The sequence below is a fragment of the Triticum aestivum genome, chromosome 2D (assembly GCF_018294505.1).
Source record: "Triticum aestivum cultivar Chinese Spring chromosome 2D, IWGSC CS RefSeq v2.1, whole genome shotgun sequence".
NCBI classification, from domain to species: Eukaryota; Viridiplantae; Streptophyta; class Magnoliopsida; order Poales; family Poaceae; genus Triticum; species Triticum aestivum.
In genome coordinates, this window is record NC_057799.1 from 619942519 (window position 1) to 620086697 (window position 144179).

Below are 144179 nucleotides of genomic sequence, written 5' to 3' on the forward strand. Positions count from 1 at the left end.
TCGGCTAGCGGGTGGTTATGGACATCAACAAACTTCTTAACAAACCACTGACCCCTGCCTGCATCATGTTGGATCTCAAGCATAGCTTTGCAACCACAACGGGTCAGCGCCCGTGGCTCCCTTTTTTGGTCAGTCGCTTGAAAGTACTTCTCCAATCGGTGCCCTTCTTTAGAGCAGCAGAAACGTCTTGCTTTCACCTCTCTGGTGCCCTTCACGTACTCCTTGTCATCCAATCTGACACTAAAACCTTTTGCTCTTGCATATCTGTTGTAGTGCTCGTAACCTTGGTTCTCGCTTGCAAACATCTGACTAACCATCATGTGATATTCTTCTATCTCCTCCAAGCTAACACTATGACCATCCATCCTCCAAACCTGCCATTATTAAAGCATCATACTTAGCACATTTATTCTATCAATGTCATACAAACTGTCTGAATTTAGGTGATTCTTCAGATAAACAGAAAACTAACACAAATTCTAGAGGAATTATAACCTGTCTTCTATATACATTGCAACATTCATTATACCAGTGTCACCCTTTATGACATTCTAGTTGATCTGACGCAAATTGAAGGTGATCCACGATTTCAACTAGTACGAGTGACACTGTATAACTGTATACTCTGATAAAGATCAATTTATTGGTCATGTATCCATACAGATTGCAAGATATGGCTGGAGAAAAACGGGCGACGAACCTGTTCTCTAATTATCCGGCGGGCGATTGTCGGCGTGCGGGCGCGTCGGCAGGTGGCGGCAGCAGGAACCGCTGGAGGGATGGCGAGGGCAGGACTCGGGAAGCGGGGTCGAAGAACGTCGAGGCAGGACTCGGATGGCGGGGTCGAAGAACGTCGATCTGGTCGGCGAACGGCGGTGGCGCGCGGTGGTGTCGGACGGCGGCGCTCGGGGTCCGACGGCTGGACGGCGAACGGCGGTGGCGCGCGGTGGTGTCGGACGGCGGCGCTCGGGGATGTCGGACGGCCGCAATCTCCGGACGGCGAACGACGGTGGCTCGCGGTGATGTCGGACGGCGGCGCTCGGGGTGTGGACCGGCGCACGTCGGCCCCGAGCGGGGGTGTCCGACGGCGGCACCTCGGTGCTGCGCGGCCTTATCGCGACTGAAATGGATTTAGATCGAGTGTTTTTTTTTTCCTTCACATATCGACCGTGCTGGGCTTTCGACTGACTGTGCGTGTAAAAGTCAAAACTGCCAAGCGGACTGCACTTTGGGAAATGACTTCCTTGCCCCTCCGTGCGAACGGCCAGATCTGCATGGTACTCCTGGGTGTCGTTTGGGAGTACCAGGGTACCGTAAAAGAGCTCATTTGGTAATGCTACCGGGCTCATAACTAACTTGTCCAAGAGCAAGATCCTTCCTATTCGGTGTGGAGGGCTGGACATTTCTCCTTTGCAATTGGCCCTCGGCTGCCAGTTATCTAGCTTCCCCTGCACATATCTCGGGATGCCTCTGTCAGATTGAAGGTTGAGACTTGCTGATTTCCAAGAGCTGCTTGAAAAGTTGATTAAGAAGATCGCTTCCTGGAAGGCTAGGTGGATTTCTTCCTCGGCCATGCCCATCTTCCTCCTGCTGGCAGTGCACCAACCGAAGTGGGTGATTAAGCAAATTGACAAACTCCATCGGGCATTCTTATGGGCAGGTTCCGACAACGTGTGTGGAGGCAAGTGTCTTGTCCGTTGGTCCCTAGTCTGCTCCCGAATTAATTTTGGAGGGCTGGGCATTCCTGACCTGTATGCTCAGGGAAGAGCCCTCAAAGTCCGCTGGTTATGGCAGAGTGCCACTGAACCGGATAAACCATGGCAAGGGCTGCAGCTACCGATTGACAAACATTTTAAGGCACTCTTTATTGCTAGCACCACCATCAAGATTGGCAGTGGGACCAAGGTGTCATTTTGGCATGATCACTGGTTAAGCGGCGAGATCCCCTCTATTTCTTTCCCCAACTTATACAAGCATAGCAAGAGCAGGAAAATTTCTTTGGCTGAAGGTCTCACAAATAGGAGGTGGGCAACCTTGCTGAAGAGAAACCCTGGGATTGAGGTGTTGCGTGAGTACATCGACTTCTGGCATCGATCCATGGTAGTTACACTCAAATGGCTGTTTGTACAAGATAAGTGTTTAACTGCCAACAATCTTGCTAAGCGTGGCTGGCCACATGATCCAACCGGCCAGTTATGTCATCTTGGGATTGAAGATGGCATGCACCTTCTCTGCAATTGCCCCTTCACTGCTGGAATCTGGGGATACTGTCTAACCTTGTATAGATTCTCATATAATCTTCTGCCTTGCGCTGATGGAGATCACATCTTGGGCTGGTGGTTAAAAGCACTGGCAACTACAACAGCAAACAGGAGATGCATGGGATAGTTCTAAGATTTCTATTCAACTGTACATTTGTATAGCACTTTGTCTTTATTTTTTTCCTACGGCTTCTTTGCTAAAAATTAGTATTTTTTTCTCGAGGGGTGTTTCCACCGATCTTAATGAATGAAATCAGCAACTTTGCTGTTTTTCGTCTAAAAAATACCTTGTCGGCCCGATCATTTGTTGCATCAGTAGGAACTTCTCAATGACACCGATTGTGATCCTTGTTGTCCAGTATTTGTGGGATAGGAAGAACAGTACCACCAGGGGAGCAACCGCTATCCTGCACAGTACTGCACATATAGAACAATTTTATGTGGGATCACCAAGAAATTACTTGTGTAGCTAGTATATGTAATTCTGTCGACGTATCATCAATCAATTTCAATATCGTCGTGGAGTATATTACTGCAACCTGTAGTGTGCGGAGGTGTTCACTGGAAGAAATGCTTGTTCTAACGCGCAATGCAATATTTCAAAATCGATAACAAAATGGACATAATCCAACAGAAGACACGATGGGCCACTGAATATCCAGGGTGTAGGCTGCACACAATGGAGAAAATGTAGAAAAGTCAGGCATATATGTATGTTCCAAAAAAGAAGCACGGTGTACAGATCCCCTACTCACAAAAAGCGATCCCTTTTTCTATGGTTTTGTGGTTTCCGTTTTTATTTTTATTTTCAAACTTTCCTTTCGTTTTATTTTAAATTTTTATTTTCCTTCTCTTTTTTTTTAAATTGACTAGATGTTTTTAAATTTGAAAAGGTGTTTGCATTTTCAACTTTTTGCCGATTTGAAGAAAATGTTCATGTTTGTAAAAGATGTTCATACATTTGAATAAATATTCGTGTTTTCAAAAAATGTTCACATTTCCAATACATGTTTGCAAAATTGAAAAAATCCCACTCCTCCTTACCGCTGCATACCTGAAAACTGAAAACAGAAAACCAACCAAAAAATAAATAAATAACAAAAAACCAACCAGGAACTTCTAGAAGCTTCCCAACCCAACCGAAAACTACCAAAACCTGGAACAATTGAAAGCTTTATCGGGCTGGCCCATGTACTAGTGTAGCCTTGGAGTGCGCCCCATACAAAAAAGCCTATAACTGGCGCTCTAAGCGCTAGATAGAATGCTTTACATGATAACCTGTGATGTAGCAATTCCTCCACCTTTTCTGGTTTGACAAATGGCTCACTGCATGCGTCACTTGTCGTAACCTGGGAGCTTCCCTTCTTCTCATAGATTCCCTTTTCTATACATGTTATCTCTTGAACTATGTATCCAAATGATAAAGCCTTTTAATTGTTGGATTTCTCGCGTAGAGATCTTGGAAATTAGATCCCATGTTAATAGCCCTTGACGATCTTTTCTCACAAAAAAATATCAAAAACACCAAAAAACAAAAGAAAGAAAACTAAAAGAAGAAAAGATTACTGAAAAAACAAAATCTAAAAGAATGAAACCAGAAAAAATATGTTTGTGCAAAAAAGGAAGAAAAAACCGGAGTCTGAAAGCACGGATGTAGTTTTGCACCTTTTTTCTGGAAGCACAAGTTGTGGCTTTCCCTTTTTGAAGCACACTTCCACGAGTAAATCAGTGCTATGCGCGGAAGCACATAATATTATTATTCCGTGAACAAATTCTTTGAAACCTAAGGGAAATCAGGCAAAAACCAAGAAAACTGAAAAAATTATCTAAAATCCGAAAATACGTACATAAAAAAAAAATTCAGAAATAGTTGCCAACATATGACTTGTGGCGGCAGCTGTATGCACCACTTGGCACACTCCCATGCCACCAAAAGTGAGCCATGGATGCCCCCAAATGGTGTTAACCCTTAGTTAGTTATTCCCGTTTCATAGCTTGTAGCGAAGCATGCCTACTACGTGTGGATACTGGGCTTGCCCAACGACACGGCTAGAACGTGTATCTCCTCGCTCATGACTTTTTTTTATCGTTTTGGATGGGCAACCAAGGGACTTTTAGAACCCTTTAATGGTAATCAAGTTCGTGCAGATGAATGAGTAGTAGTAGCCTTTCTTCAGTCCAATTGCAGCCTCTTTATTGAAGTCTTGGCAGTATTTCAAAGATTGATACCACAGAGAAGATGTCTCCAAGAGATTTCATTGTAAATTTTAATTGTGAGAGTTACTTTGCAAAAAAAAAAAAGATCTTGAATCCAAAGCAATGTAGTTGTAATGGTTTTGAGAAAGAATAAAGTTCTTGTTGTTTCTGAAAAATAAGATAGCAATGGATTTCCTCAAAAAATACAATAGAAGCGAGCAACATACTTCGCTCAAAAATCAATTGCGTCATTAAAAAACTTATTATTTTACGTGCAAAAAAATTTCCATGGATATAAAAAATTGTTCTTATGTATTTTAAAAAGTTATTCTTTTAAGTGCACTGAAAATATGGTCATCATGTCGTAAAATGCTCATTAGGCTTTAAAAAAATATTGATCATATATTCCAATTTTTGCATCATATATTTGACAAAGTCATTGTGCCTAAAAAAATCTCATCTTGTATTTTAGAAAAGTTTGCCGGACGATACAGAATTTTTGTTCTTCTTTTCAGCCAAATATTTGTAGCAGTAGGTCTTCCAGTGATCCTTGCCCTTGTAGAAGAAGAACACTCAGTCTCCTTAGTGGCTCTTTGTAACACCCCGGTAGTTAAGATAGAGTAACCACACACTAATGGTACCATGTCATCACAATTAATTTTCCAAACCTCACGTTGATCCAAACCGAATTCAATTTCAAATTTAAAATAAAATCAAATAAAATATTTTCTCAAACAGTAAAACCAAAATGTGCATAATATTGAAAATAATCACTGAGTAATTTTCATGAATAGACCAACATTTTATAAAGTATTCAAATGCCCTAAAACAGTTAAAACAGGGGCCCAAACAATATTTTAATTGCTTTTAAAATTATAAAAAATTCCAAACTAAATTAAATAGCTCCCAAACTTTTTTTGGCAGTGTGTAATATTGAATTATAATTATTAGATCAAGTTTATATTCTATAAAACTCCAATGCTATTGAAAATAAATGTAAAACAGAAACTAATTAAAGAAAACAAAAATGAAAATAGAAGAAAAAGAAAAAGGCCCCGGAGCACTGGGCCTAGTGCATAGTGCGGCCCGGCCCAACACCCCGGGTCATCTCCCTCCTACTGCTCCCAACTTGCCCTCTCCTATCGCTATCGATTCCGACCTCTAGTGCGTGATCCCGAGTCGACCGAAGGCACCGCCGCCTCGCTTGGTCACCTGCGTGTGCCCAACGGCTTCGCCGCAACGCGTAGCCCCTGGTTAGAAGCTTCTGCCACCCGTTTGCGTGTCGTCCCGATGTACTGACCTCACCCGAACGCCGGTGTCCGCCTCGCTCGTTTGCCCAGTAATCCCAATCGAGGCGGCAAGCTCTCCCCGTTCGAAAGTTGCTCAGAAAAATATAACGAATCCGAATATGTTATCCACTCATCTGTCACATGCCTCTAGCATGATGAACCTGAATCCTTCCCTTCCGATTCATCTGTCCGAAAACTGCCAAACGCCAGGAAAATATTCTGAGATGTTTTCCCCCTTCGTATGTAATGCGTAGCACTGCGTTAGTGTTGGGGAACGCAGTATTTCAAAAAAAATTCCTACGATCATGCAAGATATATCTAGGAGATGCATAGCAACGAGCAGGGAGAGTGTGTCCACGTACCCTCGTAGACCGAAAGCGGAAGCGTTAAGGAACGCGGTTGATGTAGTCGAACATCTTCGCGATCCAACCGATCAAGTACCGAATGCACGGCACCTCCGTGATCTGCACACGTTCAGCTCGGTGACGTCCCTCGAACTTCTAGATCCAGCTGAGGTCGAGGGAGAGTTTGATCAGCACGACGGCGTGTTGACGGTGATGATAAAGTTACCGACGCAGGGCTTCGCCTAAGCTCTACAATGATATGACCGAGGTGGAAATATGTGGAGGGGGGCACCGCACACGGCTAAACAATCAACTTGTGTGTCCTAGGGTGCCCCCTGCCCCCGTATATAAAGGAGCAAGGGGGAGGCCGGCCGGCCCTATAGGGCGCATCCAAGGGGGGGCAATCCTACTCCTAGTGGGAGTTGGATTCCCCCCTTTCCTAGTCCTACTAGGAGAAGAAGGAAGGAGAGGGGAAAGAGAAGGAAGGAGGGGGCGCCGCCCCTCCCCCTAGTCCAATTCGGACTAGGCCCATGGGGGGGGGGGCGGCCAGCCCTTGGCTGCCCCTCTCTCTCCCCTAGGCCCAATAAGGCCCATTACTTCTCCGGTGGTTCCGATAACCCTTCTGGCACTCCGATATTTATCCGGTGACCCCCCGGAACTCATCCGATGTCCGAATAACATCGTCAATATATCATTCTTTATGTCTCGACCATTTCGACACTCCTCGTCATGTCCGTGATCACATCCGGGGCTCCGAACAACCTTCGGTACATCAAAACACATAAACTCATAATGCTAATCTGATGTCTACTACGCAACCTTCTTCTTGTAGACGTTGTTGGGCCTCCAAGTGCAGAGGTTTGTAGGACAGTAGCAAATTTCCCTCAAGTGGATGACCTAAGGTTTATCAATCCGTGGGAGGCGTAGGTTGAAGATGGTCTCTCTCAAACAACCCTGCAACCAAATAACAAAGAGTCTGTTGTGTCCCCAACACACCCAATACAATGGTAAATTGTATAGGTGCACTAGTTCGGCGAAGAGATGGTGATACAAGTGCAATATGGATGGTAGATATAGGTTTTTGTAATCTAAAAGTATAAAAACAGCAAGGTAACTATTGATAAAAGAGAGCACAAACGGTATTGCAATGCGTTGAAACAAGGCCTAGGGTTCATACTTTTACTAGTGCAAGTTCTCTCAACAATAATAGCATAATTAGATCATATAACAATCCCTCAACATGCAACAAAGAGTCACTCCAAAGTCACTAATAGCGGAGAACAAATGAAGAGATTATTGTAGGGTACGAAACCACCTCAAAGTTATTCTTTCTGATCGATCTATTCAAGAGTCCGTAGTAAAATAACACGAAGCTATTCTTTCCGTTCAATCTATCATAGAGTTCATACTAGAATAACACCTTAAGACACAAATCAACCAAAACCCTAATGGCACCTAGATACTCCAATGTCACCTCAAGTATCCGTGGGTATGATTATACGATATGTATCACACAATCTCAGATTCATCTATTCAACCAACACAAAGAACTTCAAAGAGTGCCCCAAAGTTTCTACCGGAGAGTCAAGACGAAAACTTGTGCCAACCCCAATGCATAAGTTCACAAGGTCACTGAACCCTCAAGTTGATCACCAAAACATACATCAAGTAGATCACGTGAATATCCCATTGTCACCACAGATAAGCACATGCAAGACATACATCAAGTGTTCTCAAATCCTTAAAGACTCAATCCGATAAGATAACTTCAAAGGGAAAACTCAATCCATTACAAGAGAGTAGAGGGGGAGAAACATCATAAGATCCAACTATAATAGCAAAGCTTGCGATACATCAAGATCGTGCCGAATCAAGAACACGAGAGAGAGAGAGAGATCAAACACATAGCTACTGGTACATACCCTCATCCCCGAGGGTGAACTACTCCCTCCTCGTCATGGAGAGCGCCGGGATGATGAAGATGGCCACCGGTGAGGGATCCCCCCTCCGACAGGGTGCCAGAACAGGGTCCCGATTGGATTTTGGTGGCTACAGAGACTTGCGGCGGCGGAACTCCTGATCTAGGTTATGTTCTGGGGGTTTCTGTATATATAAGAGGTTTTGGCGTCGGGGACAAGTCAGGGGGGTCTCCGAGGCAGCCACGAGGTAGGGGGCGCGCCCAGGGGGTAGGGCGCCCCCCCACCTTCGTGGGTGCCTCGGGACTCTTCTGGCCCATCTCCGATACTCTGTGTGCTTCTTCTGGTCCAAAAATAATATCCGTCAAATTTCAGGTCAATTGGACTCCGTTTGGTTTTCCTTTTCTGCGATACTCAAAAACAAGGAAAAAACAGAAACTGGCACTGGGCTCTAGGTTAATAGGTTAGTCCCAAAATCATATAAAATAGCATATTAATGCATATTAAACATCCTAGGTGGATAATATAATAGCATGGAACAATCAAAAATTATAGATACGTTGGAGACGTATCACAATCGTCATCGAACGTTAAGCGTGCGGACCCTACGGGTTCGAGAACTATGTAGACATGACTGAGACTCATCTCTGGTCAATAACCAATAGCGGAACCTAGATGCTCATATTGGTTCCTACATATTCTACGAAGATCTTTATCGGTCAAACCGCATAACAACATACGTTGTTCCCTTTGTCATCGGTATGTTACTTGCCCGAGATTCGATCGTCTGTATCATCATACCTATTTCAATCTCGTTACCGGTAAGTCTCTTTACTCATTCCGTAATGCATCATCCCGTAACTAACTCATTAGTCACATTGCTTGCAAGGCTTATAGTGATGTGCATTACCGAGAGGGCCTAGAGATACCTCTCCGACAATCGGAGTGACAAATCCTAATCTCGATCTATGCCAACTCAATAAACACCATTGGAGACACCTGTAGAGCATCTTTATAATCACCCAGTTACGTTGTGACGTTTGATAGCACACTAAGTGTTCCTCCGGTATTCGGGAGTTGCATAATCTCATAGTTATAGGAACATGTATAAGTTATGAAGAAAGCAATAGCAAGAAATTAAACGATCATAGTGCTAAGATAACGGATGGGTCAAGTCAATCACATCATTATCTAATGATGTGATCCCGTTCATCAAATGACAACTCATGTCTATGGTTAGGAAACTTAACCATCTTTGATTAACGAGCTAGTCAAGTAGAGGCATACTAGTGACACTCTGTTTGTCTATGTATTCACACATGTACTAAGTTTCTGGTTAATACAATTCTAGCATGAATAATAAACATTTATCATGATATAAGGAAATATAAATAACAACTTTATTATTGCCTCTAGGGCATATTTCCTTCAGTCTCCCACTTGCACTAGAGTCAAAAATCTAGATTACACAGTAATGATTCTAACACCCATGGAGTCTTGGTGCTGATCATGTTTTGCTCGTGAGAGAAGCTTAGTCAATGGGTCTATCACATTCAGAGCCGTATGTCTTTTGCAAATTTTCTATGTCTACAATGCTCTGCATGGAGCTACTCTAGCTAATTGCTCCCACTTTCAATATGTATCCAGATTGAGACTCAGAGTCATCCGGATTGGTGTAAAAGCTTGGATCGACACAACTCTTTACGACGATCTCTTTATCACCTCCATAACCGAGAAATATCTCCTTAGTCTTCTAAGGATAATTTTGACCGTTGTCCAGTGATCCACTCCTAGATCAATATCGTACCCTCTTGCCAAATTCATGGCAAGGTACACAATAGGTTTGGTACACAGCGTAGCATACTTTATAGAACCTATGGCCGAGGCATAGTGAATGACTTTCATTCTCTTTCTATTTTCTGCCGTGGTCGTGTTTTGAGTCTTACTCAACTTTACACCTTGCAATACAGGCAAGAACTCCTTCTTTGACTGTTCCATTTTGAACTACTTCAAAATCTTGTCAAGGTATGTACTCATTGAAAAATCTTATCAAGCATCTTGATCTATCTCTATAGATCTTGATGCCCAAAATGTAAGCAGCTTCACCGAGGTCTTTCTTCGAAAAACTCCTTTCAAACACTCCTTTATGCTTTCCAGAAAATTCTACATCATTTCCGATCAACAATATGTCATTCACATATACTTATCAGAAAGGCTGTAGTGCTCCCACTCACTTTCTTGTAAATACAGGCTTCACCGCAAGTCTGTATAAAACTATATGCTTTGATCAACTCATCAAAGCGTATATTCCAACTCCGAGATGCTTGCACCAGTCCATAGATGGATCGCTGGAGCTTGCACATTTTGTTAGCACCTTTAGGATTGACAAAACATTCTAGATGTATCATATACAACTCTTCTTTAATAAATCTATTAAGGAACGCAGTTTTGACATCCATTTGTCAGATTTCATAAAATGTGGCAATTGCTAACATGATTTGGACAGACTTTAAGCATCGATACGAGTGAGAAAATCTCATCGTAGTCAACACCTTGAACTTGTCAAAAACCCTTTTCGACAAGTCGAGCTTTGTAGATAGTAACACTACTATCAGCGTCTGTCTTCCTCTTGAAGATCCATTTATTCTCAATGGCTTGCCGATCATCGGGCAAGTCCACCAAAGTCCACACTTTGTTCTCATACATGGATTCTATCTCAGATTTCATGGCCTCAAGCCATCTGTCGGAATCTGGGTTCATCATCGCTTCCTCATAGTTCGTAGGTTCATCATGGTCTAGCAACATGACTTCCAGAATAGGATTACCGTACCACTCTGGTGCGGGTCGTACTCAGGTTGACCTACGAGGTCTGGTAGTAACTTAATCTGAAGTTTCATGATCATCATCATTAACTTCCTCACTAATTGGTGTAGGCATCATTGGAACTGATTTCAGTGATGAGCTACTTTCCAATTCGAGAGAAGGTACAATTACCTCATCAAGTTCTACTTTCCTCCCACTCACTTCTTTCGAGAGAAACTACTTCTCTAGAAAGGATCTGTGATAGAAGGTGTACCCAAAGTTTCCTTTGGGTATCCTATGAAGACACATTCTCCAATTTGGGTTCGAGCTTATCAGGTTGAAGCTTTTTCACATAAGCATCGCATCCCCAAACTTTAAGAAACGACAGCTTGGGTTTCTTGCCAAACCATAGTTCATCCGGTGTCGTCTCAACGGATTTTTAGACGGTGCCCTATTTAACGTGAATGCAGTTGTCTCTAATGCATAACCCCAAAACGCTAGTGGTAAATCGGTAAGAGACATCATAGATCACACCATATCTAATAAAGTACGGTTATGATGTTCGGACACACCATTACGCTGTGGTGTTCCACGTGGCGTGATTTGCGAAATTATTCCACATTGTTTCAAATGAAGACCACTCATAACTCAAATATTCACCTCCACGATCAGATCGCAGAAACCTTATTTTCTTGTTATGATGATTTTCCACTTCACTCTGAAATTCTTTGAAATTTTCAAATGTTTCAGAGTTATGTTTCATCAAGCAGATATACCCATATCTGCTCAAATCATCTGTGAAGGTTAGAAAATAACGATACCCGCCGCAAGCCTCAACACTCATCGAACTGCATGCATCAGTATGTATTATTTCCAATAAGTCAGTTGCTCGCTCCATTGTTCCGGAGAACGGAGTCTTAGTCATCTTTCCCATGAGGCATGGTTTGCAAGTATCAAGTGATTCATAATCAAGTGATTCCAAAAAGTCTATCAGCATGGAGTTTCTTCATGCACTTTTCACCAATATGACCTAAACGGTAGTGCCACATATAAGTTGCACTATCATTATTAACTTTGCATCTTTTGGCTTCAATATTATGAATATGTGTATCACTAAGATCGAGATTCAATAAACCATTTATATTGAGTGTATGACCATAGAAGGTTTTATTCATGTAAATAGAACAACAATTATTCTTTGACTTAAATGAATAACCGTATTGCAATAAACATGATCCAATCATATCCATGCTCAACGCAAACACCAAATAACATTTATTTTTGGTTCAACACTAATCCCGAATGTAAAGGGAGTGTGCGATGGTGATCTTATCAACCTTGGAATTACTTCCAACTCACATCACTACCTCACCCTTAACTAGTCTATGTTTATTTTGCTACTCCCGTTTCGAGTTACTACTCTTAGCAACTGAACCAGTATCAAATACTGAGGGGTTGCTATAAACACTAGTAAAGTACACATCAATAACATGTATATCAAATATACCTTTGTTCACTTTGCCATCCTTCTTATCCGCCAAGTATCTAGGGCAGTTCCACTTCCAGTGACCATTTCCTTTGCAGTAGAAGCACTCAGTTTCAGGCTTGGGTCTATCTTTGGGCTTCTTCATGGGAGTGGCAACTTGCTTGCCATTCTTCTTGAAGTTCCCCTTCTTTCCCTTGCCCTTTTACTTGAAACTAGTGGTCTTGTCAACCATCAACACTTGATGCTTTTCTTGATTTCTACCTTCACTTATTTCAGCATCGCGAAGAGTTCGGGAATCATTTTTGTCATCCCTTACATATTATAGTTCATCACGAAGTTCTAGTAACTTGGTGATAGTGACTAGAGAACTCTGTCAATCACTATCTTATCTGGAATATTAACTCCCACTCGATTCAAGCGATTGTAGTACTCAGACATTCTGAGCACATGCTTACTGGTTGAGCTATTCTCCTCCATCTTGTAGGCAAAATACTTGTCAGGGGTCTCATACCTCTCGACTCGGGCATGAGTCTGAAATACAAATTTCAGCTCTTGGAACATCTTATATGTTCCATGGCATTCAAAACGTTTTTGAAGTCTCGGTTCTAAGCTGTAAAGCATGGTGCACTAAACTATCAAGTAGTCATCATAATGAGCTTTGCCAAGCGTTCATAACGTCTGCATCTGCTCCTGCAATAGGCCCGTCACCTAGCGGTGCATCAAGGACATAATTCTTCTGTGCAGCAATGAGGATAATCCTCAGGTCACGGACCTAGTCTGCATCATTGCTACTATCATCTTTCAACTTATTTTTCTCTAGGAACATATCAAAAAATAAACGGGGAGCTACATCGCGAGCTATTGATCTACAACATAGTTATGCAAATACTATCAGGACTAAGTTCATGATGAATTAAAGTTCAATTAATCATATTACTTAAGAACTCTCACTTAGATAGACATCCCTCTAATCATCTAAGTGATCACGTGATCCATATCAACTAAACCATTTCCGATCATCATGTGAGATGGAGTAGTTTTAAATGGTGAACATCACTATGTTGATCATATCTACTATATGATTCACGCTCGACCTTTCGGTCTCAGTGTTCCGAGGCCATATCTGCATATGCTAGGCTCGTCAAGTTTAACTCGAGTATTATACGTGTGCAAAACTGGCTTGCACCCGTTGTATGTGAATGTAGAGCTTATCACACCCGATCATCACGTGGTGTCTTGGCACGACGAACTGTAGCAACGGTGCAAACTCAGGGAGAACACTTGTACCTTGAAACTGAGTGAGAGATCATCTTATAATGCTACCGCCGTACTAAGCAAAATAAGATGCATAAAGGATAAACATCACATGCAATCAATATAAGTGATATGATATGGCCATCATCATCTTGTGCCTTTGATCTCCATCTCCAAAGCACCGTCATAATCACCATCGTCACCGGCTTGACACCTTGATCTCCATCGAAGCATCGTTGTCGTCTTGCCAACTATTGCTTCTACGACTATCGCTACCTCTTACTGATAAAGTAAAGCAATTACATGGCGATTGCATTTCATACAATAAAGCGACAACCATATGGCTCTGATACGTCTCCATCGTATCTACTTTCCCAAACACTTTTGCCCTTGTTTTGGACTCTAACTTGCATGATTTGAATGGAACTAACCCGGACTGAAGTTGTTTTCAGCAGAATTGCCATGGTGTTATTTATGTGCAGAAACAAAAGTTCTCGGAATGACCTGAAACTCCACGGAACTTATTTTTGGAAAATATTAAAAATACTGGAAGAAGAATCCACGTGAGGGGGGCCTCCACCTGTCCACGAGGGTGGGGGGCGCGCCCCCTGCCTCGTGGGCCCCCTGACGCTCCACCGACCTCAACTCCAACTCCATATATTCACTTTCGGGGAGAAAAAAAATCAGAGAGAAGGATTCATCGCGTTTTACGATACGGAGCCGCCGCCAAGCCCTAAAACCTCTCGGGAGGGCTGATCTGGAGTCCGTTCGGGGCTCCGAAGAGGGGAATCCGTCGCCATCGTCATCATCAACCATCCTCCATCACCAATTTCATGATGCTCACTACCGTGCGTGAGTAATTCCATCGTAGGCTTGCTGGACGGTGATGGGTTGGATGAGATCTATCATGTAATCGAGTTAGTTTTGTTAGGGTTTGATCCCTAGTATCCACTATGTTCTGAGATTGATGTTGCTATGACTTTGCTATGCTTAATGCTTGTCACTAGGGCCCGAGTGCCACGATTTCAGATCTGAACCTATTATGTTTTTATGAATATATGTGAGTTCTTGATCCTATCTTGCAAGTCTATAGTCACCTACTATGTGTTATGATCCGGCAATCCCGAAGTGACAATAATCGGGACCACTCCTGGTGATGATCGTAGTTTGAGGAGTTCATGTATTCACTATGTGCTAATGCTTTGTTCCGGTACTCTATTAAAAGGAGGCCTTAATATCCCTTAGTTTCCATTAGGACCCCGCTGCCACGGGAGGGTAGGGCAAAAGATGTCATGCAAGTTCTTTTCCATAAGCACGTATGACTATATTCGGAATACATGCCTACATTACATTGATGAATTGGAGCTAGTTCTGTGTCACCCTATGTTATGATTGTTACATGATGAACCGCATCCGGCATAATTCTCCATCACCGATCCAATGCCTACGAGCTTTTCACATATTGTTCTTCGCTTATTTACTTTTCCGTTGCTACTGTTACAATCACTACAAAACCCAAAAATATTACTTTTGCTACCGTTACCACTACTATCATACTACTTTGCTACTAAATACTTTGCTGCAGATATTAAGTTATCCAGGTGTGGCTGAATTGACAACTCAGTTGCTAATACTTGAGAATATTCTTTGGCTCCCCTTGTGTCGAATCAATAAATTTGGGTTGAATAATCTACCCTCGAAAACTGTTGCGATCCCCTATACTTGTGGGTTATCAAGACTATTTTCTGGCGCTGTTGCCGGGGAGCATAGCTCTATTCTGTGAGTCACTTGGGATTTATATCTGCTGGTCACTATGAAGAACTTGAAAGACGCTAAGACAAAATTCTATCCCTCAACTACGAGGGGAGGTAAGGAACTGCCATCTAGCTCTGCACTTGATTCACCTTCTGTTTTGAGTAAGCTTGCGCACCTAAACCTGCTTCTGCTATTCGTTTTGATATGTCGCATGTTATTGATGATGCCACTTCTGCTATGCATGATACTTATGATGAAACTACTTCTATGCTTGATACTGCTGTGCCACTTGGTGAATTTCTTGATGAACAACTTGCTAGGGCTAGAGAGAATGAAATTATTGATAATATTGATGAAAGTGATGATGAAGACTCTTCCCCTAATAAATATGAATTGCCTGTTGTGCCTGAGGGCTATGTTATGGATGAAGCAGTTGCTAAAGAAATTTTTGCTTGCAATGATAGATATGATCTAAAGAAGTTATTGGCTAAATGGAAGCAGCAATCTCTTATTGCTAGAATGAAACCTGACCCTGCTTTTGCTACTTCACCTATCTGTGTTACTGATAAGGATTATGAATTCTCTGTTGATCCTGATATAATTACTTTGGTTGAATCTGATCCTTTTTATGGCTATGAATCTGAAACTGTTGTGGCACATCTTACTAAATTAAATGATATAGCCACCCTATTCACTAATGATGAGAAATCTCGCTACCTTTATATCCTTAAAATATTTCCGTTCTCATTAAAGGGTGATGCTAAGATATGGTTTAATTCTCTTGATCCTGGTTGTGTGCATAGTCCCCGGGATATGATTTATTACTTCTCTGCTAAATATTTCCCTGCTCATAAGAAACAAGCTGCTTTAAGGGATATATATAATTTTGTGCAAATTGAAGAAGAGAGTCTCCCACAAGCTTGGGGGAGGCTTCTCCAATTACTTAATGCTTTGCCTGATCATCCTCTTAAGAAAAATGAAATACTTGATATCTTTTATAATGGACTAACCGATGCTTCCAGAGATTAACTGGATAGTTGTGCCGGTTCTGTTTTCAGGGAAAGAACACCGGATGAAGCTGAAATTTTATTGAATAATATGTTGACAAATGAAAATAATTGGACACTTCCTGAGCCAACTCCTGAGCCTACTCCTAAACCAACTCCGAAGAAGAGAGGTGTTCTATTTCTCAGTCCTGAAGATATGCAAGGGGCAAAGAAATCTATGAAAGAAAAGGGTATTAAAGCTGAAGATGTTAAGAATTTACCTCCTATTGAAGAAATACATGATCTAAATTTACCGCCTGTTGAAGAAACATATGATCTTAATCCATCACCTATTGAAGAAATTCATGGTCTTGATAACCGGACACAGGTAGTAAAGGTAAATTCTCTCTATAGATTTGATGAAGGTGATATTCCCCACTATAAGTCTGCTAGACAATGCTTAGAAGAGTTTGATAATTTTATTGTTAAACAAGAAAACTTTAATGCTTATTTTTGTAGACAATTGAAATATAATTCCGATACGCTTGAACACTTGGATGATTATATGTCTAGAGTTAAAGGTGAACTTAAACTCATTAGTAAACATGCTTCTATGGTCACCACTCAAGTAGAACAAGTACTTAAAGCTCAAAATGATTTGCTCAATGAATTGAATAGTAAGAATAATGACTATGCTGTTAGAGTGGCTACTAGAACTGGTAAAATGACTCAGGAACCTTTGTATCATGAAGGCCACCCTAAGAGAATTGAGCAGGATTCTCAAAGAAATAATTTAGATGCACCTAGTCCTTCTAAAAAGAAGAAAAAGAAAAATGATAGGACTTTGCATACTTCTAGTGAACCTATTGCTGAAACACCTGAGAATAAATGATATTTCTATTTCTGATGCTGAAACACAATCTGGTAATGAACATGAACCTAGTGATAATATTAATGATGATGTTCATGTTGATGCTCAACCTAGCAATGATAATGATGTAGAAATTGAACCTGCTGTTGATCTTGATAACCCACAATCAAAGAATCAACGTTATGATAAGAGAGGCTTTGTTGCTAGGAAGCACGGTAAAGAAAGGGAGCCATGGGTTTAGAAACCCATGCCTTTTCCTCCCAAACCATCCAAGAAAAAGGATGATGAGGATTTTGAGCGCTTTGCTGAAATGATTAGACCTATCTTTTTGTGTATGCGATTAACTGATATGCTCAAAATGAATCCTTATGCTAAGCATATGAAATAAATTGCCACTAATAAAAGAAAGATACCGGAAGCTGAAATTTCCACCATGCTTGCTAATTACACTTTTAAGGGTGGAATACCTAAGAAACTAGGAGATCCAGTAGTACCAACTATACCATGCCCGTTAAAAGAAACTATGTTAAAAATCCCTTATGTGATCTTGGAGCCGGTGTTAGTGTTATGCCTCTCTCTTTATATCGTAGACTTGATTTGAATAAGTTGACACCTACTGAAATATCTTTGCAAATGGCTGATAAATCAACTGCTATACCTGTCGGTATTTGTGAGGATGTGCCTGTTGTGGTTGCAAATGTTACTATTTTAACGGACTTTGTTATTCTTGATATTCCCGAGGACGATAGTATGTCTATTATTCTTGGAAGACCTTTTTTGAATACTGCAGGGGCTGTTATTGATTGCAACAAAGGCAATGTCACTTTTCATGTTAATGGCAATGAGCATACGGTACACTTTCCGAGGAAACAACCTCAAGTTCATAGTATAAATTCTATTGGAAAAAATCCATCAATTATTTTTGGAGGTTTTGAATTTCCTCTTCGTACTGTTAAAAAGAAATATGATATTCTTATTATTGGGGATGTGCATATCCCCGTTGAGGTAACATAGTGTTATTCGAAATTTCTCCGGTTCCATGTTATCCGGAATGAGTTTGTTAACAAGACTTGATCAACCTTGTTAGTAGATTCCTTTTGATGAGCATGAGATGGATGAAACTAGAAGCACAACATTCTGTACTCTCTCTCTACTTTCTGTTATTTAGTTGAAATAAAGTAAAAAATAGTATTTTTCTGTCTGTTTTCTGAATTATCCGTGCAATATAAAAATACCCCAAAAATAAAAGTTCTCCAAATGCCCTGAAAAATGGAATATGATTTTTTCTGGAATATTTGAGAATATCTGGCACTGAGAACACAGCAGGAGGGGCAAGCACCTGGCCACGAGGGTGGAGGGCGCGCCCCTGGGCCCCCCCTCGTGGGCCCATGGTGGCTCCCCTCCACTCATTCCTGCACCCACACACTTCTTCTTCCTCCCAAAAAAATCACCATCCAGCTCAAGCACGAGTTTCTAGCTCATTTTGCTGCGATTTTTGATCCCCTTGCTCAAAGCACCTCTCACAAAACTGCTTTGGGTGATTGTTCCTTGGTATGTGACTCCTCCATTGGTCCAATTAGTTTTTGTTCTAGTGTTCTATTCATTGCAAATTTGTGCTGCCTAGGTGACCATGTTCTTGAGCTTGCATGTCAAATTTATATGGTTCCAAGTAGTTCTAATGCATGATATAGGCTCTAGGCACTTGTAGGAGTAGTTGCTATCAATTTTGTTGAGCTTTGGTCACTTTTATTTGAAGTTACTAAAAAAATCAGAAATTTTCAGGAAATAATGAAGAGATTTTTGAGGGGCTCATCGAGCCGAAGCTCGAAGGAAAAGCAAAGTGAAGAAGCACAGAGGCCCAAATATAATTTGCCTCGCACTGCGGAGGTCCGGCCATGTGAACGGCCTTCCAATGATTTCTTGAGAGAAGCCGGGATTTATGATGATTTTTATGAATTGGCTGAGAATGCAGACCTCACCGACTTCCTCCGCGACCAACGCAATCAGTCCTTATCTCGTTCCGTTGGCGGCCATTCACGCCTACCGGAACCCTACACCAGCTACGGAGTCGGAACCACAATTTGAACCTCCACGACAGTCTAACTACCATTGGGACCCGGAGATGATTGCCAACCAGTGGCAGTCAGAGTCTTCTTCATCACAGTACGACCCCAGCTACAACTATGGATATCCGCCAGGCCATCCGTGGCAATAAACCGACTTAGGCCAAAAGCCTAAGCTTGGGGGAGTACGTATTTCCCACCGACATTACATTCATGTTCACACACTCATTGCTAGATGTCGGTGCTCATACTCTTTCACTGTAATATCCATGTTAGTTTATTTTCTTTTTCTTGCTTTCTTCTTGTGTGTTTGTTAAACCTTAAGAAAAACCAAAAAATTAGTGTAGCTTTTAGTTAGTTTACTTTTATTGCTGTAGTAGTATTAATTAAAAAGAAAACCCAAAAAGGTTTCCTGTTCTTCTTTTGCTTGTTGGGAGCTTTCCCGTGTAAATAGCTTTCTTTTCTTTTCTTTTCTTTTCTTTGGGGGTCGATAGGAGAAGATCATGATTAAATTGTTGAAGTGGCTCTTATATGCATTATTGTTGATTTAACCAAGAGCCCATATTGCCTTGTCTTCTCCTGTTTATTGAATGCTCACAGATTCCAGCTTAGTCCAATGCACGTGCACTCTTATTATTATTCACATCGTTCGGTTGTGCAAGTGAAAGGCAATTATGACGATATATGATGGACTGACTGAGATGAGAGAAGCTGGTATGAACTCGACCTCTCTTGTTTTTGTAAATATGATTAGTTCATCGTTCCTGATTCAGCCTATTATGAATAAACATGTTTGCAATGACAATTAGAGATTATAGTTGCTCGTGCCATGCTTGATTAGCTATGAGTTATAATGGTTTACCTTGCGTGCCAACATGCTATTAAAATGGTTGTGATGTGGTATAGTGGGGTGGTATCCTCCTTTGAATGATTTAAGTGACTCGACTTGGCACATGTTCACACATGTAGTTGAAACAAATCAACATAGCCTTCACGATATTTATGTTCATGGTGGATTATATCCTACTCATGCTCGTACTCAATGTCTATTAATTTTAATGCATGTTCATGACTGTTGTCGCTCTCTAGTTGGTCGCTTCCCAGTCTTTTGCTAGTCTTCACTTGTACTAAGCGGGAATACTGCTTGTGCATCCAATCCTTTAAACCCCAAAGTTATGACATATGAGTCCACTATACCTTCCTATATGCGGTATCTACCTGCCGTTCCAAGTAAATTTGTATGTGCCAAACTCTAAACCTTCAAATGAAATACTGTTTTGTATGCTCGAATAGCACATGTATCAACTAGGGCTGTCCGTATCTTCCATGCTAGGCGGGTTTCTCAAGAGGAGTGGACTCCGCTCCTCACTCACGAGAAAATGGCTGGTCACCGGGATGCCTAGTCCCATGCTTTATGCAAACTAAATCAAAATAATTGCAAACAAAACTCCCCCTAGGACTGTTGCTAGTTGGAGGCACTCGTTGTTTCGAGAAAGCCATGGATTGATGCTTGTTGGTGGAGGGGGAGTAAAAACTTTACCATTCTGTTTGGGAACCGCCTAGAATGTGTGTAGCATGGAAGATATCGCCATCTCTCGGTTGTTATGTTGACAATGAAAGTATGCCGCTCAAAATATTATTTATCTCTGCTTTAAAACCGAGCTCTGGCACCTCTACAAATCCCTACTTCCCTCTGCAAAGGGCCTATCTATTTACTTTTATGTTGAGTCATCACCCTCTTATTAAAAAGCACCAGCTGGAGAGCACTGCTGTCATTTGCATCCATCACTATTAATTTATATTGGGTATGACTATGATTGGATCTCTTTTACCATGAATTACAATGTCAAGTCAGTCCTTGATCTTTAAAGGTGCTCTGCATTTATGTTTTGCGGTCTCAGAAAGGGCTAGCGAGATACCATCTTGTTATATCATATTATGATTGCTTTGAGAAAGTGTTGTCATCCGAGATTTATTATTATTGCTCGCTAGTTGATTATGCCATTGACATGAGTAAACATAAGACCTAAGAGTTATTGTGAATGTGGTTAGTTATAATCTTTGCTGAAAACTTGAATGCTGGCTTTACATATTTACAACAACAAGAGCAAACAGAGTTTGTAAAAGTTTTTCTTTATCACTTTCAGTTTATCAACTGAATTGCTTGAGGACAAGCAAAGGTTTAAGCTTGGGGGAGTTGACACGTCTCCGTCGTATCTACTTTTCCAAACACTTTTTCCCTTATTTTGGACTCTAACTTGCATGATTTGAATGGAACTAACCCAGACTGACGTTGTTTTCAGCAGAATTGCCATGGTGTTATTTATGTGCAGAAACAAAAGTTCTCGGAATGACCTGAAACTCCACGGAACTTATTTTTGGAAAATATTAAAAATACTGGAAGAAGAATCCACGTCAGGGGGCCTCCACCTGTCCACGAGGGTGGGGGCGCGCCCCCTGCCTCGTGGGCCCCCTGACGCTCCACCGACCTCAACTCCAACTCCATATATTCACTTTTGGGGAGAAAAAAAATCAGAGAGAAGGATTCATCGCGTTTTATGATACGGAGCCGCCGCCAAGCCCTAAAACCTCTCGGGAGGGCTGATCTGGAGTCCGTTCGGGGCTCCGGAGAGGGAAATCCGTCGCCATCGTCATCGTCAACCATCCTCCATCACCAATTTCATGATGCTCACCGCCGTGCGTGAGTAATTCCATCCTAGGCTTGCTGGACGGTGATGGGTTGGATGATATCTATCATGTAATCAAGTTAGTTTTGTTAGGGTTTGATCCCTAGTATCCACTATGTTCTGAGATTGATGTTGCTATGACTTTGCTATGGTTAATGCTTCTCACTAGGGCCCGAGTGCCATGATTTCAGATCTGAACCTATTATGTTTTTATGAATATATGTGAGTTCTTGATCCTATCTTGCAAGTCTATAGTCACCTACTATGTGTTATGATCTGGCAACCCCGAAGTGACAATAATCGGGACCACTCCCAGTGATGACCGTAGTTTGAGGAGTTCATGTATTCACTATGTACTAATGCTTTGTTCTGGTACTCTATTAAAAGGAGGCCTTAATATCCCTTAGTTTCCATTAGGACCCCGCTGCCACGGGAGGGTAGGACAAAAGATGTCATGCAAGTTCTTTTCCATAAGCACGTATGACTATATTCGGAATACATGCCTACATTACATTGATGAATTGGAGCTAGTTCTGTGTCACCCTATGTTATGATTGTTACATGATGAACCACATCCGGCATAATTCTCCATCACCGATCCAATGCCTACGAGCTTTTCACATATTGTTCTTCGCTTATTTACTTTTCCATTGCTACTGTTACAATCACTACAAAACCCAAAAATATTACTTTTGCTACCGTTACCACTACTATCATACTACTTTGCTACTAAATACTTTGCTGTAGATATTAAGTTATCCAGGTGTGGCTGAATTGACAACTCAGTTGCTAATACTTGAGAATATTCTTTGGCTCCCCTTGTGTCGAATCAATAAATTTGGGTTGAATACTCTACCCTCGAAAACTGTTGCGATCCCCTATACTTGTGGGTTATCAGGCTCCTGCCAGTTGCCGATAACTGTGTCACAAAACATGATCATCTCATACAACAATTTATATAATCACGTCTTGACCATATCACATCACAACATGCCCTACAAAAACAAGTTAGACGTCCTCTACTTTGTTGTTGCAAGTTTTACGTGGCTACTACGGGCTTAGCAAGAACCGTTCTTACCTACGCATCAAAACCACAACGATTTTTCGTCAAGTTTGCTGTTTTAACCTTCAACAAGGACCGGACGTAGTCACACTTGATTCAACTAAAGTTGGAGAAACAGACACCCACTAGCCACCTGTGTTCGAAGCACGGCGGTAGAACCAGTCTCATGAACGCGGTCATGTAATGTCGGTTTGGGCTGCTTCATCCAACAATATCGCCGAATCAAAGTATGACATTCTGGTAAGCAGTATGATTATTATCGCCCACAACTCTTTGTGTTCTACTCGTGCATATAACATCTACGCATAGACCTGGCTCGGATGCCACTATTGGGGAACGCAGTATTTCAAAAAATTTCCTACGATCACGCAAGATCTATCTAGGAGATGCATAGCAACGAGCGGGGAGAGTGTCCACGTACCCTCGTAGACCGAAAGCAGAAGCGTTAAGTAACACGGTTGATGTAGTCGAACGTCTTCGCGATCCAACCGATCAAGTACTGAATGCACGGCACCTCCGTGATCTGCACACGTTCAGCTCGGTGACGTCCCTCGAACTTCTAGATCCAGCTGAGGTCGAGGGAGAGTTTCATCAGCACGACGGCGTGTTGACGGTGATGATGAAGTTACCGACGCAGGGCTTCGCCTAAGCTCTACAACGATATGACCGAGGTGGAAATATGTGGAGGGGGCACCGCACATGGCTAAACAATCACCTTGTGTGTCCTAGGGTGCCCCCTTCCCCCGTATATAAATGAGCAAGGGGGAGGCCGGCCGGCCCTATAGGGCACGTCCAAGGGGGGCAATCCTACTCCTAGTGGGAGTTGGATTCCCCCCTTTCCTAGTCCTACTCCTACTAGGAGAAGAAGGAAGGAGAGGGGAAAGAGAAGGAAGGAGGGGGCACCGCCCCTCCCCCTAGTCCAATTCGGACTAGGCCCATGGGGGGGCACGCGGCCAGCCCTTGGCTGCCCCTCTCTCTCTCTCCCCTAGGCCCAATAAGGCCCATTACTTCTCCGGTGGTTCCGATAACCCTTCCGGCACTCCGATATTTATCCGGTGACCCCCGGAACTCATCCGTTGTCCGAATAACATCGTCCAATATATCATTCTTTATGTATCGAGCATTTCGAGACTCCTCGTCATGTCCGTGATCACATCCAGGACTCCGAACAAGCTTCGGTACATCAAAACACATAAACTCATAATACCGATCATCATCGAACGTTAAGCGTGCGGACCCTACGGGTTCGAGAACTATGTAGACATGACCGAGACTCATCTCCGGTCAATAACCAATAGCGGAACCTGGATGCTCATATTCGTTCCTACATATTCTACGAAGATCTTTATCGGTCAAACCGCATAACAACATACGTTGTTCCCTTTGTCATCGGTATGTTACTTGCCCGAGATTCGATCGTCGGTATCATCATACCTATTTCAGTCTCGTTACCGGTAAGTCTCTTTACTCGTTCCGTAATGCATCATCCCGGAACTAACTCATTAGTCACATTGCTTGCAAGGCTTATAGTGATGTGCATTACCGAGAGGGCCCAGAGATACCTCTCCAACAATCGGAGTGACAAATCCTAATCTCGATCTATGCCAACTCAACAAACACCATCGGAGACACCTGTAGAGCATCTTTATAATCACCCAGTTACGTTGTGATGTTTGATAACACACTAAGTGTTCCTCTGGTATTCGGGAGTTGCATAATCTCATAGTCATAGGAACATGTATAAGTTATGAAGAAAGCAATAGCAACAAACTAAACGATCATAGTGCTTGAGGGAGTCCTGGATTAGGGGGTCCTCGGACAGCCGGACTATATCCTTTGGCCGGACTGTTGGGCTATGCAGATACAAGATTGAAGACTTTGTCCCGTCTCCGGATGGGACTCTCCTTGGCATGGAAGGCAAGCTTGGCGATTCGGATATGTAGATCTCCTCCCTTGTAATCGACTCTGTGTAACCCTAGCCCCCTCCGGTGTCTATATAAACCGGAGGGTTTAGTCCGTAGGACAACAACAATCATACCATAGGCTAGCTTCTAGGGTTTAGCCTCTACGATCTCGTGGTAGATCAACTCTTGTAATACTCATATCATCAAGATCAATCAAGCAGGAAGTAGGGTATTACCTCCATCGAGAGGGCCCGAACCTGGGTAAACATCGTGTCCCCCGCCTCCTGTTACCATCTGCCTTAGACACACAGTTCGGGACCCCCTACCCAAGATCCGCCGGTTTTGACACCGACATTGGTGCTTTCATTGAGAGGTCCACTGTGCCGTCACCACAAGGCTTGATGGCTCCTTTGATCATCGGCAACGATGCGATCCAGGGTGAGGTTTTCCTCCCCGGACAGATCTTCGTATTCGGCGGCTTCGTACTGCGGGCCAACTCGCTTGGCCATCTGGAGCAGATCGAGAGCTACGCCCCCGGCCGTCAGGTCAGGTTTGGAAATTTAAACTACACTGCCGACATCCGCGGAGACTTGATCTTTGACGGATTCGAGCCTATGCCAGGTGCGCCGCACAGTCACGACGAGCATGACTTAGCTCTGCCGTCGGACGGTGTTCGGGAGATCACACCTGTGGCTACTCCGGCCCTTGATCTGGAGTCGATGGCGCCATCCGAGGGCGGGTGGATGGACCCCGCCTCGGAGGCCACACACTCAGTGGCGATAGAGCCGAATACTGACTTCACCCCCTATGAGACCTGTGTCGCCGGATCCTCGGATTCGTCCCCGGCCACAGGCCCCGAACCGCCTGCGTCCATGCCTATCGAATCTGATTGGGCGCCGATCATGGAGTTTACCTCCGCGGATATCTTTCAGCACTCGCCCTTTGGTGATGTGCTAAATTCATTAAGGTTTCTCTCCTTGTCAGGAGGCCCTTGGCCGAACTATGTCCGGCTCGAGTGGGAGGCAGACGACGAAGAAATTCGTTCCCCACCCACCACCCACTTAATAGCCACTGTCGATGAATTAACCGACATGCTTGATTTCGCCTCCGAAGACATCGACGGTATGGACGACGATGCAGGAGAGGAACAGGAACCACCGCCCACAGGGCGCTGGACAGCCACTTCATCACACGATATATATATGGTGGATACACCCAAAGAGAACAATGACGAGGAATGGAAGGATGCAGCGAAGGATAGCTCCCTCGAGAAGCAACCAAAGCGACGGCGTAGGCGCCGCTCCAAATCCCGCCTCGGCAAAAACAGCGATAACAGCGCAAGAAAAAATAATACCCCGGTCGACTCCAGAGGAAACAACGACCTCACGGACCCAGCGACAGAGCAGGATGAGCCAGCGGACGGCGAAGATAGTACGGAGCCGCTGTCTGATCACGGCGACGCCGAGGATAAAGCACATCAACCTCTCTCCAGAGAGGAAAACAGTCCGGACGACGATGCACACATCATCCCGGAAAGGCATTTGGAACAAGAGAACCTCCATAGAAGGCTTCTTGCCACCGCGAGGAGTCTAAAGAAGCAGAAGCAAAGGCTCAAGGCCGCGCAAAATACACTCAACAGTAGATGGAACAAAGTGCTCGACACTGCAGAAAAGTACGGTGGCAGTCGCCACAAAAAGAGCTATCCAAAGCGCAAGCTGCTGCCTGAATTCGATGACGAGGCTTTAGAGCCCACACAGCCGAAAAATAAAACGGCCAATCAGCCGGATCGACCACCCCGTGGCCGCGATAGGGCGGCTAACGACGTCGGTATGACCAGGTCCATCTACGGATCTAGGAAGCGCGCTCCGGCACAGAATCAAAACCAAACACTACAACCGTCAGAATGTCATAACACGTCCAAGTACAGGGGTGCCGCGCATCCCCTATGCTTCACCGATGAGGTGCTAGATCACGAATTCCCAGAGGGATTCAAACCCGTGAACATAGAGGCGTACGACGGAACGACAGACCCTGGGGTATGGATTGAGGACTTCATCCTCCATATCCATATGGCTCGCGGAGACGATCTCCACGCCATCAAATACTTGCCCCTCAAGTTGAAAGGACCAGCTCGGCACTGGCTGAAGAGCCTCCCCGAAAATTCAATTGGAAGTTGGGAGGAACTTGAGGATGCTTTTAGGGCTAACTTTCAAGGGACCTATGTCCGACCTCCGGATGCAGAAGATTTAAGTCATATAATTCAACGGCCCGGAGAGTCAGCCCGAAAGCTTTGGAACAGATTTCTCACTAAGAAGAATCAAATCGTCGATTGCCTGGACACCAAAGCTTTAGCAGCTTTTAAGCACAGTGTCCGGGATGAATGGCTCGCCAGACACCTCGGCCAAGAAAAACCGAGGACAATGGCAGCCCTAACAAGCCTTATGACCCGCTTTTGCGCGGGCGAAGATAGCTGGCTGGCCCGTAGTAGCACCAGCGATCCAGGCACATCCGAAGTCAGGGATGGCAATGGAAAACCATGACGCAGTAAAAGCAAGCATCAAAATAACGAAGACAGCCCAGACAACATGGCAGTAAACGCCGGATTTAGGGGCTCTCGACCCGGTCAACGGAAAAAGCCTTTCAAAGGCAACAGAGATGGACCGTCCAGCCTAAACAAGATTCTAGACAAATTATGTCAGATTCATGGCACCTCCGATAAACCTGCAAATCACACCCACAGAGAATGCTGGGTCTTCAAGCAGGCCGGCAAGCTAAACGCCGAACACAAGGGGAGAGAGACACCAAGTGAAGACGAGGATGAGCCTCGCCAGCAAAACACTGGGGGACAGAAAAAATTCCCACCAGAGGTCAAAACAGTGAAAATGATTCACGTAACAAAAAGAAGGAGCAAACACGCACTCCAAGACATATGCGCCGTAGAGCCCGTCGCCCCTAAGTTCAACCCTTGGTCGGCCCGCCCGATCACCTCTGATCACAGGGATCACCCGACTAGTATCCGGCACGGAGGATTGGCTGCCTTGGTGCTAGACCCAATAATCGACGGATACCATCTCACCCAAGTCCTCATGGACGGCGGCAGTAGTCTTAATCTGATATATCAGGACACAGTCCGCAAAATGGGGATAGACCCGACAAGAATCAGCCAAAGCAATACTACCTTTAAAGGAGTAATACCAGGCCCAGAGGCCCGCTGTACGGGCTCTCTAGTACTAGAGGTTGTATTTGGTTCTCCCGACAACTTCCGAAGTGAAAAGTTAACCTTCGACATCGCTCCATTCCGAAGCGGCTATCAAGCACTACTCGGAAGAACAACCTTCGCTCGTTTTAATGCAGTACCGCATTACGCTTCTCTTAAGCTTAAGATGCCCGGTCCACGTGGCATCATCATAGTTAGCGGAAACACTGAGCGTTCCTTATGCGAGGAAGAACATGTGGAGGCTTTAGCAGCTGAACACTAAATGGCCTCTCCAACCAGAATAAATGGTCGATCGTCAAGACCGCGGACACGGCTAGACGAGTCTGGCGCACCAATAGCTGTAATAGCTTAGATAAACCTGAGATTGGTTTGATGGATATACCCCATAGGCGGTACCAGGGGCTTCTCGCATGAAAAAACAACTACAGTTCGGCTTTACCTCATTTAGATTGAATTTTAATGAGAATAATCAGTTTTTCGCACGAAGACTTTCATCTAAGTTTTTTTCTTTTACAAATGACAATCGTGCTACACCCTTCCAGGATACGGCACAATGGAGACACAGGCGCAGACGTGCAGCAGGGCCCCGCTCAAAGGTTTCTTTTTAGATTAAGACCCTGTGTAAACCTTTCTTACTGTCTCTTGTTGCTTGACCCCCCGGATACCTAACACAACCGTGAGGGAGGCTGGCGTTGTTGGCATTTCGCCACGTGAGACTAATGCACGTACCTAGAAATTTAGGGTCCATTATCAAGGGCGTTACTCAGCGGTACACGTTGTAAAGACCGAACACCTTAGGGAGTGTTCAGCATCGCGAGTTTGGCCTCATATGCACCAGCTCCGAATCATGTCTTTGGTCAAATGTTGGGTTTGCCCGGCTCCCGCGTTTTGCTACCTTACGTTCCGCTCTATCGGCTAAGGTGGCACTGGGAGAACTACTGCAATTGTGCCCCGGTTTATCCGGATGAGCACCTCAGTAGAGAAAGCCGAAAACTGACTGTCATGATAAGGCGCGAGACTGGTCAACCACTCGATGACTTAGCAAAATCTTCGGGATTCCTCCGCATTAACGAAGGGCCGGTTTTCCCGGTCATGTACGTACGCGCCCCGTACTCGGATGAGCGCGGAAGTACCAGGGGCTATATAGTAGCCCCACTGTCAAACTCCTATGGTTCAGTGAAAGTGTTAAAGCAATATAGTCCGATTGCCTCGTTCGCCCCGCTACCACCTCCTTAATGGACCAAGACGTTGGATCAAGTGTGAACATGCGCCTTTGCGAACACCCCCGCATTATATGCGTGGGGGCTGAAGCCGACGACTGCAAACTTTCAGGTTATATATATATATATATATATACATAAACGGCCGCACAGGAGGCATCATAATACTTTCAGGCAAAAGTATAAACACAACCTTTATAATTCAAATAGCATTGTTTTTACAATCAGGATACATGTCACTCGAACATGACATTCTTCGGGCACTGAGCCTCTATTAAACGAGCACCTTCTAGGACTTCTTCAAAATAGTGCTCGGCCGAAACCTAGCCTACGGCCAGATTCTGGGTTGCAATAGCGGTGGCCTCCATCTCTGCCCAGTATGTCTTGACACGGGCAAGAGCCATCCACGCACCCTCTATGCACGCCGACCTCTTCACAGCATCGATATGCGGCACAGCACCAAGGAATCGTTGCACTAAGCCAAAATAACTATTCGGCCTTGGTCCTTCCGGCCAAAGATGATCCACAACATACCTCATGGCAAGCCCGGACAACCTATGGAGCTCGGCCCACTCGGCCATTTGCTCATTTAATAGCAGCGGACGCACTGGGACATTGAACTGCGACCAGAACAACTTTTCCACTTCGTGATCTTTTTGATCTTTGAAAAACTCGGTCGCATCAGCAGCACTCGCTGCCAAATCCAAGTACGCGTCTGCAGAACTCCATAATTGATCCAGAAGGGCATACTTAGGATCTCCGAACTTCGTCCGCAACAAAAAGAGCTTCCCAGCCGCGATATCTCCGGCTTGACGTAGCTCCTCCTTCGCCGCTCTGATTTTAGAGCGGGCTTCCTTGGCTGCTACCATGGCTTTCTCCAGGTCTGCCGTCTTCGTTTTGCTTTCCTTTTCAAGAAGCTCATAACGGTCGGCGGCATCTTTCAGCTCAACAACCATCTTGGCTATTTCCTCTTTGCTCTGGCAATGCGCAGCCTGTTCGGCTCTTAGCTCTTCGACCGCCTTTAGGGCGGCCGCATCACTCCTCCTGGCTTGCTCCTTGGCTCGGGTAAGTTCCGCCCGAAGGGTCTCCACGGCGGCAGCTCCATCTGCAGTTACAACATATTATAGATACTAGCATCATGCTCCTCTTAATATATGTTGACCACCGGAGAATACATACCCTATGCCTCGTCAAGCCGCCTGTTTACAAGCACGATGTCGGCATCCGCCGCATCAAGTTGCCGCTTCAGTTCGGCAAACTCTCCAGTCCGGCTGGCCACCGGACCCTCAGCCTCCTGCACATGAAAGCGGCATGATCATTACCTGGGACTATGATCCTCTGTTTGCCGCCTTTTTCGACAGCAACCAGAGTCTCAGGGGCTACTATCTGCATAGGGCACACCTAGCGTGTGCAGTACCGTAAAAAATATACATATTATTTTGCGTACCTCAAAGCCTCTCAACAGGCTCATAAAAGCTTCATGCAACCCACTTTCGGCGGATGAAATTCTCTCAAACACCGTACCCATTAGAGTACGATGCGCCTCCGAGATAGCCGCTTGCTCCAGAAGACTCATCAGTGCGTCCGGTCGTGCGCCCGACAGTCTCGGATTCTTTTTGTGGCTCTCCTTAGGAGCCGAATACACTGGACTTCGGGTGGCCGAAGGGTTATCTTCTGGCTTTGGCGGGTCAGGAGAAATCCTCCGTGACGACACCTCAGGGTCGTTCGCCTCATGAGGCAGGGAGGCACGGGGAGGCGTTTTGCTCTCCATCATCTCCGGAAGAAGATCCCCCGAAGACGAACTCTGTCGAGAAGGGCTACGATCTGAACTACAAGACACACGTCTCGGTTATTGTCCTCGGAAATAAAGTAAGATATATTTACTATAAAGTGCTTTTGTTTACTTACAGCTCGGTGGAGGGCTGGTCCCCTTGCGGGCACTGTGCGGTAAGGATGCCCTCCGGGGCAGGGCCCCCTGACAAAGGTTTCTTCCCTCGTTTGGAAACCATTGTTTCCAAGTCTTCAGAGGCGGCCCTCTTCCTTCCTTGGGGAGAGGGAATTTTAGATTCTTCTCCCCGGTTATCCTCCTTCGCGGAGGCACTAATTCCCCCGGTTTGGATGCATAATGAGTGAGGCCCGCTTTCGGCTTCTTTATTCCTCCCTTTATCTTCCCCTGATGGCGCTTGATAAGGCGCAAGCTCAAGCATCCTGGCTAGTACAGGATCCGGTGAGCCTTCGGGAAGGGGGGCCGAACACCTGATCATCTTCGCCTTTTTTATCCAGTCCTGGTCAAAGACCGACTTTTCAGAATGATGTTGTGATAAATTAAAAAACAACATGTTCGGCCGCGGAATTACTTACATGGGTGCCTGGACGATTGCAGTTCAGACCCGCATACTCGCTGGTGTCCGGACACTTTATTCGTGATCTGAAGAACAATCCATACATCTCTTCGAGCATCGCGCCAAAGAATTGCTGAATAGTTTGCGGTCCTTCCGGGTTGAACTCCCACATACGGAGAGATCGACGTTGGCATGGCAGGACCCGACGAACTAGCATGACTTGCATTACCTTGACAAGGCTGACATCTCCCTTGAAGAGATCTCGAATGCGGCTCTGCAATGTCGGCACATCATTAGCTGGCCCCCAGTCCAGCCCTTTGTTGACCCATGACGCCAATTGTGGCGGAGGGCCCAGACGGAAGGCGGGGGCAGCTACCCACTTAGCGCTTCGGGGGCGGTGATGTAAAACCACTCCCGCTGCCATAACTTGGATGTCTCCGGGAAGGAACCCTTTTGCCATGGAGCATCGGCGCCTTTGTTTATTATGGCACCTCCGCACTCTGCGTGTCGCCCCTCAATCATCTTCGGCTTCACATTGAAGGTCTTGAGCCATAAGCCGAAGTGTGGGGTGATGCGGAGGAAGGCTTCACACACGACGATGAACGACGATATGTGAAGGATGGAATCCGGAGCCAGATCATGGAAATTGAGCCCGTAGTAGAACATAAGCCCTCTAACAAAGGGATCAAGACTAAAGCCTAGCCCTTAGAGGAAGTGGGAAATAAATACGACACTCTCGTTGGGTTCGGGAGTGGGGATGACCTGCCCTTGAGCAGGCAGCCTGTGTGAGATTTCGGCGGTCCGATACCTGGCTTCTCTTAGCTTCTTGATGTCCTCCTCTGTGTCTGAGGAGGCCATCCATCGGCCTTGAAGGTTGGATCCGGACATGATTAAAGGTCCGAAGTGCTTAGCCCGAGCTTTGAGTGTTGGAATTCAAGGTGGGGGGAAGGGAAGGATCGAGCGCGAGAAGAAAAGGACAGGCCTTGGCCCCTTTATAAAGAGGGTGAATATCAAGCGTCCTCCGCGTGGCCGTTTGGAACTTGCCTAAAATCGAGGAGTCATACCAGCAGGCACGATTGGGTTACCCACACCCGTATTGATGAGAATCCCGTGAAAAGAGGGACACGATCTCTGCTTCGACAGGACGTGCCAATAAAACCGCCTCGCAACACGTGCAGTGGCAGGCTCAGAAAAAACGGTTCGTCATGACCAGACTACGGCAGAATGTCACGTTATGAAAAGCTGTCAGCAGATTAGATTTGTGGAAATATTATTCTCTCTACGGTGGTATGTGGAATTTGTTTTGCAGAGCCCGACACTATCCTTGTGTTCAAAATCTTCTATGGAATATTTGGAGGAGGAACCCGCCTTGCAATGCCGAAGACAATCTGCGCACCGGACTCATCGTCATTGAAGCCTGGTTCAGGGGCTACTGAGGGAGTCCTGGATTAGGGGGTCCTCGGACAGCCGGACTATATCCTTTGGCCGGACTGTTGGACTATGAAGATACAAGATTGAAGACTTCGTCCCGTGTCCGGATGGGACTCTCCTTGGCGTGGAAGGCAAGCTTGGCGATTCGGATATGTAGATCTCCTCCCCTGTAACCGACTCTATGTAACCCTAGCCCCCTCCGGTGTCCATATAAACCGGAGGGTTTAGTCCGTAGGACAACAACAATCATACCATTGGCTAGCTTCTAGGGTTTAGCCTCTACGATCTCGTGGTAGATCAACTCTTGTAATACTCATATCATCAAGATCAATCAAGCAGGAAGTAGGGTATTACCTCCATCGAGAGGGCCCGAACCTGGGTAAACATCGTGTCCCCCGCCTCCTGTTACCATCCGCCTTAGACGCACAGTTCGGGACCCCCTACCCGAGATCCGCCGGTTTTGACACCGACAGTGCTAAGCTAACGGATGGGTCAAGTCAATCACATCATTCTCTAATGATGTGACCCCGTTCATCAAATGACAACCCATGTCTATGGTTAGGAAACTTAACCATCTTTGATTAATGAGCTAGTCAAGTAGAGGCATACTAGTGACACTTTGTTTGTCTATGTATTCATACATGTACTAAGTTTCCGTTAATACAATTCTGGCATGAATAATAAACATTTATCATGATATAAGGAAATATAAATAACAACTTTATTATTGCCTCTAGGGCATATTTCCTTCAGTTAGGTCACCCCTAGCACTGCATATTGCCATGTCATGCATCATGATGCATTTTTTGCTTTATATTTATTGTTTCTTCCCCCTCTTCTCTCTGGTAGAGACCGAGACTGACGCTGCTCCAGAGTACGACTATGCCCGTGACGTTCAACCCCTTGTAGCAGAGCTTCCAGGCAAGCCAACCCCCCTTGATCATTCCTATATCGCCCATTCTTTCTCTCTCATGCTTGCATTAGATTTTGCTACTGTTGTTCGATAGCTCCTATTCTGATGCATAGCCTGTTTTTGTAACCTGCTATTTGTACTTGACCTAATATCCTATATGCTTAGTATAGGTTGGTTAGTGATCCATGAGTGGCCCCTCACCTTGTCCCTGTTGCCCCCACTTTGTTACTAGACGACTCGATCAACGTGATCGATGTGCAGAGACCCACACATCACCGCACACCCTCTTAGTTGTACGACTCTGCAGAGGTACTATCAAGTGCCGAGGGTGATACCTCGTAACGCACTCTTGATGATATCTCTATAGTTTAGCTAATTGGTCGTGGATTCCGGAGGGTCATTCCTCCTTCACCACTCCCTATGACGACTTTGTCATGCAACACCTCAAGTGTGAACCATTCGAGGGTGATTCCTCCAAGTTCACCTTGACGGTTACATCGAGTAGGAATCCATCGAGGGTGATTCCTCGGGTCTCCCCCTTGATGTTACAGACACACGGTTACCTTGACTTTACCTCAGAACCTTGATGAAGTCAGGTCGGCCCCGAGGGGTACCCGCGAGAAATGTGAAGTCCGGTTGACCGTGAGGGTACCCGCGAGAGTTACTGTTTCTGCGGGACTGGAGGGACATGCGGTACCACCCCAGTAGAGGTGGACCTGAGTTCCTGACAGTCTCTTGTGAGTCGGGTTGAGCTGGAGGGTACCCGCGAGATAATTACGCGGCACGACCGGGCATTCTTCGCCCTTGCCGTAAGTCCATGATATGGGGCGACAGGACCACAGATCATGGATCATTGATCATCTCTGCGCGCTCCCAAGACACTAACGGGTTTGGATATGTGATGTGAGTAGGCCTATGACCTTTTCGCACTAACCACCACGCGGGAATAAGTATGGGCACTCGGCATCGTACGATTCTCCGAACGCTCTTTGGACGTGAGAGATTGAGTGGAACGCGCCTGGGTGGTCAGCGTAAGCACCTTCTAGTCCTAGAGGTGAGACTAGGAATCATGTTTTATTGTTTATCATTCCACATGTGCTAATTAGTTTTCCACTGAATCACATATTTCAAAATCATAACAGTTATAGCATAGAATATAAACTCTTAATCATAAACGTGGAAATAAACAATACAATATTATTGCCTCAAGGGTATATTTCCAACAGACTCCCAGTTGCACTAGAGTCAATAATCCAGCTAGCACATTTTCTTTTTACACCAACTAGCACACATGCCCGTGCGTTGCAACGGGATAATAAAATTACATGCCTCTAGCTCAATATAAGAATGGATCAAGACCCCCACATGACCGTATTCTCTAGTTCAGCATGGCACCCTTTAATTAGAGCCAAACCAGTAGATTCTGTTGTATTGGCACGTGCCTACAATTTCTTTGAATTACAATTAACCTGCATATTCTTTTTTTATTGGCATATATGGAAGCTATCACCGTTAATAATTTATGGCACCCCTTATTCTGAACAAACCGACTTAGCTCGATGTGCCAGATGCGGAGCAGGCCCAGGATGGGAGTGATCGAACTCACGACCTTAAAGACCCGACCACATGTTGCTAGCCACTCAAACAAACACGTCCTGCTATGGTCAGCGTGAACATTAAAGAATATAATGCAACGTCCGCTTCCAAACATTTTTATTTATTTTTTTAATCTTTTCAGACATTGATTACTATCAACTGCCAAATATACTTGGCAAAATGAACAATTTTCCAAATTACGAACATTTTTTTGAAAATTCCGTACATTTAAAAAAAACATGAACAAAATTTTGAACGAAACATTTGTTGAAATTCACAAACATTTCTTAAAAGCAGGAAGATTTTATAAAGTATGATATTTTTTATTTTTTTTACAATTTTGGAAAATGGGCACATATTTTGAACATATAGAAGAAATTTAGAAAATATGTCTTTTAATGCAAAAAACATTTTCAACTTTCTCAACATATCACTAAAAGAAGAATATTTTTCGAATTTTTAACATTTTTAAATGTTCAACAAATTCGTAAAAACACAAATATTTTTAAAAAAAATTGGAATAATTTTTACAATTCAAAATGACAAAAAAATTGAAAATTGTAAACATTTTTTATAATGAACACAATTTTTGAATTCATAACATGAATTACCGAATATAATTGGCAACGTAAAAAATCTTTGAAATTAAGAACAATTTTTTTGAAAATTCCATAGATTTTAAGACAAAGATAGAACAAAAAATTTGAACTGAACATTTCCAGAAATTCACATAAATTTCTTAAAACACGAACCTTTACAAAAAATACGATTATTTTTTAAGTTGTAAACAATTTTTGAAAACGGGAATATGTTTTAAAAATTCGGAGGAATTTTGAAAAATGTGTTTCTTTAATGCAAAAATTATTTTCAATTTTTGCAAATATCGCTAAAACAAAATATTTTTCGAATTTCGAACATTTGTCAAATTATTTTTTAAACTCTTGCTTTTTTAAAAATAAGAACATTTTTTAGAAAAATGGGAGTATTTTTCAAATTTTGAACAATTATTGGCATGGCAAAAGAAATCCAAACATTTTTTAGAATAGGAACACATTTTTTAAATTCGTAACATTTACGAATTTTGAATAAAAATTGAAATTGCAAACATTTTTTGAAAATCTTGAATTTCGGAGGAAAAGTGAAAAGTAGACATAGAATGGGAAAAATAAAAAAGAAACAGGAACTACAAAGAGAAAGAAACAGCAAAAGAAAAATTGGAACAGAGCACAAACATAAATGGGCCACCGAGTCTTGGGCGCCCTGTGCGTAACTGAACTATTTGCTGCACTGTGCGGGAAATATGATTTTTTTATTGCTGCGTGGGCAGGGAAAACTGGGCTGACTTTACTGGGCCATAGCTCGCGCGGCCCACGCACGTAATTCTGCAGAAATCGTTTTTCCTTTGCTAACAGACGACGAAAAAAGTTTAGTACCACCTCGGATAGGAAAAATATATTTTAATGATGAATGGATGAAAAAATTGAAGAAACGCACCTTGCTTTATTAGTAGGTATAGATGGCAATCAGGTGTTTGTCCGTGTTTTGCTTGTGGTATAGCCTTCATCCTATCGAATCTGACAGGTTCAGATCCGAGTGTATCATGTTTTACAAGAATTCATAATTTGTATGAAATTGGCTTTGTATATATTGAATCACTGGTAGGACCTTTGATTCCTTAGACTCAGTTATGGAATGATACCAAGTTCATAAATGACTTGATTCATCACCCTCCAATGTTCCTTCTAAAGAGACAACATACCTAGCCTATCATTATAGAATTCACCACAGTAATTTTCTTGGACCAGTTTACTATGCCACAAATTATTGTATAACACAGATCACTTCATTGAAATCGAAAATCGCTTGGAGCACCGATGAAGATTTTCTTAATGTAACTACTTACAATGAAATTGCATTGATGTAACTCCTTATAACAATCTTTCATTTTCTCTGTATGCGAGAAACATATCATCTTTCTTATATTAGTCCTTAATGACATTTCTAATGTTGTTATATGAGCAACAATTTGATCAATCTGGTAACTTACTCACAACTTACTTGGAGAACTCAACATATCTGGTTCTTGACATGCCATGGAATATATGATTAACACAAGTATGAGTAAAATCTCAATTATGTATTTCCCTCATCAGTATATGAGGATACCGATTCTTACGTAAAACTCCTTCCATGTGACTTCGGCAAAAAATTAGTCATGATGTTTTCATACTAAACTGCTTTAGTATCTTATCAATATGTATTTTGGCTAAGCCCGATTAGGAACTCTATCTCCGTAGATTATAATGCCTAATACAAAGGCTATACTGATCAAGTACTTCACTGAAAACTATTTCAACACTACTAGGAAAAGCCCTATAGGTCAACTCAAATTAGTGGCGGGCAGGGCCGGGTACCCGCCGCTGCTACTTTTCCAAAATAGTAGTGGCGGGTAACTGGACGTACCTGCCATAGCTAGGGACAATCCAGTGGCGGGCGCCATCCAGTACCCATCACATGTAGCCTCTTCCAAAATAGCCCGCTAGGATGGAAAGAGTAGTGGCAGGCAATAGGTGGCGTCCGCCACTGGTTGTCATAAACAAGTGGATGGTGGTGCAACGCACCCGCCACAACTACATTTTGGCAAGTCGTGCCAAAAAAGTCCACGTTTTGTAAAAGTTTCCAGTGGCGGGTGGCCGTGGATGCCCACATTAGTGCAGAAAAGCCGGACGTGGAGTTTCTACACCTGAGCTCATATGCTCCTGCTATGAACAGTAAAATAAATAAAATAGGAAAACATTTCAAAAAATTCTGAAATTTTTTTGTGGCATACTTTAAGAAATGTTTGTTGTGCTTGCAAAATTTCGTCATGAAATGACATTGGTGGAAGGCATGGTAAAAAGAACAAAATCGATACTCTCAAAATGTTACTTTCAAACGTATTTTGGAGCTCTGATTTTGTTATTTTTGCCACGACCTCCACCAATGTGATTTCGTGATGAAATTTTGCATGCACAACAAACATTTCTTAAAGTATGCCACAAAAAATTTCAGAATTTTTTGAATGTTTTTCTATTTTATTTATTTTACTGTTCATAGCAGGAGCATATGAGCTCAGGTGTAGAAAGGTACTTTCGAGAAAAGCCTAGCTATGGCATGGAAAAATGGCCTTGCTAGCGCGGACACCAGACACCAGCAATATGGCGCCATTGTTAAAAAGTAGTGGTGGCGTTGGAGCCCACGTTAGTAGTATTTCACATACTTATGGCGTGTCATGTGTCCAATGCCATAAAATTGATTTTTCGCTAATAAAAAAAGCATTTAAACAATCAACTAATTTAAGATGTAATGCTGCATCAACTAGTTCAGCTCCACAAAACTACATATAGGTACTCCTCAACTGAACTAGTTCAATTCCATAAAACTACATAGGTACTTATATACTAGCTAGTTCAACTTCACAAAAGTTACTAGTCAAGTAGTAACATAACTATATAATTATTAGGGTTCAAAAAAACATAACTATATAATTATTGAACTTCACAAACTACATCACCGTTCCATAGTGAGCCTGGTAGTTGGTCGATCATATTTCTTGATCTAAGATTAACTTCAATTGACACATCTTGGTACAAAATACAGCCGCTTTATTGATGCTAGCGGAACATGACTCATATTACAATGAGTTGCGAGGCCAAGCGGCACACACGATGCGGCTGAACAATATGTACATTATTTAGTGAACATAAAGGGGCCTCAATCATGACATCTACGCGGCAGCGGAACGACGACAAAGCGGGACTCCATAGCACAGGGACACCGATGTGGACACGATCTAGACTCGGACAGCACTCTTTTCCAACGAGACTTTCCTAAAAGCTGGCATGACACGCAAGGCAGTACATTGAATGTACTTGCAAGCTCACAACAAGCATAAACATAATGACAAACAATATCATGATAATTAACCAATTGAATCATTAATGCAAAATCATATTAGGAATGAAGTGATCATGATCTCGTGACTAATTAAGTCCCTCGGACTTGCTTACCAAACGGTGATCTCTCTTGGACCACAAACGGACCAACATTTTGGTCTTTAATCGGGTTACCTCGTAACCCAACGGTGATCTTAGTCGGATCACAAACTGACCAACAACTTGGCCTCCAGCATCAAGATGATTTCTCAACCATCCTCTCCCTAACAGTGCAAGGTTATTATCTTAGTGTGCAAAATTATTTAAACATTGACCCATGGTGTGACCTACTTTCGAGCGTGTCCGTAACCGTGGGCTCGGCTATCGATAGATTTAATACACTCTGCAGAGGTAGCGCACTGTACCCACACCACGGAACCCATGGCCTCACACTCCCATTCGGGTGGACCAACGGCATTCCGACATAACCCCACCATTGACCTGACACTCTCCCGGCCACTCCGACTCACTCCCCACTGGGCTAAGTCCTGGGTGGCCCCGTGCCTACCAAAGACACCAACGGCCACCGTCGTGGCAAAACATAAACGGTCCCAAACGGGGACAAGGTACCATAACAACAACGGGCACACAAGGTTATGTTTGCTTACCGGGCCAGGGTAACGCACGCCCATAACCTTCCCTCGTTGGAGGCACCGACCAGAGGCATGACAACGGACCGAATAAAGGCCTTCCCACAAAGGCAAATGTGGTTGCACTGGGGAAAATCTTGATTCAGTGGCACCATGATCCGATCAGCGATATGTTCAAGTTCAATTATTATCAGGTTCAACTTAAAGTGAAAGTAACCGGTGTCATGATATGCCATGAAAATGCAACACTAATATATTTACACCACATATCATCGGAAATAACTGGGTCAACTTCATCAAATACTAAGCATAGATATCAATAACTCATAACACCTCTCTGGTTATGTTTATTTAGCAAATTAACCATGACAATATCTTAGCATAATTCTTTTCTTACTCAAGAAAATATTAAGCCAACTAATTCTTTTTCATAAACAAATTACTTCTTCATAATCAAATATTACTTCTAATGACTTAAACTAGCTTAGTTAGTTTTAAACTTCTGTAAACAAAACATATCAACTTAAACAAACATCCAACAGAATATATATAATTATTTAAGTGATTTAAATGCATGGATTAAATCATTTGTTAAAGTTGAAAAATCACAAATATTGCAATGACACCATGAAAATGTTGCTGTGGCTTGCCTTAGTACAGATGAGGTTCACACTCCTCCTGGTGATCCTCAAGACAAGCTTCACCTTCTGAAAACAATTATAAACACAAAAAGAAAACATCAAGAACCACTCTGAAATTCACCAGAAAATCTAGACAGCAGAGAAAAATCTCATTTTTGGTGAGCTGCTAGACCTTTTCATGAAGAACACAATGCAAAAAGAATCAATTCATTTGGACTTATGGTTAAAAAGTTGTAGCTGTTTGAAGCTTTTTGGAATAATTTGAATTTGATTTAAATAAAAACAGAACTGGGAGGGTGACGTCGAAGGCGTAAACCCTGCAGGGTGCCTCCACTCGTACCGCTTCGGGCACGGCCAGAGTGGCTGACAGCGGGCCCCGCTAGTCAGGTGAGAGGGAGGGGGAGAGGGAAACAGAGCATGGCGGAGCTTCGCCGGAGCACACGCCGGCGAGGAGGGCATCTTGGCCCGAGCTAGAGGGATAGATCGAAGGAGAAGATGGAGGCGCACCTGCCCGTACCCGTAGGTTAGCTGGGGGTGGTCAGACGGCGTCGGAACGGACTTCTCCAGCGGCGACAGAGAGCGGAGGTTGCCGGAGTTGGGGACGACGGCGACCAGAGGCTGCACCAGTGCCTCCAACCGGGTTGGACGGCACCACTGAAGCACGGCGGAGGCTCTGGAAGAGTGGCCCGAGCCTGGGAGGGGTTGGAGCTGTGGAGACGACCCGAGGGGATCGCCGGCGAGCTCGAGCTCGGGGACGGCGGCCCGAGGCCTGCCCGGCCGGGCTACGGCTTCCTACTGGCTTGTGGAGTGTGTGAGATGAGCTGGTGATGCTCGAGAGGGCTGGGGAGGGCTATATTTATAGCCGAGCGAGGTGAGGGGTTCGGGCTCCGCCGGAGGACACCTGGACACGGCGCCCGGCGACGATCGGCGTCAGTGAGCGAGGGGGAAGGCGACGCAGCTCACGCGGGCACTGTGAGCGGGCGGAGACGAGCACAGGAACGAGAGGGTGGCGATGAACACAGTGCGCGGCGCACTGTTGGGTTGGTCGGACCGCGCCCGTGCTCGCTGTGGCAAGCTCCGGCGTCGGCGAGCGCCAGGAGGGAGTTAAGGGAGTTGAGACGAGGATGGTGGCGAGGTTTAGCAAGGTGCGGCAAGCGAGGAAGCGAGCACGCGCCGAACAGAGCGCTCGGCGGCACTCAGAGCGCGGCGACAAGCGGGTTGGCACCGTGCACATGCGTGGTCACCGAGTGCGCGTCGGCATAGAGCCACGACTGGCCCCAATTTCATGGCTGGCGTGTAGTCCTTAGTGTTTTGGGTTGAGCCAACGCTTTGAGTCGAGCTCAGGTGCAGTAAGTTGGAGTTTCACTTCCTGGTAAGTTTCTGGACAGTAACTTTGAGAGTTAACTGTGGTCAAATTACTAGGAGTTGGGAGCTGAGATTTGGAGGTTAGCAATCATCTAGTAAGGTAGTGATGCACAAGAAAATCCAGCAGCATTGGAGCAAGTAAAATGGTAGTTGATGTAGAAACTACCATTTCTGTCCAGAACAAAAAATATTTTCTGTAGCAAAAATATTCCAAAAAGTGATGCAATATTTTTTGCTCAGAAGGTGCCCTAGGGTTCAAAGAATATTTGGGAATTTTCTCAGATTTTTGTGGGCAAGAAAAATTGAGGTTGCTTTGGAGCACAAGTGGCTGGTTAGGGGTTTAGAGGAGAAAATGAATATTTTTCATTTAATAAAAATATTCATAATATTATTTTGAGGTTGATCAGAGAAGAAATGATGGCTAGAGAGAGAAATGAGTCACTTGGGTGAAAGTCAAGGTGGTGCCCAAGTGTTTAAGTCCAACTGAAGTGATTCAAACTCCAAATTCAAATCAAAACCAAATAAAAATCAGAAAAAGAGGAGAGGGCAAAAACCAGGCTGTCACAACAAACAAGTTGGGTCAATTCAATATGATCGTTCTACTAACATCATACTCTCAATGATGTTTGGTATCCTCATTACACTTAAGAAAATACCCATGACCAGGACAACATGATCATTACACAACACATGAGCTAGTCCTAGAGGCAAGACTAGGAATCAGGTTTTACCGTTTATCTTTCTACATGTGCATATGAGTTTTCCTCCAATCACATATTCAAGAATCACACAACAGTTATAACATAGAATATAAACTATTAATTACAAATGTGGAAATAAATAATACAAATACTTTTGCCTCTAGGGCATATTTCCAACAGAAAGGTCTTGTCTTGGTCTACCTGGCTATTCTACACTTGAGTTTAGTTGCAGGAAGGTTAGACTGGGTCTTGCGGGTAAAGTACACAAACATCTTGAGAGTGTAAAAAATGATTAGCCGTGCCCTCGGTTATGGACAATTTTGAGTAACTTCGCTAGGAGTTGTCTGGAAGATCTCATCACCATTTCTCTTAAGTAAAACTTGTTGGGTTGAACATGGGTATAGGCCTCTAGTAGGAAGCAACTGATGGTGGGGCCCCTCCACTAGGTTGGAGCCAACAGATTTGGGCTACTATGTGATGTGGTATGTCTAGTATATTGGAGTAGGTCCACCTATTACAAAGATGGATAAAATCTATATTGCTTTCTGCAAAGAAAATCAACCTACCCTTACCCTAAAAGCATGATTCTTTTTGTTATACTTATTGGTGAAGCTTGCGAGTACATTCAATGTATTGAACCCTGTGGTTGCAACGTAGCATGTTGGAGGACTTATGCATAATGAGCAAGGATTATGAATTAGGCTTACGATGTCTATATTCCACTTGTACCTGTGAGTGGATGGACACCACAAGATAATATTCTATTTTATTGTAAGCTAGCCTTGAGCTAAGCAGACACGAAATGTAATAAAGACTGGATCTATGATGTAATACTCATGACAGGTGGTTACCTTAATACTCCTTCCGTATCTTGTGTAAGGTGTATTATTTTTGTCTCGGTGACCAAGACACATAATTATAGACAATTTATGACAAAATTACCCTTATCGAATTCGTTGATTAGCGGCAAGTAAATTGTTTAGGCTAGGAAAGGATGATATACTTTCCTTTTTTTTCTCTATAAGGAGAGATATATGCAATCAGATGAGAGATACTTTCCTTTTTCTAGATGGTTAAAAAGGAATTGCAAGGAATTGAAACAAATGCACCTTACATTGTGGAATTTTATCAAAAAACAAATACACCTTATATAAAGGAATGGAGGAAATATTTGATCGTGTAATGTGTGTGCTGGCAATTGATCTAGCTCGACTAGCACAAAAGCGCAAAGAGTCTGTTTTCTTATCAGGGGCCGGGTCGCTACAAGCAGAGTACCACTGTTTAGCTAATACAATGGCTGAATGTTGTTGACTCCGGCAATTACTCGTCAAACTCCATTGCTCCGTCGACAAGGTAATTGTTGTCTTCTGCGACAATCTATCTACCATATACCTCTCCATCAACCCCGTTAATCATCGACATACACATTGAGCTAGACATTCACTTCGTACGCGAAAAGGTCTCTCTCTTGAACAGTCCCGTGTCGTTCACGTGCCTACTTCGGGACAGCTTACGGATATCATGACGAAAGGGCTACCGTCGGCAAGCTTAAAAGGATTTCGTTCCAGCCTTGGCATCATCTCTGATGACCTGCTTGGGTGGTGTGAGAGAAGATAACGATGGGGCTCCATATTGCATGCGTTTCTCCGTACCAATCCTATATCTTCATTGTTACAATCTTGCATATATTCTGTAGTTTTAGTTTGTTTAAAAACCTTGATTAGATGTAGAGATTAGGTGGGTTGTACAATGGGCTGAGCAATTCCCAAACCTACACAGACGAGCACGTGCAAGTGGGAAGGCCCAAGGCCAAGCAACCCAACTAACTCCCACTTGGGGCGGATTGGTTGGTAGCAATGGTAGGTAGACGTGTCGCTCGGCCCTCATCTCCTGCCCGCGCATTCGTGGCCATCCATCCTCCCGTCCAATGGACCTAACCCCCTTCTCCCAACGGCCAGCTTTCCCTTACTTACCCACCCTTCCCGCCTATATATCCCGTCGCCCATACTCATGGCACCACACCACACCAGTACAAGCAGCGCCTGTCATTTGTCTACCACCTGCTAGCTGCTTCCCTCTGCGTCCCGCAAACTTAGACGTCACGCAGCCGGCCACTGGTGCGACAACTCCTAGCTCGTCGGCCGCTGGTACGTACGTAGATCCATCGATGGCGGCCACCATGACCGTGGAGGAGGTGAGGAAGGCGCAGCGGGCGGAGGGGCCGGCCACCGTGCTCGCCATCGGTACGGCGACGCCCGCGAACTGCGTGTACCAGGCCGACTACCCGGACTACTACTTCAAGATCACCAAGAGCGACCACATGGCCGACCTCAAGGAGAAGTTCAAGAGGATGTGTAAGTCTATATTCACCATCTCTGTGTTCGGGCGTGCATGCACGGCTAACGGCGCTACTATATAGTACGTAATATACATGTGTCTGCATGGATGTCAATATTTTACTCCTTATAGTAATCCCCGTAAACTTTTGTTGATAGTTAGAAAATAAGTACTAGGAGGCAAACCGATCAGTAGCAATAAGCCAGGATATTTTTACGAGTAGCCATGGATCGGAGTAGCATATAGACGTGAAACGACGAACACAATAAGCATGGCCATGAAACTGGGTAACGGCCGCACACGCTGAACCTGTTGTCCATGTAACTGTTGTTCTGTTTTAGCTACAAAGGTAGGTAAATATGTGCACGTAATTGTCTTTTGATAACCCTGCACGTGGGTAGCACACTGGAGTGTCTCGCCTACATATCAGTAGCATGCATGTTTAAAGGTCAACACTCAACAGTGTTACAGTGGATCGGTTCGGCCAAAAATTAATTCCTAAATCTACGGACAGGTTGATTACATAACGTGCTTATATGTGGACTAATTTCCTCACTGATGGCTCATCTAAATCATCCTTAGATGTACCATTAATTACCGGTTGGTCGAACAATATGTTCCCATACTTTTTTCCCCGCAAAAAAAATATGTTCTCATATTTCGTATTTTTTTTTCAGTTGAAGCATTTAAATCTTTTTATAGATAGCAAAACTAATTTTGAGAAGAAAAAAACGAGAATGGTTTTTTTGGCATGAACGGCCAAAAAACTAATAATTTCTAAAGACAAGCAATTAATCCAGAATGTCGCTACCGGACGCGACTATGACTTGACACTGTACCTAGAACTTTTCTTTTGAGTGCACACTGTACCTAGTGGGCCACTCGACAAAGAAAGTATATGCAAGTAGAAACAAGAGCGAATCCATGAGTTGACTTCACAGCTAATCTCCTCCTACATGAATTTCTTCAAATAATAATTAACCTCCTACATTAAAGAGAGAGAGAGAGAAACCCAAATATAGACATCGGTTGCATACCTAATTAACCCATGAATACTTTGTCTCCCGTCTACTTTGCCTTTTCTCGGTTGGACACGCGAGCGAGCTAACTCTGCCTGCCTGCCTGCCGGCCTTGATTTGCAGGTGACAAGTCGCAGATCAGGAAGAGATACATGCACCTAACGGAGGAGATCCTTCAGGAGAACCCCAACATGTGCGCCTACATGGCGCCCTCCCTGGACGCGCGCCAGGACATCGTCGTCGTGGAGGTCCCCAAGCTCGGCAAGGCGGCGGCGCAGAAGGCCATCAAGGAGTGGGGACAGCCGCGGTCCAAGATCACCCACCTCGTCTTCTGCACCACCTCCGGCGTCGACATGCCGGGGGCCGACTACCAGCTCACCAAGATGCTCGGCCTGCGCCCGTCCGTGAAGCGCCTCATGATGTACCAGCAGGGCTGCTTCGCCGGCGGCACGGTGCTCCGCCTGGCCAAGGACCTCGCCGAGAACAACCGCGGCGCGCGCGTGCTCGTCGTCTGCTCGGAGATCACCGCGGTGACCTTCCGTGGCCCGCACGAGTCCCACCTCGACTCGCTGGTGGGCCAGGCGCTCTTCGGCGACGGCGCGGCCGCGGTGATCATTGGCGCGGACCCCGACGTGTCCGTGGAGCGTCCCCTGTTCCAGCTGGTGTCCGCGAGCCAGACGATCCTGCCGGACTCGGAGGGCGCCATCGACGGCCACCTCCGGGAGGTCGGCCTCACCTTCCACCTCCTCAAGGACGTGCCTGGGCTCATCTCCAAGAACATCGAGCGTGCCCTAGAGGAGGCCTTCAAGCCACTGGGCATCGACGACTGGAACTCCGTCTTCTGGATAGCGCACCCAGGCGGCCCAGCCATCCTTGACATGGTGGAGGCCAAGGTAAACCTCAACAAGGAGCGGATGCGCGCGACCAGGCATGTCCTCTCCGAGTACGGCAACATGTCCAGTGCCTGTGTCCTCTTCATCATGGATGAGATGCGCAAGCGCTCCGCCGAGGATGGCCACGCCACAACCGGCGAGGGAATGGACTGGGGCGTCCTCTTCGGCTTCGGCCCCGGCCTCACGGTGGAGACCGTCGTCCTCCACAGCGTCCCCATCACTGCCGGCGCCACCGCGTGATCGCTCCTTCTCCATTTATTATCTTCCTCTCATGGAAAAACATACAACTACAGCTTCTACTGCCGAGTTTGTTTGTACAATATATATTCTACCGTGCGTGGTTTGTATGTGTTGGTAGATGCATTCTGCTGTTAGTCTGTGTCGCGCACGCCGTCGCATACTTACTAGTAGTAACACAACCGAGCTTTTACAGGTTTATTATAAGCAAAGTGTGGTCATAATGTGGAGTGTGAGGTGTATTACCTGTGTACGAAAAGATTGGCTGTTCAATTTGAACCTTATGTGGTTGGAAAGCAAATGGTGATTCTTTCAGAGCTTTATTGAAATACATATTCTCCTCTCTCCTACTTTTTATTTATGAATATAATGCTTTATTTAATTCATAAATGTAGCATCAAGGAGGTACAAACCATAACGAACACACTCGTCTGGCCTCTAAAAGAACCCAGCCTCACTATAGGAATCATATATATAGTCCAACGCATATTACTCAGCAAGCACATATAGCATGGCAACCTCATAGGTATATAGAAGCAACAAGTCACATATATAAGTATACAACACTCTCCAACAAGCATACATATAGCATGACAACCTCATATAGATCCATAGCATAATAAGAATACAAGCAACATAGACGCTCCAAGAACAAGTTTAAAACCAACAAGCAGCATAGACACTCCAAGAAATGCAATGAGCTTCACCGCCGACAGCGTCCGTGATGAAACCTACAAGTTTAGAAGCACATGCATGAGTTTGCAAGTTCAAATGTCAAACGAGCTACTAGGGGTAAGTTCAAGCTCTTTATCAAAAGATGTGCACACCTAAGTTAGAATGTGTCGCTTATGGCATTTGTGGGAATGTAATAGTGGTGTGGAAGTTGTGTGTATGGACACAAAATCATATAATTTATGAGAAAGCGGTGATGACATCAATGGTTGTTGCTTATCTCATTGAAAGAGGTGACTTTTCATTGCAATCAAATGCAATCAAGCATATCAGAAACTAGCCTGGCCTGGAGTCATTGTTTCCTGGAGATCGAAGGGGCATGAGTTGTAGGCGTCACTGGCTTCCTTGCGCAGGGCCATATGCACCTCCTTGCATATTGTTCGATCCAGCACTCGGATTGAGATGTAATCATGAGATAGTAAGATGTATTAGGTAAGGCTGAAAATGGTGATTGAAAAGTATCGGAAGAGAACTCACAAAGTTGAAGTTAGGAAGAGGAGGAAGGATCTTGTAGATCTCTGCCTTGCATAGCCCCAATACTCAACATACCTTTGTTGAGCATGTATGGTTACATGTCCTTAGCTGATGGATGGAATCATAGGCTACTATGGTAAAGAACTTGCCACGAAAAGGAGTGTACACCTTTCATCGTAGGCTACATGTTGTAGTGCGAGTATCTCCTACATCTGCTGGATTTGGAGCGACCTTCCTCCATCTTTCTCTGGGCGTCCTCCGCCTATCTCTCGGGCTCCTCCAATAGTACCGCTTCTTCATCCATGCGGCCTACATTATGTCCTTGCAGGGTCATCGCCGTTGCGATGCAAGCATCTAATCATGTGTAAGATCAATGAAGAAGAACATAGCTGCATTGAGTTAAGCATCGCCATTGCTGGCTGTGGACGACGCTCTATACTAGGCTGTGAACTAGCACATAGCTCGGAGAGACTTCGAATGCCATCTATAGGGACGAAACCGTTGCCAACCCATACCATCATTCTTAAGGCCTTCTCCTACTGACATAGCAACCTCAGGGTCGATGTGCTCCTCAAGTAGATCAGTCGCGGCCCCATGCACCACCTTGAACTTCTTCGTGTATCCCTCAACCCTCAACTTGGCTCTTGGGTTGACCCACCACAGCCCCGAAATCTCCAGATTCAGCTACTTTTCCTCATGGGTCTAAAAGAAAGCCCTAAAGAAGTGATACTCCATTTCTTACCCTCTTCTACACGACGACAGGGAGGGTGAGGTTGCTGATGACCCACAAGTATATGGGACCAATCATAGTCCTTTCGATAAGTAAGAGTGTCGAACCCAACGAGGAGCAAAAGGAAATGACAAGTGATTTTCAGCAAGGTATTCTCTGCAAGCACTGAAATTATAAGTAACGAGTAGTTTGATAGCAAGAAAATTTATAACGAGCAAGTAACGGCAACGGTAACAAAAGTGCAGCAAGGTAGCCCAATCCTTTTGAGGGAAAGGACATGCCAAAATGGTCTCTTATGATAAGCAAAGCATTCTTGAGGGCACACGGGAATTTCATCTAGTCACTTTCATCATGTTGGTTTGATTTGTGTTCGCTACTTTGATAATTTGATATGTGGGTGGGCCGGTGCTTAGGTGTTGTTCTTACTTGAACAAACCTCCTACTTATGATTAACCCCCTCGCAAGCATCCGCAACCACGAGAAAAGTATTAAGAATAAATGCTAGCTATAGGATTAAACTTTTGGATCCAAATCAGTCCCTTACGGAATAGCGCATAAACCAGGGTTTAACCTTCTGTCACTCTCGCAACCCATCATCTAATAACTACTCCACAATACATTCCCTTAGGCCAAAATATGGTGAAGTGTCATGTAGTCGACGTTCACATGACACCACTAAGGGAATCACAACATACATACCATCAAAATATCGAACACATATCAAGTTCACATGATTACTTGCAACAAGATTTCTCCCGTGACCTCAAGAACAAAAGTAACTACTCACAAATGATAATCATACTCAAGATCAGAGGCTTATTAAAGAGCATAATGGATCTGAACATATAATCTTCCACCGAATAAACCATATAGTAATCAACTACAAGATGTAATTAACACTACTAGTCACCCACAAGCACCAATCTATAGTTTCGGTACAAAGATTGAACTCAAGAGATGAACTAGGGTTTGAGAGGAGATGGTGATGTTGATGGAGATTGCCCTCCCCAAGATGGGAGAGTTGTTGGTGATGATGATTTCTCCCTCTGGGAGGGAAGTTCCCCCGGCGGAATCGCTTAGCCGGAGGGCAAAAGTGCTCCTGCCCAAGTTCCACCTCGATACGGCGGCGCTTAGTCCCGAAAGTACTCCTCTTATTTTTTAGGTCAAAATGACTTATATACCAGAAGAGGGGCACCGGAGGTGGGCCGAGGAGGGCACAACCCACTAGGGCATGCCTGGGCTCCCTAGTGCGCCCAGGTGGGTTGTGCCCACCTGGTGGACCCCCTCTGGTACTTATTGGCTCCAATATTTTTTATATATTCCATAAAAAATCTCCGTGAAGTTTCATCTCATTTGGAGTTGTGCAGAATAGGTAGCCTGACGTAGCTTTTTCAGGTCCAGAATTCCAGCTGTCGGTATTCTCCTTCTTTGTGTGTACCTTGCATATTATGAGAGAAAAAGCATTAGAATTACTCCAAAAGGCATCATTGTGCATAAAAACAATATAAATAACAGTAGGAAAACATGATGCAAAATGGACGTATCAACTCCCCCAAGCTTAGACCTTGCTTGTCCTCAAGTGAAAAACCGAAATCGAAAAACATGTCCACATGCTTAGATAGAGAGGTGTCGATAAAAACAAAATACGGACATAGAAGCATCATGTATATTATTATAACAACAACAAACTTTAACATAATACTTTACCATAGAACTTTTATCATAAAACTTTCATCATAGACTTCTTATGAATAAGTAACAATTCATCACAACATCGAAGTATAAAGCATAAACTCTATTGAAAACCAACAAACTATGTTCTCAGACAACTTTGCAACTACAATTCATCATCTTTTCAGGAAGGGTCACATATCGGAGCCTTTTTGGCAAGTCCACATACTCAACCATCATATAGTCTTCTATGATTGCTAACACTCACCGCATACACATGAGCAAAACGTTTCAAGCTCTTTATCAAAAGATGTGCACACTTAAGTTAGAATGTGTTGCTTATGGCATTTGTGAGAATATATTAATGGTGTGGAAGTTGTGTCTATGGACACAAAATCATAGTATAATTTATGAGAAAGCGGTGATGACATCAATGGAGGTTGCTTATCTCATCGAAAGAGGTGTCTTTTCATTGCAATCAAATGCAAGCAAACATATCAAGAACTAGCCTGGCCTGGAGTCATTGTTGCTTGGAGATCGAAGGGGCATGAGTTGTAGGCGTCACTAGCTTCCTTGCGCAGGGCCAGATGCACCTCCTTGCATATTGTTCGATCCAGCACTCAGATTGAGACGTAAACATGAGACAGTAAGATGTATTAGGTAAGGATGAAAATGGTGATTGAAAAGTATCGGAAGAGAACTCACAAAGTTGAAGTTAGGAAGAGGAGGAAGGATCTTGCAGATCTCCGCCTTGCACAGCCCCTATACTCAACATACCTTTGTTGAGCATGTATGGTTACATGTTCTAAGCTGATTGATGGATGGAATCATAGGCTACTATGGTAAAGAACTTGCCACGAAAAGGAGTGTACACCTTCCATCGTAGGCTACATGTTGTAGTGTGAGTATCTCCTACATCTGCTAGATTTGGAGCGACCTTCCTCCGTCTTTCTCTGGGCCTCCTCTGCGTATCTCTCGGGATCCTCCAATAGTCCCGCTTCTTCATCCATGTGGGCCTACATTATGTCCTCGTAGGGTCATCTCCGTTGCAATGCAAGCACATAATCATGTGTAAGATCAATGAAGAAGAACATAGCTGCATTGAGTTAAGCATCATCATTATTGCTGGCTGTGCGGACGACGCTCTATACTAGGTTGTGAAGTAGCACATAGCTCGGAGATACTTCGAATGCCATCTATAGGGACGAAACCGTTGCCAAACCATACTGCCATTCTTTAGGCCTTCTCCTGCCGACATAGCAACCTCAGGGTCGATGTGCTCCTCAAGTAGATCAGTCACGGCCTCATGCACCGCCTTGAACATCTTCGTTTATCCCTCAACCCTCAACTTGGCTCTTGCGTTGACCCACCACAACCCTGAAATCTCCAGATTCAGCTACTTTTCCTCATGGGTCTAAAAGAAAGCCCTAAAGAAGTGATACTCCATTTCTTACCCTCTTCTACATGACGCCGGGGAGGGTGAGGTTGACATGATGATGTGTTGGATCACTCATCAAGCCACACCAATTCGATGCAACCGCATCAATTTGCTCACAATCACAAGAAATTTTTCCCCCGCCATATTTTCTTCCCCTCTGTTTGTCCACTACCTCGGCTAAACCTAAGCAAAAGAAAAAGAGGTCCAAGAGACAGACCCGACTTTTGCTCCTCAGCCTACGGGGTATTAGCAACTGTTTCCAGCCGCCTCCATGGCGTCCTTCATTCTGCTTGGAGGAGAACCCACCAAGCGTATAGCATTCCCTCATGCGAGGATTATGCTTCACCAACCAACTGCGTAAATTTATGGAATCACTTACTTTACTATATCTTTTTTTTTGCATAGAATTTTTTTTGCATAGAAAAAGAAGGGGAATATTGATATATATTAGAGGGTATTGATATATATCCATATACTTCTTCATTGTCCACCTAGATATGATGGTCTCATAGCAAGGGAGCTTGTAGGCGCTGTTGGAAATATGCCCTAGAGCTAATAGTAAATGTTATTAATTATTTCCAAGTTTGTAATTAATGTTCATTTTTTGCTATAATTGCGATGGTTCTCAAGTATGAAATATAAACGAGTTTCAACGGAAACTAGTGTGCATGTGTGGAATAATAAATGGCAAGTAGGTAGATTCCTAGTCTCACCTCTAAGACTAGCTCATGTGTTGCATGATGACCCTATTTTCTCGATCATGGGAAAGGTAAAGTAGACAATGGGAACACATTGTATAACAATAATTGTGTTGAACAGACCTAGTCGATTGATATACTACGGGATCACATCATCATGAGTTATTAGTATAATCACACAAATGTTAATTTATGCATAATTCCTTAGACCATGAGAGTATCAAGTATCTTCATAGTGAACGTGCTTTGAGGTTCGTCAAACGTTACCCATAATAGGATGACCATAACGACAACTTTATGGTGTATTTGAAATGTATGACAAGGGACTTGATAGCTTAAGACATGATTTTTTTTCCTTCGACGATGTAGATATATTCCCTACGGCCTTCTCGGTATTACTGCATCAATCATCGTCTGGCAAGACACGACGTGACATACTCACGAGGATGCCAGAATACGTGAACAAGAAAAGAGTACAAAATCGGTAACGAGGATAACTTGGCATAATGGTCAAGTGTTTCTTCATGTGGATACCAATAAGTCTCACCTCGGGCTAGTATTGCAAGGCAAAAGTAATAGCACATGGGAACAACAAGTTCACTCGGTATTAATGCGTGTGGGTGTAGGGGTCAATATGTATCTCCATGGTTCCAGTATTGATCATTGACCAGAAGGAGTCCTATGTCATGTCTACACTTTACCAAATATGGGGGTTCACAAGATTAAAGGTCATCGATTTGTTGAGTACTAGATGGGTTAGAAGCTAATGAAAAATGCACCAGAAAGTTCAGGAATAGCGAAAGTGTTATGGAGAGAGATCCGGAAGTGTCCAAAGAAAATCGGAAGTATTTCAAAGAAAACCAAAAGCGCTTTGGTGAATCGAAAAAAATTGGAACCCTAAAAAGTACCACCGGAAGGCTCAGGAAGGTTCTGGAATTTCCTGTAGCCTCCCGGAATGTTCCAGGGTGCTATGGGCTAGTCCCATGGGCAAGGCCCAAGTGGGTAGCAGTTGCATGGGCCCTAGTGGCCCATTAGTGGGGCGCCGCCATAGGCTTGGTGGCAATCGACCATATGGTGTGGCTAGGGTTTGAGGTGCAGCCCACACCTTGGTGCGTGATATGTCTCCAACGTATCTATAATTTTTTGGGTCATTTACATTTCTGTCCCTAACTCGAACCACCTAATCAGATATACCCCTAATTCGAAAGCCTGCTCAAAAATGCCCCTCCGCCGTTAGGTGCCCTTACAGAAATGCCCTTCCGTGCCGTTACCGTCCGGTCAAAGAGCTTTGATCGCTATCTGGCCGTTTCTTTGACATTTTTGCCCCTGTGTCCATGTGCCACTTACCGGTGGGTCCCACTCTCAAAAAATAAAATGAAAAACACTTTCTCTCACCCTCTCTCTCTCTCTCACACACACACTTACATGTGGGGCCAGTCTAAAAAAAGAAAAGGAAAAAAGGACTTTTCAAACAGATATTGGGCCCACATGTCATTGCCTTATTAATATTTTCTAGAAATATTTTTTATTGTTTCCTACTATTATATTATCAATTTTGGATGTTTTATATGCAATTATATGCTATTTTATATCATCTTTTGGACTAACCTATTAACCTTGTGCCTAGTGTCAGTTGCTATTTTTCTTTTCTGTTTTTGGTTTTCCAAAAACCAGTACGAAACGGAAACCAAATGCTACGAAACTTGTTTTATGAATTTTTGGACATAAGAGACCACGGAAGTTTCGGGAGGAGACCAGGGGACATATGAGGAGACGGCAAGGCAACAGGGCGCGCCTAGGGGTTGCGCCCTGATGCCTTATGGGCACCTCGAGGTTCCGTCTGACCTAATTCCACTTCTATAAATTCTCAAATATTGGGAAATCAACAGAGAGCTACCCAAAACACTTTATGGAACGTAAGCAGATGGCTTTGGACCTTGCAAAGATCACATTCAAACATTGTCACCAAGAAGGACCTTGCAAAGATCACATTCAAACATTGTCACCGAGAAGCAAATCAAGTAGCAGATGAATTAGGTAGACACTCTTTAGCTCTAGATCTCCTGGTCTTTGGGATGAGTTAATTCTTAACTTTATTTCTCATCTACTTGTAAACTATATGTCTATCATATGAGAAATATAAGTTTTTAGCATTCACAAAAATAGATAGATGTGTATGTGACACATCAATATTAGGCATTATATTTGCATGTGGATATTAGGTAGGATATTATCCGCATGTTAATTATGTGATTAGCATTATATTTGGAATAATATTAATTGCATGCTAAACATGTTGAACGCTCGACATTGGAGTAGTCTAGGTCGTTTGATTGACCTGGTTTGATGGCTGAGATTAGTTTTTTTAGAACTGGATGCCAATAGTTGGATCTTCCCCTTTGAGTCTTTTTATACTCACTAGCAAAAGGGCCCGTGCGTTGTAACGGAAAAAAAAAATCATAATCTCCAATGATGATGACCACATTTGGCTGCATCACCCAGATACACTACGCTCTCAATTTCATGAAATCAAGAACCATTTTTGAAATCATGAATATTTTTTCAAATTCGTGAACACTTTTACAAATGTTTGAACATTTTGTAGAATCAAGAACATTTTTTGAATTCATGAAATTTTATACTATTTGCAAACATTTTTCTTAAAATTGTGAACATTTCTTTAGACAATTTTTCTTGAATTGGAAAACATTTCTAGAATCAACGAACATTTTCTTAGAAAGTGGTAGAACAATTTTTGAAATTTATGAACATTTTTTGTTTTAATGAACATTTTTTGCAATGCATGATCTTTTTTGAATCAGACAAGATTTTATGAATGAATAAACTATTTTGTAAGTCAGAAACAGTTCTTAAATTTTTAGGATATTTTTCCATTCAAGAATATTTAAAAAAATCATGAACATTTTCGGATTCCCTGAACATTTAATTTCAAATTTTAAACATTTTTTGTATAAGCTACTTTTTTTATAAAATCGAACATTTTTTGAATCCACAAACATTTTATAATTTAGTTAAAAATTTATTTCAAAATTCTTATTTTTTATAATTTTCCGAGATTTTTTGAAGTCTCTAATTATTTAAAGTAGAAAAAACAAAAATGGAAGAAATATAGAAAGAAATAAAAAAACAGGCCACTCGGACATGGGCCAGCTCACACGGACACGTTGCGTCTTCTTCCAGCGTGCAGAGCGCAGTATAGGAGGTCCTTACTGCATGGGCCGGCCCAGGCGGGGGATTCCCCTGTGTAAAACGTTTATTTATCACTTATAGGTGGCATTTGGTGGGTACTATATTTTGTAACTTTATGAGTAATTTTTGTGACTTACCGCCAGAATAAATAACCCATTTATTATTATTAGGTATATATATAGATATAGATAGGCAACATTATGAAATGATAAAATAACAAAACACTAGGGGCAATCAACATTCATATTGAAAATTTTAACCAATTTTCATCACATTTTGTAACAATGATTTTGATTTGTATCCGATAAAATTTTGGTACATTTGACAATAAAGATCCACAATTTTTTTGGTGATGTACTGTGATGGCATGACAATATATAATTGTACTTGGATGCATCTTTCACTTTTCTACTTCCTAGCTCGCATCAGTCAATTATAATCAACACCGTTACCGTGGGAATATGTTTACTTCACATGCCGGCATTTACACAACATGGACCCATCATTGGATGATGAACAAAAAGAATATGTATAGATGCATTGAAAGAATATGTCAGTGATTGTTCCATGTTTCCAGGCAGGAAACTCTCGCCTTGTGCCACATACGTAGTTGTCAAACATTTCTTGGTGGACGATGGAGAGATGATGTGCAGGCTTAGTATCTCGAATGTACTCATTGGGGCAGGGTATGCGAGCGTGTGTTTATAAGGATAAGTGTATGTGTGTGTATAAGCATCTGCGTCTGTACTGTGGTAAAAAAAAAACTCTTCCATGAAGGTAATTTAGGTTAAACTTCTCGGAAAGCTAGTGGAATGAATATTCAGGGTTTTTTGAGAGAAATAAATATTCAGGTTTTCTTTTTTGAGGGGAAAACGACTAGTCAGGGGTTTTTTAGGCAAACTCCCAAGTTTTCTATTGAACCATCACAATTTTTACAGGGACGAAAAAAAGACCATCAGGCTGGCCAAAGCAAACATGTCGACCAGGGACAAAAGATGTCGGAGGCTCTCTTCCATGACCCCCTCCGCCGCGTCCTCCGCTTCCGCCTCCCGCGCAGCCGTATCCTCGCCTGCTTGCACTCCTTCGGCCGGTTCTTCCGCGCCCACAACATCGGCTGCACCTCCTTCCACTCCTTCGGCTGCCACGTCGCCATCTACGACAAAAACGCCATTCCGGCGACCTCGTCGTCGCCTTCGCGCGATGCTGCTATGACCTCTACTACTGTCGTGTTGGGGATGCTCACTGGCGAGCGGCGTGGTGCGATCAAGGCCACCTGCTTTACAGTCTGATGGTCGTGAAAGACACACTCTACGCACTCATCTATCCAAATTACTTTGTCGTTGTCGTCGAGCTTGACAACAATTTGGTGATATTGTCGTTTCTTGGTGACAAATTCAGCGCGCAGACAGTCCCTTACTCTACCATGTTCTGGCTCGCTGAGAGCCGTGGTGAGCTGTTGATCATTGTCAGAACAAGTGTGTACCTTGTTTTCCGGTGGTAATCTGGGGAGAGGAAGTGGGTGAGGACTGTTGGGAAACCGGGGCCACCGAGGGGTGGCGGCGGCCTCGTGCGTATCGCACGGGCTAGCCCCTCCCGTTTCCCCCACTTTACGTTAAGTGGGTACTTATCCCTTTACCCCCTACCCGCTATATAAAGCAACGAGGAGCCATCATTGTAACACCTGATCATTGATTAATAAAGCTGGTCTCCTCCATACTTCTCTGTGTCATTTACTTTCGCGTGTTCGACTACTTCGTCTACGACGCTCGCCCTCGCTCCGCAACCTCGGACCGGACTCGCCGGCAGAGTTGCGGAACAAGGACTACTAGCCTTGGTGGCTGTAGCTTGTTCTTTCATAGACATCAGTTTGTGGGTTGCCTTGGTCTAGATCATCTAGCAGTTCAGACAGACTGCTTGCTTCAGTGGAGACTTCGGGAACTGGAGCGAGTATTCTTTGGTTGATGGATCTTTGCATGAAATTATTAAACTTTTATAAGAGCGTTTAGATCACTAAAATAGTGATCTACGCTTTTATATTTCTTTACAGAGAGAGTACGTACAAGGGGCGAGCAGCAAGGAAGGAATGCGTACCTCTGGCTTGGGTCCTGCCAGGCATTTGCTGATGCAACACAATGCGTATTACAATTGCCCAGAAGTTCTCAAGGTATATTTGCTCCCTAGTGACTTGTTAACGGCTTAGTTTTGCATTTTCTGCTTGTTAATCAAAATATTAAAGTGACTCTTTAGCAATAAATGTATATGAACTTGTATATGAATTAATGGACATCCTGCTCACTAAGTTCTTCAAATATTTGACAGTAATGTCACCAGTCTTGACAATTAGTCTTGGGGTATGGTTTCCAATGCTAGATCTACGTACAATTGCTACGTAATTAATCTTACGTGCTGATGTGGTCCAAATTAGTTGGGCCAAGATTAGCGGCTAGGCCACCCCCACAGTTAAATGGGAGCTCTTCGTTGGCGCCTTATGCGCCAGTAGACGAAATGGCAGAAGTGGGAATCAATCTCTGGTCTCCCAGGAGAAACCAGGCGCCGCTAGCCACTCCGCTAGGTCCCGTCCACGATAAGTAATAGCGGCGCGCCCTACTTAGGGATTCAATCAGGTTTTCTTTCTTTCCTTTTGTTTTTTCATTTTCTTTTGTTTCTTTACTTCTCTGTGTTTCCATTCTTCTTTAATTTTTGCATTTTGTTTCTTCCTTTTCATCTTCTTTTGTTCATGTCGTTTCTTTTTTTGGTTTTCTTTGTTCTTTTGGTTATTATTCTACATCTTTTGTATATGTCAACAACATTTTTCTAATACACATCTAACATTTTTAAAATATAAATTATAATTTTTTGTAATACATGATTAACATTCTTTCTACACATATTTTAACATTTTCAAACACTTGATTTTTTTTTCAAATACAAGATTAACTATTCTGGAATACATGTTCAAAAAAAATTATATACAATTGAAACATTTTTTAAAATGCTTGATTAACAGTTTTCAAATAAAAATATTAAAATTTGTTAAATACATAGTCAACAATTTTTCTATACACGTTTAACATTTTCCAAAAGATTGATATACATTTTTCAAACACTTGTGTAACAATTGTTTTAAACCCTTAATTAACATATATATATATATATATATATATATATATATATATATATATATATATATATATCTATATATTTCGAAACAAATGTTGAACAAGTATTTAAAAATTATTAATCATATATATATATATATCATTATTTTTTAAATACATGGTTCACATTTTTTCTATACACATTTAACATTACCCAAATGCTTGATTAATAATTTTTAAATACTTGTTCAACATTTGTTTCGAAATGCTCGATTAACAATTTTATATACATGATAAAAAATTCATCATTTTTCTAATAAGTGATCAACATTTTTTGTATGCAGGTTCAACACTGTCCGAATGCTTGTTCAATATTTTTCAAATACTTTTTCAACAATTTTAATACTTGTTCCACATTTTCAAATACTTGTTCAACATTTTTCAAATAATCATTCAATATTTTAATACTTATTAAGAAAAATTGAAATGCTTGTTCAACATTTTTTACATACATGTTCAACATTTTTTAAATACTTATTTCAATATTTTTGTATACATTTTCAACATTTTTTCTATGCATTTTTAACTTTTTTAAAACAATATGTAAACTATATTTTTTAATATATATGTTTATAATTTTTGGAAGTGTAAACAAAAGTAAAAAAGTAAACGAAACAAAAAAATGTGAAAGAAAAACAGAAAAAAACGAGGATGTGCCCTCCAGCGCACCTGGGCTGGTCCATCTAGAGCTGCCATGACGCAAGGGTTTCCCGAGATCTCGCTTAAAGCGAGACATAGAGGCCCCAAAACCAGCGCCCGCGCGCCTGGCTACGTAAGCCAGCCCATGAATGAGCCGACGAGCTCGCGCACGGCGCGCGCTCTCCCGGCTTTCCTTGCTCGATCGTGTTTCATTTACTGAAAAGAAAAAAAAAATGCTCGATCATTTCGTATAACTGGAAGTGGTAGACCAGTCAACCATAGACCATTGTCTTTTCAGATTTGTTTTAGAAATTTCAGAAAAGAGAATTAAAAAATAGAATGCTCACAGGTTCTAAAAAAGTTCACTTATTTTCAAAAAAAGTTCATCAAACTTTTGTAAAAAACACGAATTTCAAAAAATTTCATCAAGTTTTAAAAAAGTTCATAGATTTTGAAAAAAATCGGAGTTTGCAAAAAGTTCATCTACTTTCAAGAAAAAAGTTCATGAATTTGATAAAAAAGTTCATCAATTTTGAAAAAAGTTCATGAATTTCTTTGGGAAAAAGTAGGTTCATGAATTTGAAAAAAGGGACAAAAAAAGAAAGATGAAAGAAGAAGAAGAAGAAAAGGCAAAAGAAACCACTATGTAAGCACACGAGGTTAGTTGGTCGGCTGGTTATGGTGTGTGCGCCCTGTACCAAATGGCCTATATTCGGCGCTTAAGGCGCCGAACAGGATTTGCCCGGTTGAATTCAGGGGGAGGAGAGAATTTAGGAAGGTTACGTAAGTTGGTTACGAGTAGGTGTACCTAGGTGTAGCATTTTCGATGGTTTCCTTATTTCTCTATACACTGCTTGATGAGGGCAACAACTACTGGAATGGATATTTAGGGAATCAATGAAGACCAATTACTTGGAAATAGAACCACATACATGCAAACCAAGATTGTGTACGGCAGAGGCAGGATTGCTGAAATCGTAATACGAGGGGCAGTGGCTATAGAAAAAATTCAAAAAAAAATATTGTTCATCTGCTTAGTATTGTTAAGATGAATTACCCTGTCCCATCAAGATGGGGATTTATGTGCCTAGACCCTAGGAAGAATGCTTTGCTTCAGTAATATTTACCCTGCAGAACCTTATGACGTGGCAGCGGCGGCCTGGCCGGTGGTACGGTGGCCTCTCTTCTCCCGGGACTGGACCGGCAGCGCGCGGGGCTGGACGCGAGCGCTGCATGCTGTGGCGGCGGCTTGGTCCTAGGGTCTGTGCCTAGGCAGGCCGGATCTGGGCCCAGGGCAGATCGAGGTTCATTCCTCGGGTAGGTGAGGTTGGTCTTGGCCTGGGTTGCGTCTGTGTACGGTGTCGTCATGGATGCGGTGCATGGTGGTGGTGGTGGTGGTCCTGACTATGCTCCTCGTCTTGTACCTCGATGCCGATGACCACGGATTTGGCGTCGTGTAAGCTCCTGGGTTAGGCCTAGGGGGTTGGCGGCGGTCGTCGGCAGTCCTCGGGTCGTGTCCCCCCGGTCAACTGAGACTGGATGTGGATACAGGCGTTGACGCCTCTTACTGTGAAGGTGTTGACCCAGATCTAGGGACTGATGCCAGGCTAGGAGTGGAAGGAGTGCCTTCTACTCTTCCTGCCGGGGTTAGTGCGTCGTGAGGTGGATGGGTGGCGAGGTCTTGGGACAGGGACGCCGGGGCGGTGGCCCGGGATGGTGGCTTTCCGGCAGGCTCCATGGCGGCAGTGGTGGCTACGCCTCTTGGTCGTCTGGATGGCGAGAGGTGTAGCAGTGCGTAGCTCGGGCAGCTCTCTGCTCTTTGCAATGGCGTTGCCCAGATCCGGATCTGGAGGCCGATTCTCGTGGCGACTGATCTGGGGACCTCATGGTGACACGGGTGAGTTGCCGAGCGAAAGCTCCGCGCCCTGGCATCGACGGCGACGAAATGTGCGGGTGTCATTATCTTCTTGAAGACGTCGTCGTGGTTCTTCTCTTCGTGGCAAGTCTCCGGGTGAAAACCCTGGCCTTTGGGCCCGACAGCGACGGTGCTTGCGTTCCCCTCCCGAGGGCATTGTCGTGGAGGCTAGGTTTCTTAGGTCTCGTCGTCTGTAATCTGGTCGTCCTATGCTTAGGTGTTCGGCCACGTAATAGTGTGATTATGTTGGTATGTCATTTCGGGGTCTGCTGTGTCAGAGGGCTACTTCATCATATTGTATGGTTCCACCGTGTAACTTGTGGTTGTTGCTTTACTTATAAAGCAGGGCGAAAGCCTGTTTCGAGTAGTACCTTCTCTCCTTCACCAAGTTATGTATCCCTGATAAGGTTCTGTTCTTACCATGAAGCAATCTGAGTGCTTTTTGTGAAAAAAAATTGGCTGGACCAAGTTCTCGTTTACCAAGATTTTGGCTCTTGTGTTTGTGGTACTGTGATTTGAATGTTCTGCATTGTAGTTCAGGCTCTGCTGACGCTTTTTGGTTGTAAAGCTGCACTTTCGTTTGACTATATGATGGTTGTTTCTTCCTGGTCGGAGTAGCTTGTTATTCAGAAAAAATAGGGATAATTAGATTTATGCCCCTAGTTGTGTCCTACTCGTCTGTTTTACCCCTAATTCCCAAAAGTCATCGGTTCTGTCCAAGTCACTTTACTTCTCTTATGCTTTTGCCCTTTGACCGTTTGACCGTCAGTTTGAAAACTTCATAACTAATTCATACTAAATCAGAAAAATGCAAATAAGATACCAAAATGTTCGGAAAAACATCACATATATGTGAGTGTCATTTGCATTCATGAAAAAAGTGTTGGAAAGTGCCCATCCGAGTTTTAGCTCTTATGCTACCACCATGAATAGTAAAATCTATACAAGTTCAAAAAATTCAAAAAAAAAATTTGGTGGCAAAGAATAACAAATATTTTAAGTGCCTGCCAAGTTTCATCAGGGAATAACATTCGTGGGTGCCGCGGCAAAAAAAACAATCAGCACTCCAAAATAGATTTTTTTTTTGCCACGACTTCCACGAATGTCGTTCCCTGATGAAACTTGGCAAGCACTTAGAACATTTGTCGTTCTTTGCCACCATATTTTTTTTGAATTTTTTTAGATTTTACTATTCATGGTGGTATCAAAAGAGCTAAAACTCGGATGGACACTTTCCAACATTTTTTTCATGAAAGCAAATGACACTCACAAATAGGTGATGTTTTTTCGAACATTTTGGTATCTTATTTGCATTTTTCTGGTTTAGTATGAATTAGTTATGAAGTTTTCAAACTGACGGTCAAACGGTCAAAGGGCAAAAGCATAAGAGGAGCAAAGTGACTTGGACAGAACCGGTGACTTTTGGGAATTAGGGGTAAAACAAACGAGTGGGACACAACTAGGGGCATAAATCTAATTATCCCTAAAAAATAACCACAGTATGATTGTAATCAAATTGTTTTTTTTTAGAAAAACAGGGAGGTGATCCCCCGTTCCATTAGCTTGGAATGAAACCATGAGTATCTCAAACAAGGTTCAAAAATCTAAAAGTAAAGGCAAGCTGAAAGCTGCCACACAGATAGTTCAAGCAGTTAAAAGAAAGAAATAGCACACAGCAGGCGCCAAAAGATGAAAATGGCTGGTAAAGACCAAAATTTAGCTGTGAAGAGGAGGGCTTCACAGGCGACCAGCAAGTCTCCAGGACCGATGTTGATTTGTTGGGAACTGTGAGAATAATCCCTCACTCTCACCAATTGCAAAGAAAGAATCATCCAGTTTTTGATTGTCCTTAGAATATTCCCTATCACCTGGTTCACAGACATCCAAATGGTGTTATTAAAGATCACGGAATTTCTGAATTTCCAAATACACCACAAAGTTGTTGCACATGCTGTATTTAAAGCTGAATTCTACTTACTAGAGATCCAAAATCTAGCGACTGAAAGGTAATCAGTACCGGTGATATACTAAAGTCTTCACTGATTACCAACCAAATAACTAGAGACAACACACTCAAACATCAAATGGTTTATCATTTCATCTTGAGAGCAGAAAACACAAACTAAAAGTTTGATTATGTGTCTCTTCTTGAGGTCATCTCTGATCATGAGCTTATTATGAGCAAGTAGCCAGAGAAAGGTACGAGTTTTAGGAGCAACATTCAACATTCGAAAGAGTTTTAGGAGCAACATTTAAGCTCCAAACAGGAGGTATGTAAACAGGTTGCACTCCTCTAAAACTGATGAAATAGCTATTACAGCTTTGGCTTCTCTCATAACACCACCAAACAGGAACTTGTTCTCACAAAATGTGCAGGCTTTGAGAACTCAACAGCGACGAATCAGGATCAATGCATGAAAGCTCACTGATCCATTATGCGTTTGCAAATGTCGCTCGTGTAGAGCCGTATCAATAAGCGTCGGCAGATCCTCAGGCCCATGGATTTCACACACCAAAAAAACTAGGTAATGTACAATCAGATTTCAACTTTCAAGCAGGTCACTGACAAACAGCCTTACTTCTGATCTAAATATCCCATGGAGAGTGTAAGTTGTTTTGTATTCATAATGTGCCATGAAGAAAGATAATGTGGTCGACATCATCAGATTTATTTTCATTTGGCATCATCAGGCCCTCGCCAACAGCTCACTGTATACTGCATACATTTTTTTCTTTGATATTCTCTGCTGTACCTTTTTCTTCAGATTTTTTTTTCATAACATCTCACAACTTTTCTGGCAAAGGATACCATCCTCCTAAGGTTGGAGGTCAAATGAAACTTTACACTCGATATGATTGAATTTTGGATAACATTCAAAAGAAACACGGTAGATAATTCACATTCTTTTACTCCCAAGACAACCATTACCGTAACTTTTCACAAGTTCATCGCCTCTAGTAATAATACACGACACTGAACATAGACAAAATTTCACTCATCCTCCTCTGAAATGGCAGTCAGCCCAGAGCAGAAATCATAAGACTCCGCTACAGGGGTCTGCCCATCGTCACAGAAGAATGGCCTCGAAGGCAACTGCAGGCCATCCATGCCGCCTTCAAGCATCCCTATGACTTCGCTCATCGCCGGCCGATCGTGAGGCTGAATCTGGATGCAGCAAAGCCCAACAACACAAAGCTTCCTCTCCAACTCATGCATCTCAGCACGCATCTCACCCAGTTCCTGTTTGCTTAGCCGGTCATACACCCACGACGGGTAGAATGTCTGGCTTGAGTTCGCCGCGCCCGGGTCGGCATTCCTTCGTCCTCCGGCCATCTCCAGCAGCAGCATCCCGAAGCTGTAAACGTCAGACTTGGTCGATATGATGCCGAAGCTCCGGGATATCATTTCAGGAGCTATGTACCCAATGGTTCCCCGTAGGGCGCTCAACGGCACAAAACTGTTGTCCCTTGGGTACAGCTTGGCAAGGCCGAAATCGGCAACCTTTGGGACGAAATTGCTGTCAAGAAGGATGTTGTGCGGCTTGATGTCAAAGTGCAGAATCTGCATGTCACATCCTTGATGCAGGTAGTTGATCCCCCTGGCAATGCCCAAGGCGATTTCATTAATCTTGTCCCAGGAGAAACTCCTCTTAGCCGAGAAGATGTACTTGTCCAGAGAACCATGGGGCATATACTCGTAGACTAGCGCCCTCCTCATTTCCTCCGAGCAGAACCCGACGAGATGCACCACATTGACGTGGTGGATCCTCCCGATGGTGGAGACCTCGCTGATGAAATCTTCCCCATCGCAGCTGGATTTACCATCTAGCATCTTGATGGCCACATGGACATCGCCTGGGAGCAGAACACCCTTGTACACCGAGCCGTAGCCTCCCTGGCCCAGCTTGTCTCTGAAATGGCTTGTTACTGCAACAATATCTGTGTAGGCATACCTTGTCGGGCCGATCATTTGCTGCATCCGTAGGAACTTCTCGACCGCATCAATTGTGATCCTCGTTTTCCAGTATTTGTGGGCTAGGAAGAACAATACCACCAGGGGAGCAACCACGAACCTGCATAGTACTGCACATATAGAGCAATTTTACATGAGATCGCCAAGAAATTACACTTGTAGCTTGTATATGTAAGAGTCCTCCATATGTATCGACGTACCAGCAATCAACTTCAATATCGACATAGAGTATAGTACTGCAACCTGTAGTGTGCCGAGATGTTCATTGGAAGAAACTGTTGTTCTAAATGCGCAATACAATACTTCAAAATCGAGTGCCAAAATGATCACAGCCGAACGCGCGACGAGATAAACCACTGAATACCCAGGGCCTAGGCTGCAGACATTGGAGAAAATGTGGAAAAGTAAGGAATGTATGTATTTTCCAAAACAGAAGCAGCGTATAGATATAAACTCACACAAAGCGATCCTTTATGCACCCCTTGAAGCCCTCCAAAGTCCTTTGATATCTGAAAGGAAACCTAACGGCAAATCCTCTCCTCATGGATTCTACCAGAATTTCATGACTTGCATTATTGTATCGCATGCTCCGACCACCCAAAGCAGCCATGGCCAAGTACCCGCAAGAAGGCTCAAGGTCCCCAACAGAAATATAGTCAATCAACACATAGACAAAAGAATACCTCGTGTTCAGGCAAGTGACCGGTATGTAGTCACTATTGTTCGTGACCACCCGCGAACAATTCACAAAGCTAGCCCACGTAACGAAAAAAGGGTCAAATATGATGGAGCCGTCGGACTGCTGGAGGCCATGTAGATAAGGGCGTTGATCCCAGCGAGGAAGAGGGCAGCTGCTGCTCATGTCCAAGTTGGCGTCCACGACCCAGAAGGAAGAATACTTGTAGTCAATCTCAGTGACAAAGTACGTCCCTGTGTTGATCTGAATTGTAGCATTACTATCGGTGCAAGTCAGCTCGTATGATGGAGAACCGCACCACCGTGGATCTCCTTGCTGGCGGAAAGGGTACTGGACATCTTGGAGATGTCCGCAAGAGAAAGGAGCGCAGGCGTACCTGCTATTATGAGTAATATCATGTCGCCCCTGAACATCCACGGCAAGAACTGCGACCATGAAGTGCACCAGAAACCACCATGGAGGCATCGACGATAGTCAACTGTTAATCTCTTGTTCTGGCTTTGTTGCGTGCTTTTTTCTCATGTTTAATGGACTGCAAGGAAACAAGGGTGAAAACAAACACGACATATACAAGGGATGATGGAATAAAAAAACTGTAGAATGACCCGGTCAGAGATGGTTAACGTCCACATCACTGCTGCCATATGTCATCATAAAGAGGATGTTGCCATATGTATATGATCCTTGTTAACTCCTCCTGGTTAGTATAATCAGGCAGGGATGCTGGTATATGCTTCTGTGACTTGGCAAGGGGGTTGATACATGTCAGTGTCAGGTCTTGGATTCTACTGTAGTGATGCAGTCTACAAAGCTTGATCTACAACGATGCAGTCACCTGCTACAAAACAACATACAGGAGGTTTGTACCGATCCACGGACGGAGGAAGTTCTTACTCAGGCAAGCACAACTTAGACTACTGACTTTCTTATGTCTTTGTAATTACAATACCTGGCTTACCTTCATCCATCTCGTACTGCAGAAGCAGAAAGATGAGTATATTCCTTGTCACAGCCCTGGTGGTCTGCCTTGTCAGCCCTGGAGCCGACATGGCCACATCTTCGGCAGCTTGGGATGACCAAGATTTCTTCAGAAACTGTCCGCCGTCCCGGTGCAGCAAAGATGGACCCGAGATCCGGTTCCCACTCCGGCTTGATTCTAGCAATACATCATCATCCTGCGGTGCAACATGTGCGAAGCTAGCATGCTCAGGCCAATCCACTATCATGCTTCACCCACTTCTTGGCCCATGCAATGTCAACGCCATAAATTACACCGGTGCCCTCCTCAACATCACCCCGCTTACCTCTGCGTGCACAGTGATTCAGAATCTCATATCGACAAGTTCACCACCGACTGACACTGGCCACCACTGTACTCCACATTATAGCAGAACTGGAAGGCTTGTAGGCTGCTCAAGGGAGTTCAAGCCAAGCGGGATTACTCAGTATCCCGTCTATGACGACAGAGGCAGTTACTATGCTTCTGCCTCAGCTGCCGATACTATTGCCGGCCCAATCTCCTGCCTTAGCAACAAAACCCACTTCTCGTATTTGGTGGCAACTTATGCATTCATGTATGATCTTCCATTAGACTGCAAGGTCATATCAGATGCCGCCCTCCCAATATTTGGCACAGGATATTATGGCTCAGCATCCAAGCATGGTGTTGAAGGAGCCCTCCATTTTTATGACATAGCAGCTGACTGGAGTGAACAGGAGCCGTCATCCATTCCCTCTGAGTGCCAAAAATGTGAGAAGGACGGGCAACGCTGCGCATTCAGCTCGCAAAAGAATGAAACATTCTGCTTGTCTCAACCTCATAAAGGTATCATTAATTTCTACTGTACGATATTTCCAGGAGTTTTTTGTCAAATTATTTTGCATAAACAGTATGACAAACCATTTGGGTAGGTAGCTTGAGTAAAAACATTATAAGCTCATGTAAATTCTCATCTGAATCTTCTGAAATTAGGAAACAAAAATGGGTCACATATTTGTAAACATTGGAGAAAAACTTGGGTGGTCCAAAATTAAATTAAGCAAAAACTAAGCAGCTCCATTGTTAAGTAGTCCATGATAATTATGGCAATGATTAGGGTTTATTTCATCAATTTGCGAATGGCCATCTCTTATATATGACAGTATACTACTATAATTTTTTAGCATTTTCATGATAAATATGCAGATAGACAAAAACACATCTGAGATAAACACAAGCAATCTCTCAGTTGTAATATACTTACTTCAGAATTCCTATAGCATATTCAAAGAACTTCAAGTTTCTATGGTCGCCATTGGACGCAAGCCAACATGTTACATCCATTTTTGTTTCTAGTTTCCCTCCTTTCCCCCTGTACAAACTTGCCAAGATAAATCGGGTTGCAACAATTTAGGCTAAACTCGGTCCAGAATACATGTTAGCTCATACTAGTAATATTAGTAACGCTGCAAATATGCATTGGTATCAGCATTGTTCTCAGGGAGTGGAGTGACAAGCCAACAATTTGATATGACAAATAGCGTCGACTCATGTCAGAAAACTCAAAACATGTTATAGTTAGGCAGCTCAAATCCACCACCATGCATTCACTTCCAGGCATTATTGTGCTACCATATTTATGCTGGGATATGAAGTACTAGAGCCTGATGCCGCATCAGCTGTACTAATACTGATATAATGTGGTATTGTGCAAAAAGAATAGATTTGCATGGTGAAGAATATAAAATGGAATAAATATCAGAAAGAACAGAGTAAGAACAAGAACCACCTGATGTTGAGAAATATAAGAAGCGAAAGCAAGAAATGAATAAATGCATGATATGCCTGCAGAAAGTTTACCTGGGAGGCTGTGTGTCCCCAACGTGACATCTGGCAGTAGCAGTGCAAGGTATATACAAGCAGGAAATTTCTACAATAGGAGGGTGTTTTGACGGGTGACGAGGCCAAGATATGTGAGACTGTGACTGTAAGGTGAGATATAACCCTTAATCCAATCAAGCCACTGAGCAGGACCCACCCTTATGATTCTTGATTGACCCTAAAGACTCCTCTGTTACCACTTACCAGAGTTGGTAATGGAAGCTTTCTTCTGATCTTTCTCACCCAATCCTGCCCCACCCTCACTGGCCATACATCAATGTTGGATCTAATATTTCTTTCCTCAGCTTAATTAGTTAATTTTCCTATTATGTACTAAATAAACAATCAAATTTTAATCTCCTCTTTGGTATTTGCAGGTTCACGTGTCAAAATCATTGCAGGTACAGCTCCAATCCAAACATTACTTTTATTAAAAAAGATGAAAATAAAGTATATATCTGCTGCTTATAAATTAATTATCTAGCTATTCCCACTAATATTCTCTCATCCCCATTACAATCGTTAAAGCAATAACTTCCAACCCTAATGAACATGCTGATTTCCATGTATTCAGCTACATCATCTTCGGCGGCATTTGTTGTTCTTCTGTTGATGGTAGCCACTGCTCTTTATCTTTCGCTAAAGACAAGATACAATGAAGAGATACATTTGAAAGTTGAAATGTTCCTCAAGACATATGGCACATCAAAACCCACAAGGTACACTTTCTCCGAAATTAAGAAGATAACGAGACGATTCAAGGATAAATTAGGACAAGGTGGATTTGGAAGTGTGTACAGAGGTGAGCTACCAAATGGAGTTCCTGTGGCGATCAAGATGCTAGAGAACTCTAACGGAGAGGGGCAGGAATTCATCAATGAAGTTGCAACTATCGGGAGAATCCACCATACAAACATTGTCCGCCTCCTTGGCTTTTGCTCTGAAGGGACAAGAAGGACTCTTATATATGAATTCATGCCTAAAGATTCATTGGAGAAATATATATTCTCGGGTAATTCTATTGTTTCCCGAGAACTCCTGGCACCAGATAAAATGTTAGATATTGCTTTAGGCATTGCTAAAGGAATGGAATACTTACACCAAGGATGCAATCAGCGCATCCTACACTTGGACATCAAGCCTCACAATATCTTAGTGGACTACAGCTTCAATCCGAAGATCTCAGACTTCGGCCTCGCAAAGTTGTGTCCAAGGGAGCAAAGCATCATTACCTTGACTGCAACAAGAGGCACTATGGGCTACATCGCACCAGAACTATACTCTACAAATTTTGGAGGGATATCCTACAAGTCAGATGTTTACAGTTTTGGCATGCTGGTATTAGAAATGGTGAGTGGGAGGAGGAACTCAGACCCAAGTATCGGGATTCAGAACCAGGTATACCTCCCGGAGTGGATCTATGAGAAAGTAGTGACGGGAGAGGAACTGGTGCTTACTCTGGAAATGACACCAGAAGAGCAAGAAAAGGCGAGACAGCTGGCTATTGTGGCATTTTGGTGTATTCAGTGGAACCCAAGAAACCGGCCATCAATGACAAAGGTGATAAACATGTTATTGGGAAGTTTGCAGGATCTAGAGATGCCGCCTAAGCCCTTTGTCCCATCTGACAATCGCCGCGCGCCATAACAAAGCATGAAGATCGTAGCACCACAGCGGACTAGTCCTACGCGTTTGAGGGATACAGTATTACATGGCACTAGTGCAGTTCGTCGCAGTAGTATATGCAGAACTAGAAAGTTTGGTTGCGTATTAGTCAACTATGTCAGGTTCTTTTCCTGATGTAGCTTATGAGCCACTATGATGTAACAACTATGAAGTAGAAACATTTTAAATTGGATTCGATTTGCAATGAAATAGTTGAAGAATGAGGAACCTGGCATTCATTGCTGTCAATTATCTTCTGCACTATTTTTTGATTCTGTAGTGCACTAGGCATCCCCAGTTCCCCATCCCGAATGCAAAGCACGCAAGCTTAAGAAAAAAAACGAAAGGTGAGGCTGTATATCTAAGCAAGTCCAGCTTGCGCTGAGGAGCTGAGCTAGCCAATGGGAGAGAGCATGGTGGTGACCGGCGGCGGCGCTGCTGCCGTCGTTGCAATTAACCACCAGCACCGCAGCCAATGGTAACGCGCCCCGCACCCAGGGAAGAAAGGAAGACAGAGGGGGAAGAAAGCTAAGATAAGATACCACGCGAACGCCTCGCCGCACCTGCCGGGGGGGGGGGGGGGGGGGGGGGGGGGGGGGGGTGCATTGAGGCGCCGCCGCGGCTGGCTGGACACGCCGCCACCGCCGGTGGCATGGATTTTGTTTTTTTCTTGAGACAGCCGGGGCCATGGATAAGGATGTCAATCGAACAGGCTCAACTACGCGGCCCATATAAGTAGTAGCACAAAACGTTCATGGCCCAGATCGACCAGCAGGGCCTGTCCACTTCCTAGTGCATGCACTCAATGCCTTCAGATGGCAGTGATTTTGATATAAAAAAAGGTGATCCCTATTTCATCGAAATCATTAATTAAGATTACCCCTTGCAACTACAAAAAAACACCCCTCGTAAAGGCCACTCCCATCTTCTCAGACGCTCACAAGTGGCGCACTTATCGCAACCGAGGAGTTTTTACTTTATTTTTCATAAATTTGTTTATTCAGAATATTTTATCTCTTGAACCGTGCGTCCAAATCTCGAACTGATTTCCCCGTTGTATTTCTCATATTCAAGATCTTCGAAACTAGATTCCATGTAAATAGATTTCAACAAACTTTTTCATGGAAAAAACCAGAAAAACTTGTAACTGGAAAAAATAAAAAAATACGCAAAAAAATGTAAAAAAAAAAAGAAAACCAAAAAGACCGGAAGCCAAAAAAAGAATGATTAGAAAATGGAAGAAAAAAACAGAGCTGGAAGCAGGGTTTGTTTTGCACTTCTTTTTCCTTTGCAAGAAACACATTTGTGCTTCTCGTGGAAGTAAATATGTGCCTCCACGAGAAGCAAAGTAAATATGTGCTTCTTTTCACTTTCTGAAAAGCACAACTGTGCTTCTTGCTGAAACAAATCACTGTTTCCTGTGGAAGCACAGTTTTTTTTTAAGAAGCACAGCTCACAGAAGCAAGTTTGTGCCTCCACGAGAATCAAATATGTGCTTTTTCACGCAAATGAAATCATGATTTTTTTTCTTCAACCCTAGGGAAAAAACGAAAAGCCAGAAAACCTAGGAAAAGCCCATCTAAAACCCAAAAACGCATATGAAAAAAAATCCAGAGAGAGCATGTGGCAGATGCTGGACGCATCACTTGGCATGCCTTATGGGCACCCAAAGTGAACCCTGGAGGTCCCCCGCAAGGGGTAACCTCGAGTTAGTTGCTCGCGCGTAGGTCGCTTCGCATACCCTCCCGCACGCCTATATTGGCCGGCCCATTTTGCTTTTTTCTCCCCACCGGTTTTGCGAAGATTTTAGAACCTTCACTGACTAGTTTTTTCTTGTTTCCTTTGTTTTTCCTTCTGGTTTTTCTTTCTTGCTCTTTTATTTTCTTACTTTTTATTTTTCTTTTTTCCTTATTCAAATCCAGAAACTTACTTTAAACTTGTGAACGTTTTCAAATTTGTGAAGTTTTTACAAACCCGCTAATGTTTTTTCAAATTCTATTACTTTTTGAAAATCATGCAAAAAATCCAAATTTGCGATCATTTTGGAAATTACTTAACAATTTTGGCAATATGTGAATATTTTTAAAATACGGGAACAATTTCAAATTGTGGACCTTTTTTGAAATTTGAGACGATATTTATAAATTTGTTAACATTTCTGAACTCGCAAATAATTTTTGAGATCGTGCACTATATTTCAATTCATGAACAATTTGTTGTATTTCGTGAACATTTTTCAAAATCACAAACAGTTTTTGAATCCATGAAAATGGCAAGAATTGCGACGCCCACGATTGGCCATGTAGCTGAAGGAAAATTGCCATGCTACACCAACAACTTAATTTGCCATCTTGAAAAAAGTGTTCACTCAGATTGCCGACCAGAGCGAATTGTGTATTGCGGTCAACTCGTAGTTCCCTAGGAGGTGTGTGCATGAAGGTGAACACTTGGAGATTCGTGCAGGGGATCCAATGACGTAGAGGACGTTCACTGCGCTTGCAAGTCGTGAAATTTCTGACGTCATTACAGTAGTATTTGGGTTAAAAAGGGATCGGAGCAATTTTCGGACTCGCCGTCCACATCCCAGCGAGCCCAGTTGGAGCCGAGTCAGCCGAGCATGTGTTCAACATGCGCATGCAGGAGGATTCGGAAGGAGCCCTTCACGGTGAAGAGAAAAATGATTGATTAATTTTGTAAGCATTGCAAGACGACGCCATCCACACGTCCACATGCATGATCTGTCCGTGAGCAGACTGGTGACCGTGACCGTTGGCCTAACCGCGTAACGAAACCAAGACGACCGGCCGGCAGTGCGCGCGCGGTACCAAGCAGAAGCAGCAACCCGGACGGCAATCGATCGATGGCGTCGTCACGGCCGGAGACGGCGGGGGGAGCGCCGTGGAGCAAGCTGCAGGGGCAGGTGGTGCTGGTGACGGGCGCCTCCTCCGGCCTCGGCCGTGAGTTCTGCCTCGACCTGGCGCGCGCGGGCTGCCGGGTCGTCGGCGCGGCGCGCCGCGCCGACCGTCTCCGCTCCCTCTGCGACGAGATCAACGCGGCCGCCCAAGTCCCCCTGGCGGTGGCCGTCGGGCTGGACGTCGCTGCAGGCGAGTCGTCCGTCGAGGCGGCGGTGCGGACGGCGTGGGACGCCTTCGGCCGTGTCGACGTCTTGATTAACAACGCCGGAGTCCGAGGTACTCTAACTCATTTTTTGCATGCTCCAGTGATCAGTACTACTACTACTTCCCTAAATTTGCAGCTGAAAACAGCTTGGGCGCCATTCTGTTCTGCCGTTGGGTTGATGCTTCTTTGCCTCCATATTTGTATAATTATCCACAGACCTACCGATCCATAGTCAGATTTTTACGCCGTCAAAATAAACATGTTCTAAGAAATAGCTGGTATACCTCTATACTCCGCTATACTTCTGCTCGTAGGTTCCTTCTCAAGACAGTGGAACTCATGTAAGTAGCACGTGATATGTGTGGTAAGCAATCTAAATTATTTATTTAAGAACTCATGTAAGTACAAAGGGATGAGAAGATTTCAATCAAGCGGCTATCAGGGTCGAGTGAGAAATAGCTTTTTCTAAGGGCATTTCTAACTAATTCTCAATAAATAGTGGAGTATCCGGTGGAGTAAATCTTTAGTGTAGTAAATTTACTCCACTAAGTTTTGGCCGGTCCTAGCCGATCCTTATATATAACGGATTAAAACTTGCTTTTGGCTCATGCATTTCGTAGAACACCTGCTATGCGCCCCCACGGCGATGGTGACCAAGTCGACACGACTAGTGAGCAAGCCGGACACGCCTGAAGTCGCTGGTCTTCTCATCGGCGATGTCCTATGGGTCAGGGCGTTCGACAGGAGGTCACCAGCAGCGTCAAGGACCTCGCCGCGCCGCTGCCCAAGGCCGTGTAGTGTCAAGGACCGCCAGCCCTATCCAGACCCCCAAAATAGAGCCAGGGCTTTGCCTCCTCCTCCTCCAAGAAAGAAAGTTAGGGTTCGTGCCTCTCACCGGCGCCGGCGCAGGTCCGCCTCGTCTCCGGTGGCCCTAGGGCCATGGAGGCGCGGTGGATCCTGGCAAGGGCCTGCGGGAGGGCTCCGTTTTTAGTTGTTTTTTTCAATCTTGTTAGGGTTTGTGTCCTACTCAGGAAGGCGAGACGGCGGCGGCTCCCTGAAGATGGAATAAAGGTCTCCCCGCCTAGTCCCCGTTCCGGCGGTGCGTCTAGCATCGTTGGTGGGCGTGTGGAGGTGTGTCTCCGGCAGATCTATCTTTGGTGGCTTTGCTCGGATCTCGTCGTTGTTCGTCCACGTTCGTGTGTCTTCGGTTTGGATCCTTCCGATCTACGTTATTTTTCATCGGCGGCGGTTGCTGTTCTGGGGTGCTGGTCCTATGGGGCCTTAGCACGACGACTTCCCGACTGTCTACTACAACAAGTTGTGCCCGGCTCCCGCGATGGAGGGGCGATGATGGCGGCGCGCCTTCAGCTCGCTTCGGTGCTTGTAGTCGTCGCTAGGTGGTCTACGGATCTGGATGTAATTTTTATTTCTGGTGTCCGTTGTACTGCCATGATTGAAGATGAATAGATTGGAAGTTTTTTCGAAAAAAAAAGACCGCCAGCCCTGCTCGAACCTGTGGACTGACACGCAATTGAGCAGAGGCTAGCTGCCATGAAACTAAAACCAGAAACCACCAACGAGCACACGCACAGGAGTCGGTCGATGCCGCCTCGCTCTTCTCGGTGGCGACCTGATCCTTCCGTCCGCTGTCGCCTTTCCTGTCGAGCCTGACAAATCGAAGCCGTGCGGAGGTGAACATCGGGATGCGCAGCAGCCGCGTCATAGGGGAAGGTGGCGAGGGCGGCATGGCGGCGTCCACAGCCACCTCGTCTCCACCGTCATTGTTGACGAGGCAGTTGGAGAGAGCAGAGGATGGGCAGAGATGAGCACAACCATCTCAGCCTGAGGGTCATGCTGAACTTTGGCACTTTGAGCATAGTCAGACCAAAGGTTGATATTGCAGATAGAACACTTCCGACAAGCACTCTTCTGCCTTCCAAATTCAGCAGCTTCCCCTTCCATTCGGCCAAACATGTATTGACTCTGTCGATGATGAACTGGAAGTGCACCATTCTCAGTCTTGATGTCTTCACCGGTAGACCCAGGTAGGTCACGGGGAAGTTGATGAGGTTGCCCCCAAAACCCCATAGCACTTCCGGCAATGGCAAATCTTCACATCTGATTGCGGCTACGGATGATTTTTCTTGGTTCAGCTTGAGGCCAGTGGCATCCCCAAAGCATGTCAGAAAATCCATCAACATGTCTACCTCCTGCCTAGATGGATTGGCAAGGATTAATGCGCCATCCGCGTATAAACTGACATGCATGGCCAAGCAACGGTGCCAGAACCCCCTGCTCAGATGCCGCAGCCAGCAAACGATGCAACGGGTCAATGGCGAGGATGAATAATAGAGGGGACAACTGGTCCCCCTGCCGTAGACCTTGGCAGTGCCAGATTTGATCTCCCGGATCCCCATTGAGCAAAACAGAGGAGGAGTCCGTTGACAGCAACATTGAGATCCAGTCACGCCATCTCAAACTGAAACCTAAATTTTGCAGCAACTCCAACAGGCGCTCCTAGGAGACGGAATCAAACGCCTTGGTGATGTCCAACTTAAACAACAAATCCGATTTTCTCTCCTGGTGGAGTGCCCTCATCCAACCCTGCACATATTGGAAGCTGTGATGTATACATTTTCCTTTCTGAAATGCAGTCTGCGCTAGCGAGATCAGGTCTTTGAGGGCAGTAGCCAGCCGCATCGGCAGAATCTTTGTGATCAGTTTAACAATCGAGTGAATCAGGCTGATTGGTTTAAAGTGGTTCATTTCTGTTGCACCATTCTTCTTTGGCAGTAAAGCGATGAACGCGGTGTTTAAATTGGCCAGATTCGATCCCGCCAGATCATAGAATTTCTGGAAGACTACCATGATGTCAATCTTGATTGTGTTACAGCAGGTTCTGAAAAACCTCCCCGTGAAGCCGTCCGGGCCAGGTGCCTTTTCTGTTGGGGAGGCTCCGATGGCAGCTCAAACTTTCAACTGACCGAACGGGAGATCGATGCCCTACAGGTTGACTATCGGAAGTTGGATTTACTACCAGTTGAGAGTGCAATTCCACTGTCATTTCTGACCCAGAGCCTCTGCAAAGTGATCGTGCACCACTTTGGCCTGCTCCTGATGGTTAGTAATTTCTGAATTTCCCACTTTGATCAAGTGAATGCAGTTTTTCCTCCTTCGTGATCTAATTCTTGCATTAAATTATGTTGAACTAGCACCGCCTTCATGAAGACAAGTTATTCTTCATGCCTGGCGTTTCTGAGCCCTCTTGATTGCTGCCAGCCCGAGCACTTTCATCTTCAGTAGTTTTTCGAGTCTGCTTTCTTTGTCAGTCAGCCTTCTTGACTCCCGCGCTACGTCCAGCCTGAGGATCACCTCGTTTGCGATGTGGAATTGCAGCCTTGCTCCCCTAAAAAGAGATTTACTCTAGATCTTGAGATTAGCGGCCACTCTTTGCATCTTCCTCTCCACTCTGATGAATGGGCAATCATGCTGAACTGGTCTTTCCCATGCTCGCTGAATAGTCTCCTGAAAGTGTGGGAACCGCAACTAAATTTTTTCGAAATGGAACCGGGCCTGTCTGATCGGTGGCTCTCCATTTGCCAACAGCATAGGGCAATGATCCGAGAAGGAGGTTGACGCTGCCATGAGCATGAAACTAGGGTGCATGTCCTCCCATGCATTGCTGCAGAACACTTTGACGATGTTGCACAAAGTGGGTTCCTCCCTCTCACTACTTCAGGTAAATCTCCTGTTCTTACATTTGATTTCTCTAACCCCGGCTAGGTCTATTGCTTTGTGAAAACGGCCCATCATCCTTATTTTAGGATTAGCATTCTTTTTGTCCCTAGCCTGGCAAATCATGTTGATGCCGCCGTTCAACATCCATGGTTTAGAGGGGGGCTGCAACTGCCTCCAGCTCCGACAAAAAAAATTGACTTTTGATCATCGTCAGACTACTGATGATCTGTACTTGAACCATGATAGAGAAACTAGCTATGGCATGAGAAACTATGTTCACCAACTGTTTGTCCCTCAAAATTGCCGCTCCGCCCCTTCTCCCCATTGCCGGAAGTACCACGCATCCCTGAAGTGATGCACCACCGATGTCAGAGACCATTTCTGTTGTCAAAGTCTCTACTTTTGTCTCTTGCAGGTTCAAAATTGCTATCCTATTCGCGTGCGCAACCTCACTAATCGCCGATCATTGTGTCGGGGAGTTCAATCCTCTAACGTTCCATGACATGATTATGTAGTTTGTACCACACATGGAGGCATAGATTTCTCTTCGTCGACTAACATTACTATTGAAGAAGTTAACAACACATGGTACATCCTGCCATGGGGCCACGACGGCCACCAATAGACCCAAACTCCTAACGTCGTGTAGCTACAATCCATACTCTCCGGTCACTACAGATCAAGATTAAACCTGGCTCAGGCTGGTTTAAGAACAGCCTCCGATGAAGACTACCTAAGAAGACTAACATGATCAGACTGCTTCATCTCCATCCCCGCCCGCCATGCCGGCCGCGATCTTCAGAGCCCTGCAATCCAGGCATGTGAGTTCTACGATTGCAGCGATGTCCTTGGCTGTCAGCGACTCCACCAATCGCTTCAGCAGGTCGGCGAGCACCTTGGGGGTCATCTTGCCCTTGCGGCAAAACCTCCCAAGCTCCTGGATGAGGCACAGTGCGGCCCGCCAAGCCACGGGCACGTCGCATCCTGCCGCTCCTTGATGAGCATTGCGGCGTGTTGGCGCGGAGGACGCCCGTGTTGGCGTGGTGCAGAAGAACGCTTGCGTGCTGGCGGTGCAACAATGATGGCTTGGGTGACAGGGTTGAAGAGTTGTAGCTATCTCCCGTCTTGGTTGATGCATCCCTGCTCCCCTCCCGTCCTAAGCTGGTCCACCCTCTGCGTGATCGCAGTGAGATGGAACCCCGCCAAAGCGGGCACCGAAGAGCTGATGCAGGAGTGGACGATGGGAGAGGCGAGGTTGGTGATGCATGGCAGAATGTCATCGTCGTGCAGCTCAACCATCGCCACGATGCGGGTCTTGGTGCGCGGTGGAGATGGTTCCCCATCCTCAAACGCAAGTGGAGTGGAGAGCGCCTTGATCATAGTGTTCTCCATCTCCAACTACATGATGACTGTGTGCGGAGGGGGGAGAGAGCGTGCGGCCGGCAAGAAAGGAGAATAATTCAGCAACTGGGTCCGGCTTGGGGAGGGCTTGGTGTGGCGCATCTTATGACAGTCGGGGTAGCGGCGGAGTGGCATGCAGAGCTGGGGCAGCATTCGCTGACTTCCCCCTGGACCTGCCCCTGACCTGGCCGGCATGGTGATGCCCCAGCCGGGGTTCTGCTGCGTCTTCTTTGCATGGCTTCGACGACGTCCATTGACTTACCCTTGGCGTGGTAGGAGTTGCTCAGGAACGCTGCTAGCCACCCTGGCCGTCATCGTCGTGGTCGTGTCTGTTGTCGGTGCGGGGGGCTCCCCACTAGTGGACCTGAGCGTCGTCCACCAGCCTGGCCATCCTCCACCAACCGGACGCTGGGCTCGATCTGAGGGAAGGGGCGGTCGTCGTCTTCGTCCGAGGGAGGATCCCAATCTGCCCCGAGTGCAACGAGCGTGGCGAGAGCGGGTCCAGTCCTCCACTTTGTCCATGTGTATCAGCAGGTCATAGCGGCGAACTTTTGGTGGGGCGGCACACGGTGATCCGGCGGAGAAAAGTCGATGATCTCGTTGAGGCGACTAGCTCCACACTTGAGCACCCACAGTGCCCGCTTGGTCGGGATGTGGGCGACATCCCACACCCAGAGCTAGCAGGCAAAAGTCTTGGTGTGGCCCTCTCGAGTGTCTCGCTGTCCAGGCGGTCGACGTGGCCGAAGTCGCCGAGCGCCTCGTCCGCGCCCTCCATGGACCATAACTGCATCAACAGGTCCCCCACCATGACGCGGACATGGAGAGGGAACTTCATGATTGCTGCATGGTCGTCTTCGTGCCAGGCGCGGATGAAGAACTTGGCGCCATCCACCTTGAAGATGTTGCACCTCACCGCGTTGTCGCGGTGCGCCGGCAGGTCGAAGTGGACGAGGAAAGCCTCAGGGTGGTGGGTGGTGACGCGCAGCTAGTACGGAGGCGTGCTGAGCTGCTCTTCAGTGGCCTTGCTCACCGCCATGGGATTGGTGGTGTGGACCCTGTGGACAGCCCTGAGGGTGATCTCGTGCTGGCGCAGGATGAACTCCTCATGCTCCAGCGCCGGTGAGGCCACCACCACCTTGTTGCTGCCCCGTGGCTGCCGCGATGGGTCACAATGAAAGAAGCGGTCCATGGCACACGAAGTGCACAGCAGGGGCAGCATCGACGGCGTCGGGAAGTGCAGTCGCTCGCGCACTGGAGCCCTAGGCGGCACTGGTTGCAGCCTTGGACGAGAAGTCTCTCCTGGACCCTTGTCCCTTGGGTTCTGCGGACACTCCCGGCCAAAGTAGCCGAGCTGCTCGCAGATGATGCAGTGTAGTTGACCTCTGTAGTCTTTGTGCCTATGCAGCTTGCTGAGGCACCTGATGCATTTGCCCCATAACCTTCTTAAGAAGGTGTCGCGGCCGGCCGTGGCATTAAACGCGCGATGGGTGCGAGCGCTGCCCCTGCGACCAGAGCTGATCGAGCGATGAGCTGTCTCGTGCACGCCCTCCCTTCCGGGAAGTGACTTCTGTCCATCCCTCATCGCTGCCCGAAGAGCAATTGTTGACCGCCGGAGCCGGAGCAACCACGATGGATTTAAGGCGTCCATGCCCAAAGAGGGGCGCACGCCCAGATCCGCCGTATTCCGCTGCTGCCCTATGAGGGGTGAGTGGCTCCGCTGCAGGATTTGCGGCATCAAGGCCGGATCTGACCCCGCAAGCGTAGTGGTCGACAATGAAGGCGAGGCAGGGGCGGGCGACGGACCGTTGGACATCGAGGGACCGCAGGGTCGAGGGAGACACCGCATGGGCCCACACGCTGTCGGTCAACCGAGGAGCGGCTCGAGGGGCGCGGTGGGTCGGTGGCCATAACTGTCGGATCTGTGGCCGCTGCGGTCGGAGCGGCCAGCACGGCGGGGGAGGGGGAGCGGGGCTAACCTAGGAAGCGTGTCGCCGATGTACCAGAATTGTGAGAATCAGAATATGCATAACATAAATAGTTGCACAGGAATACGTCTTGATCGAAGGAGCATCTTTCCCATGTGATAGTTCACTCCGCAAGTGCCAAATGCTCCAGTGTAACATGATGATCATATCCTGCACCTCACTAGCTTGTTGGTCCAGCAAATTCAATAGCCAATCATCTCATGCATGTGCATGTAACTTACATACCCACTCCGAGGGAGTAAGTGTCTATGTCATCAAGCTCCGGGTGAAGGAAAAAGAAGTCATTAAGGTGTGCTTTGTGTAATTCAGGAGGTGTGCATTTGGCGTTGGATTGCTCGGAGGACGAGTGGGATAAACTCATGAAGACCAACCTTAGGGGAGTATGGCTCGTGGCCAAGCATGTGTGCAGACGCATGCGTGACGCCAAGCTGAAGGGCTCAGTAATAAACATTTCGTCCACTTCCGGTCTTGATGGTGGGATGACACATGGCTCCGTGGCTTACTCGGCGTCCAAGTCTGCCGTGCACTCCGTCACAAAGGTACAGTATATTGTAGCTTGAGTAGTGAAATACGTAATGCGTAAGTATTTTATTTCACGAAGAACGTAATGTGTAGGTTTCATCTCATAATATACATGATGTGATACGATTGTTTGCAGGTAATGGCATTGGAATTAGGAGCACATGGCATTCGGGTGAACACGATTGCGCCCGGAATCTTCAAGTCGGAGATAACTGCTCCCTTACTGCAAAAGAGATGGGTGAACGATGTCTTTTCAAAGATCCTGCCACTCAAGACAATCGGCACTCCTGACCCAGCGTTGACGTCGCTGGTTCGTTTCCTGATCCATGAAACATCATCATATATAAGTGGTAACATCTTTGTTGTAGATTCAGGCCTCATCCTACCTGGTGTCCCTATATTCTCATCTCTGTAATTTGATTGCTAGCTCGACCTTTTCTCTACAGTCGATTTGTGGTATTCCATCAATTATTGTCCTTTCTTTGCTACCATTCGCTAGTCCGACATATGTATCAATGTTCATGTATCTGAGCTCATCGTTGCTTAAAATAAAGTTGCTGTTTTCAGTTGTGTGTATGCCATTGCCGTCACTCATCGTTGCCATGCATCTTTCAGCGCAGAGTTAGGTGTCAAATGTTCCATTTTTTCCAGATTCATTTTGTGATAGCTTACCCTGCACGATCGTGTGGTTGGTGACTGTAACTTTCACTTCCCAGGATGCCGCGACCAGATTGAAATTCATGCCATGTTTCAATCACGATGGGGCGTGGCTGGGTGTATTCTACTCTTTCGGCATTTTGACTCGGTGGCAAAATCTGCCAGTAACAAAGAAAAATACAGGGCATAAAATGGGACAATGGGCAAAGCCAGGCAGCGCAACCCATGCTCGACCGAAATACTTAGAGGTAAAGGCATCTCCAAAGCGGATCCTCAGACCTCCCGCAAGCGTCTACACGGTGTTGAAATTATGAACAATTTATCATATGATTTTCTTAACAGAAATAGTAGATAAAACATGACTATTATATGATTCACGGTGTTGTGTCCATGCTTGTGTGTGTTGGCGGAAGCCAACATGGCTGTCCATGGCCATGCATGCTTGTACGCGTTTGAGCTTATAGTGAAGCACTTCGCGGAAGCTAGCTAGCTAACGGCGGAGTATGTATTTTGGAAGGGCAGAAGCTAGCTAATGCCTAGTTGATTTGGTGAAAGGCTTAATGCTAGCATTTGCTACATAGCCAACCTCTGTGACTTAAGCTAACCTGTGATTTAGTTAACATTCTAACATTGGTCAACTATTTGGCGGAAAGCGTGCTAGGCGACCGCTGCTATTTGGCGGCGGAAGGTTGGTGTTGTTAAAGTTAACACACATTCGAGGTATAAGATTGGATGGATGTCTTCCATACCCGTCGCATAAATACAACGGCTCAGCGTTGGAGATGTCCTAAACCCCATCACCATGGCTCATTCAACTACGAAATATGACATAGCCATTAAAAATCCGAGTTGACGAAGTTGTTTGCTATAAGGGGAACTCCAATGCCATGCATCAAAACGTCCCTAAACGTTCGGACAACATCGTTTGCATACTTTTTGTCTTCCAACGCCGTGCATTACACATTCTTGGATTGGTCCGAGCGTTCGAGTTCCCACAAACCAGAAGCAAACCGAGGGGAGGTTTGCTGGCGTCCGGACGCGTGCCATGTTGGTGTTCGGCTGCACGGTCTCTCTCTGATGCATCAACAGAGGTGCATGCTGACAAAATATACAAGCTAAAGAATGTAAACATATGCTCAGGGTAGATAAACACTATGCACGACACATACACTTTGTAATAGGAGCTACTCCACACCATCAGTACAATATGGTTTAGGCGATCATAATATTGACCAAACCAGAATTAGAAACTATAGCCCTGCTCTGGAACCCATCCAACAAGAGAGCATCATCATGCCTCACCATCCAAGAATGGAATACACATTGCACAGCACCAACACAACACTATGCATGCCTTGGTAAAAAAAAGTCTAAATCAAATGTCATCTACTCCCTCCGTTCCTAAATGTAAGTCTTCTTAGATATTTCAATACAAACTACATACGGATGTATAGACATATTTTAAAATGCAGATTCACTCACTTTGCTTCGTATGTAGTCCCTTATTGGAATCTCTAAAAAGACTTATACTCGGGGTAGGAAGGATCGCTGGCGTGGGCTGCGGCAAGAGGGAGAAGGTTGCGCATGGCTCGTGGATACGGCGCCATTGTTGCTGCACTCTGGAGGTGTTTTGGCCAATCGCCAATGGTCTACATTCGTAAGCCGGTGGCATGCAGTTAGTACGATGATGAAACGCACGAAAGAGACCGTGGCACGTACGCTACAGTCGACCTTGTCGTCGTGGTCGTCAGTCTCACTCCTAGGCGGTTCCACGAAGCCTTGTTGAAATTTCCATGCAACTAGTAAAGTGGCCCGCAGGCAACATGTACATCTTTCGTTACATCGATCTTTAGACTTAAGTGTGTTCTATTACGCCACCGTATGACACAAAATAATTTCTAACCCACTACTCGAATTAGCACAAAGGGAGCTTTGGCGCAGCGGTAAAGTCGTCGCCTTGTGACATGAAAAAAACCTCTTGCATAAATACAGAGAAATATTGCGTACAATAAACTCAAAGTAGTCGGACCCTTTCCCGAAGTCCGAACCCTGCACAAGCGGAAGCTACATGCATCAGACTACCCTTTCTTTTCTTTTCTTGAATTACCATGTTTGGCTAGTGCCAGGGGTACTCGGTGAGCTAAATCAGCTCGGTGAAGTGTTCTCCATGTCCTTTTCACGCGGCACTCGACAAAGGTGACACAGCTGGACTCCTCCCGGCAAAGGCATCTTTTCCGAGTTGGCTTGGACACAACACATTGAAAGTGGTGGTAGACGTTTGCAAGCTCTGTGTGCTAGAAACATCTCTTAGTTGGATAAAATCATGAGTGAGACCATTGAAAACAGTGGAAGATGGCTTTATCTATAAAGTGAGGCGTGATGCTTTTTCACTAGAAAAACGTGTGCTAGATCTATGTGCTAGAAACATCTCTTGTTTGTCTGATGAAATAATGAGTCAAGACAAAGCGCATGGAAAACGGTGCAAGATGTGTGCTAAACTGGTTTGCTAAAAACATCTTTTAGATGTCCAGCCAAATCATGACTGAGGCCACAAGACATTAAAACAGTGTGCGACATGTGTTATATCGATGTGCTAGAAACATTTGTTAGCTGTCATGCAAAATCATAGGGGAAGACCCGCGCTAGATCTCTGTGTGTGCATATGTTACTATGTCTTTATCTAAAAAATGTGTTGCTTGGTATCATGATAAATCATTCATGCGTTGTGTTAGTACATATATTACCAGTAGTATTTCGCTAGAATATACCCAGGTAATACAGTTTTAGGTACACCGACATTTTCCGACATTGGCCACGCGATGTGTGTTTATCTGGATGTCCTTTTTTCTTTCTTTGCAGTTTCTTTAGACAACCTTTTCTTTACATTACGTGCACTCCTACAGCCTACAGACTACAGACGCGTTTCCATTCGCGAAGGGCCGGCCCTAAATCAACTTTGCTTGAGACCTGATAAATAACGGCAAATATTTCACGCGTCCATATAAAGGCCGGCGCCGGCCTCCCGCTTCTCCATTCCGTTGTCATCTGTCTCTCCTAGTCTCGCGTAGACAGCAATGGTGTTCGTTCACAAGGGTGGTGTTTGGTGGTTCCTCTTTCTCGCGGCGGTGCTGCTCGCTGCTGCGGCCGTAGGAGCGGAGCAGGAGGATGGGGCCATGGTCACCGTCGTCGCGGAGGTGGAGGAGGAGGTCGGTGGGCGTGTCCATGACCAGGGCAACGACATGTGTGACATCAAGTGTCAACACGGGCAACATCTCGCATGGAGACGACGGTGCGTGAACGAGTGCCACAGACAAAAGCTTCATCATTCTAGAAGAGCTTTCTGCGAAATGAAGTGCCAAGATCACTACCATGACCCGTCAAGGATGGAGCTGTGCGTGCACCAGTGCATGAGCTATGGCATCAAGCTCCATGCGGACAGCAACAACGACGTCGATCACCATCCCCACGCCTGGGAGCTGGAGGTCGGCTGGGGTGCCGACGACCGAAGCAACGACATGTGCGACATCAAGTGCCAGCACTGGCAAGACCCCGCCGGGAGACGACGGTGCGTGAACGAGTGCCACAGCCGGGAGCATCATCATCCTAGCAGAGCTTTCTGCGAGATGAAATGTCAACATCACTACCATGACCCGTCAAGGATGGAACTGTGCGTGCACCAATGCATGAGCTATGGCCTCAACGACCTTCATGTAGGCGGCAACAATGGCGTCGCTGAGCATCCCACCGGCTGATTAACAGTGGGCGGAGCTATCGTCAAGGTCGTGTGACGCCCGCCGCATCGCGCACCTAATAATTATAATAAAATAATAAGGGTTGCGCTTCAGCATCTCCTCCTTAAATAAACTTTTAAAAAGGCATCCACTGGAGCTTGAAAAATCCTGCTTTCTTGACCCTTCCTCGACGGTTCTGGTCCACGATATCTTCTCTCTATGTCGAGTTTCTTTCACTATTGCTTCATATTGTTCTTCCTGATGGCATGAGCGGAGTGGTTTCAAGGTGTTGCATGTTTTCATCTTCCTCTCATGGCAATACCTCTTTCTCTCTTATTTTCTGCATCAAAGGGAGGCCCTCTTATGTCATCTTTGATCTTAGTTAGTAGTTGTTCTCCCTCCTTAACCTCCACTCCAGAGGCCTTGCTTGCTCTCTCGTAATGGTTGGGATCCCCCAAGTGTAAGGGTGTTGTAACCAAGCAGTAAGTATTTCCCTTGGTTAGAGCAACAACTAATCAAACCAGTAAGAGCACCTAGCAAACAAAGTGAGCGGTACCTGCACACAAAGCACAAAACACGCTTGTCCTCAACACAACAAGAGGGTTGTCAAGCCCCTTGTGTTGCTAGTTACAAGATTAAAATGCAAACGATAAAGATAGTTGGTAGCAAAATAAAACGGTAAAGTAAAAGTAGCAATTCTAATGAAAATTTCAGTAATGGATAACAAACTCTCTTGAACAAGCAAGTGGTGTGATGAACAAATTATAGTTGGGCAGCGATTAAATTGGAATATTTATATTTATGACTATGGTCATTCATGGTATTATCTCATATAGGCATTACATCCATAATAAGTAGACTGTTAATCCACCTGCATCTACTACTAATGCTCCACTCAAAGACTGTTATCCAACATGTATCCTGAATTATTAAGTTTACAAGAAACAGGGCATTGCAATAAGCATGATGACATAATGTAGACAGCAAAACATCAAGCAGTATGATGAGACACCGTCGTTTTATCCTTAGTGGCAACAATACAATACGTGTCTTGTCCCCATTATGTCACTGGGATATAGATCACCGCAAGATTAGGCATCTCACGGAGAAGATAAGAGAGAGAGAGAGAGAGAGAGAGAGAGAGAGAGAGAGAGAGAGAGAGAGAGAGAGAGAGAGAGAGAGAGAGAGAGAGAGATCTAACTACTGCTATGGACTTTAAGGTCCTAAGAGAACTACTCACACATGGTCATGGAGGTAACAAGGTTGATGAAGAAGCCTCCGGCAATGGATTCCCCCTCCGGCAGAGCTTCGTAATAGGCCTCCAGATTGGATCTCTTCGGAAGAAGCTTGCGGCGACGAAAAAATTCAGATAAAAATATCTCAGAGGTTTATGTATTTATAGAAATTTATGGCGGTTGAATGGACGAAAGGCGGTAAAGTGTGGGGCCCATACAACCAGCGGGACACCCTAGGACCTAGCCGCGCTAGGTGGCTGTGTGGGCCCCCCTCGCCTCTTCTCGTGGCCCTCCGATGCTTCCTGGAATCTTCGTGCCAAAAAAGTTTTATTAATCGGTAGGGTATTTTGACCTCTATAGATATGAATTTTCTATAAAAACCAAAAACATGCAGAAAATAGCAACTAGCATCGCACACTAAATTAATAGGTTAGTCCATAATTAACGTGACACCCCCCCCCCCCCCCCCCGTTCCATAAATAACCTAAAACCAACAAACGTACGAAGCCAAACCAAACCATGACGTACGATCACAACCGCTGACTCCCCTTTAATAGTAGAGATAACTTTGGGTATTTTGTGTTGGTAGCAGAATCTACTCGAGTTAGAGAGAATTCGAAGTAAGGAAAAAAGGCATAAGATGAGGTCTAGTAGGGAAAATGTTGCGGCGCTTAAGATGCCAAATAGAGTTGTGACCCATATAGTCTCTCCTTCACCGGTATTGCCCTCCAGTTCTCTGGGCCGTTCTTTACTTCTATTTGTTGGTTTTTCCTTTTCTTTTTAAAAAATCGTACAAAATTTAGAAAATAGTAAAAATATTTTTCAAACTTGTGATTTTATTCTCAAACGTTTTTTCTATTCATATTTTATTGAATTCACGAACACTTTTGAGTTCACATTTTTTTCAAATTCATGAACTTTGAAAATATTGTGAACAGATTTGAAACTCACAAATGTTTTTAAATTGTGTGTACATTTTTTAAATTTCAAAATATTTTTTAAACTATACTCCCTCTTTAAAGAAATATAACAACATTTTGGTCACTACTTTAGTGATCTAAACGCTCTTATATTTTCTATGGAGGGAGTATCAAATAATCGAACCAGTTTTTTTTTCAGGGAGCAACACATGCCACTCAAACACCAGTGTTGTCCCAAACATCTTTTTTTTGTGAGCCTAACAAAACATGGTTATCGACCCAAACAAGACTGCTCCTGTTCCACGCGCTATGCGTTGGATATAGTGCAAACGTGTTACGTGTAAATTCTTCCCCTCTTGGAGCTCTAGGTGGGCCGGCCCATATCCTGCTTGACTTTTCTTTGTTTTATTCGTCTGTTGCTGATCGCTACGTTTTTGCATGCATTTCGAGTATTTCAAATTTCTTAAAACAAAAATTCAAAAAATATTTATACTTTTTATTAAAATTCCACGAATTTGGAAAAAATGTTCACGAATGAAAAATAAATACTCAATTTCCAAAAAATGTTCACAAATTAAAAATGTCCATGAATTCGAAAACAATAATGAAATGAAAAAATGTTCATTGAATATAAAAAGTTCCAAAATATTCATAAAAATCATGAAAAATGTTCACAAAGTTAGAATTGTTTCCTGACTTTTAGAAAATTTTGATGAATCCGACAAATATTCTTGGAAAGTTTTTTCCCGGATTTTAAAAGTATCCACGAAATTAAAAATATTCCTGAATTTATAAAAAATGTTCACGACTTTAGATATGTTCCCCAAATTCAAGAAATGTTCAAGAATTATTTTTCCGAAAAATAAATTTAAATTAGACAGTAATAAAATCGGTAAAATCAGGAAAGAAAAATGTGTAAAATCGGTTCTCTAGAACCTCCCAAAACCTGCTGAAATATGTAAACAAGCCGCTAACTATATTATCTCATACAGTCCTAAGGCCAAAGTGCGATCAGACGCTTGGTTGAAACTAAGATATGGCTACGTTAAGGTACACATTGATGCGGGTTTTGATGTTGACACGCTTGAGGGGACGGTTGGAGCGGTCATCCGAGACCATCATGGAGAGTTCATTACAGCTACAAATGAAAAGATTGATCTTTGCTTTGACTCATTCATGACGAAGGCAGTTGTAGTGAGGTATGGAATGAACCTGGCACGTACAGTTGGATGCAGTAAGATTAAGGTTAACTCTGATGGTGTGGAGGTTGTTGCTGCCCTAATCGATGGTTATTCTTCTTCAGTAGCTTCTATCTTTGATGAATATTATTTTTATGTCGCTTGATTTTACACATGTCATCTATGATCATTACAATAGGGAAAGAAATCAAGTAGCTCATGAACCGGCTAGGATAGCTAGATTTTCTCCTCCAAATATCTGAATGGACACCGTCCCGGATGTGGTTATTCCTCTTAAAGCGATGTTATGATCCTTATGAATGAATAAAGGAGGAGATAATTGTCAAAAAAATAGAAAATAATAAAAACCGGTAAAATCAGGAAAGAAAAACATATAAAATCGGTTTCCTAGAACCTTGCAAAACCTGTTAAAAAACACACTGTAAACCTGTAAACTGGCCGGCCCATGTGACGCGGGGAATAGAGAGGATTGGCCCTCCAATCACGTCGGCGTAACCCGTCTCTTCCCCGATCAGAACGCGTCGCCACCGCCCCGGCCTCGCCGCACCGTCCACCAGCCACCGCTTCCCCGGTTCCCCCTACGCCCTCGACCCCCGGCCCCGATCCACGATCCTCAAAGCCCTAATCTCCCTCCCTAGCCTCTGCAGCTAGCTGTTCCTGACACCCCTTGCGGTGCTGACATGAAGTCTGACGACGACGGTGCCGACGGCAGGGAGGAGGGCCGGCGCGTCGCTTGCGAGACGGGGCCGGGGAAGAAGGATAGGAAGAGGAGGCGGAAGCGGAAGAGGAATCGGAGCGGCGCCAAGGCTGCACCGCCTGCGCCTCCACCTGCCCCATCCCAGGAGCACCGCGCTACCACCAGCGACGACGATGGGTCGGCTCAGGTCAGGGCCATGGTGGGCGAGCAGGTGCGGCATATGCTCGCCGTCCGCGACGCCAGGAAGAAAGAAACTGCCGAGCTACGTAAGAAATACAGTAACTGCTATCTATTTTTTTTCTTCCTTAGATCTGTTTATCTTTCCGCACTTCTTTCAAGGAATAACACTAGATTGTGGAATGTTCCACTCTTCATTTGTTCTCACATCCTTCCTTGATCCTGAGAAATTGAACCAATCGCTCAAGTAGTTTGTTGTAGATGAGCATTAGTGTGTACATGGGGTGATAATTATATTACATTCTCTGATTGAGTACAAAATTAACTCAAAACCAATAACTCCTCAGTATTAATTCAGAGCGCCTTCCGATTTTCCTATTCAAAGCACCTTAGTATAGGCTTGCCGTAGATCACAGATCACATCATTATCTCCATTCAACATGCCTTTAGTATTTCGCACACCGTCTAAAAAACCAATGTGTTCTCACTTCAGTATGCCTTTTGTATTTCTACTTGTAATTGTTGATGACTGTATCATAAAGCACCTAATCAGATTATGAGTGTGTCAGTCATTTATACGTGGAAAAGGTTCTCTCGCTAAGACATTTTCATGATTTTTTTTCGCGGCGGCATGTCATCGATCATATGCAGTAGACTTTAGTCTGGAAAACTAGTGCAAGACTTGGACGGTTAATCTGTTATCTCTGCATAATCATTTACTCTAATTGGGCATCAGACACATCTTCTATCTGACTTTATCCATGGCTATGAATTGCATATCGTAGTTAAACGCCTCAACGGGGAAAGTGACTTATCTGTGGAGGATACATTTGGTAACTGCAATGATGGCAGCCTTGAGAGTCTCCAGGCTCGTAAAGTTGCATTGTTGGTCTCAAAATCAATCGTCAGCCTGTCTTCTTTTGCAGGTATATATATCATAGGTTTACTTAGTAGCCGTTTTTTTTTTCACTTTTGGTTTGCACTGAATCCTCAGTATATAAGGTGTTGTTAATAAAGTTTAGGTGGAAAGAGGATCCGTGTTTGCTCAGGATTTGTGATGCGCCGAAAAGACGATACCGATGTAAATATGGTTTTAACCTCAGCAACACTTGTTAGATCTCTGAATGGATATAATAATGTGATCTCTGACGTGACGGTAATTGTTGCCTTAATCCTTGCCAAGTCTGTAGATGTATTTTAGTAGTTTGTTTTTATTTTATGTTGTTTGATAAATGATTTCAGGTCAAGGTTCTTCTACCTGATGGGCATATAATAGATGGCCACATCTTTCTTGTGGATTTTCACTATAATGTAGCTGTTGTCAAAGTTGCAGCTTATTTAGCGCTCTTAGAAGAAAGCACTACCAACAATGGAGCTGTGTTAGCACTTGGACGTGCATATGAAGGTGGTTATATCATGTGTTCACGGGGTCAAGTTTTAAACAAGAAAAGCAATTTTGGGTGCGCGGAGCTATTGGTGTCAAGCTGCGAGGTTTCAATGGTATAAAATATATCATATTTTTTTATCTTCTTATTGACCCCGTCCGCATAGTTGTGACCTGTGTACCACACAAACCTAGATGGTGCAGAAGCTGCATGAACTAACAATGTAGTAACACCTACGAAAGTGGAAAAGTCTAATTAATTGACCATAATTGTGATTCTTTGTTTGTTTGGTTAAATTTAATCTCAATTTAGTGAAGCTAGGCACTCATGAAGCATGCTTCTCTTTCAGTTTGTAAGACAGAAGGAAGAGGTCCCCTTCGAACATATTTCATGGTGAAACTGAAATTACTATATATACATGTCACTCTTCTGTTTACACCCCCCCCCCCCCCCCCCACCCCCTGCCCGCACACACAAGCACAAAACGACGAGGGATGAGCTGAACCTGAACTGTCTAATCCACCATCCATGGTGCTGGCCAGTTGTCCTCAGGAGTCTTTGCAAATTCTTTGTTTATCTCTTTATTACACTGACATTTTTCCCATTGTTTCTCCCTTTTGGCAGGCTGGTTCTGGAGGACCTCTTGTCAATTACAATGGTCAAGTTCTTGGTATTAACTTTTATGAAGACGATCAAACATCGTGCCTTCCAGTGTTAATTGTTTCAAGGATCCTGGAACAACATCATAGCTTCGGGTAAACTATTCTACTTGTGATGCTTCCACTGCTTTTTTTTTTTCTGTTATAGGTTTTACCTTAGCATTCTTATTAGGGAAAATGGACTCCTCATTTGTTCTTTAGTACTTCCCTTTTCTTTTTTTAGCTGAGTATGTGTCAAATAAGAAATTTTCTTGCTGTGCAGGAAATTAATTAGCCCTTGGCTTGGATTAAGGTATACTTCTCTTCATATGGTGACACTGGCAGTCCTGGAGCGTATCTATAGAAAATTCCCAGATGTTGACCAGGGTTTATATGTTTCAAAGGTATATATCTCTTCTATTTTTTTCAATTCTTTTTTGCTTTGATTATCTTATTTGAATGTCAGAAAGTTCCTCTTAGGAATATGAGCCTTCCAGTTTTAGAGTAAACTGATAGGCATTGCATGATGTCATCTTTTCTCAAATGTTAGACAAGTTCTTAATAGTGGATTGAGTTTGCACAGGATTGGCCTCTACATACTTAATAATATACAAATGTTATGTTCCTACTATACGATAAAATTGATGCCAATGTTATTTGATTTAGTTTCTTAACTGGCCCCAGTTTTGGGCCAAATCGTTGGTGGTGGAAGCAAGAGCTCCCGTGATAAGTGAATAGGAAGCTGGGATGGGAACGCACTCCCTTTTTGGAATAGCCCTAGTGCCATCCCAAATAGCTCTGTTGCCAGCCATAGTCACACAGCAGCATGCTGATGGCTTGAAAGGATACAACAATGGCAGCGTTTCAACGCTCCTAAGGCACCGCTAGGCAGACAGTAGTATCAGTACGATTGTACGAATAGTTCGCATTGGGCTGATTTATCTGTCTGAAAGGTTAGATGGTGTTCGATTGGTGCCAGTCTGATATTTCGGAACGACAATCAAATCAGAATTTCTCCATAGGTGATGCTGAAATGTAGGGTGCTACAGCAAGCATCTAGATGCAGGACGCTTGATGGGAACTCTTTGTTGCTCATCCAATTAGGATTTCCTCATTAATTAGTACTCCCTCCGTTCACAAATATAAGATGTTCTAACTTTTTTGTGAATCAGATGTATATAGATGTGTTTTAGTGTGTTTGTTCACTCATTTAAGTTCGTATGTAGTCCATATTGAAATATCCAAAACATCTTATATTTGTGAAAGGAGGGAGTACTAATTTGTAGCTCATGCATTGCCGCGGGCCCAAACAGAAAAATGTTGGATCTGCAAAAGTAGTATATAAATAACTAAGCACAGAGATATTACATTTTGCTAAAGTTTTTCCTTCCAAGATATGCATGTCTAGAAGTTGCACAAATAGTCAAGGAAATGAGGTGGGAAATATGTAAAGGAACATGGAAGAGCTCTAGAAGTGATTTATGCTGTTGACCAAAATTTTAACATAGACCGGTGAAAGACAAATTGAATATGTGACCCAATTATTTCTTTCCTGTCCGTGTCCCATAAAGATGAACTGTAAAGCTTGACGGCATGAGGTACTTCAGGCCAATAACTTGCTACCTAGTCTTACATGTCATTGATGCTACATTATTCTTTGCCGCACAATGGTATTAGGTACTTCAGGCCAATAACTTGCTACCTAGTCTTACATGTCATGGATGCTATTTTATTCTTTGCCGCACACAAATATCTTGTTCATCAGGCTTGAAAATGAACGGTTAGCTTTGCTTTGATCAATTCCACAGTATTACAGAATGTTTCAGCTTGAGTAGCACCATCCGTCTATTTAGACCATTGAACAAAATCGTGCTGCTGATTAAAGGAAACATGTAAAATTGAGCTTGAGTAGCACCATCAGTAGTGCATGGCAATCTCCATGCACAATAAGGCCGCGCTTGGGATCATTGTATTTCAGTACGGGGGTGTTTAATTTACAGTATATCTTACTGGCCGCTGAACAATTTCCGGCCGGAAACAAAACGACCGCCGAGACCTGTATTTTTTACAGGGGTATTTGAAAACGAAAAGACAATCCAAACAAGGCTTAAAGAGAAAATCACAAAAGAAGCTTCTTTAGGCATTGTGACGCAGGTTACATGGCGTGTGTGTTATCTAAATCAGCGATACTTATTCTGGGACGGAGGGAGTACTATATATGTATAACTTGCTGAAAAAGTATATGTACAATGCTGTAGGCAAAAGTAAATAAAGACAAAAACTGAAACCAATTAGTCTCCTGGTAATGACTTTGAAGAAGAAGAATCTGAATCACCTACCTCAAGTTCCAATGCAGGATCTACTAGCTGTTCAGCCATTGGAGGCATGGCAAGCACCAATCAGTTAAAAAACATGGCAACGCCCGTGCGTTCATAAAAAGAGTAGCTAATTAGATTAACCACTGTTAGAGATATGACCATCAATCTTCTGCTTTCGGTAAACAATAATTCATGGTATCAACTGAATTACATAAGAGAAAATCTGAAAGCAATCACATAATCACCATGGAAATTAGAATAGGATGGAAGTTCATGGGCTCAGTAACGGGAGTTTTAATGGCATTCCATGAATACCAAATTGTCTGGAGCTTAATGCTCTTTTTCAACAATATATAGTACCAAAACTATCGGTGAAGTTGATTCAACTCTGATTTTAATGAAAAGAAACAGAAACATGAGAACATATTGAAATATGATGTTGTGGAAGGGGCAGAGTTAATACCTTACTCTCTGGTCATGTTCTGCCGCTTGATTGCTCCTCGCTACTCGCTAGGGGTGTTTGAATAGTTGCCTTGATGGTTACATAATGTGAGGATTTGAATGGGGCATGCTGGAGGTGTCTTAGGGAGAAGGGGAAAATATGAGTTTTATTATGACTTTGACCAACCAGGACTAGCCCGTGGTTGCATGTTTTAAGAAAGCCGAGCACCAACCTAGCGGAGACTGAGCCTCGAACGTGGGTGGCAGGCTATGACCTAGCTAGCCAACTGGTTGATGCCTAGTTCTCTAGAGTTGACCTGATGACATGGCTTTAGGAGGTGGTAAGAAAAATAAATAGAGGGGGCATCTGTTTAGTTATAAAGGATTCCTGCATATAAGAGTGTGCTTTGCTGGTTAGTGAATTTAATGTTTGAACTACGGTGCACATGTTGGTATTTTTAATATAGTACTATTTTTGCAAACCACATATAGATTAATTCCCCAAAATGCAATATCTGAATTAGTTTTATTTATTTATTTTCTGGCTTATTATATAGTTGTTTCACTAGCATGCTTTGTATAAAATGGATCAAATAAATTGTTAGGTTGTTGAGGGATCACCTGCTGATGTTGCTGGATTATGTGTCGGTGATGTTATTGTAAAATGCGGTGAAAAGGTTCTCTCGAGTGTTCCAGAGGTAACTATGTTTCCTGTAGCTTGCTGCTATGATTTTGCCTCGTTGTATGCCTTTTGTAATTTACTATAACTTCAAAATGCATGCATCAGTTTGGTGCAATATTACTGGATGCTGCCGTGAGTCATATTGAAGCTGATGGAGGTTGTGATGGGGGCATGGCAATCGAGGTATTTGCTTAGCCGTTCAAGCGATATGTTTTCAAATACCATCACATGTTCTTTTCCATTTTTCTCTGGCATGTACGTACTCTGTTCATAAATTTATCTCTTTTCATTTACAATTTCTATTAGGTTGTAATAAAGCGACAAGGAGATGGCAGCACGGTGTCAAAAACTATAGCTGCAGAGATGCTGGAAGAGAGCAATTACAACAGGCAAAAATCAATTTCTTTTATAAATAAAAAGCATTAACGTCATATTTGCTGCTGAAGCGTTGTTTGTAACACTGCCATCACATCTTGTTTTGTTTTGCATTCAGGTGGCCTGCGCCGATGCCAAGCTACAAGATGCGCGTAGTAAATGTCACGCCGCAAGGCATAGGCGTCTACTAGCACCCCCCCCCCCCCCCCCCCCCCCCTCCTCAGCCTAGTGTTTGCATGGTAGAGTACCTAACCGTGTCGATTACACTTTTCTTCATGATCTCCATGGCTTGTATTTTTTTTTTGAGAAACAATGACCTGTAATTTGCTGTGGATCTCGTGTTGATCCACGGCTACGATAACAAGCTGATCAGAAGGAAAAAAAAATGGAAGTACGCGTGTAGGCAGCCTTGGACTTTCTGACGCATGAATTTTTTTTGCATCCCATTTGAAGCAAGGTAAATGATTATACTTTCACCGACGGACAGATCAAGCAGAAAAATCGGACACATGCCCCGTGGAGAAAGAGCTGCATATGCCCAACCATGGTATACATGAAGTTGCACTGAACAGTCACTTTTGTGTCACAAATTATATAAAAAATAAAAGGAAATCGTTTATTTTCAACCGGCTGGTCCACGCAGCTTGTAGACCGCCTCGTCCTAGCGACGCGTGGCTCGGCCGGCAAAGAGTGTTCAGGAATATATGCTTCTTGCAACTCTAGAGCGTTCACATGCTCAAAAAAAAAAGCTCTAGAGCGTTCACAAAATTCAGATAGAGGCAAAGGATTGGGTCGACACCGGCCGTTGAACGCCCTCTAGAACCAGACTGGTGTGACTATATATTCTATTTTCTCCCTGTAAAATTTTATTCCTTGAAAGCACAATGAAAAGCAGTGACCCTGCCTTTTTGTCAGTCAAAAGAAGAAGAAAATGCACGTAAATGAACATTAAAATGCTTCTTGCACCTCAGCTACCAGTTGCACAAGTATATGGGCGCCGGCGACAGCGAGACGACGATGATGGTGCAGGTGCGGGACGAGGAGGGACTCACCTCCGGCTTCCCCCGGGTACGTACGTGACGCAGTGGGTGGCCATGCACGTCGCGGCTGCCCACGGGGCTGTTTGAATTACTACCAAAACCGACCATGCCAAAATTTTGGCTAGCCCATGAGATTTGGTGGTCGTTTGGATCGATGCCAGGGATTTGGCTCGCCCGGCGACCTGGGCGTCCATCCGTGTAAATTTCGCCGATGTGCGGGCGAAGGCGTGGGCGAGCAAAAGCTTCGCCAAAAGATTGGCGTGCCGTTTCTCGGTGGACCCTACGAGGTGCATGCGGTAGGAATAGCATAGTTGTTGTTTTTTTGTCAGGGATCCGGTATGATATAACCGATTTTGTTGGCTGTAACAAATCACCGGTCAGCCAGCGCTTCTACCTAAAAAAACGTGAGTCAAGTGCATGTGCATGCAGCAATCTTGAAAAGAAAAAAAAGTGCATGGGGCTGCACGGGCTTCGGTTCCAACTTGCGATAATCACGCTTCTCAGAGACGAAACTTGAAATAATTGCGTGACATTCTTTTGGCATATTCCCATATAGATTTTTGCATCTAAGGTTTAGTTATCTGTACAACTCTTCAATTCTGTATAATAGATGCATTTGAATATAATCATCATGTCAAGTTGGTCACAAACCAAACAAAGGTCTCTTTTGCCAAAATTTTGGAGGATGCAATGGCCACAATCCAAACAACATCAGCTTGCCAAATTTTTGGTCATGCCCTTGATTTGGTCATGCCAATTTTTTGGTGGGGCGTGCAGGGGCACAAACCAAACAGACCCTATATATCAATGAGGCCGCCGGAAATTGCCGACCATATATATCCCAGTTGCCATGGCCATCCTCACCCGCCGCCTGCTCTGCTGGGCACTCGCCATGCCCCAAGTGGCCGTTCGGCGGGCCGGAGCCGAACTCGACGCCGTGCGCGCGGAGCACCTCCATCGCCAGCCGCCAGGCGAGGGTCGTGTGCCGATGATGGACGCACGGGGGAGTACGCGACGCCGACGCGAGCACGTCAGGGGACGAGGAGAGCGCGAGACGACCAGCACCGCTGAGAGTTTTCATGCCGACCCGCCCGACGGTGTTGGAATCGAACCAACAACATCGCTAGCTGCCGAAACTGAACCTCGGTACTACGTACAAGGAGCATCACGCATGCTGCAATCATGCGCGCCGGCGGAGGTAGACAAGACAATCGCAGAGTCAACAGATTAAACAATGCTAGTGCTAGTGACTCAAAATTAGTACGCTTCTTCTTAGACCGGATGAAATCACCAAGGTAGTATCAATCTTAGCGACTAGTACTAACAGTTGAACTACTGACTGACAAACATTCCACCAATCAAGCCATGCATAGTTTATCAGATCAGATGCTCACTGAACATCAACAAGTGAAGGCAAACTAAGGATAGCAAGCAAGCAGTAGAGGCAGCCTAACAACCAATTTTTAGAGAGCAGAGCAGAGAGCATGGCTAGACTACATGGCAGGGCAAAAACCCTACTAACACCAGACACTACACAAGTCAGAATCAACCAAGATCACACAACAGTACGTGTTCAGAGAGCTGCTAGGGCACATGCTATCACAGCACCAGAGACTAAGAGCGCCAACAAAACCAAACACAAGAGTGACCGACCATTCCTCACTTCTCCTCCAGCCAAAACCTGCATCATCACCATGGCCAAGAATGAATCTCGCTGTCTGCTTCTTCCAGGACACCTGACCAGTAGAGCAAAGAACAGGAACTGACAGTAAAAATAATGCTCCTGGTCGTAGGAGATCTAACCACATGATGCTCAAAAGTAATTATGCACGTACAACACATGTTTATGTGAATACAGGTGGTTAAATTGCTATATATAGCAGTCCAGTTAGTTAGCCCTATTAAGTTGGGGAAGAAGATGGCCCGGTCAAGTTACAACAAAACAATTTCTGTTATCCAAACTTAACACATACTTATAAGATAGAGCAAGCATCATTTATTCTACTTCAATAAGTTCAGGACAGAACCAATAATATACGTAGAGGGCTAAAAAGATGATGATACAGAAGAAGTTTATACTTTTTTTTTCTGTTCCCTAGCTAGTTGTGTGTGATGAAAACAGGTTATATATACTTGCTACACAACAGATTAGCCAAGGAGCGACAGTAAGTAATCCATCTATTTTTACATGCATGAACAATTTGTGCAATTATAATCTAAAACTATCGATCATTACTAATAAGCAACATAATGGATCATCCTTGGCCTGTGAAAGTTTTATCCATGCCAACCAACTAGAAACTTTATGCATTAGCTAATGTTTTTTCTCGCATAACATTGACATCCTAGCTAGGTACAAACGAACATTGAAAATATGTACCTGAATCATTCATGTGGATAGATCGAGTAGCCTCAGGTGCTCCAAGTAAATCGACACCAACCTAGGTACCACATGCTTCATGCTAGTCTGCTGAGAAGTCAAGTTCAAAGTTAGGCACAACTTAGGAATTGAACATACGCACTTGACCGTAAACAAACTAGTACTAACCTCTTGTATATTGTAGGTGCTGCGAAGCCATTCACACATCGACTCAACAAGGACACCAAACTTCAACTCCCCAACATGAGATGTCCACATCCCCATGACCTGCCGAGTTGCTGTGAAGAGAGGAGCACCGGAGCAGCCAGTCGCTCCATCCATCAGAAACTCGAACATTCTTAGCTCCCGGTGAAGTGATGGATCAATGTCTCGGCCACGCCGGGGAGGTCCACTGTAGAGTGCATTTCAGATTTGCATCAACATTCTTCAGACACACTAATGAACTAGCAGCAGGAACGCATAAGTTACTAACCATATCTTGCCAGAGAGAGCGGTGGCAAACAAGGCGTTGATGGGGTCGGCAGGGAAGGTGCAGATGCTGTAGATACGCGTCTCTCTGTCATGTGCGGAGAAACCCATGGCAGAGCAAGTGTGATCGATGAACTTGACGGCGCGGTACGTTCGGCTCGGCATCACCATGATGATTGCCATGTCGTGTGACCATCCTATGGCCTGGATAGACGCATCACAGACGCTGCCGTCGAAGAACTCCGCTAGAACTTTGGTGCCCTCGACGACCAGTGGCGCTCCACCCGGGCCGTCGCCGGCGGGACGGAAACTGGCGAAGGTGTGGGCGACGGAAAACACCAGAGTGAATCGGTCGCAGGAGTGGAGGATGCTTCCGGTGCCATAGCACACCTTCGTCGGGGGCTTCTTGCCGGCGCTGCTCTCCCCCTCCTTCTTCCTTTTCTTGCCGGCGCTGCCCTCCCCCTTATCCTCTTCCTCTTCCTCTCCCGTGCGCTGCTTCCCACCGTCCTGGTTCCCCTCGCCCCCTAGCTGTGGGTCGGAGGGCTCCCTGAAGGCCCTCAGGCTCCCGCCTTCCTCCATGGTGTCGTCTCCCTGGTCAAACTGGTCTTCGTGGGGGGTGGTATACAGCTACAGGAGTACAGGGGTTCCACAGAGGATTACTTCTTTTGGGAGCCCTTTAGCAACTGCTCCGGTTAAAGCCTGCTTGCCTTTCATGTGCAAGGCGGGTGGACGTTTGTTTTGGAGGGAGGGTAGAATTCAGATTTGGTCTTCCCCGCCCTTCTTCAGTCTAGGGCCACTTTCATTCAAAGGACTTGCAAAGGAAAATTTTGGAGGATTCTAATCGGTAGGATTTTTCCCTAGGATAGTGTTTGGTTCTTCAATCAATGAAAAAAGTTTCTTAGAGCAACTCTAACGTGCCGATTCTAACGGACGCACGCATTGTTCGTTTTTCGTCCGTTTGGATCAGCAGCCCGCTTGGCGTCTGTCTTGTTTTTGTTTTGGGTCGGCCGTGCGTCCAACCCGTGCGACCCATTTCATATCTGCACATAAATTTAAAAGGCCAACGGTTATAGATCATGCCAGCAGCCCGATCTCCTGATCCCAGCGATCGACTGTTTTTGAGCGATCAGCGGTATTTACTTTCACGTAAGAAAAAGAGCGATCAATCAGGGACCTGGATGATTTCCTTCCTGTTCTGTTCGACTCTTCCATCACGCGGAGTCACGCAACGCCCAAGTCCCAGCTGTAGCTGCTGTCCGCCGATGCCGCCGTACAGGCACGCTGCACGCACTGCCTCGCCGCCGCCTGGTAATTTTCTTCCTAATCTGTATATGTTCGCTGCTGATTTCAATTCCGGGGACCCCTTTGGCATTTGCTCAATTGTTCTCTTCTCAATCCTTTGCAGACTCTATGCGCTGTGCAATCGGCCAATCCCCTGTGTAATGTATTACGTATGCGCACGCACTGAACGTTTGACCAGCCATCTCTCCATCAGGTATTGAGGTATATTCATATAATACTGATACAGAAAAATTCCTTTGATGCATAGCCGGCAATGTTCAATAATTGATAGAACAAATTTTTTTCCGGCATTGTGTGTGTGTTATTATGAAGTCCTCCAGTAAGAGGAATTATCCATCGGGTAGCAGCAAAAGGAAAAAGAAGAAGGAATTCTAGAAGCTGAGAAGGCTTTCCGAGTTAAATATTTTAATGTTTTTGTTGATATGGCGGCCACTTCTTTGAATGTTAGATTTAAAGAACTGATGGTGTTTAAAGATATATTCGGATTTTTATTGAGCTCAGGCACCCTGAAGTCATTAAGAGACAATGAACTGGAAGAATGTTGCACAAAATTTCCAGAAACTTTCTCACCTTAATGGTTCATCTGATGTTGAGGTATATGATCTTATTTCTGAATTGAAGATTATGCGATTCACTTTGCCAGATGGCGTAATGTCTGCTATGGAGATTTTCAAGCATGTGAGAGAAGTTGACCGCTATCCTAATATCTCCATTGCCTATCGCATCTTATTTATTGTGCGTGTGACGATTGCATCGGCCGAAAGAAGCTTTTCGAAGTTGAAATTGTTGAAGAATTATTTGAGGACTCAAGAGAGGTTAAATGGTCTGGCTACATTATGCATCGAGAAGAAAATATTGGATGAGATTGACATCGACCCCACCATAAGTGACTTTGCATTGAGAAATGTTAGAAGAAAATTTTAAGGTAATAGGTATAAATTATTTGATACACATACTGATTTTAGATGCATTGAAGTGTTACTGATAATAATTTATATATACATTATTTTTGAGATAAATTTATATATATACTTATATTATAATGACTTGTATATTGAGGGCCCCCAATGTTTAGTTCGCCCCGGGCCCCGAAATCTCAGGACCGGCCCTGTGCCAGCGGCCATGCTATCGTCCAAAGTTCATGCCGGTGCCATGTCAGCGACCAACATACAATGCCAGCCTCCAAAAAAAGCACCACACAGTTCATGTTGGCGCACTTGCTAGCGGCCAGCACACAAAAAGGGGTGGGAATTCGACCACACCATCTCGGTCGTGGTCATGCCAGCACAATAGCCGACATACAAAAAAGGGATGGCGCTCTCCGCCATAGATCACTAGTCGTCGAATTTGAGCATGTCGGCCTGCATCTTCTCGAACCATGGCCTCTTCCTCGGCGACACGGTGTTCAGGTCCACCTTCATGATCTCCACCCCGTCATCATGCTAGCGAGCGCCACTCCTTTCGCCTTGGTCTTGGCATTGGCGGTGACTCTGGCAGCACCATTCGAGGAAATGTCGACGAGCCCGTGCTGGCCGCGTCCACGGCGGCGTTGACGAGCCCATGCTGGCTAGGATTTAACCCTAGGTAGATCAGGGCCTCCATCGTTGCCGCAACGACTCGGGCATTGGTTTCCTCCTACTGTGCGACGGCGGAGAGGGCGGGGACGGCCGCTGCTTCGTATCTTGCTCCGCCGCGTGTCTCCGGCCCTTCCTCTTGGCCTACCGCACGACCCGCTCTTCGGGCGTCAGTTCCTCTTCTTCTTGGGTGGCGCCGCGGTCTTGCGGGGCGCACGGGGCTTGCCTTTGGCGGGGGAGACGGAGGTGAGGCTGGATGAGGCGAGGGAGGCGAGGCCGGTGGCGGGATCGAGGGTCGGCGCGTCCTCCATGGCCGGGAGCGTTAGCGGGCGGGAGGGTTTTGGGAAAGTGGAGGGAAATGGTGGTCGATGTGCCACCGACTGGCGGGCCAGAGGTAGGAGTAGGTGCGCGTTACGTGCGTCCGTTTCTTGTCTGCGCCGATGCAAATGAGACTCAAATTTGAGCTGGGAATGGGCAGGCGGACGAAAAGTGGACGCGCGTCCTTTTGTGTCGCCGCATTGGACCGACTTTTCTGTCCGTGACGATCCAAACGAACACGCGCGGACGAAATGGGTTGCCGTGTTGGAGTTGCTCTTAGGATTCCTATGTACTAGTTTTTGTAATTAAATTTTAAACCTCGTGTAAAGAATCTTACGTTTTTCCTGCATGAAGATGCCATGTCATTCCATTCATGTGTTTTAGAAGTCCCGCGATTTAAAGAGGCCCTTAGGTTGTTTGGTTGATCAGACAATTCTCCGGTGGAAACTCGAGTGAATACTAGCCGCCTTTGGCTCCCGCGTCAGTGCCCATCAGCAAAACCAAGGCATGCTGATCTGTCTCCGGGGGAAATCTCTCCACTAGCTCCTTCTAGCGGCAGCAACAACGTTGCCCCCCGGCGTTGCTTACCTTCTTCGAGGCGTTGTTGTGGAGCTTCGGTGCATCCACCTAGGATCTTGCATCGGATCACCTGCGGCCCCTCGTGTTATAGTCCCCTTCTCTGCGACCTGATAATCTCTTCTTCTTGCATGATGAGTTGTCTTGCAACATTCTGTCCCGTCTTTGCTGGATCCTCTGTTATCGCCAACTTGGGGTTGTGCGTGTCCTCCATTTACACAAAGCCATGGGTTGAGATATTTTTGGAGGCCTATCTGTGGTCCTGTCACTCCTCCGCTACTTCACACCAACCCCAGAACCCCTTCTTGGTGCTAATTAACCCTCTCTTTGTGCAAGCTCGTTAGGCCGGCGTCTCGCCCCCTCCGCCATTCTCATCTTGCCACATGCAAGACCACCCTAATGTTGGGTGCTCGATGTCTAGGGGTTGGCAATGGCACGACTCCATGCGTTATCCCATGTTAGTGGCTTCGACGTTGTTGCTGCTCGTGTGCTCTCACGATGACCTCTGAGTTTGTACACCATGCCGCCAATACTCGTCCTCGTCGACGCGGTAGATCCAACGCCGCTCCACCTGCCGACCTCCATGTAGGGTAACGCAGCAGAAAACAAAAAATTTCCGACCTACGCACCAGCCCAGGACCACTATGGAGACTGCATACAAGGTTTTATCTTTTTCGTTACCGACTCGTAGCGCAGCGGGAAGTAGAGTCGATGACGATCGGCGGTGCAAATCCCCTCAGCTAGGATTTACAACCTCCCAACCGCGAGGATGTATACCCTCATCTGCTCCTCAGACAGCCCTCCGGGAGGCGGTCGAACAGCCCCCCGGACGGTGTCGCGGACAGCCCTTCGGGAGGACCTTCGAAACTCGAACGGTCACTCGGACAGCCCTTCGGGAGGACCTTCGAAACTCGGACGGTCACACGGACAGCCTTTCGGGACGCACTCACGAACTAAGATCGAAACTACGATCTCTCTACAGAGTTGCACACATACGGTGTCATCTATCCGGCAGGGCTTCGCCGTCCAGAACTAGTTCCTGCCGGAACCCAGACAGCCTTTCGGCTCTACGAAACTATTTCGCGGGGAGGGAGAGAGAAGCCAGATCATTGCAAGGCACTTGTATGTGAGAAGGGATGAGGTTTGGGCTGCCCACTCCTCCTCTATTTATAGGAAAGCCAAGGGGTAGGGATGGCTCACAAAAACCCAAAATGCCCATGCAAATGTCACACATGAAGGGCATAATGGGGAGGGAAGTGGAGCTCCATGGAGCCCCACACATGTGGCCGGCCAACCCCCTTGGGGGACCCCCATGAGGAGCATGCTTGGCCCCCAAGCCCTTCTAGAAGCGTTTTGGAAATATCCCAAAAGGTGACTCACCATAAAATATCCCAAAATGCACTTTCACTATTCACGACGACATTTTTCAGCGTCAGTTCGAACTGAAAATATTTATGTGGGCTTAGAACATTTCCAGTACCCACCATAATGATTTTCAACGCATTCCGAAACAATTCCGGTTTAGTGATTTTCATCTGCGAAAAGCATCTGAAGTGGTTCCGGCAGCTCCGGAGCATATCCGGTTATTATCCTGGAAAATTCCAGAAAGCTTCCAGAATGATTCTGGCACCCTCCAAGAATTATCAGGCATGTGCCGAAACCAATTTGACTTTATGGTATCCCCTGAAACAACTTTTCAGTTTCATCGAAACTCATCCGATGACCTCTTTCTGCGGAACCTTTTCCGGTGTCCGAAACTTTTTCGGTGATTTTCTCTCAGACTCCTTGTCTAGTATTCAGCAGATAGATGACCCTTAAGCGTGTGACCCTATAGGTTCGGTGAAGTATAGACATGACTGGAACCCTTTCCGATCAATGATCAACATCGGAGCCGTGGACACCCATATTGACCCCTATACCCACACGAATAAATATTCGAGTGAACCTCCAGTTGCCGTGTGCTATTCCTGTTGCTTCGCGATATGTTACAAATACCCGAGGTGAGACATGTTGGCATTCCCGTGGATCAACAACTTGTCCACTATACTAGTTACCTCGTTAGCGGTATTGTTCTCTTTTCTCGTTATCGTGTTCCGGCATCCCCGTGATCAAATCACAAAGTGTCTGGCCAGACGATGATGGATACCGTAACACTGAGAGGGCCCAGAGATATCTCTCCATTGTCGGAGGAGAAAATCCCAATCTTGAGCTATCAAGTTACTTGACACACTTTTCCATGAACCCGTAAGCCGCCGTAATAGCCACCCATTTACGGATGACGTTTAACAAACCCCAAAGTTCATGAAGCAAGCATGAAGAAACTCGATACTCTCATGGTCTAAGGAATCATGCAAACGTTAACCATCTCTATGTTATGTACCATTAACTTGTGATGAATGAATCTCATAGCATAACATCAATCCGGGTCGATTCAACACAAATGTTCTCTTAACATTTTGCCCTCAAAGTTGCTGGCATAGACATGCCCATGATCAGGAAAATAGAACCATCATGCAACACTTGAGCTAGTCTTAGAGGCCAGACTAGGAATACTTCTTCCAGTTTATTATTCCACACGTGCATATGAGTCTTCCTCCGAGCCTCGTGGATATTGCAGACTTGAGAATCATTGCAGTTATAGCATGGAACATAAACATAATATGAACTCGGAGATAAATAATATCATTTATTATTGCCTCTAGGGCATATCTCCTACAGACTCCCACTTGCACTAGAGTCAATAATCTAGTTAATGCTAATGCACTTTACACCTATGGCATACTGGTGTAAAAAAATGCTTCGCATGTGGTATAACCTGATGTCCATCGGATCTGACAACTTCAGCTCCATGTGTATCTCTGCATATCCTCACATTTTCATTCTTTCACAAAATTCATATTTTGTGTGGACTTGGCTTTGTATATATGTGAATCATTGGTCGAAACCTGATTCCTCAGACTGAGTTATGGAGCAACTATCTGCAATAGTGTCCCATTGACCAAAGCCTTCTTGGAACCATACTAAGTTCATGAATGAACTATATGATTCAACATCTTTGTCTTTGTCGCTTCTAAAGCGGCAACATACTCCGCCTTTGTTATAGAATTCGCCACAGTAACTTGTTTGGAACAATTTCCAACTAACGTGCCACCATATTGTGTATTACACAAAACCCTTAACTTAAATCGAAAATCGCATGAAGAAAAGATGAAGACTGTATCGATGTAACATTTTACAACGAACTCTTCATGATCCCATCTTGCGAGAAAACATATCATCAGTACTTACTCTAGTACTCAATGACATCTTTCACTGTTGTCCCATGATCAGTACTTTGATCACATTAGTATCCATACTCGCAACACCTTGGGAGTATCAGACGTATCTGGTTGTTTTACATACCATGGAATACATGATTAATCCAAACACAAAAGTGTGTGGAATCTGCATCATGTATTTTGCTCATCAGTGGTTTGGGACACCGAGTCTTGCAAAAAACTCTTCCATGTGACTCCGGCAAGAATAACTCCCTGGCGGTTTTAAATGCTAAAAGATTTTAGCACCTTGTCAATATGTATTCATTGCTTAGCCCTATTAGGTAAATCTATCTCCATAGATCATTATGCCTAATATTGAGGCTATTTAGCCTAAGCACCTCATCAAAAAACTATTTTCAAATGAAGTCCTAATTCGTGTCAAGAAATTTATTTCCAATTAACAATGTGTCAAGCACACAAGGTTTTTAGAAATATTATTACGCTCCCACTTACTTTCTTGAATTACAAGCATCTTCGTTACCCATTGATGAAGTCAAACCCCTTTGACCATTTCATCAAAGCACGAAGATTCCAACTCCATTTTGCTCTCTTCTGTCCATCGCTGGAACTCTTAAGTTTGCACCCTTACCAGCATCCTCTGGATAGACAAAATGCCTTGGACTGTAACACATGCAAGTCCTTGGTTTCATTTCCATCAGATGGAAATCCTATTGTCATCCATGTTTCATATCTCATAATTGAAATATGTATTAATTGCTAGTTCAACCCGAACCGACTTTAAGCATCGCTACGATGAAAACAACCTCATCGTAGTCAACTCTTGAACTTGTTATTTCAACAAGTCGAGCTTTATGGATAAAACATTTTTATCCGTATCAGTTTTAAGTTCCATAAATATTCGTTAGACTCGAAGTCTTCCGAAAGGTGTATCAAGGTTTTAATCTTGAATCACTTATATGGAAACTAACTCGGGTTGCATTGGCATTTAGCCAATTCCGGAGTCAGGGCCCATCAACGCTTCCTTGTGTATCGTAGGTATAATGTTGTCTAACAACAATATCTCGTTTGCGCACCTGAGAGGTTTGCACGAGCCTTGCCTACGTGGTTCAGCTACAAGTTCGACCGAAGTTCATACATTTTATTGTAGAGACTTACGTATCAGTCGCAGTAGGAAACTCTGGAATAACTTCCAAGGTCTCTTTCCTTTGAGCTGATGACGAAGATACTGTTTATCTTGTCGAGTTGCACTATTCTCCCACTCACCTTTTTGAAAGAACCATTCTCTTTAAAATCATACCGTTTCGCGGCAAAACTATTTGCCTCGGTATAGTGAGGGAGGAATACCCAACATTTTGGTATAACCTACAAAGTAGCACTTGTCTGATTTGGAATAGGTTTGTAACCTTTTACACAAGCCCCATATTTCAAATGTTAAGAAAAGATATAACATGGTTGGGCGTACCATACCATGGCTTAATTTCAACAGACCCGATGTAGCTCTTTTCGGTGTAAAAGCCGCAGTCTCTAAAGCATCACTTTAAAAAGGATAATGGCAAATTTATTTATGTCATCTTTGACCTTACCATGTCATAAATGGTTAGATTAAATATCCACGGACTTTTCACTTGCAGTGGTGTTCCGGGAGGTGCAAGTTATGAAACCCCTTTCACAACTCATCAGACATTCGCTAAACATGTAACCCAAATATTCCTTTGTGCAATCAAATTGCAGAAACATAATTTTCTTGTTACAATAACTTCTACTTCATTTTTTAAATCCTTTCGAATGATTTTAAAAGATCCAGACTTACGTCTCATCAAGCAAATATCCATATATCTACTTGAGTCATTTCTGAAGATATATAAATCCACTACTTGCAACAACATAATTGAACTACACACATCAAAATGTATGATCACCAATAAGTTTGTTGCTCGTTCCTTATGGCCTGTGAACGGTATTTCAGTCACTTCACTTTTCAGAGAAAAGTTGCAAGTGTCAGATGATTCAAAATCAAACGACTTCAAAATCCATCACAATGGAATTTTTCCATGCGGGTTTATCCAATGTGACAAAATACAGTGCCACACATGTGTGTTATTCTCATAGTCTTGCGACATTTAGCGTCAGTGTTATGGATGTATTATATCACCATCAATATTCATAACATACATCCATCTTGGATGGAAGCATGGCCCTTCATGTTATTCATAATACTTAACAATAATTGTTGTTTTTATGAACAACTCTTTTGCAACAAACATTGTGCAATGGGCTAGAGTGTATGAAACTCTAAAATGAATTATGAAAGTAAACCCAGAGGTATTGTATTATTATCAATATTCATAACATACATCTCATTCATAATGAAAGTATGGCCCTTGTGTTATTCATAACATCGAACATAAAAAGTTCTCTGATGAACAACCTTCTTGCAAGATACCTTATGCAATGGGATAGAGTTTGTAAAACTCTAAATGAATTATGAAAATAAATACAGACGGCAATACACCGATGGAAGGTATAGTAACATTTACTATATTCCCTGTGTATACCTTAACCTCATTTCTGGCTAGTCTTTTTAGGCCATAGTAGCTCTTACATTGATTCGCAACAGAATGCAATCGAGCGGGTATCTTTGTGATTAACTCACAATACCCAAGAATTAGTGATTAACATGTTTAACCATAATTCCCAAGAACTATATCTTTGACCAGCCTACTATACATCAAAAACTTGTATGACATTCATACATGAGCTGGATATTCCAGTCATCTTTCTTTCTGCCTTTATACTTCTAACAGTTTAACTTTTAGTATTTCTCCTACTCGCAAAAGAAGCACCCAACTTAAGAGTGGCGTTAGCCCCGGACTTCCTAGGCGTGTAAGTCATACTAACACCCTTTGGACACTTCCTTTCTCTTTAAGTTGTTGTTTTATTCACCTTTCATTATATGACAGGCGTTCTTCTGGATCCCTTTCCCAACAGTCAAATGCATAGTAAACACTTTTACTAATACTTGCAAACAAACATTGCTTTGTTTGTATCTGAAAATAATTTTCAGTTCCATGAATATCATATAACTATCCGAACTTTCGAAGTTTGGGTTTCATGGAAGCAAACATATTCCACTTGACCGTAACAGAATTCTAGCTTTTGGATCGAAGGACGAGAGTCACATGATCCATAGCATTAGCGGGAGGATACGGAAAGCATGCGATAGGACAAAGTCCTTCTCGGCACTTTTGAGGACAATCCTCATATTACGTTACCAATCGTAAAGTTTTAACCAGATATTTAACAGCTATTCAATTTTAATAGGGAAGGTGGAAACGCGAGCCATTATTCTACAACTATTTTGCATATAACACTTAGACAATGTTTATAATTAATTGCACTAAGAATTAAACATGTTAATTCAACAGTGCACTCCCACTCAAATCAATATCTCTCAAAATTGATTGTGAGTGATACTAGACCCACATTTCAATTGTTCGCCATTGGTGTAACACCACTGATGACGAAAAATCTCAACCGGTAGGCCAACTTGCCAATCACATCTCTATGTGACTCTTGTTCATCTTTCGATGCGTGTGTTCCGAGCTCATGACGGTCATGCCTGAACGTCAAGACAACCAAGTGATCTCGCTGCGAGGTCTCAACTCACCCGCCTCACACTTCTCTAATCGTTCGTACCCGTGTGACACAGCGCACCCCGAAAAGATAGGTGCCGTGACGGTGCTACACTTGGGAGAACACTAACTACTTGGTATTTTTGTGAGAGATCACCCTAATAAAAAGCGACTACCGCGCAATCAAGAAGGGTGCATCATAAGGGATAAACATCTCAGGCAATTCATAATAGCATGATATGGTATAGCCCTTTCTGACGGAGAAGTATTTCATTTCTTCGTCTTCGGCATTCGTGTTGGTGTTCACCTTAGCGAAGATTGCCACCACCTTGTCGATGCACCAGATAATATTGCTATCTCCATAGCGTATAAAATTAATGCATTACTTAAGGTTGACACGCAGGTCATTAAAGTGCAATCATATGCCTCCAGCCATCATGCCGAATCATGACACGCAGGTCATGTTAATCAAATTACATCATATAGTCATCTCATACATAATCGAATTAATATGAGCACTGCTATACCACATCACATGCACATCTTGCAAAACCAAGTTAGACGCCTCTAATCGGTTTATGCAAAATTTATTTTACGTGGCTTCTAAGGTTTTGACTTAAACCGCAGCGACCAACGTTCATCATCAAGTATGATAGTTCATGTCGCTAGATTAACTTTGCAGGGTGTATGAAGCACGAGACAATAAAATCTCGAACCGCATACTAAACTTCGTCATACGCATGACCCCCGTGCAGATCATATCTGCATTGCCCTGTCGTCTGCGAATTTCATCTTTCTTTTGACTACGGCAGAACCCAAAGAACTGATAGCACTTCCATGATCAATCAGGATCACGGATTGCCAGAACTTTGTCACATTCCACCATGCTGTCTCGAGATTGAGCAAACGCAAATTCTAGGGAAGCAACAAGAACATCGGGTAACAGATTTCATCCGTCACCCGCATAAATAATTTTCAGCAATAGATCTCATCTACTACCTAATTATATTATGCAATACCCATACATCTCTATGTATTCTAGATCCCAACCTGCATCTACGCATAGCACGGGTCATGATGCCACTGAAGGGTAACGCAGCAGAAAACAAAAAAATTCCAACCTACGCACCAGCCCAGGACCACTATGGAGACTGCATACAAGGTTTTATCTTTTTCGTTACAGACTCGTAGCGCAGCGGGAAGTAGAGTCGATGACGATCAGCGGTGCAGATCCCCTCAGCTAGGATTTACAACCTCCCAACCACGAGGATGTATACCCTCATCTGCTCCTCAGACAGCCCTCCGGGAGGCGGTCGAACAGCCCCCCGGACGGTGTCGCGGACAGCCCTTCGGGAGGACCTTCGAAACTCGAACGGTCACTCGGACAGCCCTTCGGGAGGACCTTCGAAACTCGGACGGTCACACGGACAGCCCTTCGGGAGGCACTCACGAACTAAGATCGAAACTACGATCTCTCTACAGAGTTGCACACATACGGTGTCATCTATCCGGCAGGGCTTCGCCGTCCAGAACTAGTTCCTGCCGGAACCAAGACAGCCTTTCGGCTCTACGAAACTATTTCGCGGGGAGGGAGAGAGAAGCCAGATCATTGCATGGCACTTGTATGTGAGAAGGGATGAGGTTTGGGCTGCCCACTCCTCCTCTATTTATAGGAAAGCCAAGGGGTAGGGATGGCTCACAAAAACCCAAAATGCCCATGCAAATGTCACACATGAAGGGCATAATGGGGAGGGAAGTGGAGCTCCATGGAGCCCCACACATGTGGCCGGCCAACCCCTTGGGGGACCCCCATGAGGAGCATGCTTGGCCCCCAAGCCCTTCTAGAATCCTTTTGGAAATATCCCAAAAGGTGACTCACCATAAAATATCCCAAAATGCACTTTCACTATTCACGACGACATTTTTCAGCGTCAGTCGAACTGAAAATATTTATGTGGGCTTAGAACATTTCCAGTACCCACCATAATGATTTTCAACGCGTTCCGAAAAAATTCCGGTTTAGTGATTTTCATCTGCCAAAAGCATCTGAAGTGGTTCGGGCAGCTCCCGAAGAATATCCGGTTATTATCCCGGAAAATTCCAGAAAGCTTCCAGAATGATTCTGGCACCCTCCAAGAATTATCAGGCATGTGCCGAAACCAATTTGACTTTATGGTATCCCCTGAAACAACTTTTCAGTTTCATCGAAACTCATCCGATGACCTCTTTCTGCCGAACCTTTTCCGCTGTCCGAAACTTTTCCGGTGTCCGAAACTTTTTCGGTGATTTTCTCTCAGACTCCTTGTCTAGTATTCAGCAGATAGATGACCCTTAAGCGTGTGACCCTATAGGTTCGGTGAAGTTTAGACATGACTGGAACCCTTTCCGATCAATGATCAACATCGGTGCCGTGGACACCCATATTGACCCCTATACCCACACGAATAAATATTCGAGTGAACCTCCAGTTGTCATGTGCTATTCCTGTTGCTTCGCGATATGTTACAAATACCCGAGGTGAGACATGTTGGCATTCCCGTGGATCAACAACTTGTCCACTATGCTAGTTACCTCGTTACCGGTATTGTTCTCTTTTCTCATTATCGTGTTCCGGCATCCTCGTGATCAAATCACAAAGTGTCTGGCCAGACGATGATGGATACCGTAACACCGAGAGGGCCCAGAGATATCTCTCCATCGTCGGAGGAGCAAATCCCAATCTTGAGCTATCAAGTTACTTAACACACTTTTCCATGAACCCGTAAGCGCCGTAATAGCCACCCATTTACGGATGACGTTTAACAAACCCCAAAATTCATGAAGCAAGCATGAAGAAACTCGATACTCTCATGGTCTAAGGAATCATGCAAACGTTAACCATCTCTGTGTTATGTACCATTAACTTGTGATGAATGAATCTCATAGCATAACATCAATCCGGGTCGATTCAACACAAATGTTCTCTTAACATTTTGCCCTCAAAGTTGCTGGCATAGACATGCCCATGATCAGGAAAATAGAACCATCATGCAACACTTGAGCTAGTCTTAGAGGCCAGACTAGGAATACTTCTTACCGTTTATTATTCCACACGTGCATATGAGTCTTCCTCCGAGCCTCGTGGATATTGCAGACTCGAGAATCATTGCAGTTATAGCATGGAACATAAACATAATATGAACTCGGAGATAAATAATATCATTTATTATTGCCTCTAGGGCATATCTCCTACACTCCACACCGTCGCCGCTGTAGGAACTGCCATGTAGAGCCCACCACCCACAGTACTTCTCCCCCGAACACCCAAGCCTCCCAAGACAGCGCCTCCATGGAGGACACGACGCTAAGGGCGCTGCCGCCGCCCAATCCAAGACGGGTTTTGGACTTTCGTCCGGGAGTGGGTCAGAGGTGGATAGGATGGGACCTCGGCTTCGCCTCCAAGGAGGGTAACGACGCCAAAGCCGTCGCCGATGCCGGGTTGAGCTAGCCGACCAAAGTTTCCTCCGGTCCCCAACCTGTACCACCAACCTATGTCTGCTCCGGATCTGGCCACAAACCGATAAACGAAACCATCAGGAGAAGAAAGCACCATGGGCGACTCTAGTGCAGATCCGTCCAGGCTCTAGATCCAGAGAATCCAACCTGGACAACGACGAGTACCACCACCCCGCACCGGCCGCCGGCGTCCAAGCACCAGATCGCAAAAGATCTGACATGAACGCGACGGCTCACGCAACCACCAGATCCTGGCGCTCCCGCATCCGCCAATCCGCGCTGCAAACGTGGACTCCAGCCATCGGCGCGTCGTGCACGCCGCCGCCAGGATCCGCCCGCAGCGCCACCGAATCCCACAGTAGTCCGGCGCCACTTCACGCACATGCCGTCCCGTGCCAGCCAGATCGCGCGTAGGGGAGAGATACCCCGCCGTCGCCCTTGGCGGCCAGGCTTCGCCCGGCGGCTCTGCTGGCGGCGGCGAGGGTGAGAGAGGCATGGGAGAGGCGCCCGACGGCGGCGGTGGCTAGGGTTTCCCCCTAGCCGCCCACGGGGGCGGACGAGGGGGTTACGCTCACAAGAACAAAAGTGGAATCGAACAGAAGAACACATGTTTGATGTTTCCTGTTTCATGCTAAAACATGCGTAGCTCTGTCTACTAGGTCACCACTTTTGTGCTGATTTGACCACACGGCGTACAAAATACAGAAGACTGTCCACTGCTGTGGCCGAAAGCCTCCCAGTTTCCGTGTTCAACTAGATCGGGAGCGCGCCTTGGCGCGCATTGCCCGACCAAGCGTCCTGACCCGGCATGTATAAATCTTGTACATCCAAAGGAAATTACAACACTCTTTCAGAACTAATGAGTTTAGTATAGATCACAAGCAGTAGAGATATACCAAAAACATGGTAAACTGAGAATACTAAGTCAATAGGGTAATTAATTTGCAAGCACATGACAAAATTTGTTCCAAAAAGACTGAGTGGCAGTGCTAGATAAGACAAACTGGTTTGCATCAAGTTTAGTACAAAGCAAAAAGGTTCAAAATACCAAAAGCCTAAATGTTAATCTCCAAATTCCAGAACCATGCATCATCAACAACATAATATAATTAAAATAAGAAAACTTTACATATAGATCATTTCATTATTACTTATAAGAGCTACACAGAATAGATAGTCCCATACCAGAACATTCAGTAGCGTGACAAAATAAAAGTTGATTCATGTAGATATTAGAACTGAGATTCTCCAAATGCCATGTCTCGGTCATAAAATATATTCTTTATCAGATTTGAAGTACCACAATGGGCTAACAATCATTGTCAATGTAAGGTACTGCATGCCTTTCTTCTGCTTCATATGAACTGAATTTCTGTATTAATTTGATGCATCAGTTTTCTCTTCACTTTGTCACAGTAGAGAATTGCCCCGTTTTGATTTTAAAACTCCGCTGCACAAGTTAATATAATGAAAATATAAGTGCCAAAGATAATGAAAATGTTTGCTTCCTATAAACTTATAAACATAGGAGTGACAACTTAAACATGTGGTGCCCTGAGTGTATTCTATCTGTAGGCTTGCAAAGATAGGATGGCTTGCATGAGAATATCAATGCCAAAATCATCTGCGACTCACAAAAATGACAGATCATAGATAAAGTAAAGTGGCTTGGTGCAAAGCTATATACATTCATGCATTTCGCTGTTATAATTATGGGCAGACTATTAACAAAAGAACATAGAAAGGTGTAGCGATGCCGATGCGTCTGAAGCTCATACCAAGTAGGCAACTTCCCATGCAGAGTATATGTCCTGGCAAGAAGAGAAAAGGAGGTGGAGCACCACAATACATAATTTATTAGACTAAAGAGCACTACAATATCCCAATAATGCTTGATCATGATCTCAACAGATGTGACTTTGGTACATGTATTTCTTTGATCATATCATTTGAATAATCACGATCTTGAATTATGATGGTTCAGTTTGATTATAATCAAAGAAATCAACCAGTTATGCAAGCATGATAGTTATCAATAGAGCCACATCACACCAGTTCTAAATTTCATGATAGGTGCTTACTATATTTTCTAAGATTGCCATGCATCTTGTTAGAATCAAGAAATACATCTATACGCCAGCAGCTAGTGCTCCCAAGGGAACTGAATTATGCTTGTGCAGTGCCATGAACATTGAATATATATGATGGATTTACTTTGGTTTTTCAGCTGTCATGGTCAAAGTTCTAAATCTTACTTATATTCTACGAAAATATTTACCTGACGTGATCCAGTGTGTTGTTACAAATACAAATATATATTTTTAATCAATCATTTGTACATCTCTAACCTCTACGCTCTAGCCATGATTACATTGTAACTATGAAGTTCTTAACTTTCTCTTCATTTATAATTAGAACACAACACACTACCTTGATATATCCCCTTATTGACAGAGATCCTAAAAAACATCAGGCACATAAGCCTAAAACAAAACAGTGGTGATTACCTTGGAAAAGGATCACTTTGACCCGTGTCTTTCTACATTAATCAATGAACCAAATTCTACTCTAGATGGCCACATCTTGCCCATTCATATTTTTTTATAAGGTGTGTTGACCGGGTAACCGACTTTTAGTTCTATTAGGTATTATAAGCATTGGTCGATGCAACATCAATGAGAAAAAAAATGGTTCCTCAAATAGATAAGCTTTTTGGAAAATTCACATGGAGAAAGCAAGGAATCTCATCATGCTGCCGAGGTAAAGCATCTGACAACCCAAAAGGGACAACATAATAATCATGAAGGAGAAATGCCAAATGAGGCCATAGAAAAGGAATGCAGAAAGAGAAACCAATCAACTTAAGAGGAGAGGCAGGTCTCGCCTTGGCGTACGTTGCCCGATCCATCCCGTTAAGCGGTGAGGCGGAGGACCACAGTACATAATTTATTAGACTACAGAGAACTACAATATTGCAATAATTTGAAGAAGCAATTGTATGCCTAATCATTATCTTAACAGATGTAACTTTGGTACATGTATTTCTTTGATCATTTTTCATCTGAATAATCACAATCTTAATATTATGATGGTTTAGTTTGATAATAATCAAATAAATCAACCAGCTATGCAAGCATCATAGTTATCAACGGAGAGCCACATCACGCCAGTTTTAAATTTCATGATAGGTGCTTACTATATTTTCTAAGATTAGCTGCATCTTATTAGAATCAAGAAATACATGTAAAAGCCAGCAGCTAGTGCTCCCAGGGGAACTGAACTATGCTTATGCAGTGCCGTGAATATCTAAATATATATTATACTGACTATATATCATGGATTTACTTTGGTTTTTCAGCTGTCGTCGTCAAAAGTTCTAAACCTGACTTATATTCTACAAAAATATTTACCTGACGTGATCCAGTGTGTTGTTGCAAATACAAATATATATTTCCAATCAATCATTTGTACATCTCTAACTTCTACGATCTAGTCATGATTACTATGTATACTATGAACAATTTCAGAATTGAGCGAGTGCACTTATGCTCTAGTTATCAATGTATAGAAAGTTGGATCCTGGTTAAAATGTTTTCGGAAAGATCTAATTTATGCAGGACACAATTGAGCTACTCCCTTTGGACTAAACGGAAGCACTAAACATGGCCATAACACACACACACACACAGAGAGAGAGAGAGAGAGAGAGAGAGCAGCATCCATAGATAAAAATATGGGCAGAGGGGGGTAGTAAGTCACAACTGGATCTTTTAGAATGATTTATAGAAAAGGCATTTGGGCATGACTGAGTAAAATGAATGTGGATCTTGAAGAATAATATACTAAGAAAATAACTCTTGAGAGACTAAATATCAAAATGGTTGAGCGATTTACATTAGTACCATGGGTCTAGCTGCTTGCTCAGGTGTATCTCCTTACTTGTGTAATCCCTCTTTAATTCTGCCCACCAATCATCTGAAAGAAGAGACAAGTAACACATTTGAGTAAAACATATATACTGTTAAAAATATTCTAGCAATTGTGTCCAACATGTCATGAGAAATATGGTCCAGAGAGCAATCCATACTGATCTTAACATATTTATAGCTCAGTTTCGCCAGACCGGTGTTGATCAATGCATCAACTGAAGGAAATGAAAACAACAACGCAATTATTTAGCAGTACAATTTGACGGCATATCAAACTCAAGATCGGACGGCCGGAAATCAATCCATAACATGCATCTGAAAACATTTCAACGAAAAAAAGATCTGCACATGCATCTAATTATCATGGCATTAGATTTCGCAAGACATGGCATTTCAGTCAATTAACTTTCGGACATTTCCAATATGCAAAATAAGAGGGAATCTAGCTTGACATTTGAGAGAGAGAGATGGACCTGCAAGTCATCGACAGTCACTATGACGCCGACCTTGACGGCATCATCTGGTACGTGGTGCTGGCGATTCGCGCTCCTTAGTCAGTACCTCACCACGCAGCGGCCTGCAAACCAAGACGTCGGAGAGAGAGAGAGCCAGCTCGAGTAGCAGGTAATATATAACTACAGTTCATATAGACATATTCAACGCCTCAATGCTCAAACCCCAAATTGGAGAATCCAGGAAATACAGTACTGCTAAGCTGCAGATTGTTTGATTGTACTTTGTAGCCCTATGCAAAATGAAATGGCTGTACAAAACTATGTATAATTCTATTAACACAAGGTGGTGATTCAGACGGCCTCTCAAAGCCTTTCCAAAATAAGCCTCCCAAAATAATCAACCAAACTGGATGCGCTGAACATGAGAACCTGTCCAGGGATATGTCAAGATGCCTAGGGATATGTCAAGAAGTATATCGCACACCATCTATAATATGAGGAGAAATCTCTAAAAGTGCCATAAAAACAGAGCATCTTGACATATCATTTTGCTGTTACAAATGTCAAAAAAATTACCGTAACAAAGAAAACAGCAAGAAGTTATAGAATATATACAGCCCACTAACAGGAATGTAGGTACTGTCACTCTCTCCAACATGAAAGAAGAACAAAGAATTCTTATTTATCTATAGTTTTCCACTGCACACATCCCCAAAATCCAAAAAAAATTGATTGGAAGATCTCTTAAACTGCAAGCCTAATGCTACGAAATCACACTTCAACATTCACACTCACCTAAGATGAACCGAGCATGCCAATACATGTTCCATTCGAATGCTTCAAGGGCTCCAACGCTAAACAGATCGAGATGAAAAGGCACAAATCAACTCACCCACATCACCAATATAAGAAACAAACATCAACCACCCACCTCCACGGCGACCGGAGAGGAGAAGAGACGAGGCTATGGCCGGAGTGCTTGCTCATGGAGAAGAGGAGGGACCGCTGTCCAAAAAATTGAAGAAATGAAAATGGGGAGTTATTTCTAGTTAGGCAAGAAACTGAACCAGTCTAGACCTTTTCAGCTATTTACCATGTTATTCGTCAGACCCGAACAAAGTTGACAGGTAATCTGGCACTACACTCCAACATGCAAGAACAGCAGATAAAAAGAACAATTCCATACCTAAACCCCTACCACTTGAGGATAGGGGGGAAAAGCTAACCATGCAAAGGAACAAAAGGCCCTGGCTCCTAGACAAAACTGTCCTCCTCCATGACAAAGAAAAGGCTAGGTACCCAACAAAGCAAGAAAGACAACAAAATATTCCTTTAATGGAATCTAGCTAAACATCAGCATCTCCTCAACAGGAAGGCTCAGATTCTACCTTAATAGAAGACAAGGTACCCAAAAAGGCTAAAAAGGGACAACAATTTTTTTTCCTTCGATGGCATCTAGATCTGTTCGTCTCCTAGACAGTAAGTAACAATTGACCATAGCTAGAGGTGACCATGCCGTCAATAGGAAGAAATCAAAAACACCATCACGTACATGGACATGAACAATAGAGTAAAATCAGGAACATAGGAGGCCGACAAGCTCACCTAGTAGGAATCAGCGCACTCACTGGAAGCAGAGCCGGAGCACAAATCATCGGAATCTTCGTGGAGAAAGAAACGACAGCAGCAATAGACCTGCATCATGTACCAAACGAGCATCTAAGATGAATAGCTGAAGAATCAAAATCGAGAAAAAAAATCATTCCCCAAACGAGAACCTCAGCCAGCCTCGTGCCGCACGAAATCCATCGCAGCCCAATCCCTCCCTAGGACGCCCCTGCCCAGCCCTGAGGAGAGAGCCAGCGGCGGCGCTGTCCAACGATGTGGAGAGGAAATCCATCGCAGCCCAATCCCTCCCTAGGACGCCCCAGCCCAGCCCCGAGGAGAGAGCCAGCAGCGGCGCTGCCCAACGACGTGGAGAGGACGTGCAAGGAGAAGAACGGGTGAGAGAGACACCATCGACAACCACCCCCGCGCCCTAACAAAGGGGTCGATGGTCGGGGAGGAGGTCGCCGACAACCGTGGAGGCCCCGCCCTTCCTCCACCACCGCCCGGGGAGGGATGGCCGCGCGCCTCCACCGTCGCCGGGCTGGGGAAGGAGAACGGGAGCGCGTGGCGCCTGTAAGAGCGACGGCGAGGAGCGAGCTCGACGGGGAGATCCGGCGGTAGGTAGGTGGTCGGCGGGAGGGGAGGAGAGGAGACACGGGACGGGGGGACAGAGGCGAGAGCGGGCAGGAGCGGGAGGGTTCCAGCGCTAGGTCTCACCGCTGTCGATATTAGATATTTTCTCAAGCAGGTGAAATGTCCAATATGCCCTCGGCGGGGCAAGGAAATTACATGTGGTGGCACGAACGAGACGGTAACTATTCATTGTAGCAGTAACTTTTTTTATCCAACGTCTGATATCGACCAGAAGCGAGATCGAACGGTCCACAACGCATCAAACAATCGATCCGACGGCCGAGAATCACTGAGCTATGAGAACACTCATGTTCTCCCTAGATACTTATTCCTGGATTGGTGTGGCCGAAAGTGTACTGTAGCAGTAACTCCAATGCAATATGGTTGCAACGAAGTAAGCAAACATATAATCTACTCCTTGTGTCCCATTTGTGAGCATATTGGTTATGATAACATCTTATATTATGGGATAAAGGGAGTAACTGACAAAACTTTAATAGTTAAGCAAAAATGGCTTGCTCATGCTCAGTATTTGTTTTGGGGTATGCTTGTGATCACCTCTCACTCCCGATTAGAACACAAGGTACGTACTCCCTCCATCCGGAAATATTTGTCATCAAAATGGATAAAAGGGAATGTATGTAGATTATTTTATTTTTAAATACATCTCTTTTTATCTATTTTGATGACAAGTATTTTCGAACGGAGGGAGTACGTGATTAAAAAAAAGAAAAGTCCACGTCTGAGCTGGACCAAAGGGAACAAGTCACTACGACGCGTGTATGAGAGGGAGAGTGAGGGAATGGATGGAGAAGGCGAGCCCCCCGGAATACGAGCATGAGCTGCAGCTGTGGCGTAATGGCAGAGAATCAACTAGCTAGCTGATGCCAACGGGCTGAGTTGACTACATGCTTTCGCATCGGCCCGGCCTTCCGCTGGACCCATGTCCAATCGCCAACTTTACGTCCTGTCAAAGTACTGTTGGATATTTTCTGAAAATTCAAATGGGAAGGAAGCGCATTTTCCTTGCCAAAGTTTTTGCAGGAGTATCTCCACAGCCAAACCTCAAAACTGCTTCTCCCTATATTCGCGAAAAAACGGACGCCCATCAACCTTTCCCATTTTGTCTTTCCCACCTATTCGTTTCATTTTATTACTCCCTTCGATCCACATTAATTGTTTGTAGAATCTTTATTTACTACTTTCATCACATTCCACTCATTTGTGTATAAATATGAAGGCAAACAACAAAAATCCGCTTCTAAGCCCAGGCTCATCTGCACCCGCGTTGATGAAAAAATTAAAACAAATACTAAAAAACTAAAAAAAATCATTTTTTTGCATGGTAGATAATTTAATGCGTAAGGTCCGCTTCAATTTTCAAATCATTTGGACATCTGAGCACCTCTGTAAAAAGACAAATCGGGGTCTGTAAAAAAGTTTACTTTGCATGCACCGTTTTGACCCGATTTGCCTTTTTTGCGGAGAGCTGCTCAAATGTCTAAATGATATGAAAATTGGAGCGGACCTCAAGCACTAAATTTTCTGCCATGCAAAAAAAGGATTTTTTTTGAATTTTTTGTGATTTTCTTCTGACCGGGTGCAGATGAGCCTCGGCACCAAAACGCTGCACTCGGCAAACAATTTTAAGCATTCATCGGTAAATATTACCCCCTCCATTCCACAATGTAGTGCGCCCGCGTTTCCCGAGATCTAAGTTTGACCATAAATTTAATCAACAAGACCGACTGCGGTTGGAGCAAAAATTATACCACTGAATTCTTATTCTTTAACCAGCGAGACCGACTGCGGTGGGAGCAAAAATTATACCGTTGAATTTGTATCGAAAATATGAATTTAGTGCTATAGAAGTGTTATTGAATTTTATGTTGAATTATGGTGCACCTGTTGGTTTTTTAATATACACTATTTTCACAATATCCATATAGATTTTTGAATTTCAAAAAATGCAATATCGGAATTTTCATTATTTAGTTACTTTCTGGCTTATTATATAGTTGGTTCAGTTGCATGTTTGTATAAAATGGACCAAATAAATTGCTAATTAGGTTGTCGAGGGATCACTTGCTGATGTTGCTGGGTTATGTGTCGCTGATGTTATTGTAAAATGTGAGGTAACTATGTTTCCCGAAACGTATCGTTATGATTTTGTGTGGTTGTTTGATTTTGGTACTAATCAATATAACTTCACAATGTGTACATTAGTTTGGTTCAATGTTATTGGATGCTGCGGTGGCCCATGTTGAATCCATTGGAGGTTGTGATGGGGACATGACAATTGAGGTATTTAGTTTAGTCCGTCCAGAAGATATGTTTCTGGATATCGTCATATCTCCCTGGTTCTTTTCTATTTTTCATTGCCATATTCTGTTTTCATAAAATTATCTCTTCTTATGTACCTACTCAAAAAAAAATCTCTTCTTATGTACAATCTCTATATTATTAGGTTGTGATAAAGCGACGAAGAGATGGCAGCACACTATCAAAAACTATCGTTGTGGAGATGTCGAAAGAGAACAATTATAACAGGCATTTTGTTTCTTTTCTTTTCTTTTATAAAAATATTGACGCCATGTGTTACAGCTTTGTTTGTACCACCATCATCACATCTTCTTTTGTTTTGCATTCAGGTGGTCTGTGCCGATGCCAAGCTACAAGATGCGCTTTATAAATGGCACGCCGCGTGGCATAGGCGGCTGCTAGCACCCCCCCCCCCCCCAACCCCACCCACCCCGCATGGTACTTCACTGTGTCGGATTACACATCTTTTTCATGATCTCTATGGCTTGTATTTTTGTTGACAAACCATGACTCGTAATTTGATGTGGATCTTCGTGTTCATCCAAGGTTATAATAACAAGCCGATCGCGAGGGGGGGGGGGGGGGGGATTGGACGTACGCTTGTAGGCAGCCTTGGAATTTCTGACACATCAATTTTTTTGCATCTCCATTTCGCGTAGTAAATATCACTCCACGTTTATTAGGCACTTGGTCGACCGCGGAAGACTCCGTGTGGACTCTTGGATTTGCTTGGCCTCTCTCTGTGCTTTTCTGTTTTAGTACTACGGTGCTGGCATGTTTTGTGTACTACTTTATTTCATAATGTGTTGGATTGCACTTCTCCTTCTTTTCGAAAAGGGCTCTTTATTACTTAAAATGTTTAAGCATTACACCCGCTCTTTACATAACTAAGATGCACACAACCAAACAAAGTCCTCTTGCACAAACGAAAATAAAGAAGGCGAAATACAAAGAAACATGTAGAGTCTGTATAACGCCTAAAGTGGAGGTGGGCCAATCCTAAGATTATGCTGCCACCCATGTTTGGTAACAGTATCCTTGGTCGTACCCTTCAATTGTGTACACACCTTCGTAAACAGGTCTCGATTCTCCATGTGTTCTAGAGAGGACCATAAACGAAGAGTCCCGGTACATCTGTAGATAACCCGCATCATAGAAGTACTTTCCTTGTGCCTTGTAATTGCCGTAGATCTTGTGTCGATCAGCCGGTTTAATACGAAGAAAGGACTTGCTATCAATTTTCTTTGGAGATACTTTCGTTGAGATAATTGATGTTTGGAGATACGCGAGGGCGTAGGCTATGCCGCCAGTGTAGGCAGTGGCGGCACCTGCTGTGTAGGCTGTTGCGTTGCGAAGCTGCTGCTCCCGAGCCAATTATCCACTTCGGAATACACCCCGCCCAATCCCCAGGTGCCACCTCCCCCATCAAGTCATCGCCGCCGCCGTCGAGTGGTTTTGCCATCTCCGCCGCCATCGCCTAGGTCTACCAGATCGAGGGGAGAGAGTGAGAGGGGGTGAACTGGCCCGGGTCGTCTTGACCCGGTTGGAACAGCGACACCCTCACGCCGCGCGCTGTCTACCAGAGCCGACGTGGACCTGACTGGGGGGGGGGGGGGGCAGACGTGTCATAAGGGCACTTAAAACTTCACGGTTCAACTACTTGAGTTTTTTGCAACAGCGAATCAAAATTATGGTAGCATTTGGGGAAATTAAAGAAAGTGGTAGTTTTTTGTAATTCTAGCCCGTAATGTGGTAGTTTTTTGCTATTTACTCCCGACAGCGGGAATAGTAAGTGAGGGGCAGGAACACAAAAAGGTGGCAGCGGTGCACCTACGACGAAGAACAGAGGAAACCGGAGGCAGTGGTTGGATGATGAAAATTCCTCTGACCAGATTTTCTTGTTTTGTTAGTTGGATTGGGAGGTCCCAAAATTTTCCCCGAGTATTAGAAGCTACTAGGAGGTGTTTCCTTAAAGGTCCTAAATATTTTAGGAGTTAAAACTTTTTTTCGACACCCGAAAAAGAAACCTTTTTCCGATTGTCTTCTGGAGTGCTCATATCTTGGTGATCACTGAATGCAAACCCATGATCAAGACAACTGCATCAGTTTTCCTACGAATTTTTTTTACCTTTTGCTTGCTTATTTCACCTGTCTTTCTATACTAGCACAAATATATATAATCTGAGACTTGTCCGTTTCAAAACAATAAAAATCTGAGACTTGATTTTCTGTTGGTTTGCATGTCTTCACCATCATGATGATGATGCGTCCCGACCTGCTGCTGACACGAGGTTCTCCTTTCCATCAGAACTTTGTGTAATGTATTTGATCCAAATAAGAGACACTCACACCTCTTTCCCATCTCTCTATTATTGCCTAGCAAAAATGCTATACCTATGTAACTCTTTTACGTACGCTACATAATCTTCCTTGATTCTCAGGGCGGGCCCTGCGCCTCAATTAATATCCAATTAAACATTACACAAAATATTGCCTAGTAGGAGTATAATGCAAACTCTGCCTCGCTTGGATCTTAACCACAAGGAACAGCTGAACAGGGGCATTGGAAGAATGTCATGCACATAAGAAAGCAATTGAGCCAAGTACTAATCTGGCAATCATACACAACAAAAAATGCACAACATACACAAAATATGCCATTCCTCAGAGCCAACAAAAAATGCCACTTTTCAAACACCTAGCGCATCAGCACATCAAGTCGTTCAAGAATGACACTGATATATCAGGCATCACATGCTCACAAAGCAGAGAACTTGTCCAACAGAAAAACACCCATAATTCTGTCTGCCATGTAGTAGTACTAACAAAACCACAAGTTAATAGTACAATAGCACACAGAGGGGCATATACTATTATTCAAGGTGTTCATCAAGTCTGAGAGTGCTGTCTGTGCATAGACAGATAAGAAAGATGTGCATGAAGTGAAATCCTCATTGTCAGGAGCCAATTTATTCTTGGCGGGGGGCAACCAAAAGTTCGCCGGTGTCGACCAAATGGGCGACATATTTCATTACCTCGGCGCGTAGGACATCGTTATACGCCCGGAGGTGCGCCCTGCGGGCGAGGAAGTCGTCGTCGACCTCGACGTAACCGCGCTTCTCATACTCAGCGCGGACAAGTGCCTGGAACTTGGCGAATCTCTCTCGAACGGCGTAGAGAGCGCGGGCACCATTATAGAGATCAACCTTGTACCTGTCCATCTGCTCCTCCGGCGAGGGCAGCAAGCTGGGGTTTTGGCGCTTCAGGGACTTGTAGTGATGGGAGACAGGACCATCCACCACATGGGCAAGGGTCCAATCGACCTCTTCCTGCGGCAGCCGCGTCAACCTTTTCTCGCGTACGGCCTCCACTGCCGGCTTCAATGAATCTGCGGCGACTTCCGGCGCCGCCTCCACTTTGCACACCTTCAGCGGACACTCCTCGCCGGCCGCCGCCGCCTCCTCGGCCTTCCTTTTGGTGGCGCACCGGCCGCCGGTCGACGAGCACTTCTCAACACTACAATTTTGGTGGCACCCTTCATGGCCGGCCATCCCCTTGCTCGTCAACTCCTCATCCGCCGCCATAGGTCTAATGGTGCGCGCTTGGTGAAATTTGGGGATTTGGAACCGATCTACCTCGTGATCTTATAATTTGCTTAAGTTGTTGGCGATTTTTTTTTCGAGACAAGTTTGCTTTGTCGGAGATGTCGGCGGGCCGGCCTCCACTTCTGTTACGCAAACCTTTCCCCAAAACAAACGATGGTACCAGGCCCTGGCCCAGACAAAGAGAATATTTGCACTTGAATAGTTGCACTTAGGCGCGTTGCCTAGCCACCTTTAGTCTCTTATCACTCTAGTTATAATTTCCCAACCAAATCTTCCGTAGTTAACTAGGTGCTAGGCAATAAAAAAATTGATTCCCTCATAGAATGGATTTTTCTTTGGAGTTAAAAAAAACAAATATGACAAAGGGGTTCTGGCAGAGAAGAAAACATAGTACTCAAGCATCTCATTAACACCTACAAGTACCTCCTAGTCATAACTCTCAAATACTTCCTTCACTTATTATTCTTTGGAACTTCAATCTCCGGTGATGGGTCAGTTAGGCGGGAGAGGAGGAGGAAGAAGACCGACGAGGCAAGTCAGCAGCAGCCGCATGGGCGAGAGGGCGTCCGGCGGTGCGTTGGTGGGTTGCGTGGAGGCATCGATGACGGCCGGTGGCGACCAGCGGCTGGAGGAGGCCGCACGCGAGTGGCGGGTGTGGTTGGCGCCGGCACCGGCGCTAAACCTAGTGCGTCGCCAATTCGTGGTCGAGATGGGAGAGGCGGCTGCGTGAGCTTAGAGCATCTCCAGCGGCGTCCCCAACAGGCCCCCTAGGCCATTTTTTCAGCGCCGACGCCCAAAATAAGCCCCAGTCGCCCCCTCCAGGACGCCGAAATCCGTCGGTTCGGCCCGTTTTTGGGCCCGGCGATCGCAGGCCGAACCCGACGCACTGGGGGCGCTCGGGGGCTCCGGCGCAAGGGAAAAGCACGGCTGGCCCACACCGCCAGGCGAAAAGTCAAGTTTTTCTTCCCCGACTCGCCTCCCACCCCCCGCGCGCTCGGCCGCCAACAGCTGTATCCCGGCGTCGCCCACCATCCTTCACCGCTAGATAGCCAATCCCCGCCGGAAAAAGAGCAGAGGTTCGCCGAGGCAGCCCCTTCACCAGCAGTTGGGCGTTTTTCCCGCCGTTTCCGGCCACGGAGGGGCAGTTTAGCAGCGGGTACACGCGCCCACCGGGCGCAAGGTGTTCGGCGATTTGCCTGCCTCAACGATGGACTCGGACGACGAGGAAGCGCTCGCCGCGCTACTGGAGGAGGAAGCCGAGGCCGACGTCCAGGAAGATGAACATCTCATGGTGCTCGCCGCCCTCGCCCAGCTGCTGGCGAGCAATGAAAAGTCGCGGCGAGGTGGCTCGGCGCCGGGGCGGATGAAGGCAAAGAATCGGCATCGTCTCGAAGGCTACTGCATGCTCTACTCCGACTACTTCGCCGATGCTCCACTGCACGACGACAAAATATTTCGGCGCTGTTACCGGATGAGCTGAAAACTCTTCCTTAGGATTGTGAATTCCATCCGGGAGTTCGACAGCTACTTCAAGTGCAAGATGGATTGCACCGGCAAACTTGGATTCACCTCGATCCAGAAGTGCACGACAGCGATGAGGATGCTTGCATACGGAGCTCCCGGTGATTCACTCGACGACTATGGGCGCATGGCCGAGTCCACCACCATTGAGTGTTTCTACAAGTTCTGTCGGGCAGTGGTGGCAGTGTTTGGACCGCAATACTTGCGAACGCCCAATGCGGAAGACACTGCTCGGATCCTAGCACAAAATGCAGCAAGAGGATTTCCTGGGATGCTTGGAAGCATCGACTGCATGCATTGAAAATGGAAGAACTGCCCATTTGCTTGGCAGGGGATGTACAAAGGCGCCAAAGACGGCTGCAGTGTGGTACTTGAGGCGGTGGCGACACAGGACCTCTGGATTTGGCACTCCTTCTTTGGTATGCCAGGAACTCACAATGACATCAACGTGCTGCAGTGCTCCCCTGTCTTTGCCAAGCTTGTTGAAGGTCATTCTCCTCCGATGAACTTCGAGGTCAATGGGAGGCACTACAACAAGGAGTACTACCTAGCTGATGGCATCTATCCGAGATGGTCTACATTTGTGAAGACTATCTCAAACGTTGTGTCAGGAGGCAAGAAGTCCCACTTTGCCAAGGTGTAGGAGGTTTGCCCAAAGGATGTCGAGCGGGCATTTGGTGTGCTCCAATCTTGATTTGCTGTTGTCCGATACCCTGCTTAGACCTGGTCGAAAGGTCAAATGTGGGAGATCATGACCTGCTGTGTCATCTTGCACAACATGATCATCGAGAGCGAGCAGGAAGAGCCAGTGTTTGACACTGAACCATACTACAGGCAGGGTCCTCTAGGCGAAGTTGATCACCAGCTACCGGCAACCTAGACTGCCTACCTCAGTATGCGTTGGGAGATCCGAGACTCACAGGTGCATCATCAACTGCAGCAAGATCTAGTGGAGCACCTATGGAGGCTCAAGGGCGACGCCGGACGTGACATGTGATGAAATATGAGTTTTTTTTGTTGAACTATATATTTCATATTGAACTATTTGTTCTTGCATTATTTTGTTGAACTATTTGATTTTCTGTGATGAACTATGTGATAAAATAATTATGTTAAGAATTCAACACCGAACCACACCGAATATGGGCCGATTCTCGCTCATATGGGGCCTTTATTCGCCGAAAGTGGGCCGAAAACTGGGCCAATATCGGCGCCTGGGGGCGACGGCTGGACGCCCAACCACCCCTAGCGCCGATTGTACCGCCGGCTCGCCCCCAGGCGGCGATTTTCATGCCTCCTGGAGGGGCCAACGGCTGGAGATGCTCTTAGAGAGACGTGGGCCGGCTCTCGTAGTTTTGCTGCTGGGCTTGCCCCATGTGCGGCAAAGGAATCTGTTTCGGTTTTGAACCAAACAAACCGATTGAACGAAAAAGGCTTTGGCGTACGGACGAAAAACAAACGAAAATTTGGAAGGAAGAAGCATTTGTCCCTTTATTAGTAAGAAAAAAGTAGGTATAGATTAGCTTGTGAGGATTTCCTCAATCGTTCGACCCGTGTGGCTTCATTTCTAAAGCAGGGTAAAAGTCTGTTTTGAGGTATACCACCGGCGCTGGAGGAAGACGTGGCATGGCCACTTGCTGGTTGCTGAGTATTGTCCTTGAGGTACTAGACGAAAGTTTGTGTATATAACTTCGGCGTTTGGATTAGGTTTTTTTAATGCATCCATGTTGGCATCTTGATGAGAGGTGCCGCTCATGTTCACACGATTCATGGATTTATTTGATTATCTTGTAATCATATTCCAACTCATTCAAATTTCGGTCGAAACTGTTGACGATGCAAACATTTCAATGAATATAATAGTGACGAATTGTGCATGCCCAGCTCTCTGATCTATCTCACAATTTTGATTAAAAAGTTAGCAACCAAAAAAGAAAACCTGAACCGTTTTACTCCCTTCGCTAAAGTTAGTACAAAGTTGGGTCATCTATTTTGGAACGGAGAGAGTAGTACTGTACCACCTATACAACATCTTAGTTACTTACAAGGAACTGTGCGGATGCTCTAAGACACGTGAGCTCTAAAGACTCAACAGTGTTTTGCACGCATAACAGCAATCAATGAACGTGGTTCTGCTACTAGTAGTCCAAAAACTCCTCGGGTATGGGCAGAGGAACCCCTCTGGCCTCTCTTACCTCTTTCTGTATCGCTCTGCATTTCTTAAGGTGACCTTTGAATGCATCCGAAGCAGATTCCATCTCAGCTGCTGAGGCATGGCCTCTCCCGGTCATCGCAGTGAGTTCCTTGTGACTTTTCACCATTGATTTCAGTTCCTCTTCAAGCTCAAGATTCTTCAACAGAACGAAATCCCTTCCCAATAAGAACCACTCAGGGATGGGCTCAGGATCCCCTTTGGCATTTCTTATCTCTCTTTGCATCGCTCTGCATTTGTCGAGGCGAGCTTCGAATGCAACCCAAGCAGCATCTTCAGCTTCTGAAGCTTGGCCACCCCTGGACATTTTCCTGATGTTGCTGTACTCCGTATCCATTTCTTCGTATTCCTGTCCTAGCTCAAGCTTCTTGGACAGGATGAAACCAGAGTCCGCCACCTGCTTATCTGGATGCATACAAAGCACATTAATCGTGAACCTTAGTGTGTGTGTGTGTGTGTGTGTGTGTGTGTGTGTGTGTGTGTGTGTGTCCCACACACAGCAAATATTCACAATGAAGAGAAGCATCTCCTTCACACAAGTACCGAGGGATTACCTTTTCAGCTGGAGCATTTGAGAGCATTGGAACTTGAGGACTGCTTATCTGAAACATTGGATCTCCCCTGCCTCTGATTATGGCTTGTACTCCCCCAGCCTCGAGCAGAAGCGTCTTGAGAGTAAGCCTGTAAGCATGAAAAGGTGCCATAGATTTTAGCGGCCCATAATTAAAACACCTAGCGCCATTAATCAATTTTTTTATCATCGATTTTAGCTGCCCGTAATGTTGCAAGGATTATGTGAATAAACTAGCATATATGACATGAAATGGCAGACATTAAAACTCTTCCGGTCTTTACAATGTTTCAGTAAGATATCAATTTGTATTTTGCAAGTAAATGACTCTTGTGTGACCATGATGAGGAATATCCCTTCTCACAGTAAACACCAGCGAGTCAACCATAGATGAAAACAAAGGGAAACAACATCCATCTCACACACAAAAGCTGAGATTACAATAAATTAAGCCACACAAGAGGAACTGTGGAATGTCCAATGCGTGTAGCAGGCTCAGTTTTGTTAGCTACTGCATCAACAATAGGTAATATTGCAAACGGAAAGTCATGTTTGCTTCAGTGCGCAAACTATGACCTATTTGACTTAGGATTACCTATGATAGTAGAGATTGGAGAAGAATTCTAAATTATGATAGTTAGCCAGTTAGGAGTAAAACTTCGCATATACGTCCCCATGCAGTGGCAAAAAACTAAGAATTGATTTATTCTTATTTACATTGGGTAAGTGAAAACACGCTAACTATTGTGAAAACAATGCAGTAGTCGGTAGTGTTTTGAATAGCAAAAAACAATCATGCAGCAGGTTCCCTGTTAGTGCAGATAGAAAAAATACTTGTAATGACAAGTCTAGTGACATACTCGTATTTCACATGACCATCTAAACAGTTTCAAAAATATTGATGGGAAACTCAAAGTACATTTGGCAACGTGAATTATAACATTATGTCAATTATCTACTGGGCTTCTAACATATTTCAGAATAGCAAATATGTTGAAAACATATTGTGAAGGTAAATAAAAGAGAACCATACATTTGATCCACGGTTACTTCTCACTGGATTGAGGTATCTCTCAGCATCATCCCGGGAGAGCTCAACAAAAAATACCTGCACGCATTGTGAAGCAGCAGTGATCTCATCAAATGGTTTGACAAAATGAAAACCAAAAGATAGTACATCACAACGTCATGAAATCAGTAATACCTCATCGAAATGTTCCATTGAACCAGGCATGTTCGTCGATAATGGCAAGGCAAAATTCGCTGAAAAGAACATTGAAGGCAAACCTTTTCAGCTTAGAATTGTACTAGGCATTTACTGTAAAAGTTTTGTAAGATGCGTGCCAAGCTAATATACACATTGTAATCGTAAATGCCGCAACAGGAAATATGAGATAAACATTTCCAGCGAAATATTTGGCGAAATGATATACTTTTCCGTTTATGTTCTATTTCAAAATTTTCGGCATGGATATGAGATAAATATTTTAGTTAATTTCAGCAAAACAATTAAAAAATCAGTACATAAGAAAACGAAATTTCAGCAGCATTTCACCTTAATTAGCATAACATCACAATTTGCATAAGAAGTTCCAGCACCACATATATAAAAACTCACAGCTATGACACAAAAATGTCGTCACAAGCATCAAAGTTGTCACATGAGCATATTGGTTCATCACAACACATGGGGGTGGATGGAGCATTAAGGATGAGGAAGAAGGGGCTGCTTGCTGCTGCCGCGCATCCTCGGCCGGAGCGGCTCGCTGCTTGCCGCCGCGAGTGCGAGGAGGGTCGAGGCCGGCACCTCCCGCCGCCATCCTGCGAGCGCGGCCAGGGCCGCGTGGGGTGGGGGGGGGGGGGGGGGGGGGGGGGGGGGGATGTGGAGATGCTATGGCTGGGTCCGGGACTGGCGGCGACGGCGATGAGGATATGCGGTGGGAGGGGAGGGGTAGGGGGGCGGGGCGGGACCGGCAGCTGCGGCGGAGTGGTCGGGACCGGAGGTCCGGCGAGGTAGTGCTAGGCAGCGTTTTCTATTTTGTTTCCTTTTATTATTTATTATTTCAGGTTCTTTGTTTCCTATTTCTGGCATATGGGTCCAAGGGTAGAATGGTCTTTATTGGATAAACTGACATCATGTAAATTTTCAGCATATGTGGAACTCACCCTAAGAAGAGCTGCAAGTGTATTGCTTATCCTTTTATTATAATTAGTGTAAGTTATCTTCTTTCGAACAATCTAAACAAGTACAGTACAGTATAAAAAGGCCAGTGATGCATTGTACGTACTACAACATGTTGTTCAGTTCAGGCTACAGGAAATGACATGGCACTGGATGCTAGGCTTTTCTTTTTTTTTTGAAAAGGGGTTTATCTCAGCCTCTGCATCAGAAAGATGCATACGGCTCATCTTATTAATAAAAATATCCAGCAACAAGTCTTCAAGTCTCGAAGTAAGAAGTAAACAAATGCTCACAAGAGCTAAACAAAAAAGACAAAGCCACAACCGGCTGGCAAATAGAAATAGGAGCACTACATGCCTATCCTATTACATGACCGCCATCCAAACCGGTTGAAAATATCCCGAGCTACCATCTCCCATCGGGTAGACGCAGTAACCAAACGCTCCCTGGCCTCCGTCGGAGTGAGTAGCGACCACATACGGATCAACGCAGTGGCCCTGAAGATAACCTGCAAAAAGTGAATGTTCGTTGTTCTGTTAAAAACCAAATCATTTCTGCAGTTTCAGACTGCCCATAATAAAGCACAGACGCCTACACGAATGTGCCTCGCAGTATCTGAATCAATCCCATCGAGCCACGTTCCAAATAACGTGTTGATAGAAGTGGGCGGATTAATATTAAAAGCAATATGAATCGACTGCCATAGAATCTTGGCCAGCGGACAATCAAGAAAGAGGTGTTTGATAGTTTCGTTATGGTCGCAAAAACTACATCTTGCAGAACCCACCCAGTTGCGTTTTGCCAGATTATCCTTAGTCAAAATAACTTGTTTATGCACAAACCACATAAACACTTTGATTCTCAAAGGTACCTTCACTTTCCAAACTTGCTTCGAGGAAGGAATCACGCTAGAGTTAATAACATCCAGATACATGGATTTGACCGAGAACACGCCGTTCTTAGTTAGTTTCCAATACAACTGATCTGGCTGCTGAGACAACTGGACATCCATCAATCGTCTTACAAGATGAAGCCAGGCCTCCCAACGATTTCCCACTAGCGTCCTCCGAAAACTAATATTGAGGGGAGTGGATTGTAGAACGGTTGCAACGTAGGCTTCTCTACGTTGAACAACGTTATACAAAGTAGGATATTGAAGCGCAAGGGGAGTCTCCCCAAGCCACGTATCCTCCCAGAACCTCGTAGTAGCTCCATTTCCGACTAAGAACCTTGTCCTGTTGAAAAAGAGTGGTTTGACTCTCATCAAGCCTTTCCAAAATGGTGAGTCAGTCGGCCTCACTGTCACCTGGGACAAGGTTTTAGAGTGAAGATACTTATTTCGCAAAATCTGAGCCCAAGTAGCCTCCGTCTCGGACGAAAGTTTGAACAGCCACTTGCTAAGGATACATCTGTTTTTGACTTCCAGATTTTCAATACCTAGACCCCCTTGGTCCTTCGGCCTACAGATTATATCCCATTTAGCCAGCCTATACTTTCGTTTAAGCTCATCACTCTGCCAAAAGAATCGTGATCGATAGAAATCTAGCCTCTTCCTGACTCCCACCGGGACCTCGAAAAAGGAGAGGAGAAACATAGGCATACTTGTGAGGACCGAATTAATCAAAATTAATCGCCCTCCATATGACATGAGCTTCCCTTTCCAACAGCTCAGTTTCTTCTCAAAACGATCCTCAATGCATTTCCACTCTTTGTTAGTCAGCTTACGATGATGAATGGGTATACCTAAATACGTGAACGGTAACGTTCCCAATTCACATCCGAACAATTGTTTATAAGCCTCCTGGTCATCATTAGCTCTTCCAAAACAGAACAATTCGCTCTTGTGGAAGTTAATTTTTAACCCGGTCAATTGTTCAAATAAGCATAACACGAGCTTCATGTTTCTCGCTTTCGCCAAGTCGTGCTCCATGAAGATGATAGTATCATCAGCATACTGAAGGATGGAGATACCTCCATCAACTAAATGCGGAACAAGGCCGCCTACCTGCCCCGCATCCTTAGCCCGTCCTATTAAAATGGTCAGCATATCTACCACTATGTTGAATAGGATCGGTGACATTGGATCTCCTTGCCCTAACCCTTTGTGTGTCTGGAAGTAGTGACCTATGTCATCATTCACTTTAATCCCTACACTCCCTTTTTGCGTAAAGGATTCAATCTGGTTTCTCCAGGCCGGATCAAATCCTTTCATACGCAAAGCCTGTTGAAGGAATGGCCATTTAACTTTATCGTATGCTTTTTCAAAATCCACTTTAAAAACAACGCCATCTAGTTGTTTTGAGTGAATCTCATGGAGTGTTTCATGCAAGACGACAACCCCTTCAAGGATATTTCTATCTGGCATGAAAGCAGTCTGGGACGGTTGCACCACAGAATGCGCAATCTGTGTAAGTCTGTTCGTCCCAACCTTGGTGAAGATTTTGAAACTAACATTAAGAAGACATATAGGCCTGAACTGCTCAATGCGAACGGCCTCTATCTTCTTAGGAAGTAGAGTTATCGTTCCAAAATTCAGCTTAAACAATTGAAGCTGTCCAGCAAAAAGCTCATGGAACATCGGAATCAGGTCCCCCTTAATAAAGTGCCAACATTTTTTATAAAACTCCGCTGGAAACCCATCCGGTCCTGGAGCCTTATTATTTTTCATTTGTGCGATGGCCTCAAACACCTCTTTCTCCGTAAAGGGAGCAGTCAAAATCTCATTCTCGTCAGTCTCAAGTTGAGGAACATCCTCAACCCTTGACTCATCTAAGGATACAAAATTCTCTTCCGGAGGTCCAAACAACTGCTTATAATAGTTGGTAATGTAAACTTTCAGATTTTCTTGACCAACTATCGTCCCTTCGTCTTGTTCTAATTGGAAAATCCTCTTCTTACGATGCTTTCCATTAGCAATCATATGAAAGAATTGAGTGTTATCCTCTCCTTGGACGATTTTGCGAACCTTAGCTCGCAGCGCCCACTTCAATTCCTCCTCGCGGAGGAGATCTTTCAGCCGCAGCTCAGCTTCCATCTTAGTTTCCAACTCGCTGGTATCTAAAATGGAAGTTTCAGCTTTTACTTCTAGGGTCTGAATAAGTAGAAGGAGTCGTTCCTTCTCAGCCTTATAAATCCCATGCGTATGCTTAGCCCATCCACGAAGGAACCTTCGTAGATGACGAATCTTGCATTGCCATCTTTCAATAGGTGACCTTCCTCCTGAGTCTTTAGCCCACTCTCTAGCTAACAGCTCGAGGAACCCTTCTCTTTCAAACCATGCAAGTTCAAACGAGAAAATATTCTTGTTACCTGCATGGGTTTGAGCCCCTGAGTCAACTAGTAACGGCGTGTGTCCGAGATACCTCGTGTCAGCGCCTGCACTGTTACCAGGGGAAACTTCTGTTCCCATTCGATGCTAGCTAAGACACGGTCTAGCTTCTCAAAAGTCGGGATTGGTAACGAGTTAGCCCAAGTGAATTTCCTACCCGAGAGCTCTATCTCTCTGAGATCCAAGCTCTCAATGATGGTATTGAACATAAACGACCATCTGCCGTCAAAAGTCTCATTATTCTTTTCCTCCCTTCTTCGAATAATGTTGAAATCACCCCCCACTAAGATAGGGAGCTGCTCGTTACCACACACACGGACCAGATCGGCCAAGAAGTCTGGTTTGAGGTCTGGTTGCGCGGCGCCGTAAACCGCCACCAAAGCCCAATCAAACCCATCGACCATAGTTCTGACCCGAAACTTTACCGCAAACTCTCCCAGAACTACACTTCGAACTTCCAAAGTATCACACTTAACCCCAAGTAAAACCCCACTGGATCTTCCTCGCGGAGGGAGGCAACGCCAGTCGAAATCTACCCCCCCCCCCCGGATAAAGTGCTAAGAAATTGGGAAGTGAAGTTGTCTCTTGCAGTCTCTGACAAAGCAATAAAATCCAAATGATGTTCAAGAGAAGCATCCGCTAGAAACCTTCTTTTAGCCAAGTCTTTAAGACCTCTGCTATTCCAGAAAATGCCTCTCATATTTCATCATGAATTTTTTTAGAGGTACGGATCCTAGCACTTCTACGCATAGCCGACACTGGATAAACCTTCCGTTTCCAATTTCGTTTAGGCTTAACGCGATCTTCAGTTCGGTCACCACACTCGGGCTCAGCCGCAATCACCAACGACTCATCTACATGGTCAGAGGTCTCAGGATAAGCAAAACCCTCCTCCTCCTCCGTCTCCGGTAACGTAGGGTCAAGATCGGCACACAAACCATCAATAATCCTGACCCCAAGCGCATCAATGTCCGACTCATTCATAGGTAACGGCAGCTATGTTACGAATCATTTCCAACGCCCTCTCTGCTTCTAAATCAAGAATGTCATTAACTGACCTAGAGATCTCCATATCATTACTGCCAAGTGAAACTCCTAGTTGATTTGCATTATGAACAATCTCATCATTGGTAAAATGCAAAATTGAATTTGATTTATTAACAGACTTACCGGTGGAGATCTCGACGTCACGCAGCTTGGCCACCCTCATAGCACACCTTAGCTGCATGTGATCAACGTCCGGCTGCTCCTGCAGCCTCCCGCTGATCCGCCTCCCCGCAGAGACAGGATCCGGATCCCACCAAAGGCGATGACCTCCTCGCGCGAAGCTCTGCTAGGGGAAGGGCCTCCTGCCCGTCCCCCAACAGCGGTGACCCGTGCTGGGACCTCGGCGCAGCACCAAAAGAGGACGACATCTCCCGCGGCCTGTCCACGGGAGTCCCGCCGATAGCCGGAACGGCAGACGGACCCGAGACCGGCGAGGCCAGCCTAGGGGAGCGATCCGGGGATTGGGGCGTCATAACGGCCACGCCACCCGACCCGCCCTCCGTGGCAGGAAGCGTCCTGGCAGGAAGGGGTGCGGTGGCCTCCTGCACGCACACCCCTCCGCACACAACCGACCTCATGGGATGGAGCGAAACCCCCGAGCTTGTCCTCGGCGCCGACGATGATGGCGATGCGGATCGCCGGGCCACCTGCCCGCCACCTCCAGCCGAGACCACCATCGCAGCCACCTCCTCCATAACCGGAGAAGGAGTAGGAGAAGAGGGAGGGGCCTCCTGCCCCTGGGCACCTCCCACCTCAACAGGCTTGGACACACACGGACTTACCACGGGGCTCACTGGATCAACTCGGTCACACCAAAGCCTAGGCGGAGCCGAGAAAGCCCCCAAGGAACCAAGCTGCAAAGTACTCGTCGGGACCGTGCCAGATGACCTATCAGGAGTAGTGTCACCAGAATCAGACGGACCCGAAGGCCCCTTGGCCTTATCATCATTACTCTTAGCACTATCATCCTGGTTCCCCGAAGCACCTCCTCCCTCGGAGGTGTCCATAGGATTATCATCTTCAAACTCACTGAAAAGGTTAGGATCCTCATACTCAACATCCAAATGATACAGAACGCCTTCATGCGTCCAAGGCACCACATCCGGCATGAACTCAATGTTAGCAACACTGACAAGTAAACGCGCCACCCCGTGAGCACGTGTGAACTGCATATCCACCTGCTCAGTCTTGCCAATCAAAGAACCCGGCTCCACGTAACAAAAAAGCTGTCCAGGGGCTCAGATGGCGCCCCAGAGAAACGAACCCAAATCTGAGTTAACGGCGTGCCCTGCGGCTCCTTTTTTTCCACTCATCAAACTGCAGCACAAAACTAGTACCCGTGACCCTGCTCATACCGAACTTGAGGATTCTCAGCTGATCCTCCTTAGACGAGAAATCTACTTTGTAAGATGTATCTGTGAGCTTGAGCAACGACCACTGAAAATTACCCGGAGTCAGCTCCCGCAACTGCTGAATGATCTGTGCCTCGGTCAAAGGTCCATGAACCACCTTCACCACACCGGGGAAGGAGGTCTCCACCGCGGGTGCCAAGGGTTCCACACTGGGAGACTCGAAGAACATCAACTCTGAGCAGCAAACCCCGTATATCTGAACAGAAGGTTTAGGCCCCAACATAAGAGGACACTCAGCAGCTGTATGTTTAGGTTTCCGGCACAAGTCACATAACTCCGCAGTGCATTCAACCAAAAAGTGTCCCGGTTCACCGCAACGGAAACAAGTTAGCTTCTTCTTTTTAGCCGCCCACTTGGACACCTTTTCAACCTCGGACTTCTCCGTACCTTGCTTAGAAGCAGAATCTCCAGTCTGCATGGGCTCCGGCAACGTGACTGCAGCCAGGGCTTGAACCGTCTCCACCGCCACCTGCGGTAGAGCCGATCCACCGGCAGCCACCTCCGGCGAGATCGCATGCTGCTCAGCAGCAGTAGTCGGCTGCTTCGGCGGAGGATGACGCCGGTTCCCACCACGGCCTCCGCGGAAACGACCCCGGAAAGAACGGTTATTAGGGCCAACCGCACCCTCCACAAAATCGCCGGGCGGTCCTTGGAAACCCCTATTGGCATTGCCATTGTCCACCCAAGCATAGCCACGGCCACCTCCGGTAGACGAAGAACCCCGATGCAGACCAGAACCATAAGCATCAAATCCATCATCGCCCCACTGACCGCGCGGAGGATTGCGATCGTCCCCCGCAGAAGCACCCGCCCCGCGACCGTTCATGCCTTGGCCCGACCCACCGCAACTACCTGCCATCTGCCTCGGCCACGGCCGTTGGGGCGGCGGCGGCTCGGCCCTAGGTGGCGGCGGAGGAGGCGCAGCCCTCGGGGGCTGAGGAGGGGCCACCCTCGCCGGGGGCGGAGGAGGCGCCACCCGAGGCGGCGGCGGAGCCACCCTAGGCGGAGGCGCCGCACGCGCGGGAGCCTGCGCGGCAGCGGCTGCTGCCTGAGCAGTAGAGACACCCGCAGCCCCAGGTGGGTTCCTCACCGCCGGCGCAACCCTCGGTGGAGGAGGCTTGGGCGGCATCGCGGCCGCAGAAGACCCGAGAGGCGGGCGGAGCCCAACGCGGCAATCCCCGGGGTGGGACGGCGCGAGGTAGCAAACGGGAAACCCTGCCTCCCGCGACGGCGAACCCTAGCAGGAACGATGCGGCAGGAGGAGGAGAGAGATTGTGCATGCGGTGGCGACCGAACCGAGGCCTCCTCATGCACGTCGCCCTCGCCAGGTGCAGCGCAGGCCTGGCCAGCCCCCGGGCCTCAAGCCCAGTACTAGCCAAGCCCACAACGCTCTCAGTCGCTTGCGGCCCATCTCTGCCTAAAAGCGAATTCAAACGTTCAAATCTGGCCGCCCGAACATCACGCACGCCGGCCACCGCCGGCGATCGCTGTGTCACCACCCGGCCTCCCTTCTTCTTTCTCCTAGTTACTCTTGTCCAGCACTCGTGACGAAAAAAAGTCGGACAAAGTGATAGCTGGCGACACCACCTTAGGCAACGGTCCAATCCATGGTTTCACTTTCGACTTCTGCGAAGGAACCGGAGGACCGAGCGAAAACAAATTTTTGCAGCTCTCAATTGGTTTAGGCAAAGAGAAGGATGTTACCAAGCCACGCGTAGGTGGCGGCCGATCCGACGTTTCCTGCAGATCATCATCGTCTTCGTCCTCATCGGCAAGGATCCAGAAACGACCCCAAACCGCTGCGTAGGCTTTGGTCCGTCCACGTCCTCCGTAAGATCCACAACGACAGGTTGTTCTTCGCAATCCACAGGCACCTGCACACACTCAAGAACCTCGATATGGAAGAAATCAATCGATAAACGCTTACCGTTAGCAAGTTCCTCGTCAGTGTTGAGATGTCGTCCGGCCAAAATTTCTCCATCTTCATCTCGGATCGTCATCCAACGAGACGGATGCGAGTAGATCAGACCATTGATCCATCGCCCCGCCTCCCTAGCATCTTCAAATCGCACGCGCCATTTCAAAGGATTCAAAAAACCCCGATCCCGATCCGCCGCCTCCCTAGGCTTTTCTGAATTTTCATTCACTGGATGGTAATCTTGCAGCTTAGAGAGGAAATTCATCTAACAAATTACTACATTAGTTAGATGGCGGATACCCAAAAGAAAGACACGACAGTCAAGGGGGAAATCCAAGCTACTGTATTAAAGGTTCAGTGCCACTGACTGAATCTTCCCTGGGCCTTGGTTTCGAATTCTCATTCATTCATCAAAACTGAAACAAGTTCAGTGGTAGAAATTGCATAACTGACATCTTGTTAACCTCCTCATCAGACACTTCCTTCCATGTTTCACGGAATCGCTTGGAGGACCTTGACTTTCGCTCAGCAGGTGACGGAAAAACAACCACAGCAGTCTGTAACAAGGTTCAGTTTTACCTACTGTTAGTTACACCTGCACTGCAGTGTGACCATCCATTCCATTCCATTTGAACTACTACAAGTCAAGTGGAGACACACATTACAACTTACTTTGCGGCCAAAATTGGAGAATCTGTTCAGAAGACGAATGCGAGGGATTCTTTCGACGTTCGCCTGGTCGAGAATGTAGTTGCGAGGGACGTTCTCAGCTATGCGCAGCAATCCGTTGACAACTGTAGTAGCGCGATCAATCCAGCGATCGAATTGCGCATCTGGAATCTTTCTTTCGCTAAGCAATCCTGCCATCTGCACGCAACAAAGAGAAAGTATCCATCTGCTCAGCTAGCTAGCTGAAGAAACAACTACAAGTAGAAAAAGTTACTACTAGCTAGTCCTAGATGTAAGTAAGATGCGAGTGGGTTAATTTTCACCTTCATCTGTTCCAGCGCATGCTTGATCCCGAGAATCACGAATCGTCTCTCTCGATGCTCCCTGGCACACTTCTCTGCCCAAGTAGTCTTCCCAGAAGCCGGGAGGCCAACCATCACCAGGATCTCGCTCGCACTCCCTCTGTTCTGCAAACGCAGGCCCAAGAACAGCATTGCCATCACCAAGAAGTGAGCTCCAGGGCTGGTAACCATTGACCGGCTCCAGCCCGTCCTCCATGCTAAACTGCATATCCACCATCACATTCTTGAGCAGAACGTGAGGGAAGATCGCCGACTCCCACGGCATTGGCTTCACAGGAGCATCAACCAAACCAAGCCCCGTCTGGGTCTGGCTGGCATCAAAGGGCAGGGCGATGCCGAGCCACTGCCCGTTCTTGGCGAACCCGATCGAGGCCATGGGCCTGGCATCCAGGTCCACGGCGCAGACGACCGTGTCGCCGACCCCAAACTCGTCGTCGATCAGGTTGCCGTCGTGGCGGGGCTTACCGCCGGTGCCCCCGAACGCGAAGCTCTGGCCGCCGGCCTCCCCGAGGCCGCCCACGGGGTCGTCCCCCCTGGAGACGCCGACGCGGCAGAGGTGCCGCTGGCCGGCGTCCGTGTCCTCCATCTCCACGGGCTGCTCCGCCAGCACCCAGCACCCGAAGCAGTACTTACCGCCGCCCCGGACCCCCGCCGTGGCGCGTGCCCCCGACCAGCAGTAGGCGAACGCGCCCCCGTGCAGCGCGTGCCCCCGGAGCCCGCCATGGCCGACGATGAAATCTGGAGAGGTGAGGAGAGAGAGAGAGACGAGCCGCGTCACCACCGGAGTTGAGCGAGCGCGTGGAGAATTTCGGGGGATATGGAAATGCAGGCACTGACCGAGGTTGCAGTCGACCGGGTTGAGCTGCACGCGCGCCGGCGCCGGCGCCGGCGCGGCCTGGGCGCCGTCATGTCGGGCGCGCTTCTCTGGTGGCTGCTTGCTCTCGTCGCCTGTGCTCGCCATTGGCAGCGGTGAGCTTCTTGGCTTCTTGCTTGGGAGGACCAACCAACGAACCGAGCGGTTAGGATTGGCGGGAGATTGGTTGGGTCGACTCCGTATGAAAGGTTAGCCATTGGCGGTATGTAAAAGGAATATATATATATATATATATATATATATATATATATATATATATATATATATATATATATATATATATATATATATCTTCCCAAATCCTAAAAAATGCAGCTGTGCTCACTCGAGCACACACGTCTCCGCATCGTCCGATCTTAATCGCGTCCACCAGGTGCGCCGTTGTCGGTTTCGTCGCTCGCGCGGTGCCACCTGGTCGGCCTGTCGCCCGTTGGGTGGGAGCGTCGGTTCCAGGTCCCACCACTTCCCCTCCTCTCGCGTCCACCTCCCCTCATTTTAAAACTGCTCCTCGCCCGTTTCTCTCAACCCACTTCTCTCAATCCCCCCCAAATCCCGCAATCTCCCAGCCCCAAATCCGCCACGGTTCGTCCCGCCGGGGTGGAGCTATTCACGGCGAAGGGAAGGTAGCCAGCGACGCGCGGCGGCCAGGTGCGGGCGGCGATTCACGGCGAAGGGGAGGTAGCCAGCGGGGCGCGCCGACCAGGTGCGGGCGGCGTTTCCTGGCGAGGGGGACGTAGCCAGTGGCGCGCGACCTCCAAGTGCGGGCGGAATTTACCGGCGAGGGGGAGGTAGCCAGTGGCGCGCGGGCACCAGGTGCTTCTGCTACATTTCCCATTCCCGGAAGAGGAGAAGTAGCCTGTGCTGCTGCGCCGCCCACGGCCTGGAGCAGAGGTCGTCGGAAGGGAAGCAGTAGCCGTCCAAGTCGTCGACAGGGGAGGAACGGCCGTTGCGAGCGCCGTGCCGTTCGCGCAGAGGTCAGGGTCGCGCATAGGACGACCATCTCCCTGCCTCGCAATCTGTTGGTAAGGACATCT

General features: G+C 45.0%; 6 protein-coding genes and 1 long non-coding RNA gene across 14 annotated transcripts; 5 read left to right on the forward strand and 2 right to left on the reverse strand.

Moving 5' to 3' along the window:
• The first annotated feature begins 44875 nt into the window (after window positions 1-44875).
• Window positions 44876-47668, forward strand: LOC123055015 (chalcone synthase 2). The gene is made up of 2 exons (XM_044478912.1): window positions 44876-45221; window positions 46347-47668. The coding sequence occupies exons 1-2, from the start codon at window positions 45035-45037 to the stop codon at window positions 47354-47356; spliced, it is 1197 nt and encodes a 398-aa protein (XP_044334847.1). The 5' UTR covers window positions 44876-45034; the 3' UTR covers window positions 47357-47668.
• A 17145-nt stretch (window positions 47669-64813) lies between these two features.
• LOC123055016 (rust resistance kinase Lr10-like) lies at window positions 64814-71776 on the reverse strand. Of its 3 annotated transcripts, none has more exons than XM_044478913.1 (4): window positions 68932-71776; window positions 66450-68650; window positions 66192-66367; window positions 64814-66101 (listed from the first exon to the last, which is right to left on the reverse strand). In XM_044478913.1, the coding sequence occupies exons 2-4, from the start codon at window positions 67151-67153 to the stop codon at window positions 65011-65013; spliced, it is 1971 nt and encodes a 656-aa protein (XP_044334848.1). In that variant the 5' UTR covers window positions 67154-68650; window positions 68932-71776; the 3' UTR covers window positions 64814-65010. The 3 variants fall into 3 exon arrangements, with proteins under 3 accessions (XP_044334848.1, XP_044334849.1, XP_044334850.1); XM_044478914.1 differs by having other exon boundaries at window positions 66450-67523; window positions 67647-71776; XM_044478915.1 differs by having other exon boundaries at window positions 66450-67523; window positions 67638-71776.
• Window positions 67679-71195, forward strand: LOC123055019 (rust resistance kinase Lr10-like). The gene is made up of 3 exons (XM_044478917.1): window positions 67679-68513; window positions 69926-69949; window positions 70123-71195. The coding sequence occupies exons 1-3, from the start codon at window positions 67679-67681 to the stop codon at window positions 71193-71195; spliced, it is 1932 nt and encodes a 643-aa protein (XP_044334852.1).
• A 2217-nt stretch (window positions 71777-73993) lies between the features above and the next one.
• On the forward strand, window positions 73994-82545 carry LOC123055018 (3-oxoacyl-[acyl-carrier-protein] reductase FabG). The gene is made up of 3 exons (XM_044478916.1): window positions 73994-74404; window positions 81767-81996; window positions 82116-82545. Exons 1-3 carry the CDS (start codon window positions 74074-74076, stop codon window positions 82392-82394), a joined length of 840 nt encoding a protein of 279 aa, XP_044334851.1. The 5' UTR covers window positions 73994-74073; the 3' UTR covers window positions 82395-82545.
• Window positions 82546-85637: 3092 nt separating this feature from the next.
• On the forward strand, window positions 85638-86500 carry LOC123050459 (antimicrobial peptides). The gene has a single exon (XM_044473248.1). It carries the CDS (start codon window positions 85711-85713, stop codon window positions 86386-86388), a length of 678 nt encoding a protein of 225 aa, XP_044329183.1. The 5' UTR covers window positions 85638-85710; the 3' UTR covers window positions 86389-86500.
• A 3678-nt stretch (window positions 86501-90178) lies between these two features.
• LOC123050460 (putative protease Do-like 14) lies at window positions 90179-96857 on the forward strand. Its single transcript, XM_044473249.1, has 10 exons — window positions 90179-90684; window positions 91381-91521; window positions 91618-91751; window positions 91838-92095; window positions 92605-92735; window positions 92902-93022; window positions 95983-96075; window positions 96165-96242; window positions 96366-96448; window positions 96553-96857. Exons 1-10 carry the CDS (start codon window positions 90402-90404, stop codon window positions 96623-96625), a joined length of 1395 nt encoding a protein of 464 aa, XP_044329184.1. The 5' UTR covers window positions 90179-90401; the 3' UTR covers window positions 96626-96857.
• An 18729-nt stretch (window positions 96858-115586) lies between these two features.
• Window positions 115587-121191, reverse strand: LOC123055020 (uncharacterized). 6 transcript variants are annotated; one of them, XR_006426476.1, is made up of 6 exons: window positions 120660-121191; window positions 120487-120576; window positions 119813-119886; window positions 118900-119735; window positions 118585-118641; window positions 115587-118472 (listed from the first exon to the last, which is right to left on the reverse strand). It is a non-coding gene; the product is annotated as an uncharacterized lncRNA (long non-coding RNA). The 6 variants fall into 6 exon arrangements; XR_006426475.1 differs by lacking the exon at window positions 118585-118641 and having other exon boundaries at window positions 115587-115947; window positions 118400-118472; window positions 120660-121185; XR_006426479.1 differs by lacking the exon at window positions 118585-118641 and having other exon boundaries at window positions 115587-116308; window positions 118400-118472; window positions 120660-121185.
• Window positions 121192-144179: the final 22988 nt, after the last annotated feature.

Excerpts from the sequence above, each read along its gene's own strand:
- LOC123055018 (XM_044478916.1), top strand. The coding sequence starts at position 74,074 with ATGGCGTCGTCACGGCCGGAGACGGCGGGGGGAGCGCCGTGGAGCAAG. Across the intron at positions 74,405-81,766 it reads TAACAACGCCGGAGTCCGAG|GAGGTGTGCATTTGGCGTTG; the intron begins GTACTCTAACTC and ends TGTGTAATTCAG. Across the intron at positions 81,997-82,115 it reads CCGTGCACTCCGTCACAAAG|GTAATGGCATTGGAATTAGG; the intron begins GTACAGTATATT and ends GATTGTTTGCAG.
- LOC123050459 (XM_044473248.1), top strand. The coding sequence starts at position 85,711 with ATGGTGTTCGTTCACAAGGGTGGTGTTTGGTGGTTCCTCTTTCTCGCG.
- LOC123050460 (XM_044473249.1), top strand. The coding sequence starts at position 90,402 with ATGAAGTCTGACGACGACGGTGCCGACGGCAGGGAGGAGGGCCGGCGC. Across the intron at positions 91,752-91,837 it reads ATGTGATCTCTGACGTGACG|GTCAAGGTTCTTCTACCTGA; the intron begins GTAATTGTTGCC and ends AAATGATTTCAG. Across the intron at positions 92,096-92,604 it reads CAAGCTGCGAGGTTTCAATG|GCTGGTTCTGGAGGACCTCT; the intron begins GTATAAAATATA and ends CCCTTTTGGCAG.
- LOC123055016 (XM_044478913.1), bottom strand. The coding sequence starts at position 67,153 with ATGCCTCCATGGTGGTTTCTGGTGCACTTCATGGTCGCAGTTCTTGCC. Across the intron at positions 66,368-66,449 it reads TGCATAAAGGATCGCTTTGT|CCTAGGCCCTGGGTATTCAG; the intron begins GTGAGTTTATAT and ends CAATGTCTGCAG. Across the intron at positions 66,102-66,191 it reads GATATTGAAGTTGATTGCTG|TACTATGCAGGTTCGTGGTT; the intron begins GTACGTCGATAC and ends CTATATGTGCAG.
- LOC123055015 (XM_044478912.1), top strand. The coding sequence starts at position 45,035 with ATGGCGGCCACCATGACCGTGGAGGAGGTGAGGAAGGCGCAGCGGGCG. Across the intron at positions 45,222-46,346 it reads GGAGAAGTTCAAGAGGATGT|GTGACAAGTCGCAGATCAGG; the intron begins GTAAGTCTATAT and ends CTTGATTTGCAG.
- LOC123055019 (XM_044478917.1), top strand. The coding sequence starts at position 67,679 with ATGAGTATATTCCTTGTCACAGCCCTGGTGGTCTGCCTTGTCAGCCCT. Across the intron at positions 68,514-69,925 it reads CTTGTCTCAACCTCATAAAG|GTTCACGTGTCAAAATCATT; the intron begins GTATCATTAATT and ends TGGTATTTGCAG. Across the intron at positions 69,950-70,122 it reads ACGTGTCAAAATCATTGCAG|CTACATCATCTTCGGCGGCA; the intron begins GTACAGCTCCAA and ends CCATGTATTCAG.